Below are 144,179 nucleotides of genomic sequence, written 5' to 3' on the forward strand. Positions count from 1 at the left end.
AATTTGTCCTTCTGCCTCCCCGCCGGCATCGACTACCGAGGTCTCAACAACATCAAGGTAAAGAACCGCTCCCCTCTACCCCTCATCTCCTTGGCCTTCGAGCCGCTCAAAGGGGCCACCGTGTTCTCCAAGATGGACCTACGGAACGCCTACCACCAGCTGGGATACGGGAAGGGGACGAGTGGAAGACTGCCTTCAACACGGCCAAGGGGTCACTACAAGTATCCGGTCATGCCATTTGGCCTTACCAACGCCCCTTCTGTGTTCCAGGCTTTGGTTAATGGAGAAATTGGAGGAGAGAGAAATGAGAGAGTTGTTGTGTTGGTGTATGAGGCACGACATTCGCCCTAAGGAGCGTGTTATCTGTTTGATGCCACCTGAGTCAGCTCTCCGTACTCGTCCTGAGGAGCGTGCTAGCAGTCTGGTAAAAACTGTGCCAGCTGCACGCACCAGGTCTCCAGTACGCCTCCACAGCCCTGTATGTCATGTGCCGGTCCACAGCCCTGTACGTCCTGTGCCGCACCTGGATGGGTGCCCAGTCTGGGTGCGGCGTTCAACCCAGCTCCATGGCCGGGGCCCTCTTCTGCGCCGAGGCCCAGTCCGGGCACAGCGTTCTACCCGGCTCCATGGCCGGACCCGTAATCTAGTCACCCCCCCTACCCTCCCCAGTTGGTTTCAGGTTTTGCGGCCAGAGTTCACACCTTTGGGGGGGGTACTGTTACGCCCTGACTATAGAGAGCTTTTTTATTCTCTATTTTGGTGAGGTCAGGGTGTGACTATGGGTGGTGTTCCTATCTAGGTTGTTTTGTTTCTATGTTGGCCTGGTATGGTTCCCAATCAGAGGCAGCTGTTTATCATTGTCTCTGATTGGGGATCATATTTAGGCAGCCATTTCCCCACTGTGTTTTGTGGGATCTTTGTTTTTGTGTTGTTGCCTGTGAGCACTCCAGAACGTCACGTTTCGGTTATTCTTTATTGATTTTGTGTGTTTCATTAAATAAATATGTGGAACCCAGATCACGCTGCACTTTGGTCCGAGTATGCTTCCAACGACGATCGTGACAGTACTAGTAATGCACTTTTGTTACTTTGACACTGTCTGCATCTGGGTCTTACCTGAAACGTGATAAGTATGATAACTTTAAAACATTAAGCTTAACCGTATTGTAGATTTAATTCAAAATATAAGTATTTTTTTCAAGCACAAATATTTACATTTGAGTCATTTAGCAGACATTCTTATCCAGAGCGACTAGGGTTAAGTGCCTTGGTCAAGGACAAGTCAACAGATTTCTTACCTTGTTGGCTCAGGGAGTCGGTTATTGGTCAAACGCTCTAACCGCTAGGCTACAAATGAATCAATAAGTAGTTCATTTAAATAAATTCTATTGCTGGAGTAGTTAAGGCTTCTACACTATAAACAAAAGTATGTGGACACCCTTTCAAATAAGTGGATTCAGCTATTTCAGCCACACCCGTTGCTGACAGGTCTATAAATTTGAGCACACAGCCATGCAATCTCGATTGACAAATTTTGGCAGTAGAATGGCCTTCTTGAGTGCTCAGTGACTTTCAACGTGGCACCGTCATAGGATGCCACTTTTCCAACAAGTCAGTTCATCAAATTTCTGCCCTGCTAGAGCTGTCCCGGTCATCTGTAAGTGCTATTATTGTGAAGTGGAAATGTCTAGGAGCAACAACGGCTCAGTCACGAAGTGGTATGCAACACAAGCTCACAGAACGGGACCGCCGAGCGCTGAAGCGCGTAAAAATCGTCTGTCCTCGGTTGCAACACTCACTACCGAGTTCCAAACTGCCTCTGGAAGCAACGTTAGCACACGAGCTGTTCGTCTGAAGCTTCATGAAATGGGTTTCCATGACCGAGCAGCCGTACACAAGTCTAAGATCACTATGCGCAATGCCAAGCATCGGCTGGAGTGGTGTAAAGCTCGCCACCATTGGACTCTGGAGCAGTGGAATCGTGTTCTCTGGAGTGATGAATCACTTCACCATCTGGCAGTCCGACAGACAAATCTGGGTTTGGCGGATGGCAGGAGAACACTCCCTGCCCCAATGCATAGTATCAACTAAAGTTTGGTGGAGGAGGAATAATGGTCTGGGCTGGTTTTCATTGTTCGGGTTAGGCCCCTTAGTTCCAGTGCAGGGAAATCCTAATGTTACAGCATACATTGATATTCTAGACGATTCTGTGCTTCCAACTTTGTGGCAACAGTTTGGGGAAGGCCTTTCCTGTTTCAGCATGACAATGCCCCCATGCACAATGCGACGTCCATACAGAAATGGTTTGTCGAGATCGGTGTTGAAGAACTTAACTGGCCTGCACAGAGCCCTGACCTGAACCCCATCGGACACCTTTGGGATGAATTTAAACTCCGACTGCGAGTCAGGCCTAATCGGCCAACGTCAGTGCCCGACCTCGCTAATGCTCTTGTGGCTGAATGGAAGAAAGTCCCCACAGCAATGTTCCAACATCTAGTGGAAAGCCTTCCTAGAAGAGTGGAGGCTGTTATAGCAGCACAGTGGGGACCAACTCCATATTAATGCCCATGATTTTGGAATGATATGTTCGACAAGCAGGTGTCCGCATACTAATGGTCATGTAGTGTATCTTCTTTGTACGGAGGTCCAGAGAGGACATATGAATTTAAAAAACTATTCCCTCATTATGTCGAGGTCATAACTTAATTATCTCATGATCACACCATAACAAAAGTTGTTTTGTCTAGATCGTGAGATAAACTCTATAAATAGGAGTGGACAGATTGACAGTATGGCTGAAGCGCCAGAGCCCGCAGTGGATCAGCACATACGTTTTTATTGATTGCTACACTAAAGAATGGTAACTTTCATGCTAACATCATACTTTCATTCGTGTTTGGAGCTCATAAGTTTAGAAATTAGTATTGTTAGCAAGCTAAATGTCCCTTACCTTGAGCTAACAGCTCTTGGGGCATCTATGCCCTCGTGGGGGCATTTAAGCCCTGAACGATGCCACCCCGAAGACCACAGCCAATCGCATGCAAGCAACAACGTAGCTAAGTTGGCTAGTCTTGTGAACAAGCGAGCAAGCTAGATAGCTAGGTAGTCTTGTTAGCTAGCTAGCTTGTTATCTGTGCTGGTTGTTAGCTTCCATAACTGATATGTGTATAATTATAAGGGACACTTCATGTTTTGTGGATAATATTTAAATTTACAGCATGAGATCTCCATTCCTGACAGGCTGATCAGATTCAATTTCAGCCTCAGAGGCTGATAAATCAGGATTGTGCCTTGTAGGCTGTTTTATAGGTTTAGCTCCTTTCAGGCAGATTAGCAGTCAGTGCATTATGATTATGATTAAGAGTGGGTGCGCTCTATTCCTGGCAGGCTGATCCGTTTCAATTGCACCCTCAGAGGAAAATAAGTCAGGATGTTGCCTGTAGGCTGTCTGCAAGAAGCCTTACATATGAAACAGCCTACAAGGCATCATCCTGACTTATCAGCCTCTGAGGCTGAAATTGAATCTGATCAGCCTGTCAGGAATGGAGATCTCATACTGTAAATTTAAATATTATCCACAAAACATGAAGTGTCCCTTATAATTATACACATATCAGTTATGGAAGCTAACAACCAGCACAGATAACAAGCTAGCTAGCTAAAAGACTACCTAGCTAACTTGCAGCAGCAGCCACAGGGCTCTTTGAGGTGGTTATCATACATGGTTCATCTGAACAAATGAATGGATGACGCGTGGTACTTTTGATTATCTCGTGATCACGGCAATATTATCTTGTGATCTCGACAAAACAACTTTTGTTGTGTAGTGATCACGAGATAAGTTGTGATCTCGACGTAATGAGGGAGGTTTATTTATTTATTAAGAAATAATGCAAATGAACCAAGGTGTCCAAGTTAGCGTGGCAACAAGCTCCGGTAAACCCCCCTACTGAAATGCCCCCTTAAATGTGTCACATTTTTTATTTATTTAACTTTCAACTTCAAAAGGACATGGCATGTAAAGTTCCAGCTGCAGAGAGTATTGTTGACACTTGCAAAGAGCCACACTGCATTTGAAGCTGATCTGCACTTAGAATTGAGGAATTAAAAACTATGTCCTAGAGAAAGATTAGTCCGCCGAGAGTGAAAACTAATTTAACATCATCCAGCCACCGTGGAAATCTGTTTTTACACCTCATGATCACCGGGGCAACATCAGATCAGCATGAAATGCAAGTTTTTGTGGTTTATTGAGTCAGGCCACTGTCTGTCCATCTTGGCACAGCCTCACTAATTGCCTGTTCTATTATATACAGCGTTTGATGTCAATTCAGTTTATACTTTGGAGCTGAGTTTGACCATTCAACTAAAGCATTTATCTTACAACTATAACATTATATGTATTGAAAGAAAAGTATGAAACACAACTTGTAATGAACACCCACAAATCAAAGTAGTCATCTAGTATTACACCCATAATGTTATGCTGCTTCAATATTCACCGCATGGTCTATTCTCTATGATACTACACATTCATAGCATGACCATGGTTGAATGGCATTGGAATGTGGTGTTGAGTTATGTTCCTGTGTGGCTGTCAGCTTGTCACTCTACCACACAGCGATCCATATGAATGGCTGGCTACAATAGATCCAACAGACAGGAAGCCTACCCAGTGGCCTCTTTTCTCTCCATAGCTAGAGACAATAATACAAGAGTCCCATTGTATAATCAGCAGCACATTGATCCATGGCCGTCTAGCCTGTAGCAAATGTATTAGCCTCCCAACACAGTCACACACTTGACAGGACAAGACTATAATGAACACTTTGAAAAATACTTTTCTCATCGAGACAGAGAGAGATTTTTCTTCAGCCATTGTATGGATGTAGCCAGAAGGAAATAAAACCTTAATGATGCAATGTTGATGGAATGTCAAGTGTTTATTAACTGTTTCATTGCACATATAAATCCACACTGCATATTTTTCAACCATGTAATGCAGAACATACTGTAGATACAACATTCCCGTGATTCCACAGGAAAACAAACAAACAGTTGGGTCATAATGTTCATATTTTACATGAGTGTTCATTCAATACTGTTACTGTTACTTGGCCATCTTGTCCTTTTTAGGCCACAAACAGGACGAAAGCCTGTTTTTTTTATATTTTCCTGAAAAAAATAAGAACTTTAAGCAAGAGGGTCATAAAAAGACCTGATCCACTGTCTGCGTGTAAGCCTCCATGCATGCATTTATGTGTGCATGTCTGTGTCCTATGATTATATGTCCTATTTGAAACATGTCGACCGTTCATGCGAAAATACCCACAGCAGGGATGAGAAATACTCCTAGCCGGTCTTGGCAGAAAGTGACATTGAATGAATGTTCAAATAGCTACACACAAGCCGAAAATCACATGCTCAGGCTGATATGCATCTTATGAAAGAAATATCGTTCATCATTTTCATCTCAGTGCACCCCCTTCCGCGACCACGGTGACACGGTTGTGCGCTGAATAATAATAATACTGGGGATGGGACCTGATAAATGAGAGCTGATAAATCAACAACATAGCAGGCACAGAGAGAGAGGCGGAACAGCTCTGTTGGAACAGAAGAGAGGGAGGGCCATTCTGTTGCTGTTCTGTACTTATCTGTGTGGAAACAATCGAGGCTGTAGATTGTAGATCAAGGATGGCTGCTGTTTGTTTGATCACTGTTCTATAGTCTTTGACTTTAATGGAACAGGTCTCTTTCTCTCTCTGTGGATAAATATTATACTCCGTGGGGTTAGCACTCACTGCTATTGGTCCTACAGTATGACTCATATTAGCGCAGTAGCAAACCAATAGGTACACACAAATTAAAGCATTTGTCTATCTTCTTATTTGTATTCTCTCTCTCTATTATTCCGTTGGCCTAGCATCCTCAGCTGTTTTCACACAGCTACCAGTCTTCTGACGACTCATACAGTATTAACAATTACAAATCTCATAAACGAATGGGTAGATACAGAGACAAATTAAAGAATATACATGTATCTAACCCTCCGCGTTAGCTCTGAACAGTGAACTATAACACACTTGCTTATTCATTTTATGGCGTCAGCAGGGCGTGGGACGTGTAAGAAATTTGCTCTCTGCTTGTGGGGCCTGGATTTTATGTCAATAGTTCTGGAAGCATCCATCTTCGCGGGTCCACCAAAGGTCACAGGCTGCATAGTTTAGCAGCTGGTTTGCATCTGATTCCCCATGCTGAGGCTGGGACCCACAACACTGTGACTATGGCTGCAACCCTTGTTCAGCCATCCAGACAGACAAGGAGCCAAAGCTAGAGCCTCTCTCTCTCAGTCTCTCCCTATCTCTATGATGGTCTTTGGAGAGTATGGGGAATGAGTGCATGCATTATTTCCCTGTGTATTTGGAGCTAGTGCTTGTCCCAAATAACTTAACTTATACATAAATCCCTTGACATGTAACAATGTAGATATTGTATCTAATATGCAAAGACAACACAGTGAATAGTGCTGGCAGATCTTCTCTGTCACATTCATAAATGAAAAATAGCTATTATTTACATGAAGCCAGGTTTAGTCAGGATTTAACTACAGCTCGAAATAGCAGCGAATAAACAACTATATATTTATAGTGTTGTGCATCTTTCATTTGTCCTTTTCATGTCTGCACAACATTTCAGATGTTCAAGACATCATTGTCATCCAACTTAACGTTAATTGTTCTTGCCAATAATTATCTACATATGTATGTACATTTAACGATATTGCTATTTTCATCCATTAAATGTCAGCTACGAAGAGCAAATTAAATATTCCTTCATATACAATTAATTTGCTCTGAGGTTTTTGGCATGTCCGAAAAGAAACAAATGCAGAACTTACATTACCCATTGCTGCTTCTTAAACTGCATTGCCAAAACATTACCCATAGCTGTTCCCTATTTCTGAAAATTAGATTTCCATCGAACAAATCCCTACTACCTAACTCTTACATTAGGTGTCACTAACCCCGTTTACAACTGGTGCTGACACACATCCCTTGTCCTGATCTTGTCCACAATTTGATTGTGCCCACATTTTAAGACAGGTATATACGATTAAAAGACGCATCGTAATCTGATCGTAATCAGATCCTCCTGACCACCTCCGGAGGTAGTGAGTGACCCATTTTATCTGGATATAATTCAAGTGTAAACAGATCTGGATGGTCAATCCATTTAAATAATCATTATACTGGTCTCTAAATTGACTTAAATGGCAACAATAATTGTCTTAAAATAAATAAATAAATATTATTTTGAAAGAATATCTGTAAAAACATCTACATACAGGGAGGCACAAGGAAATCTGATCACAATGTGCGCACAGTGGATGGATAAGATACACATTTTAGTACCATGTGTAGACGTGACAAGCCTCAATTAGATAGTGATTGGATCATATTGATCAAATCACAATACCCACATGTTAGCACAAGGTGTAACCAGGCTACTCACTCAATATCATCACATACAAAATAACCAGAGTAATATCCTATTTGTTGCATGGTCAATTGGATTTAGCTTGACTACAAGGCGTGGCCCAGTTGTAATGCTCCCATAGCTGTACCAGTATACTACAGTATGTTGGAGGGAGTGCCTGTGGAAGCAGGGAAGGAGCAGCCTTCACATGTCTCGGGTTCTCTGGTTGAGATTGCCCTGCATTCCTCTGGGGATAATCCATGTTATGAAATTGAAGTGCAGCATCGGAATATAAATTATTCCCTCCCTCCCGTGGGGGTTAAACAATGAACACGATCTGTACATCAAGACGATGGGCGGAAGAGGAGGTGTGCCTGTAAATGAGAGGAGCGATGGAGAAGACATCGTCAACGGTTTCCTGTACTGGTACATTTACAGCACAGCAGTTAAAAGGTGAAAGGGGGAAACTGTCTAAAGCACGTTTGGGTGGGGGTTGTACCATGTACCTGTACTGGAACATATGGAGCAGACACTATGTACCTTCACTAATGGCATGAGAGGAGGCTGTGAACTATCATCTCAGATCAAGCTGATTTTAAGCAGAAAGCTTATATCATATCAACAGCGACTAGCTAGCCAAAGTGTGTCAGTCTGCTTTTGGCATCAGCCTCCATTGTTTGATAAAGCCCCGGGTATTAGAAAACTCTTTTCATTAGCCCAGTGAGTCACCATCAGCCACATCCGTTCCTGCAGGGGCCAGACCATTCTTAGCACAGCGGTGGGGAAAGGAGCTCTGAGCTGGCATAAATTAGAGGTTAAATCTGAATGTTAACACAAAAAAAGGAACCACATGAAAAGCCCAACCTGACTGAAAACCTCAATGTTAAAGGAAGTGACCTACTGTATGGTGAACCAACTCTGACTCAGCTCTAGCTAAGAACTTTCCTCCTACTTCCTAGGGAATAGAAAACAACCCCCTGGTCACACCACATCATTTCAATGTGGATAATTGGGTAGTATTCGGTTGAGACTTTGATCAATGATGACAACCTATATTCACCCACTCAAAAAGAGAGCCAAAAGCTAGTTGGATTCCCAATGTGTTATCAAAAATGCTTTCAACCATCTAAAAGCCCAACCAAATTCCAGTGACAAAACATTGTCTGATGTTTGGTTTAGTTGTCACCCTAATGTCTATCACTGTGATTTCAACCATTTAAAAGTACAGTAAAGGTCAAATGGGAATACAATGTCAGATATTTTATTTATTTATACAACAGATTAATGTGTTACTTATCACTGTCCTTCATCTCATAACAGAACCAAATTACCTGGATTGCCATTGAGATGACATTAAAAGTACATGGAGTACATGCAAGTGATCAATGACGTTTGAGATTCTGCGCAGATCTCTACAGACCTGCGAACACCTATGTATGCTATCTTGAACATGCACACGTTATATGATTACATAATATCAATTTATAGTAACCTCAAAATGTAGCCATGTTACTCTTTTTAAGGTTGAATCTGAGCAACTGCAAGAAACCCATTCTTTAGAAGAAAAAAATATGTGAATCCAACATATTATTTGTTAACTTGTCGACAACTTCATAGGTTATTTATTGTATTTCAAAAGTGATACTCAATTGTGTTTAGTTGTCAACGTAACCAAATATCAACATTTGAAGGGGCTTTATCTTCTGATTGGATAGTTCCTTCCATCTGTGCCACTGTCTGACATTAATTCCAGTTTGTCTACAAATTAATAATTAATATGTTGGATTCAAGTCTCCATCTCAACCAAAAATCTAAGTAGGACTAAATTAAATCAAATCAAACTTTAAATCCACCTCAAGTAAAGTTTGATTTGATTTAGTGCTATTTTTCTTTACTTAGATTTTTGGTTAAGCTGGAGACTTGATCCAAAATATAAATGATTAATTTGAAAACAAACTGGAATTAAAGGCAGACTAAGTCAGTGGCACAGATTGAACTATCCAAGGAAATGATACATCTTCTTCAAATGTTGATATGTGGTTGGGTTGACAACCAAACACAATTCAATATCAGTAAATATCATTACATTTTGAAATCAACCAGAGCTTCAAACACTAGGCCTATGTATTGTCGATTTTTTGTTGAATCCTGGGTTGAATTTAAGGTAGTTGTTGATGATTATATAGCCCTAAATAGTATCATTGATGATATATGAAAGATAAATGATGGTCACATTTCATTTGCTCTGTTAAACCTACCCTTTGGAATGACTTCGATAGCAACATTGAATCTAATAAAGGGATACTTCGAGATTTTGATAATGAGGCTCTTTATTTACTTCCCCAGAGTCAGATGAACTCGTGGATACCATTTTTATATCTCTGCTTGGAGTTTGAAGGAAGTTACTAACTAGTGCTTAGCGCAATTGCTAACTGACTGGAAGTCTATGCTTACGCTACTGGACACAGAGGCATACAAATGGGCCCATGAGTTCATCTGACTCTGGCGAAGTAAATATAGGCCTCATTGCCAAAATCCCTTTAAGTGGAGATTCCTCAACAATCATTTTCACCATAGAACATTGGTAACGGTCAGTGACAAATATCAAAGCTGGGCTTGGTTAAAACCCTGTATGGGAGAACAAAGGGTAGCTGTAGATAAATCAATCCTCCACTAGGAGGTGCTGCCCAGACAATTGTTTTCTTCTTCTGATAGTGGATATAATGTTGAAAATCTAACACTGTTTTAAATGTACAAAGTCAACATATTTTATATAAGGTTTGTCTATGTGGAAATTTGGTTACCATGATGACGTAATCGTGTGGTAAATATTTTACCCTCAAAACAGCAGTTTACATAAATTACTTTTTTCAAATCCAATGTATTTTACATGTAGAATCCACTTCACAATACTTAGAAAAACATTGATTTAACCAGTTGGCACCCAGTGGGAACTTACTCCAAGGAAATGTGGGAGTATAAGTACATTAGTGGATATGTGATATGTGCACCATGCAGTTTAGAAATAACTCAGAATAATAAACTGAGTAGGATCATGTGGAGTTAGCTAGTGACATTAAAAAACCTGTGTCAAAGAGGAACAATAAAGTTGTAGCAAGTAATACAGTATATCTGATATAAGACACGCAATAAGCAAACACAGAGCAGTTAATTACCAGTTAAAAGACAGGGAATAATTACCTCGGCTGAATAACAAAAGCCAACTAAGGTTCAAAAGACCTCCAATGATGATATTATTTCATTGTATTCCATAGCAAGACTTCCAAACCAACTACTGTCTAATTACGCTGAAGTAATGAGGCATGTCCAGTACACCTCTGATTGGCTGAGCATAATCCACTCCCTGAACTACAATTCCCAGTGGAGCAAAGCGGAGGGGAGAGGGCAAGGGTAATATTGAGAGGAAGGCTAGATGATTGACTGACATTTCAGAACAGTAGTTAGTATGACAACATTCCGTCTCTCCTTCTATCTATCTCTTTTTTTCTCACCCCATTTCCCACAGTCCCAGGAGACCAGCATACATGCACATCCCCTGAAGGGAGACAGAGCCCTGCTCGGCTGAGTGTCCTTCCTAACACTAAGTCAGAGAGCTTGATCATCTCCGAACTGTTGTGAATTCCAGAACCAGCCAGAAATCAGCTGGGAGCAGCTGATCGATATGGCCTTGATGACCTTGAAAAAGCTCCAAAGACATAAGAAATACACTGAATATCTGTTTTATGCCCTCTGACTATTGCACCTACAGTATATACTGTATACGTATTTAAATATACACTCAGGGGCAAGTTAATTAGGTACACCAGTCCGTTCACAAAAATGGAATGCTCCAACAGACAGTGAGTCAACTGGCTCGCTATATAAAGCAGGCAGACAGTCATCGAGGCATTCAGTTACTGTTCGATTGAACATTAGAATGGGGAAAACGATTGACCTAAGCAACATTGAGCATGGTATGATCGTTGGTGCAAAGCGAGCCGGATCCAGTATCTCAGTATTGCCGTCCTGGGCTTTTCAGACATAACATTGTCTAGGGTTTACAGAGAATGATGTGACAATCAAAAATCATCCAGCCAGTGGCAGCCCTGTGGGCAAAAACAGCTCGATGATGAGAGAGGTCGAAGGAGAATGGCAACAATTGTACAAGCTAACAGGCGGGCCACGAACAGACAAATAACAAATAACAGTAGTGTGCAGAATGATATCTCGGAACGCACAACTCGTCGATCCTTGTCATAGATGGGCTATTGCAGCAGACGACCACACCGGGTTCCACTCCTATCAGCTAAAAACAAGAAGACGCGGCTCCAGTGGGCAAGCAATCAACAACATCGGACAATTGAGGAGTGGAAAATCATTGCCTGGTCTGACGAATCCCAGTTCCTGTTGCGTCGTTCTGATGGCAGAGCCAAGACTTGGCGAAAGCCGCATGAGACCAATCCTGCCTGATGTCAACAGTACAGGCTGGGAAATGTTTGCCTGGCACACATTAGGTCTCTTGATACCAATTGAGCAATGATTGAACGCCACAGCATATCTGAACATTGTTGCTCACCAAACCTAATAGAGCATCTTTTGGAATGAGATGGAATGGGCTGTGGTCGCAGCATGAATGTTTTGCCTGTCAATCTGCAGCATCGGTCAATAATCGCATCAGCATGGACCAACATCCCTGTGCAACGTTTCCGACACCTTGTAAAATCCATGCCCCAAAGAATTTGGGCTGTTTTGGAGGCAAAGGGGGGTCCGACCCGGTACTAGATGGGAGTAACTAATAATCTGGCCACTGAGTGCATATTGGCTATTCTAGATATTGCATCTCTATATTTCAAACAGAAAACTCAAGTTCACTCAAGTACACTCATGCACGGCTACTCGTATTTACTGTAAACAAACATTTACAACAAATTGAAATGAAATTAAGCATGAAATATATATTCCTCCTCTTGGTAAAACAAAAAATTTACAATCAAAATGTTTTGTCTTGTACAATAGGTTATGTAATTCATAATCCAATTAGAACTGAGAAACAATGCTGAGTTGGAGGAATAAACAAATGAATAAAGAGACAGTCGTTAGCTCCAAAATTGGCATTTTATTCGGATGGTTGGTAGGTCAGAGATGTGTAATTTGTTTTCCAGTACATACGATTATCCACAAAGCTTGAGACAAAAAACTTTTCCAGTCTTAAAGCTGATTCAGTAATTAGTGCCAATGGTGCCACAACATCCCAGCCACCCCCTTTTTGGTACAAATTCAAACAGTTGTGCTGACAAGATTGCAATTTTTTTATTATTATTTTTTGCTGTTTTTCCTCATTTTATACAAAAGACTTAACTTCTACACATTTAATGTCACACGGTTTTAATTTTTTTGCTTTGTAAATACATTTTGTAAATAACTTTTTTCATAATTCTTGTTGTCGTGAAAAGATAAAAACATGCAAAAACATTAATTTGTCGTCCAAATTATACATTTACAAGTTCAGAACTTTTTGCACTTCTTCATAGACTACAGAAGAAGAAAACAATATATGTACACATATTTTCTTTACTGTGAAGTAAAAGTTGAACGTACCAGATGATGACTAAGGCAAATGAAGTGTATACGGATTAGAACAAAATAAACAGTTGTTGTTTTTATAAAATACTACACCACTTCAGAAATAAAGGAAAACAAACATATTCTGCTACAAAAGTATTACCTACGACTCCCTTTATTTGCAACCAGCTGAATAAGTTTAATTTTTTGTGTGAAAACATTCTACATTTCTAGAGTACTGTACAGTGCTGTTCTCAGTTGATTCTCCCCATCCAAGCTAATAAAGGATCCTTCATCATCTAAGTTATTCATCTTTGTAATTCACTTAAATAATCCTTGTTCAACAAACAGCTGTATTGTGTAACCAAAAAAAGCATGTAGAAGCATACCATAGTTTAACATACTTTCTTATGTTTTGAAATCACTCCAAAAGTCAGTACCATTAAAGCCTTGAACATAAAACTAATCATTCAGATCCCAAAAAATGTACAAAAAGGCACATTATATCCCAGTGCTTCTGTACTGTGAAATTCAAGTGTAACTGAGCGCGCTCAATATCAACGATCCAAACAGTGACAGTTCACCAATGTTCCCTCCCCTTCTCCAAAACTGGACTGCACTTCATCGTATGCCTAAGCCTTCAACAAGCATATGTATGCGTAGACTACAACAATAAGCCTAGATTGGTTGTTTTTTGAAAATATTTCTGAATTATGTTAACATTTTTTTGAACTTTTCTGTCATTGTTCCTGTCACCACTTTTTCAGGGGAATATCGGTAATCAGAAGCTGTCCACATCCATTGAGAGGAAAACAAAATATATTTTCTCTTTTCCTGGGTTCACCATTCTTTGTCATCTTGTTTTTTTAGGTCTTGCACATCCTGTGTCCTAGTCGTCGCTCCCTCCGTACATGTCTGCGAGTTTTCTGAAGCGAGGGCCCCAATCGTTGAGGTAATCGTAGTCCTGGTCCCCTCCGCTGCTGGAGGAGTTGAGGGAGCTTAGGGAGCCGGCTGTGGAGCCACTGCCTTCATAGTCGAACACCAGCAGGGAGTCGTAGGGCGGGGCTGTGGGGTCGTTGTCTGCTGCCTTAAGTCCCTGGATGGACGGAAGGAAATTAAAAAAATACAGTTAGATGAGTGAGGAGATTCCAGCCAGTCCAACATGACCAAACCCTGCCTGACAATAGCTACCAGACACCATTCACATTCACAGACATGTTCTTATCCCATACTGCCACCTAAATAGGCTAATATTAACAGGCTAGCATTTCCTAATATTTTCCTCCCTTCTACATGTTTAGGAAATCAGGTCCTTTTCATGGATTAAGACCGGCTCTAATTTCCCACTGAGTGTCCGTCTGCAGCGAAGCATTTTGCCTTTGATTCTCCCTGATATTTTTGGCATGCAGGATTATCCAGGACTTTATCAAAAGCTGAGATTTAGCATGACCGCCTGACCAAATGCCTCAGCTCACTGATGACTTAGCCTGGCCCTCCCCCTCCTCAAACCTCCATCACTCCAATGTCCACGGGCGCTGCCTGAGGGGCTTGGAGGGCTGAGAGGAGGAGATTGCTGTAGTGGCACTGACAATATGCCAGCTATCACCACCACACTCTGGACCCTGGTACAGTACTACATGCCCACTCCATTTCGTGTGTTCAAGTATTGCTCCCCAAAACTAGGAATGAGCCCTGGGGAAGTGCTGAGCAACATTGTATTTGTTTGTGTGTGTGTGTGTGTGTGTGTGTGTGTGTGTGTGTGTGTGTGTGTGTGTGTGTGTGTGTGTGTGTGTGTGTGTGTGTGTGTGTGTGTGTGTGTGTGTGTGTGTGTGTGTGTGTGTGTATGTTCCATTAGTGTGTGTGTGTTTCAGAGTGTGGGGTGCAATGGTGGGGGTGTTCCATTTTGAAGATTGTGCTTAACATTCCCAGAAGCTCTCGTAGCAGTGTGAGAGGTCCTTATGGATTGCTATTGATTTCCAAGCCCATTCCTTAACGGTACTCTAGAGACTTGATGGATTGCTAATCTAGCACAGGAGATGTGCTTTGGCCATGAAGAGCATAGGGCCCAGTTCCGAATTCAACATCTTCTCATTGCGAGTGAGAACATCTAACAAATAAGAACTGAATGAAAAGAAACAGAGCACAACACGAAGAAACAAACGAGCCACTAGGCTCATTGGAAACATGTCAGAGATTTATTTGAACTCCATTTTGTAGTTCTCTCTCTCTCTCTCAAAAAAAGGATAGATTGAAACAAAGTGCCCAGATGCTTAGTGATTATTTTCCACTTCTTAGCCTTTGTTAAATGTTTGCTCAGGGCTGTGGCGCTGATAATTTGGTGGGAAATATGACAGATGGATTGTTCATTACAATTACAGCCATCACTGCTCTGATGGATAGAGCCCCATCCGGCACAACCACCACTCCACTGGGAGTGTGACAAGGTTAGCCAATCACAGAGCTTCGCCCTCCTAATGACATTAAAACTGAGTCATCCAATGTGTGAGAGAGACTATCGTCCATCTTAAGAAAACATTGTGCTGCCCTGTCCTCCCCTGACTTCACCCTCTGATCCACTGCTCACAAAACAGGTCTCGTATTGAATGTAATAACATCCTATTCAGAGATTTGCGGCGTAAGTTTCTCTGTTTATTTCCCCTGATTAGAAACAAACTGTAGTATTGTCACTGTGAATATGGGGGTTCAGAGTGTAACAAAGTGTGGAAATGTTGACTTGAAAAACTTTCCCCCCAATAACACTTTATTTGAATCTTTAATCTGTGTGAACTTTTTGCCCAGTACCTGTGGCCAACAAAAGGTTATATAAGGTGAGGCTGATTTCCCAAACATTACCTCCCGGAGTGGGAACAGACTAAAAGCTGGATAATAGGCTATTGTTTGGCCACTCTGAGAGGCTAAATTCTTGGGCGGATTTGAGACCTATGCTTACCTACCCATTTTTGTATTAACTGCCAAAGGCTCTGTGGGCATGGGGTTGTGTGTGCACTCCAGACTTTGAGCCCAGACACATCACCCCACCCCCACCCCCCTCCACCCCTTCTCCCTGAGCAACCAGGTCAGATTCCAACCCCAATGAAGACAAGGCATAAACCAGCTGCCAGCAGGGGGCAGTAGATAGAATCTACGAGGACCACCTGTGTGTGTTTGTGTGTGTGCGTATGAGTGTGAGTGTGAGTGTGCATGTGTATGTGATGGGAAACAGGCTGACATGTGCTGCCTGTAATGTGGATGTCTGGGTCAGGATGCTCTGGCCCACAACATCCTGCTGTCCTTGTACAGAAATAATACATAAAACAGCAGACCTGTCTCTGCTCCAATAAGTATTGCCGTTTTTTTACGCACTGGACAAAACACTCAAACTCACTCAATATAAATTGAGCTGACAAGAGCATTAAGTGTTTTCAGGAATTTTCTGAGAGAGCGAGGGAGGAGGAGTGGGAGAGAAATAGCACGAGTAGCAGAGTTCTAATCTAAAAACATGGGAATAGGCCAAAAACAGGGGGAGACAGAGAAAGAGAGAACTCCATTTTGGATACAGTGAAAGTCTTGTCTGTTGGAGCTGGTGAAAAATACATGACCGTTCTTTTCATTTTACATCCACCCTTCAACACTGGAGTCAATGGTGCCCTGAGGCAAGCGAGGCCATGAAGGAACAGAACAGGGCACCTCTATGGAAAAGGCAATGTGCTGTTCTCTGTCTCATCCCACTAGATCTCTACAGAGAGACGTCTAAAACTATTACCCCATCCGATTCTTCTGCACAGCTAAGAGAAACATAATTATCTCCAAGTGAATAATATTATAATTACATGTGTGGATTTAGTTCACTTAAATTGGACACATTATAAATACTGTATTTTTGTCAGAGAACCAAAAAAGCGATTATCTCCTATTCGTGGACAATTTCCATAAGGGACAGATCCAAATTTACTTGGGGCGGAGTGGCTAGTCCAAATCAAGGTGTCATAAAATAAAATGCACCCCCCCAACGTAACAAATATGTTCACATGATCCTCCCCTTGTATTGTAAAATAAATTGAACACCCTCCCCCCTCATAGAATTAACTCAAAATTATGTTTACGACCACAAATAACAATAACTGTAGCGACCCTGTGTTTATAAACGTGGATATAGACTTTGCCACTTAAGCATGTTTTTGTGGCACAGTCAATGTCACACAGGGCTATGGGCCAGAAGGTTGAGGGTTCGCCGACCATCTGAGACAAGCTCAATCTCCCTGCCTGTTTCATTACACCACGATCAGAGCCGGCTGCAGACATTGATCAGCTAGGGCGAAGTCAGATTTTGAACATTTTGATGCCATATTTAAAATTATATAAAATATATGCAACAAATTTTCCACCAACAGGTTTCTGTGCCAATGCACCACACAACCAATAGACAAAGCATACCGACATCGGGCACTTCAATATAATGGTTTGCATTGTCAACACCACAATAAATAGACTATGTCAATCTTGACAAACAGAAAATACATCCCTTCCTACCTTGTAGGCTTACCGAGTATCGAAGTCTTGACAATCTCCGAATGTCATGAAACTTTTGGTGTTTTGTAACAGATGTCTTTTTCCATTCATCACAGTTTGGATTGGTTGATTGATTTTATTTGTCAGTGAAAAAAATACATACAGTTGAAGTCGGAAGTTTACATACACTTAGGTTGGAGTCATTAAAACTCGTTTTTCAACCACTCCACAAATTTCGTTTTAACAAACTATCGTTTTGGCAAGTCGGGTAGGACATTTACTTTGTGCATGACACAAGTAATTTTTCCAACAATTGTTTACAGACAGATTATTTCACTTATAATTCACTGTATCACAATTCCAGTGGGTCAGAAGTTTACATATACTAAGCTGACTTTGCCTTTAAACAGCTTGGAAAATTCCAGAAAATTATGTCATGGCTTTAGAAGCTTCTGACAGGCTAACTGACATCATTTGAGTCAATTGGAGGTGTACCTGTGGATGTATTTCAAGGCTTACCTTCAAACTCAGTGCCTCTTTGCTTGACATCATGTAAAAATCTAAATAAATCAGCCAAGACGTCAGAGAAAAAACCTCCACAAATCTGGTTCATCTTTGGGAGCAATTTCCAAACGCCTGTAGGTACCACCTTCATCTGTACAAACAATAGTACGCAAGTATAAACACCATGGGAACACGCAGCCGTCATACCGCTCAGGAAGGAGACGCACTCTGTCTCCTAGAGACAAATCAATCCCAGAACAACAGCAAAGGACCTTGTGAAGATGCTGGAGGAAACAGGTACAAAAGTATCTATATCCACAGTAAAACGAGTCCTATATCGACATAACCTGAAAGGCCGCTCAGCAAGGAAGAAGCCACTGCTCCAAAAGCACCATAAAAAAGCCAGACTACGGTTTGCAAATGCACATGGGGACAAAGATCGTACTTCTTGGAGAAATGTCCTCTGGTCTGATGATACAAAAATAGAACTGTTTGGCCATAATGACCATTGTTATGTTTGGAGAAAAAAGGGGGAGGCTTGCAAGCCAAAGAACACTATCCCAACCGTGAAGCACGTTGGTGGCAGCATCATGTTGTGGGGGTGCTTTGCTGCAGGAGGGACTGGTGCACTTCACAAAATAGATGGCATCATAGGTAGGAAAATTATGTGGATATATTGAAGCAACATCTCAAGACATGAGTCAGGAAGTTAAAGCTTGGTCACAAATGGGTCTTCCATTTGGACAATGACCCCAAGCATACTTCCAAAGTTGTGACAAAATGGCTTAAGGACATTAAAGTTAAGGTATTTGAGTGGCCATCACAACGCCCTGACCTCAATCCCATAGAAAATTTGTGGGCAGACCTGAAAAAGCGTGTGCGAGCAAGGAGGCCTACAAACCTGACTCAGTTACACCAGCTCTGTCAGGAGGAATGGGCCAAAATTCACTCAACTTATTGTGGGAAGCTTATGGAAGGCTACCTGAAACGTTTGACCCAAGTTAAACAATTTAAAGGCAATGCTACCAAATATACTAATTCAGTGTATGTACATTTCTGGCCCACTGGGAATGTGTTGAAAGAAATAAAAACTGAAAGAAATCATTCTCTCTACTATTATTCTGACATTTCACATTCTTAAAATAAAGTGGTGATCCTAACTGACCTAATATAGGGATTTTTTACTAGGATTAATTGTCAGGAATTGCGAAAAACTGAGTTTAAATGTATTTGGCTAAGGTGTATGTAACCTTCCGACTTCAACTGTATATTCAAAGACTTTTAAAGTGACCAGGATTGCACAATAAAGTTGGGGAATTATTTCCATTGTGGTCCTTTTTTTTTTTTTTACATAAATACATTTACAATTACATTCACTGGACTAGCGCACTTGAGTCTTTGGGGTGTATATAGCTAGGTTTCCATCCAATTGGTGACAGATTGCAAATATTCTAATATCCCCATAAAAACAATATGGCATTTCAGAGTTTCCTTTTGGAGAATTTGGTGCTGGACAACATGACAGGGACATTTGAGAAGTTTTATGCATTCAGATCCAACCTAGTATAGCCAGCGACATAAATAAACACCGTCTGTGATTTATTTAGAATTCAAGGCACACTGAACCAGCATGGCTTCCACAGCATTCTGCAGCGATATGCCATCCCATCTGGTTTGCACTTAGTGGGACTATCATTTGTTTTTCAACAGGACAATGACCCAACACACTTCCAGGCTGTGTAAGGGCTATTTGACCAATAAGGAGAGTGATGGAGTGCTGCATCAGATGACCTGGCCTCCACAATCACCCGACCTCAAACCAATTGAGATGGTTTGGTTTGGAATGAGTTGGACCGCAGAGTGAAGGAAAAGCAGCCAACAAGTGCTCAGCATATGTGGGAACTCCTTCAAGACTGTTGGAAAAGCATTCCAGGTGAAGCTAGTTGAGATAATACCAAGAGTGTGCAAAGCTGTCATCAAGGCAAAGGGTGGCTACTTTGAAAAATCTAAAATCTATTTAGATTTTTAAAATACTTTTGTGGTTACTACATGATTCCATATGTGTTATTTCATAGTTTTGATACCTTTAATATTATCCTACAATGTAGAAAATAGTCAAAATAAAGAAAAACCCTTGAATGAGTTGGTGTTCTGAAACTTTTGACCGGTAGTCTATATTTATACAGTATATATATACAGTGGGGAGAACAAGTATTTGAGATACTGCCGATTTTGCAGGTTTTCCTACTTACAAAGCATGTAGAGGTCTGTAATTTTTATCATAGGTACACTTCAACTGTGAAAGACGGAATCAAAAAAAAATCCAGAAAATCACATTGTATGATTTTTAAGTAATTAATTTGCATTTTATTGCATGACATAAGTATTTGATCACCTACCAACCAGTAAGAATTCCGGCTCTCACAGAAAGCTCCGGCTCTCTTTCTTTAAGAAGCCCTCCTGTTCAATTTTCTATCATAATATTTTGTATAAAGATAAGCATTATATTGTTAGATTATAGGAGTAACTTTGGTAGGCCTGAAACAGTCTTCCTCACCTCAAGTTCAACTGTCGGAGTCAGTTGGAGGTCCGGGGCACACTGCCTTCATATCATAGGCCTGCAGCAGCTAAAGCTTAGTAATAGCCACACCATACCAAACCTTCACAAACGTTTCTAAACTTTATTAGGGTAATATCAAAAGTAAGTAAAGCCATTGTTCACAGGGAAAATACAAGCAGAACAGCGAATGTAAATCAGGGAAAAAACGCACCACCCTCTCCTGTGCCCAATAAAAAAACACACAAAATCAAAAAAATATATTTACAACCCTCCCCTATTTTGGACCACCCCCCAAGTAAATTTAGATCTGTCCCTAAGGAAACACTATACAGGCAGTTGTAAATGCAAAAGGGAAAATTAATTCATGAAATTAATTTCCCATTAACCTTTCATGTCTGCATGCGTCTGTTCTGTTTCAATCAATACTTGCATGAGTACAGGGAGAGAGATTAGCTAAATAAACCTTCAAATGTGAAGCCTGCATCATCTACTTCAACTGCTTTCCTTTATTTTGAAGTATTCACTTCATTAAATTAAATAATTATACCTCTACCCCTAACCATGACCTTTAGTGTTTATGAAATCATTCTCTAAATATTCCTGATTTAGAGAATGACATTGAAAATGGACTTTGACAGGGGAAGCCCTCTCCTGTGGCATTATTCTGGATGCAGATGTTTAACCGTGAGAAGATTAGTGTGTTTGTTTATGGTTTATTTGTTTACCTCGTTGATGAAGTCTCCGATGTCCCCGGGGTGCGGGGCTGCTGACCTTATGGGGTACTGGGGCTCAGGGTGCAGCGGCCTCTCGTCCATACGCCGGATTCCCACGGGCTTGATGGTGTCCGGCTCTATCGTGTCGGGCTGCTGAAGCTGGCTCAGGTCATAATCCTGGAGGGGAGGGGGAGAGGAGGGACAGATGGGAGTCAGCAAGAAGCCAGAGACAAGTGGAGATCCACACAGAGCTGGGGAGAGGAGCTCGACATAACCCCCCACCAAGACCTAGACCCTGATCCATACACACATGGGCAGAACTCCCTACCTAGACCAATACACACATGGGCAGAGCTCCCTACCTAGACCAATACACACATAAAGAAGTATTTAACTAGGCAAGTCAGTTAAGAACAAATTCATATTTACAATGACGGTCTACCCCTGCCAAACCCTAATCCAGACGATGCTAGAACAATTGTGCACCGCCCAATCACAGCCAATTGTGAAACAGCCTGGAATCGAACCAGGGTCTGCCGTGACACCTCTAGCTACTGAGATGCAGTGCCTTAGACCGCATTTCCATTCGGGAGCCATGGGCAGAACTCCCTACCTAGACCAATACACACATGGCCAGAACTTCCTACCTCGACCAATATATATATATATATGAGTGGGGTGGCAGTGTCTACATAACTGTATATTGTTGTTACTGTTACTACCCTGCTTCATCAGTGCTACAAATCCTATCAATGGGTGGACTTTAGACTGTTGGTTGAAGTATTACCACTTGGACAGTTAGCTGCATTTAACAATATCCAGCTTCGGGGTCAAGGCTAAGGAACCGAGCATCAGTCTTCAACCCACTTGCAATAGAGCAGTGTTCTTCTGGAAGAGTGTGCAGGAAACTGTTCTGCTCTAATCAGGCCCCAGACACGGAATGGCGGATATGCATAAGCCATTACTAATCCTATTAACATTGCCAAGGCAACCTGACTGGCTCGCCGTTTGGTTTGTGCAGTGTCACAGGAGGAGAGAGAAGGAGTGGACAGAGCTGTAGACAGAAATTGAGAGAGAGAAAGAAATGGAGAGAGAGAGAGAAACAGAGAGATGGAGAGATGGAGAGAACAAGAACAAGAATGAGAGAGAAAGAGATTTGGAGGGCCATGGTGCGTTGTGATGTGGATGAGAAGACAGCAGTGAGGAGGTGGACTGATATGTTATCAGAGAGGATATGATGGAGGGAATGCCATGGGAGAATAGTTGTGTGCTTAATAAGCGTGAATGACGGAGTGTCCCTCTTTAGCACATTTTCAGTAATCCATCCATCTCTAATATCCCCCTTCAATATTGTCCCTGCTCGCTTGCACATATAACTATGCATATAACTAAGCTCACACACACAAATCCTGAGTGAGTATGCATGTCTAAAGATGGACAAATAAATACATACTGTAGATGACTAAAATACAAACATATGAATCGAAACACAAACACAACTACACATGTTGACACTCCAGTCCAGACACGCCAGTCCAGACACTCCAGTCCAGACACTCCCTACTCCAAAAAAATGACGGTGTTCATATGAACACATGTATCTAATTTAGGCCTTTGTATTCCTTGTGGAACATAGGCCTACACATGTATCATGTTAATCTGGAAATAAACAAATGGATAATCTAAACAGACAGATTGACAGTGCGTGTAAAAATAAAATCCCCATGTCCCCTCCGGTTGACTGAAAGGGTCTGTCTGGAAGGGGACAATGGCCATCATACATCCCAGAGCAGGATGCCATGTGTCCCCTCCAGCCCACCTCCCTCCTCCCAGCCCACCACCCTGTGACCCTTCTAGGACCTACCACAGGGTCATCCCAGAGGTCAGAGCTTAGTGACAGAGAACTGCAGCATATCATTAAAGTCACGTAGCCACAACTGGATAATGACGACACGCTAAGCACTCAAGGGCACCATTCTTCACACATTACAGCTCCAAGCACCAACACACTGACATATAATTTCCCCTGCCACGCCCGGACAACACATTGAATCACCCACATTGTGGCTGGACATTCCAAAGCAAAGGCCTCCACTTGATCCTACAACGGGTAAAGCTGGACAGTAAACAATATCAGATACACAAACTCCTCACGTAAGGGGAGGAATTTGTTAGGCCATATTTTCACTTCAAATATTTTTTAAATATTCTGCTTGAGGCAAAAGATTGACTGACGATGGCCCTGGTCTGCACCTATTGACTGATTCCGTGCCCTCCCTCCTAGAGTGAGACTCTTTTTTTTCTTTTCACAACTGAATGAGGAATTAGGACACCTGCTGTGGTTGCATACACAGGTTTGTTCTGTCAAGACAAAATAGTCTGTTGGTAATTTAATAACTGGGCTGAACGAAAGGAAGTATCTTTAAGCTATTTTGTTTGTGTGGCCTTGAAAAATAAGCATTTCCATCTGTATTTGGTAAAACGATATCATATACAGCTTTCCTCTGTGGCCCTTTGAAAATGTTGGCAAAGACGTGCTTCAGTTTGCGACTGCATTGATGAACAGGCAGGGCTAGAAAACACTCATTACAATGTAGTTTCTCCATCAAGTTACAAAACTTTAACTTCCACAGAAGTTTCTGGAATTGGATATTCTTTCCACACCACATTATTCTTCACTTCCCACACAGCCAGTGAGAAAGGGGCTGATCAGCTGTCTCCTCTTGGTAGAATGAGTGCCCCACGGACTAATAAAAACCCAGGCAATGGCAGTCAGAAACTAAAATAAAATACTCAGAGAGCACAGAGTGGCCAATGGTCTGACACTTCAATTTCCTCCACAGCGGGAGAGATAGGGAGAACAGAGGTGAGGCATTATATAGTCCACATCACTGGGACAGTCTGGTTCAATTTTTACCCAACACACACCACCGACTGACTGACTTCCAGATTCCAAAGACAAGACCATTTCCTTCTGACGTCCAGCCCTCCTCCTTCAAAATGGAAGCTTGTTTTCCTTCGATAAATCTGAATTCAGTTACCCCCCCGCTTCTACAGTCTTTGAGGAGCGTTATATCACAGTGTCTTCAGAAATCACTGTGCATGTGTGCGTGTCTCTCTCCTGCCCAATCTCTGGCAGATGTGTAATGGCTTCCCAGTCATATCATTACCTTTAGATGGAGCTTAATTATTACACAGTAGCAGATGTATGTCTCCAAATCACATTATCCCTGCAATTACTAGCCTCCGAAGCCAATTTAGGACTGAAGACTGCTACCCCCCCCCACACTCATCTCTAGTCTACACTACCTAGGCCAGTGTGTGGAGTCCCTCACAGAATGGACCCGTGGCATGAACACACTCCATTTGTGGAAGATGTTAACAGCCATTTACAAAATGATTCCCTTGAATTAACTGAAGTTCATTATAAGAACTGTGGTTTTCTGTGTACAGTTTAACTGAGGATGTCTCGTGTGTGTGTGTGTCTGTGTGTATGTGAGTTTGTGTTTCAATGTGTATGTGTGTGTGTCTGTCTGCGCATGTGTGTTACTCCACCTGGTCCTCCTCTCCACCTCCCTCCTCATCGTACTTCAGGATGTTGTCTCTGACGTCGTCCTCTGGGTCAATGAGAAGCTGCTTGGCCTGACGCTCCTTATCACGACGCTTCATCCATACCACAAACAACAACACCAGAACTACAGAAGGAGGGAGGGAGGGAAAGCGTGATTGAGAGAGATCCCATATTACAAAACATAATAACTGACATATTTTGCATACACATGTAATCCAATCCAGAATTTAGAGCTTGCCTCGAGCCTGATCAGGGCTATCTTTTGGGTAATCCTGAAATAATCTACTGGTGTCTCTTGGGCATGATGTTTAGCTCCCTCCATAATTCCTGTGGCAGTGTTTGGGGATGGCAAGGGATGGCATTTGATCTTGTCTGTGTGTGGCAGGTGGGGTGGTGGGGACACTGGTGTGTGTGTGTGTTTGTGTGTGTGACTGTGAGAGTGTGTGCACGCGCGAGCATGCGAGAGGGCAGGGTTGCACTCACTGAGGAGGATGATGATGCAGAGCAGGATAGCGATGATGGCGCCCGTGCCCAGCCCTGCGGCGATGATGTGCTGCTGGTCGGTGCAGTCCCCGTTGTGGTCACACTGGCACACCTTGACCCGCAGGTAGGATGTGTTGGACATGGGCAGGTTGCCAGAGTCAGTGATGATGATGGGGATCTCGTAGATGCCGCTTTCCAGGAAGCCAATCTTCAGGCTCAACTGGGCATAATCACCTGGGAAACGGGGGAGAAGGAGAGAAGGGGGAGAGGGAGGGAGGGAAATAGATGTGAAGGAAGGGAAAGTGAAAGAAGAAAGATAAATAAGAAACTCAATTACTAATCCCTAAATAAAACAAAACAACACTCTACTTAAAATGTTCCAGAGTGTAACTATTGGGAAAATAAATACACTACCTGGCCAGTAGTATGTGGACACCTGCATGTCGAACATTTCGTTCCAAAATCATGGGCATTAATATGGAGTTAGCCAATATGCCTCCACTCTTCTGGGAAGGCTTTCTAATAGACGTGGTAACATTGCTGTGGGGACTTGCTTCCATCCAGCCACAAGCGCATTAGTGGTGTTGGGCACTAATGTTGGCCGATTAGGCCTGGCTTGCAGTCGACAATCCAATTTGTCCCAAAGGTGTTCAATGGGGTTTAGGTCAGGGCTCTGTGCAGGCTAGTCAAGTTCTTCCACACCGATCTCTACATACCATTTCTGTATGGACCTCGCTTTGTGCATGGGCGCATTATCATGCTGAAACAGGAAAGGGCCTTCCCCAAACTGTTGCCACAAGGTTGGAAGCACAGAATCATCTAGAATGTCATTGTATGCTGTAGCGTTAAGATTTCCCTTCACTGGAACTAAGGGTCTAGCCCAAACCATGAACAGCCCCAGACCATTATTCCTCCTCCACCAAACTTTACAGTTGGCACTATGCATTCAGGCAGGTAGCGTTCTCTTGGCATCCGCCAAACTTAGATTTGTCTGTCGGACTGCCAGATGGTGAAGCAGGATTCATCACTACAGAGAACGCATTTCCACTGTTCCAGAGTCCAGTGGTGGTGAGCATTATACCACTCCAGCCGACGCTTGTCATTCTGCATGATTATCTTAGGCTTGTGTGTGGCTGCTCAGCCATGAAAACAGATTTCATGAAGCTCCCGAGGAACAGTTCTTGTGCTGACGTTGCTTCCAGTGGCAGTTTGGAACTTTTTAGTGAGTGTTGCAACCAAGGACAGACGATTTTTACGCACTACACGCTTCAGCACTTGGAGGTCCCGTTCTGTGAGCTTATGTGGCCTACCACTTTGCGGCTGAGCCATTGTTGCTCCTAGACGTTTCCACTTCACAATAAAAGCACTTACAGTTGACAGGGGTAGCTGTAGCAGTGCAGAAATTTGACAAACTGACTTGTTGGAAAAGTGGCATCCTATGACTGTGCCACGTTGAAAGTCACTGAGCTCCTCAGTACGGGCCATTCTACTGCCAATGTTTGTCTATAGAGATTGCATGGCTGTGTGCTCGATTTTATACACCTGTCAGTAATAGGTGTGTTGCGGAAATAGCCGAATCCACGAATTTTAAGGAGTGTCCACATACTTTTGAACAGCATGAATTCCAATACCTGGAAATTGTGTCAGCATATCTAATTCAAAATATGGTCAGGATTTAGATTTTGAGCTTATAAACCCACTGAAGACCTTTTTGATAATGCCGCTTAGGCTAAACCCCCCCAGATTCTATAATCCATATATGGCTGTTATCCTATTAAGATAGTTATTCATTTACTGCGGTTTACACTCACATCTATTCGCTATCAACGCACAACAAATGAGTAATTCCTCCAATATTTTGTTTGTATAATTAGCATAATCAATTAGTGAGCTGCTTGATCAAGCAAAGGCCTGTTACTAATCTATTTTATAATATAGTGTCTTAACATAGGCCTCGTGAGGCACGCACACAGAGCATTGTCTATTGTCATACGCTCGTAGAAAAAAAGGGTTCCAAAATGGTTCTTCGGCTGTCCCCATATGATAACCCTTTTTGGTTCCAGGTAGAACCCTCTGTGGAAAGAACCCTTTTAGGTTCTAGATAGGACCTTTTTTCTAAGAGTGTCGGTCACTGCTCTTGGCCCTATGGAGAGCCAGAAACCTCATGGGCATGATGCCCATACTGTACTGCCCCTAAGCCAGTGCCAAACCTATAGTGTTATTTATCACCATCCAAATGACCAGGACTACTGGTGGTTCTCCATTCTCTCTGGCGGTTGTAAAACACTGGAAGTTGATTGATGAATGTCAGCTATTGGCCAGAATGGTCACCTGGTGACCCAGCAGTATTGCCGACCTAGAAGCCCCGATATATTGAATAGCCCTGATCTACAGTGTTTTTGTTTGTTTGATTGTTTGTTATTGTTGTTGTTGTGTCTTACCACTGAGCCGTGTGATGGTCCAGTTTCTTCTGACGTCTGAGGGCCTGTTGGCCAGCTCGAACGCGAAGGGTCCGGCGTTGGGGTTGAGGTCTCCGTCCAGCGCTGTGATGTTGATGCCGTTAGGCTCGGGTTTCTTGCACATCTCAGTCTCCTGGGGGTAGACGTGGGGCGCGTTGTCGTTGATGTCCAGCAGGGAGATCTGCAGGGTACCCGTACCGCTCGCTGGTGGGACGCCTGGACGGGACAACACACACAGACAGGGAAGGATGCACACACAATGTCACACGCACAAACATCTTAGAATATAGATTTTACATGATACATAATAACGATAAGGGGAAGTATACCATTGAAGTTATCTTAATGCATGATGTCTCGCTGAATGTTTGGTAATACATAACATCCTTATCCTGAACCTGGTTCTTGGTGTAAAAGTAAGGCAGAGAGGACCAGCAGCAGCCAGTCTGCAGGGACAGGACACCTCCAGACTGCATACTGATCTGAGGAGCAGAGCTCCTCTCTCTCTCCACGGGCGAGGGTGGGGGATATAGCGCAACGTTTGGGGAATGGAGGGGGGCGCAGTGTGTGTGAGAGTGCGTTATCTGAAGAGAGTGTGTATTCCTGACGAAGGGGGAGGCCACAGGGTGAGAATACTAAAGCAGACAGACAGAGAAGAGCACACTGTCGCTGCCTTAGCCCGGGAGACCCAGAGCCTCAGCCCCTCTATGTATTCATGGGGCTAAGAGGCTTTTTTGCCATTCAAGCCACGCTCAAATGAGCCACTCATCTAATCCTGACCTATTAATGCTGAGAAACCTCTTTATTGAGAGAGTTTCTAAGCCTATTGGCCTATGCTGTGCTCTGTGGAACAGGCTAAACCTGAACAGAGGTAAATCCAGTCAGGGAAGGAGAGAGGAGAGAGGTGAACACGTCCACAGTGTGGCTGCTAGGCCTGTGCTCGCTCTGAAACATTAACTTTCAACAGGGTGGCGGTTGCTACATTGGTGTCTGGCACAATTTTAACCTTGAAAAAGGCAGCTGTGTGTGAGATTTTTGCCTGCTAAAAACAATATTCCCCTCGTCTATTTGGCTATACAGCTGGAAGCAGATATTAGAGCCTGGTGGCTAGGCTAAGTACCATTGTCAGAGGCCAAGAAGGTGGCGCTGTACATGTTGTCCTTCACGTAGGGCGACTCGCGGTCCAGGACGGCGATGGTTGTGATGCGCCCAGTGTTAGCGTCAATTCTCAGCCAGTTGGCTGGGTCTGAGAGCCTGGTGTATCTGAGGACAAAGATTTAAAGAAGATACGTAAAGACGTTCATTCAAACCTTACAAGCTAGGTTTTTTATCATTATTTAATTTTATGCAGACTCATACATTCAAGGCTAAAGGTGGTGAATGCTCAACAAAAGAAAGATACATATCTTACTGAGAATGGGAGTGTTTTTATTGACAGTCAGTGATTGAAGAAACTGCATGAAAAGCTCTGTATGAATACAGCTATTTAGTATCATTATTACCTAATGCTTTGCTGCATGAATCTATCAGGGTCTTGTGCAGTGAAGGTGGTCAGTGTGGATTCTGCTAACATCCCCTCCTCCAGTTTGATGAGTTTGGGGTTGGGGTCGAAGTAGGGACTCTCGTTGACGTCAATGACCCTGATGGAGACCGTGGCTGTGGACTGGCGAGGGGAGTAGATGCCCCGGGCAAGAGACACCTCGTTCACCGCTACCACCGTCAACATGTACGTCCTACTGATCTCATAATCGATTGGCTGGAGGGAGGAAACGCAAAAGTATGTAAGTATGCTCCATGGACTGTAAGGGAAGGGATAAATAAAGTATATATTCTGTTCTTTTTTTGTCAATAAAGCACTCTTCTTCTTCTAATGCAATGAGGCAAAGATCCCAGAAGAAGTCAGCTAGGGTCTACTGTAGTTAGTTGTACTTGTCACGATCGTCGTATGAGTGAGACCAAGGTGCAGTGTGGTAGGCGTACATTAATCTTTAATAAATGAATGCCGACCAAACGAACAACCAAACGAACCATGAAGCTATACAAAATAGTGCAGACAGGCAACTAAACATAGTCAAGATCCCACAAACACAAAAGGGAAATGGCTACCTAAATATGATCCCCAATCAGAGACAACGATAAACAGCTGTCTCTGATTGGGAACCATATCAGGCCAACATAGACATACAAAAAACCCTAGATGACCCATCCTAGACACTATCACGCCCCAACCAACACAGAGAAAAAACAGCTTACTATGGTCAGGGCGTGACAGTACTACTACTGCTGAGAAATTATTATTCACTGACTTTACACACGCGGTGGAATTGAATTAAACACATGGTATGCACCTCTGTTCTGTCAACTAAAGACAACACTCAGCTTACAAAGATACAAGACCGTAATAAACTTTTTTTTAAAGAGCTGAGTCTTAGCCAGTCACAGTCTGTTAAAGGTCTCCAAAGCACACACATCCCTGGGTCGCTCCTCTTTTCAGTTCGCTGCAGCTAGCGACTGGAACGAGCTGCAAAAAACACTCAAACAGGACCGTTTTATCTCCATCTCTTCATACAAAGACTCAGTCATGGACACTCTCTTACTGACAGTTGTGGCTGCTTTGCGTGATGTATTGTTACCTCTACCTTCTTGCCCTTTGTGCTGTTGTCTTTGCCCAATAATGTTTGTACCATGTTTTGTGCTGCTACCATGTTGTGTTGCTACCATGTTGTTGTCATGTTGTGTTGCTACCATGCTGTGTTTTCATGTGTTGCTGCTATTATATGTTGTTGTCTTAGGTCTCTCTTTATGTAGTGTTGTTGTGTCTCTCTTGTCGTGATGTGTGTTTTGTCCTATATTTTAATTGTATTTTTAATCCCAGCCCCTGTCCCCACGGGAGGCCTTTTGGTAGGCCGTCATTGTAAATAAGAATTTGTTCTTAACTGACTTGCCTAGTTAAATAAAAGTTTTTAAAAAATTAAATAATAAAATACAATTAGCTATTAAAAGTGGCTCCCCTGGGAGATACGGGAGTGGAGGGAAGGGGATTGGGGTAATGGATTAAGTCTGAGGGTGTTGCAGTCTGTCTCACCTTGACGACAGTTACCAAGCCCTCGTTAGTGGTGGGGTCGGTTGGCACGGAGAACCTGCCAGTGGGGTCACCTCCAGTGATCTTGTAGACGGCCTTCCACGCTAGCGTGTTGGGCTGGTCTTTGTCCGTCACCGTCAGGTTGGCCACGATGACATTCACCCGGTTCTCAGGCACCTCTCCAAAGAACTACATGAATAAAAGATGGAGGATGGGACAGAGAGCAGTTACACATACTGCTGCGCCAGCGAAAAACACAGGCTCCGTGCTCCAGCTCTACACACCCAACACCCAATTTCAAGTAAATAAATGTCCACAGCAATTTATCATGTTATCATCGCCATCTCTGCCTGATAGAAAAACAATACCATTACATTACACAAGGGCCAATGTATCGGTAACAAATACATCAAGCACCTGTCTCTGCTCTGCTCTCTCTGCCTGCCTGATGTACTCACAGTGTCAGTACTTACATGTGGGTTGTTCCATTTGATTTCAGTCACTTTTTGAACGCACCCCTTTTGATTTGAACACACCTTTCTATACATATTTGCCCATAGTAGAAGTGGTCAGAAAGTAACTTTTTGGAACTGAATGCCAAAACATTTAGGCAATAGATGTGCTCAAAATGTAACCGGTTTGCATATCCCACCCTATCATGAGACATCCAGTCCTTCATCACTGGAAAAGATAAACGCTTGAGTTTGATATCATTTTAAAAACGTATACACAGGGTTGTACAACTATTTTATAATTTCTCAGGACAAAATTGGGAATAAAAATGCTAAATTTAACGTAAATGATCTAAAAACACATAAACTGCGATGTATTTATTTATTTAGTACATGTTGTACGTCATCTGAGTTTTTTGTTGTTGTGCCCGTCATGGGTTGAGACACAACATGCTCTGCCTGGTTCTTTACAATGCTATGACTGGGAACAGAGTGAATCACACAGTGTGGTGTAATGCATAGATGTGAAGCTATGTTCTTTCTTACCATCTCGGCAGTGAACTCTGGTGGGTTGTCGTTGATGTCTGTCACCCTGATAACGGCCGTGGCAGTGTTGGACAGGCCGTACATGGGGTTGCCCTCCATGTCTGTGGCCTGGATGATCAACGTGTACTGAGGCACTTTCTGCATGAAAAGAAAAGAAGAAAAACATACATGTTGAAAAAGAATCCACTCTCTATATCATGGACAACACTGTTATAGGCCCATTTCTATTTAGCTCTGTTTAACAAAAGTGTTGTAAAAACTTGTCAATAATCAACTGACTGGCTTTCTTGATGTCTATAGTATTCTATCTGGTATGCAATCTGATTTCCGCTCATGTTATGGCTGTGTCACTGCAACCTTATAGGACTTAGCCAAACCTTTTGATATGGTAGAACATTCCATTATTGTGGGCCGGCTAAGGAGTATTGGTGTCTCTGAGGGTGTCTTTGGCAGGTTTGCGAACTACCTCTCTCAAAGAGTGCAGTGTATAAAGTCAGAACATCTGCTGTCTCGGCCACTGCCTGTCACCAAGGGAGTACCCCAAGTCTCGATCCTAGGCCCCACGCTCTTCTCAATTTACATCAACAACATAGCTCAGGCAGTAGGACACTCTCTTATCCATGTATATGCATATGACACAGTCTTATACTCTACAACAAAACTTTCTTAGTGTCCAACAAGCTTCCTCTGGCCTTAACCTTGTTCTGAACACCTCCAAAACAAATGTCATGTGGTTTGGTAAGAATAATGCTCCTCTCCCCACCAGTGTGATTACTACCTCTGAGGGTTTAGAGCTAGAGGTAGTCACCTCATACAATACTTTGGAGTATGGCTAGACGTTACACTGTCCTTCTCTCAGCACATATCAAAGCTGCAATCTAAGGTTTCCTCTATTGGAATCGCTCATCTTTCACCCCAGCTGCCAAACTAACCATCCTACCCATGCTAGATTACGGCGACGTAATTTATTGATCGACAGGTAAGGGTGCTCTCGAGTGGCTAGATGTTCTTTACCATTCGGCCATCAGATTTGCCACCAATGCTCCTTATAGGACATATCGCTGCACTTTATACTTCTCTGTAAACAGGTCATCTCTGTATATCCGTCGCAAGACCCTCTGGCTGATGCTTATTTATAAAACCCTCTTAGGCCTCACTCCCCCCTCTCTGAGATACCTACTGCAGCCCTCGTCCTCCACATACAACACATACAATAAATAAAGGTAAAGCCTTGAGCCTTGTGTACAGTAGAAATGGGGTCTTACATAAACCCCAACGAGGAATCCTAGTTATTCTCACAATGATCAAGTCTACATCAATTCCCTGTGGAGAGAGAAAGGAACTCTAGAAGTCAGCTTGCTGTGGGAGTGCAGCACTTCCACTCTGTGTAGCATTATGGTGCACGATGGGTAATCCCACTGTAACAAATGACTCCCTTCACATTAAAAGCTACTCAGGCGACGGAACAGTTGCTAGGTAATGAGAATCGGGCAAATTACTTTCATGGTGGCAAATGCCGTATATATAACAGCAGCCCTGGGGCAAACTTGATTGAGTGGGCCAACTATCCAGATTGCCCTGGCAAGAATTGCAGCAATTGGCTTTGTTTTTTCCCTTTGACTTTATATATTTATTTCCGTTATTTTTCCTCTCCTTCCTTCCAGTAAAAGCAAGTCCATGGTCATGCAATTAAATAGGAGTGTTACCATTAACAGCAACGAGGAGAAAAACATTTAGCTGCTCAATGATGCATATTGCCTCCATGTTAGAGTAAATAATTCCGAAGAGGGTGATGAGTCAATTTCTGGTCTTCGTTGGCAAAATGGTAATGGGGCATACTTAGCTAACTTCATTAGTTTTGAGACACACTAAACATTATCAGCAGCAAAAACAACTCAAAACTGTTCGTCTGCTATCTACAGCTCATTTAGGTAAACAAAGGAAAAGATATCTTGATGTATACGAGTTAGAGGAATGCCGAGCAGTGAAGGAGGAGCACATACGAATGAATGTGATGATGGGACTGTAACTTCAATGCTACTCCAATGGGGTTTAATAAGCGAGCACGCGCACGCGCACACGCACACAAACTGTTGTATTGCGTACCTCTCTGTCCAGGCCAGCTGCGACGGTAATGATGTCTCCTGTCTTGTTGTTAATGGTGAACATGTTGGATGTCGGGCTCTCGGGATTCTGGGATCCGATCTTGTAGCGCAGCATCCCATTGGCTGTTTTGGGGTCGTCTTTGTCAACAGACGTTACCGTCATAACAAAGGTCCCTGAGGAATGACAAAAGAGACAGAAGATGCAAATAGGGGATTTAACTTTTAAAAAGGTATAACCTTGTTTTATTTCAGTACTGCATTTAATCTACCTAAGACAGTCATTACACTAACGTTACTTCCATACTAGAAGGATCCGTTGACTAACATGGAGCACAGTCGAAACATAGCCCAAATAAAAGCTTTGGCTTCGTCTGAAATGTTGACAAAGGACTTCCACAAGAGAATACTTGCTGTTGACAGAGATCTTATCCATATCGAACCACAGCCAAATGAACAAAATGATTACCCCGTGTGATTCATCAATGCCGTTTGATGTAGTAATAGTCTAGTGACACAGTGGGCCAGAGGCTGGAAGGTTCGTCTGGGCTCCTACCTGGTTTGGAGCCCTCAGGGACGGAGCCGTTCCAGATCTGATGAATGAACTCTGGCCGGTTGTCGTTCATGTCAATCACATTGATCACAATGTCGATGGGGCTCTCTACCTGGTTACCGTTCAGATCCACAGCATGAGCTCTCAGCTGTAGGGAGACACCAGGGAGAGCACTCAGCTGGTTGTGGTGTACACACATATATACGTACGCACACATGCACGCACACACTTATTCATCCAGGCATACACATAACCAGAAAACAGAAAATATACAAAATTCATAGCAATGTAGGACCCACAAGATAAACATACAGCTAACACACTCCACTTTGCCTAAGCAGAACTTTGGCATTGTGATGGCTCTCTCCCTTACCTATTTCCATTTCTCTCAGACAAAAATAATGAGCCCAGGAATGTGCCTTTCAATACTGTTAATGTTTGTTTCTTCACAGTGCAGCGCTTCCAGCGATGCCCTCTCCATTGTACCTTTCATTACAAACATGTCATTTACTGCTTTTACTGTCTGCCCACAGTCTAATACATGTCTCACCCTGAATCAAATCAATAGCATTGGTTGCTAGACATATCACAACTCCCAAACAATGACCACTGTCATTTAATTAATAGTTATGAGTGGGTCATGATATCGCTAGAGGTTAACATGACTTGTAAAACAGCTGCTTTTTTTTTTTTTTACAAATTCATTGACTCTTTCAAATTCTCAGACGGATCAGTCAGTTCCGGAATGCCTCCCAAACCCCCCACCCCTCTCTAGTGTACACTATTGAGGAGTGTTTGGACTACCAAGGGACCTTGAGCACATGCCAGCCAGCCTCCTGAAATGTACAGACTGTATGTATAAGCCAAAGAGGACACATACTGTACATCTCGATAAAGAGGGCTTAATGCTTTTGGTACTTTTACTGTAAACGTTTGGAATATCTGCTTTGTCGCTCTTATTCACACACCGGTTGCAAGGCCAAGGTTCTTTCTCCATCATGGAGAAAAGTCAATACAGTCAAACGCACATCACTTCAGGTCATGCTGTGCCAAGGAAGGCTTGAGATTAATAGGACCTGCACACACTATTACTCCACCATACCTTTATTTGGCTAGAAAAGAACAATGTTTCAAACCAAAGTGGATCTTGACTTTGTCAGTGTGCGTGGTCCTAGTCATCTGCTCTCTATCATGTAGGCCCGTGTGTGTGTGTGTGTGTGTGTGTGTGTGTGTGTGTGTGTGTGTGTGTGTGTGTGTGTGTGTGTGTGTGTGTGTGTGTGTGTGTGTGTGTGTGTGTGTGTGTGTGTGTGTGTGTGTGTGTGTGTGTGAGAGACTTACGTGGAAGTTGGATATGTGTTCTCTGTCCAGGGGTTTCATGACAGACAGCTCTCCAGAGATGGGGTGGATGATGAAGATGCCAGTGGGCGGCTGGTCAGCTCCGGGTCCGGTCACACTGTACCTCAGGGATCGGTTCTTGTCATTGTCCGACCGGATCTGTTTCAGAACACAAAAGTAGTTTGGTTAAATGATGATCAATACTCAATTGTAGGTATATATACAGCTGAAGTCGGAAGTTTACATACACTTAGGTTGGAGTCATTAAAACTCGTTTTCAATCACTTTTAATTCACTGTATCACAAATCCAGTGGGTCAGAAGTTTACATACACTAAGTTGACGGTGCCTTTAAACAGCTTGGAAATTTCCAGAAAATTATGTCATGACTTTAGAAGCTTCTGATAGGCCAATTGACATCATTTCAGTCAATTGGACGTGTACCTGTGGATGTATTTCAAGGCCAACCTTCAAACTCAGTGCCTCTTTGCTTGACATCATTGGAAAATCTAAATAAATCAGCCAAGGCCTCAGAGAAAAAATTGTAGACCTCGACAAGTCTGTTTCATCCTTGGGAGCAATTTCCAAACGCCTGAAGGTACCACCTTCGTCTGTACAAACAATAGTACGCAAGTATAAACACCATGGGACCAAAAAGCCATCATACCGCTTAGGAAGGAGATGCATTCTGTCTCCTAGAGATGAATGTACTTTGGTGCGAAAAGTGCAAATCAATCCCAGGACAACAGCAAAGGACCTTGTGAAGATGCTGGAGGAAACAGGTACAAAGTATCTATATCCACAGTAAAACGAGTCCTATACCGACATAACCTGAAAGGCCACTCAGCAAGGAAGATACCACTGCTCCAAAACCGCCATAAAAAAGCCAGACTACGGTTTGCAAATGCACATGGGGACAAAGATCATACTTTTTGGAGAAATGTCCTCTGGTCTGATGAAACAAAAAATAGAACTGTTTGGCCATAATGACCATCGTTATGTTTGGAGGAAAAAGGGGGAGGCTTGCAAGACGAAGAACACCATCCCAACCGTGAAGCACGGGGGTGGCAGCATCATGTTGTGGGGGTGCTTTGCTGCAGGAGGGACTGGTGCACTTCACAAAATAGATGGAATCATAAGGCAGGAAAATGATGTGGATATATTGAAGCAACATCTCAAGACATCAGTCAGGAAGTTAAAGCTTGGTCGCAAATGGGTCTTCCAAATGGACAATGACCCCAAGCATACTTCCAAAGTTGTGGCAAACTGGCTTAAGGACAACAAAGTCAAGGTATTGGAGTGGCCATCACAACGCCCTGACCTCAATCCTATAGAAAACTTGTGGGCAGAACTGAAAAAGCGTGTGCGAGCAAGGAGGCCTACAAACCTGACTCAGTTACACCATCTCTGTCAGGAGGAATGGGCCAAAATTCACCCAACTTATTGTGGGAAGCTTGTGGAAGGCTACCCGAAACAATTTAAATGCAATACTACCAAATTCTAATTGAGTGTATGTACATTTCTGACCCACTGGCAATGTGATGAAAGAAATAAAAGCTGAAAGAAATCATTCTCTCTACTATTATTCTGACATTTCACATTCTTAAAATAAAGTGGTGATCCTAACTGACCTAAGACAGGGAATTTTTACTTGGATTAAATGTCAGGAATTGTGAAAAACTGAGTTTAAATGTATTTGGCTAAGGTGTATGTAATGTTCAGAATTCTACTTAAAAATAATAATGTCGCGGCGGAGGTATGTATCGGTGTGTGTGTTGCCCCGCCCTAGAGTCCCGTTGGTGAGTGGTACAAACAGATCTTCCTCCCTTGCGTGTGTGTGTGTACTAATGATGGGGGGGAAATGTATACAGTTACATATATGAATTCTATATATTGTATCGTATAATTCTGACAATATCACAATATTTTTTTAATGACTAAGTCTACCTCTGTCCCCATACAGACAACTGTAAGGTCCCTCAGTTAAGTATTGAATTTCAAGCACAGATTCAACAACAAAGATCAGGGAGCTTTTCAAAAACCTCTTAAAGAATGACAGTGATTGGGAGATGGGTAACAATATCAAATCAGACATTGAACATCTCTTTAAGCATGATCAACTTAATATTTATGCTGTGGATTATATATTAAACCACCCAGACACATTAAAGATACAGTCATCTTTCTGAACTGAGCTGCAAGACAGAAATGAAACTGTTCAGGGATGTTACCATGAGGCCATTGGTGATATTGAAACAGTTCAATGTCTGTGATGGTAGAAAACTGAGGATGGATCAACAACATTGTAGTGACTTCACAATAATGACCGAAATGACAGAATGAAAAAGAATAATACAAATATACCACAAAAACACAGCAAAGGAATAGACTTTTTGTCCTAAATGTAAAGCCTTATGTTTGAGGCAAATCCAACACAACATATCACTGAGTAACTGCCTCCTTATTTTCATGCATGGTGGTGGCTGCATCATGTTATAGGTGTGCTTGACATTGGCAAATACTGGGGTGTTTTTCAGGATACAAAAAAGGGATAGAGCTAAGCACAGGCAAAGGGAGGGAGTCTGAGGGAGGAATTCACCTTTCAGCAGGTCAATAACCAGGCCAATTGTAAGCTGGAGTTGCTTGCCAAGAAGGAAGTGCATGTTCCTGAGTGGCCAAGTTACAGTTTTGACTTAAATCTGCTTTAAGAAAATCGATGGGAATACTTAAAAACTACTGTCTAGCCATGATCCTCAACATCTTGACAGAGCTTGAAGACTTTTAAAATAATAATGGGCAAATATTGCACAATCCAGGTGTGCAAAGCTCTTATAGACTTACCCAAGAAGACTCACATCTGTAATCGATGCCAAATGTGTTTCTAACATGTATTGACTCAGGGAGATGAATACTATGCAACAACTATGTTTTAGTTATTCAAGTTCTATTCATCTTTTTTTTTTAAATGAATTTTTCTTCCACTTTGACATTACATAATATTTTGTGTACATTGTTGACAAAAAAATGACAAGTAAATACATTTGAATCCCACTTCGTAACAGAATAAAAGGTGAAGAAATCCAAGGGGTCTGAATACTTTTGCAAGGCTATGTGAGTGTGATATATTTGAGCCTCCGTGTCTTCACTGGTCTATCTATCTCTACCCATAAGCCTGGGTATCCATAGTAGAGGTCGACCGATTATGATTTTTCAATGCCGATACCGATTATTGGAGGACCAAAAAAGCCGATACCGATTAATCAGACGATTTTTTAAATGTATTTGTAATAATGACAATTACAACAATACTGAATGCACACTTATTTTAACTTAATATAATACATCAATAAAATCAATTTAGCCACAAATAAATAATGAAACATGTTCAATTTGGTTTAAATAATGCAAAAACAAAGTGTTGGAGAAGAAAGTTAAAGTGCAATATGTGCCATGTAAGAAAGCTAACGTTTAAGTTCCTTGCTCAGAACATGAGAACATATGAAAGCTGGTGGTTCCTCTTAACATGAGTCTTCAATATTCCCTGGTAAGAAGTTTTAGGTTGTAGTTATTATAGGAATTATAGGACTATTTCTCTCTATACCATTTGTATTTCATATACCTTTGATTATTGGATGTTCTTATAGGCACTTTAGTATTGCCAGTATAACAGTATAGCTTCCATCCCTCTCCTTGCCGCTACCTGGGCTCGAACGAGGAACACATTGACAACTGCCACCCTCGAAGCAGCGTTACCCATGCAGAGCAAGGGGAACAACTAGTCCAAGTCTCAGAGCGAGTGGCGTTTGAAACGCTATTAGCTCGCACCCCGCTAACTAGCTAGCCATTTCCTAATCACGGGAGTTGATAGGCTTGAAGTCATAAACAGAGCAATGTTTGAAGCATTGCGGAGAGCTGCTGGCAAAACGCACGAAAGTGCTGTTTGAATGAATGCTTACAAGCCTGCTGGTGCCTACCATCGCTCAGTCAGACTGCTCTATCAAATCATAGACTTAATTATAACATAATAACACACAGAAATACGAGCCTTAGGTCATTAATATGGTCGAATCCGGAAACTATCATCTCGAAAACAAAACATTTATTCTTTCAGTGAAAGAATCTAATGGGTGGCATCCATAAGTCTAAATATTCCTGTTACATTGCACAACCTTCAATGTTATGTCATAATTACGTAAAATTCTGGCAAATTAGTTTGCAACTGTTGCATATACCCTGACTCTGCGTGCAATGAACGCAAGAGAAGTGACACAATTTCACCTGGTTAATATTGCCTGCTAACCTGGATTTCTTTTAGCTAAATATGCAGGTTTAAAAATATATGTATTGATATGTATTGATTTTAAGAAAGGCATTGATGTTTATGGTTAGGTATAGTCGTGCAACGATTGTGCTTTTTTCGCAAATGCGCTTTTGTTAAATCATCCCCCGTTTGGCGAAGTTGGCTGTCTTTGTTAGGAAGAAATAGTCTTCACACAGTCCGCAACGGGCCAGGCGGCCCAAACTGCTGCATATACCCTGGCTCTGTTGTAAGAGAAGTGACACAAAGAAATTCTTGTTAGCAGGAAATATTACCTATATATGCAGGTTTAAAAATATATACTTGTGTATTGATTTTAAGAAAGGCATTGATGTTTATGATTAGGTACCTTTTTCGCGAATGCGCACCGCATCGATTATATGCAACGCAGGACACGCTAGATAAACTAGTAATATCATCAACCATGTGTAGTTAACTAGTGATTATGATTGATTGATTGATTGATTGTTTTTTATAAGATAAGTGTAATGCTAGCTAGCAACTTACCTTGGCTTCTTACTGAATTCGCGTAACAGGCAGGCTCCTCGTGGATTGCAATGAGAGGCAGGTGGTTAGATCGTTGGACTAGTTAACCGTAAGGTTGCAAGATTGAATCCCCGAGTTGACAAGGTAAAAATGTGTCGTTCTGCCCCTGAACAAGGCAGTTAACCCATCGTTCCTAGGCCGTCATTGAAAATAAGAATGTGTTCATAACTGACTTGCCTAGTTAAATAAAGGTCTAAAAAAATATATTTTTTGAAATCGGCCAAATCGGTGTCCAGAAATACCGATTTCCGATTGTTATGAAAACTTGAAATTGACCCTAATTAATCAGCCATTCCGATTAAATCGGTCGACCTCTAATCCATAGTGTGTCTGCATGGAGCCTGGTGCCACACCCTTATGTCATCCATTAAACTCAGCAAAATCCCCACCCCTAATGCCCTTGGATTAAATATAATACATACAGACGTCGTATATTGGACTTAGCACTCAGTCAAGAACCAGAAAGCTTACATTGAGAAAGGATCTACTTCTTAACTGACATGAGAAAGATTGCCAGTCCTTCATTCACATCCACTGCTATGGTGTGTGTGTGTGTGTGTGTGTGTGTGTGTGTGTGTGTGTGTGTGTGTGTGTGTGTGTGTGTGTGTGTGTGTGTGTGTGTGTGTGTGTGTGTGTGTGTGTGTGTAGAAGGTAAATGGATGGGCTGGGAGTGTCCTTGAGCCCATGGTAAAGCGAAGATAGTATCTCAACAGGGAAACAGGCCAATGGAGGGCTCTTTGTAAAATTCACTGTGTTCTATAACGCTACATCATACCAGGTTACATTCATATTGACGATTTGCCTGACTGGGAGAGGGAAATCAGATACAATAGCACAGGCACTTGACCTTTCGGGACATGTAGTAAATATGGCGGTGGATTGAGTGTTGTGGTAATGGTGGTAGAATGGGAATGGCCGGTCCAAAATCTGCTGCTGCTTCATAGAACCATGAAGCTCACATCAGAGCAAGACCGTTTCCTTTGAGATTGTGGATATCTGGTGTGTGTGTGTGTGTGTGTGTGTGTGTGTGTGTGTGTGTGTGTGTGTGTGTGTGTGTGTGTGTGTGTGTGTGTGTGTGTGTGTGTGTGTGTGTGTGTGTGCGACATCTTACCCGGACCAGGTCCTGGGGGAACTCTCCTCTGGAGTTCTCGGGAACGTTGATTGGGGGGATGACCCAGTCTCTCTTCATGCGTTTGAGCTGGCCGATGGAGCTGCTGTCTGTCTGCCGCGATGGGAACCATATCTCCTGGAGACCCTGGGACAGAGCTGGGGGAGCTTGGATGTCCTGGGCCTGAAGGAGAGAAATAACATCAGGTTACTAACTTGACACATCTAAAAAACTATGGAAACTTCAGATAGACATTGAAAACAACATAAGCGGACACATCTAGAAACGAATGACTTGAGGTAGACTGTTTATACAGTAGCCACAAGACCAATTGTCTTTAACTACCAATGATGTGATGGAAAGAATTCAAGAGAATGTAAATTCCTGCCTGACCTAAAACTGTTTTCCTAATATCATTAAATTATACCCACTAGATGACCAAATTTGGGAGCTTGTAGGGGGCTTTTTGATGTGGTCAAGTTATATTTTAGGATCCATTTTGTCTTTGAGAATTCAGTGAAGGTTAACATAGCCTCCATATATGTGATGATGTGTTTGAACAGCCTCTCTTTCCAGGCTTTCAGTGAGAAACATGGCTGGGAATGAGAGTAGTGTTTGAGGTGCTTTGTCGGGGATAGTACTGCAGCCCTCAGTTAGCTTTAAATCACAGACCTCCTCTCATGTCCTGATAAAAGCATGCACACACACACACACACACACACAACCACACACACACACACACACACACACAGAAAGGCTTTTAAAATTGATGTGCCATCCTCCCATGGCTGTAATGAATGTGATTTGAAACAAAGGAGGATGGTACCTGCAAGCCAGACTCTAAATACCCAGATGGCTCCAATTGCCTATGCTGTTCCACAGAGAGAGACTGTTGGGAGAGAGACTGAAGCAGCGCCAGAAAAGTCACAATAACCTTGAACGCTCCATGGTAAAATGAAAACAAGACGCCGGCAAACTTAGGTAGTCAAAGTCAGTGAATGACAGATGCAATTTCCCTGCTGCAGAACAGTCATGCCTCAGAAAGTCCCTTATTTACTTTCTCCTCCGTCTGTAATTACTGATCGCCAATTCGTTACACAGTATCCCAAGTACTGAAACTAGCAGAAAGTTCTCTGTGCAAACAGCAAAATTAATTACTGTTTTGCCTTACAAAACGAGCCCCATCTTACGCCGCCTCGGCACGCATGCCACCCCTCCCTGACGATCTACGGAGCTGTTGGAGCGTCTCCACTAATCATGTTTGAAATCCGATTATGCTGCTTTCACACATTTGAAATGCAGAGAGGCAAGCAGACAGATAGCGGGGAACATGCTTCAGAAATATCTATTACCCTATTAAACTGGAGGAGAAAGTGAGAGCGGTAATTATTTGTGACCTGGCGTCTGGAATGATGAATGGTGTGGAGGGTTTGCTTGGAAGCCTTAGCCACAACACACATCTATCTATCTCTGGAGTGTACTGCATGTCTCTCTGCACCTTGTTGGAGTTTACCTCCATCCTCTGACTGTGTGTGTGTATGTGTTGTTATAGACAAGTATAAAATCACCCTCTCTAAGACCTAGGGTGGGTCTTGGTTTTCAGCCTGACTCTTTTGTTGATGTTGATGGTCTTGGCAGGGGAGGTCACTTTGATGTTAACGAGCCAATTGTTACTTCTTCATTGATTAACACTAGGACCAGCAAAGCAGTCATTTCACTGCTCGTGACTTTATTCATTTTATTATTCTGATGGGGGCATGATTTTTAAAGTCATGCGCCCATCCGTCCTTGAGCCTTCCTAAATAAGTCTATTTAACCCACTGCCGCTGTTAGAATGGTAATAACACAAACAGAACTGGAGTCATAGACGTTTTTAGGAGGGCATGTCATTATTTTCATGTTTTTCCCATTTTCCCCTCCTTCTCCCAACAGTAGGGCCTGCGCTGCTCATTCATCCGACATGGAAGGTGCAGAGGCCAGTTGATAATCACCCCGATAATTGCTTCTAAAACTGAACCTAAACTATACCAAACTACATTAAATAAAGTATGATGGGGTAGAAAGGGGGAGCATGGGTGAGTTGCAGAGCGAGGGGAAGCGGATAATGCATAATAACCTATTCTGAATGAATAACAGGGTGGGCCATTATATTCTATTGGTATATTATAATTATAATCTCAAAATGGTGGGGAAGATATTAATCATGACATCTCTATTACTCTTCTGATTCTGAACCTCAGCTAAACAATTAACCATAATCCCAACGTTACTACCTTGCATGAATCTGCAGGTAGCTAAACAAACAGGTCCAATGTTAGCTGTTACCTTTATTTAACTAGGCAAGTCAGTTAAGAACAAATTCTTATTTACAATGGAGGCCTACATGTAGCTAGCTAGACTCTCTTACCCGTATATATGGATAGACGCTTCTCCATCTCTGTCACAAATGCCATGGTTGCCCTAAGTTTGAAGATGTAATATACAACAGCTTTCTATGTGTTCCCTTTTCGACTCTGTCTGCATATTTGCGATCAAATTATTATCATTATAATTATTATCATTATTATACTCTAATTCCACTGATTTCAAAACTCTGTCCTCCAGAAAGTGGAGAGCAACACTTATGCAGTTCTACTACCTGATATATATATATAAAAAAATAAAAAAACACATACTGACCAGCTCATATTATAGACGGAAGGTGCTACATGGCAGACCAATCTGAACTCATCTCTCGCCATGTCCAGCCCTCTCATTATCTCAGCCAATCATGGCTAGCGGGAAGGTTGCTGTCATTTTTCTTGGCTAAACAAACTAGGCTCGTAATTTAACAATTGTATTTCTATTTAGAGATGGCATACAAGTTTGTTATTAAGGCACATGAAAGTTCACATGTTCCCGAATTTATTTAGAGAAAAATAAATACGTTTACATTCAAATGGCGCTCCTGTGAAGTAGTGACGCGCGACATACGCCTAGTTTCCTGAAACGAGGAACACATGGTTTCTGTTTCATAATTGTAACAAAGTCACTCCAGCCTAGAGTAACATAAACTAATGAAAAGGCTATTTTGTTATTTGAAATGGGAGAGAATTTTTTTTATTTTTATGTTACCTAACGCCTTCATGAACACAACCAAATAATTATTTAGTGATAGTATATATGAAGTGTATTAATTACACTGTTAGAATGTTTCAGTCAGAATTACAGCTAGTTAGCTTGAAAGGGGTTTGTCAAGGCCCAGCGGTTCTAGTGTTAAAACATTCCCCCAGGGCCGATGCGTTCGCAGCGTTCGCTAATATAGCATCTAATTGCTGATGTGATTAAGGATCGCATGATGATGATTCATGACAGCCAGATAACCACACACGGCCCAATAAACTGTTGAGATATATAGTGGAGGCCTCTGAAGTCAATCAAAGATTTGGTTACTACCATGTCATCTAGTCCAAAGCCACCACTGTCAATATAAGTCAATCACATTGACAAACAGCACTGACATTGACATCAATTGTCAATCAGAGTCTAGACTAGGCCCACCCTCCTAAAAAGCATGTGCTTACCCATTTGGGTCCGCTTATTTCTATTTAAAAACTACTGTGGCCAAGCCCCTTGTTTATCTGCCCTGAACATGTGTGCATTTCTCTTTAAATGACCGACACGGGTGACTAATGATGTCATTAGAATCACATACCTGCAGGAGTCACAATGGTAAATGAGCGTCAGCAGCTAACGATGCTGTTTTCAAAACTAGCGCTAAATCATCCCCTGTAGAATTTTAAACCTCCACTGCTGCACTCACACTAACTAGACATAACTCTCAACAGTTTTAATCTGGAGGCTTATAAAAGAAGGCACTTGCCTTTTATGCAGTGGTTTCGGAGAGGTGCTTTTGAAATGTACTGCTTGGGTAACTAATTTGTCCTGTATATGACTGGAGGAAGAGACAATGTATTTTCAGACGGTGTCTTTGTTGAACAAAGAGGCTCATTGTACTGTACTTAGAGGCATTCATTAACAATGAAAGTCCACAACGTAAGATCAGACAACGCTGACTTCAATAATTCAACCTAAAACAGCTCACTCACACCGGTGCAAATTGGGTTGAAAGAGAGAGAAAAGGCTGAGAACGAGCTGCAGAGAAAAGGCTGAAAGAGAGAGAGAGAGCAAGAGTGAGAGAGAGAAAGCCTCCCAAAGAGCTTAAATGTGAGTCTGTGCTGTCTTGCCAATTAACACCATTCCACCGAGTGAGAAAGAAAGACTGTCACAGATTATGGCCATTCAATTGAACAGGAACACATAATCGAGTACTGAGTATGAGGGGAGAAATACAAACCCAGCCGTTTGAGTCTCGTTTCTCCTCATTTCCCTGTTCTCTCTCTCTCTCTGTGACACACTTCATTACATCACCACATCACATGGCCACTCTCATCTACAGCCAATCACAATGTTGACTAATGAGCACATGGTCAAGATTTAGCCATGTCTGTCAAGCCCAGCGGAACGGCGGCTCTTTAAAGCCTAGACACAGATGTTGTTTGAATCACCACTAGGGATCCCCTCTGGTTGGATTTTTATTTATTTATTTATTTTACCTTTATATAACTAGGCAAGTCAGTTAAGAACAAATTCTTATTTTCAATGATGGCCTAGAAACAGTGGGTTAACTGCCTTGTTCAGGGGCATAACGACAGAACAGACCTTTTCAGCTCGGGGATTTGAACTTGCAACCTTTCGGTTACTAGCCGAAACACTAGGCTACCCTGCCGCCCCATGACGAACATACCGCCATAACCCGCCACAAAAAGGCTGATTGAAATCAGTCTTTATGAGGAGCTATTCTGCATCAGTTGTGTGCAGCACTGCTACCCACTGATCAGGCTGAGTATATGTTTGTGCTCCCCATTAAATGAACACTTAAAGGTACCCGTAAAACACCACTCTCAACGTCAACGTTTTTGGTATCCTTCCCCAGATCTGTGATTTGACACAATCCTGTCTCGGGGCTCTATGGACAATTCCTTCGACCTCATGCCTTGGTTTTTGCTCTGAGATGCACTGTCAACTGTGGGACCTTATATAGACAGGTTTGTGCCTTTGCAAATCATGTCCAATCAATTGAATTTACCACAGGTGGACTCCAAGCAAGTTGTAGAAAAATCTCAAGGATGATCAATGGAAACAGGATGCACCTGAGCTGAATTTTGAGTATCATAGCAAAGGGTCTGAATACCTATGTACAGTGGATTGTGAAAGCATTCACACTCCTTGGCATTATTCCTGTTTTGTTGCCTTGAATTAAAATATATTTTTTTGGAGGTTTGTTTTATTTGATTTACACAACATGCCAACCACTTTGAAGATGCAAAATATATTTGTTTGTGAAACAAACAAGAAATAAGACAAAAAAACAGAAAACTTGAGCGTGCATAACTATTCATCCCCCCAAAGTCAATACTTTGTAGAGCCACCTTTTGCAGCAATTAGTGTTGCAAGTCTCTTGGGGTATGTCTCTATAAGCTTGGCACATCTAGCTACTGGGATTTTTTGCAAAACTGCGCCTTCAAGTTGGATTGGTTCTGCTTGTGTACAGCAATCTTCAAGTCATACCACAGATTCTCAATTGGATTGAGGTCTGGGCATTGACTAGGCCATTCCAAGACATTTACATCTTTCCCCTTAAACCACTCGAGTGTTGCTTTAGCAGTATGCTAAGGATCATTGTCCTGCTGGAAGGTGAACCTCCATCCCAGTCTCAAATCTCTGGAAGACTGAAACAGGTTTCCCTCAAGAATTTCCCTGTATTTAGCACCATACATCACTCCTTCAATTCTGACCAGTTTCCCAGTCCCTGACGATGAAAAAAATCCCATCATGCTGTGGGGATTTTTTTCATCGTCAGGGGATGAAATTCTCGGGGTGATGAGAGGTGTTGGGTTTGCGCCAGACATAGCGTTTTCCTTGATAGCCCAAAAGCAACATTTTAGTCTCATCTGACCAGAATACCATCTTCCATATGTTTGGGGAGGCTCCCACATGCCTTTTGGCGAACACCAAACGTGTTTGCTTATTTTTTTCTTTAAGCAATGGCTTTTTTCTGGCCACTCTTCAGTAAAGTCCAGCTCTGTGGAGTGTACGGCTTAAAGTGGTCCTATGGACAGAAACTCCAATCTCCACTGTGGAGCTTTGCAGCTCCTTCAGGGTTATGTTTGGTCTCTTTGTTGCCTCTGTGTAACGTCCTGACCAGAGTTATTATGTGTTTTGCTTGTTTAGTGTTGGTCAGGACGTGAGCTGGGTGGGAATTCTATGTTGTGTGTCTAGTTTGTCTGTTTCTATGTCCAGCCTAATATGGTTCTCAATCAGAGGCAGATGGTAATCGTTGTCCCTGATTGAGAATCATATATAGGAGGCTTGTTTTGTGTTGGGATTTTGTGGGTGTTTGTTTCCTGTCTCTGTGATTGTCTGCACCAGATAGGTCTGTCTCGGTTTTTGCACATTTGTTATTTTGTATTGTTGTTTGTAGTGTTTCACTTGTTCTTTATTAAACATGTTTAACACTAGCCGCGCTGCACTTTGGTCCTCTCCTTCACCCCTGGAAGAAAACCGTTACAGAAACACCCACCAAACCCGGACCAAGCAGCGTGGCAACGGGCAGCAGCAACAGAAGCAGCGGTACCAGGAGGAATGGTCTTGGGAGCAAATATTCAACGGAGAAGGACCCTGGGCTAAGGTTGGAGAGAATCGCCGCTCTCGGGAGGAGAAGGAGGCAGCCACAGCCCAGGAGCGGTGGATTGAGGAGGCAGCACGTAAGAGAGGCTGGAAGCCCGAGAGGCTCACCCAAAAATGTCTTGGGGGGGGGGGGGGGGGGGGCTAAAGGGGAGTGTGGCGAAGCCGGGTTGGATACCTGAGCCAACTCCCCGGGCTTACCGTGGAGTGAGAGGGCGTCGTACTGGTCAGACACCGTGTTATGCGGTGGAGCGCACGGTGTCCCCAGTACGCGTGCTTAGCCCAGTGCGGGCTATTCCACCTTGCCGCACTGGTAGGGCTAGGTTGGGCATCGAGCCGGGTGCCATGAAGCCGGCCCAACATATCTGGCCTCCAGTACGTCTCCTCGGGCCGGCGTACATGGCACCAGCCTTACAGGTGGTGTCCCCGGTTCGCCTGCATAGCCCAGTGCGGGCTATTCCACCTCGCCGCACTGGCAGGGCTACGGGGACCATTCAACCTGGTAAGGTTGGAGAGGCTCGGTGCTCAAGAGCGCGTGTCCTCCTTCACGGTCCGGTATATCCGGCGCCACCTTCCCGCCCCAGCCCAGTACCACCAGTGCCTACACCACGCACCAGGCTTCCAGTGCATCTCCAGAGCCCTGTTCCTCCTCCACGCACTGTCCCTATGGTGCGTGTCTCCAGCCCAGTGCCTCCAGTTCCGGCACCACGCACCAAGCCTCCTGTGCGTCTCCAGAGCCCTGTACGCACTGTTCCTTCTCCCCGCACTCGCCCTGAGGTGCGTGCCCTCAGCCCGGTACCTCCAGTTCCGGTACCACGCGCCAGGCCTATAGTGCGCCTCAAGAGTCCAGTGTGCCCTGTTCCTGCTCCCCGCACTCGCCCTGAGGTGCGTGCCCTCAGCCCGGTACCTCCAGTTCCGGCACCACGCATCAGGCCTATAGTGCGTCTCAGCCGGCCAGAGTCTGCCGTCTGCCCAGCGGTGCCTGAACTGCCCGTCTGCAGCCCAGTACCACCAGTGCCTACACCACGCACCAGGCTTCCAGTGCATCTCCAGAGCCCTGTTCCTCCTCCACGCACTCTCCCTATGGTGCGTGTCTCCAGCCCAGTGCCTCCAGTTCCGGCACCACGCACCAAGCCTCCTGTGCATCTCCAGAGCCCTGTACGCACTGTTCCTTCTCCCCGCACTCGCCCTGAGGTGCGTGCCCTCAGCCCGGTACCTCCAGTTCCGGTACCACGCGCCAGGCCTATAGTGCGCCTCGAGAGTCCAGTGTGCCCTGTTCCTGCTCCCCGCACTCGCCCTGAGGTGCGTGCCCTCAGCCCGGTACCTCCAGTTCCGGCACCACGCATCAGGCCTATAGTGCGTCTCAAACGGCCAGAGTCTGCCGTCTGCCCAGCGGTGCCTGAACTGCCCGTCTGCCCAGCGGCGCCTGAACTGCCCGTCTGCCCAGCGGCGCCTGAACTGCCCGTCTGCCCAGCGGCGCCTGAACTGTCCGTCTCCCCAGCGCCATCTGAGCCATCCGTCTCCCCAGCGCCATCTGAGCCATCCGTCTCCCCAGCGCCGTCTGAGCCATCCGTCTCCCCAGCGCCGTCTGAGCCATCCGTCTGTCCCGAGCCGTTAGAGCCGCCCGTCTGTCCGGAGCCGCTAGAGCCATTCGTCAGTCAGGATCTGCCAGGGCCGCCAACCAGACAGGATCTGCCGGAGCCGCCAACCAGACAGGATCTGCCGGAGCCGTCAGCCAGCCATGAGCGTCCAGAGCCGTCAGCCAGCCATGAGCGTCCAGAGCCGTCAGCCAGCCATGAGCTCCCCTACAGTCATGAGCTGCCCTACAGTCATGAGCTGCCCTACAGTCATGAGCTGCCCTACAGTCATGAGCTGCCCTACAGTCATGAGCTGCCCTACAGTCATGAGCTGCCCTACAGTCATGAGCTGCCCTACAGTCCGGAGCTGCCCTACAGTCCGGAGCTGCCACTCAGTCCGGAGCTGCCACTCAGTCCGGAGCTGCCACTCAGTCCGGAGCTGCCACTCAGTCCGGAGCTGCCATTAGTCCGGAGTTGCCCCTCTGTCCTGAGCTACCTCTCTGTCCTGAGCTACCTCTCTGTCCTGAGCTACCTCTCTGTCCTGAGCTACCTCTCTGTCCTGAGCTACCTCTCTGTCCTGAGCTACCTCTCTGTCCTGAGCTACCTCTCTGTCCTGAGCTACCTCTCTGTCCTGAGCTACCTCTCTGTCCTGAGCTACCTCCAAAATCATGTGGGGGCCTTGGGGAGGATTCTTAGGCCAAGGTCGTGGGCGAGGGTCGCCACTCAAAGGACGCTAAGGAGGGGGACAAAGACAGTGGTGTCCTCGTCCACCGCCGGAGCCGCCACCGCGGACAGATGCCCACCCAGACCCTCCTCTTGAGTTGTAGGGGTGCGTTCGGAGTCCGCACCTCAGGAGGGGGGTACTGTAACGTCCTGACCAGAGTTATTATGTGTTTTGCTTGTTTAGTGTTGGTCAGGACGTGAGCTGGGTGGGAATTCTATGTTGTGTGTCTAGTTTGTCTGTTTCTATGTCCAGCCTAATATGGTTCTCAATCAGAGGCAGATGGTAATCGTTGTCCCTGATTGAGAATCATATATAGGAGGCTTGTTTTGTGTTGGGATTTTGTGGGTGTTTGTTTCCTGTCTCTGTGATTGTCTGCACCAGATAGGTCTGTCTCGGTTTTTGCACATTTGTTATTTTGTATTGTTGTTTGTAGTGTTTCACTTGTTCTTTATTAAACATGTTTAACACTAGCCGCGCTGCACTTTGGTCCTCTCCTTCACCCCTGGAAGAAAACCGTTACACTCTGTGATTAATGCCCTCCTTGCCTAGTCCATGAGTTTTGGTGGGCGGCCCTCTCTTAGCAGGTTTGTTGTGGTGCCATATTCTTTCCATTTTTGAATGATGGATTTAATGGTGCTCCGTGGGATGTTCAAAGTTTCGGATATTTTTTTATAACCCAACCCTGATCTGTACATCTCCACAACTTTGTCCCTGACCTGTTTGGAGAGCTCCTTGGTCTTCATGGTGCCGCTTGCTTGGTGGTGCCCCTTGCTTAGTGGTGTTGCAGTCTCTGGGACCATTCATACAGGTGTATTTTTACTGAGATCATGTGACACTTAGGTTGCACACAGGTGGACTATATTTAACTAATTATGTGACTTCTGAAGGTAATTGGTTGCACCAGATCTCATTTAGGGGCTTCATAACAAAGAGGGTGAATACATATGCAAGCACCACTTTACCGTTTTTTATTTTGTCCATTTTTTTTTCATTTCACTTCACCAATTTGGACTATTTTGTGTATGTCCATTATGTGAAATCCAAATAAAAATCTATTTAAATTACAGGTTGTAATGCAACAAAATAGGAAAAACGCCAAGGGGGATGAATACTTTTGCAAGGCAATGTAAATAAGGTATTTCAGTTTTTGTAATTTAATACATTTTAGAATAAGGCTGTAACGTAACAAAATTTGGAAAAAGGGAAGGGGTCTGAATACTTTTTGAATGCACTGCCAAGATATATATATATATTTGTATATATTTTATTTATTACTGTTCCCTAACCCTACTACCCCTCCCCTAATTGGAGTAAACTAATGGACAACAACACTTAGCAACACTTAGGCTTCTCTTTCCAGCTTTTACACACTATATACATTTTACGGACACAGGATATTTTACATCAGCTATCATTTATTTATTTTTAGTCCCATTCTTCAGCTACCCTCAATCCCTCCCATCTGTCCCTGAAGAACGTCCAGTTTTGATTTCTATTTGCCATACATTTTTCAACTGTGCTGTGATGTTTCACAAAAGTTCTGAACCTTTCTATTATCATGGTTTCTATGGATTGTAAATTAAAGATAAACATTTTTGCTAAGAGCATTATTATATTATTGATCGATTGACTAAGACTTTCAGATCACCCAGCAGTGCTATTTGCAGAGTTAACTCCAGGTAAATGTTGCAATTCTTCAGCCATTCCTGAACCTGTGACCAAAAGCAAGCTACGTATGGGCTGTACCAAAACATGAAGTTTTAAATAGCGAGCATCCATTCAGTCTCGCGGAACATCTGCTACAATTTAGGGAACAAATCATCTGTTTATGCTCCGGCGAGGCTAATAAGCGGAATTGGATGCAACGGCGTAATCCGAATTGGAACATTCCACGTTCCACAATGCTACCCGAAGTCACAAATAAACAACAACTATTAGAGAGAGAGGGGTTAGGAGGGAGGATGCATGTGGTGTTGGACGTACCTGCTGGCTCTGGCCTACAGGGGGCGTCAGTCTCACTTGGGTCTGCCATTGCTGCTGATTGGTCTCGTCCCTGGCTACGACAACTAGGGGCACTGTAGGGAGGGTGGACAAGGTCAAAGTCCTGAGAGCGTAGACAACCCCGTCAGCCTCTATCCGGAAGTCGGACGGGTTACTGCACTCGAACCGCACCAGTCCTCCTCGGCCGCAGTTCACAAACTTCACTGTAAGAGAAGGAGAGGGGAAACAGAACATGAGATTGAAGCTGAGGCAACCTGGGAGCGAGAGACAGAAAGACAGCGAATAGACACTCAAACAGACAGACGGACATCCAGACTACTCCCACACCACTCACATACTGTGTGGTATAGTCCACAAAGGTTCTCCAATTCCTCCTAAAACTCATACATTATTTATGTCAAGCTGCGCCACAAAGGTATTGTTCTAAACAGGTGCGGTAGAGAGAGAGAGAAGGAGAAAAGGAAAGAAAGCAAAAGGGGAGATGTGCACCCCTGAAGGGCACTTGCTGAATACAACTAAGACTGCTAAAATGGGAGTCTGTTTGATGACTGAATGTAATGCTTCACTGCAAGTAGGTTGTTTGTTTTAATATTAACAGAAAAAAAGGAGAAAAAAAGAAAGAAAGCTAAAATACCAAAATTTTGCCCTTTAAAACTGATGTGCTAATTAGACTGTGGCTAAATGAACTGTTGGTTCTGGGTAAATAGAAGCATCAGATTCAATAAATAAAATAATGTATTATTTTATTATTTATTATTTATTTATTTTAGCTCAAGTCGTTGCACAGTAGCTTTCTCCCCAATGACAAACGCGGATGCTTCGCCGTGGTCGGCTAGCGATCCCAACTCTCAGGGAGTGAGAAGTGTGTGATGTTTATTTCATAAGTGAGTACACATGCACACGTACACACACAGCTGCAGTGACACACACACACACATGGCTCCTGGGAGCTCTAGTACACAGTCCCAGAGCGCTGCAGTGGCAGTGGTCTGACATCGGTTCATGTTACAAGTGAGTGACAGTGCATCTCAAACACCCCACCTGCACACACACACATCCACATACACAGACTCAGGTACACAAACACCTATGCACACGCACATGCACACATACACAAACACTTCAATATTCCAGTGCTTGTTCAGTGCCTCCTGTGTGTAAAGATTTCCCTGACAGCTCTGTTTTCTGTAGCGGTGATAGAGAACAGAACCCAGTATACAGATAATACTGAAACTCCTTCAAGCTAAAGAGATCAGACGTAAAGATATCACTTCTGTGGAGGCTGCGCCAATGCCATTTTGAATTATTAAACCAGATGTGGAATGACTTTTTAAAAAAGTATTTTAAAAAAACGGTATCTAATCCCCCATATTGTGTTACCTTAAGGACAGAGAGTGCTATAGAGAGCTGTGCCTTCAGAGGGTCTTTACATTGGAGTCACAGCAGTGTGAGGTAGCGCATTATATGTGGAGGGAGGGAGGCTGAGCCCTGGCTCTGAACAGGAGCTAAGGTTTAACCCCAGGCCCTATTGACTGGGTGCTGAGCAAGGATGTTGGTGAAAAAAGCTAAAATAGAAGCTACTATTTTTATTTTGCACACTCGCACAAACACACACACATACAGTACACACACACACACACACATACACACACCGAAATACAATTCACTACCTACTAATAACCTTTCTGTGACATAGAGAATTAACACTGTCGTGCTAGTTGAACTAAAGAGAAAGCCTTTTGTGTTCGCTTGTTTCCGGCACTCAACATAATAAACAAAATGTACCAGTTCCTTTCTATTCCGGAACATAAAGCACAATGGCTAAACCACCACAGCAGGAGATAGAGCAATTTTACCAATGACAAAGTATTGTGAAATTCTGAAAATTGGGCAAAGCATAAAGAGAGGGGAAAAAACATTTGCTTAGTCAGACTGTTGATTTTCACAGTGGACACAAAGGTATCCAGTGGAGTGTACCTTACCGAATTAACCCCCATGTCCTCACCAAAAGCACACAGAAACAGGCATTTTTTAAAAAGGACATAATGTTCACATCATTTTCAAAAACCTGAAAACAGAGGAGAGGAGAGGGAGACCGACAGATAAGTCAAGAGAAGAGAGAAAATAATGAAGGTTATAATGAATAAGTACTATACAAGGACTGAGCCCTGTTGGGAGAAACAGTTGAAAGGGCCCTGGATGCAACCCATTACATTGTGCTAGACAGATAAAGCATCACATCTGCAAACAAAGCCACAGCATGGTACATTGGTCTGCTGCTCCTGAGGAATTGCCGTTCATCTAAATATTGATGAAAAGCACACAAAGGTGTCTCAGAGAGTGGCTCGGCATTGTGGGGGGAAAAGCAGAGTGAACACTCTATGTAATGAAGATATACAAGATACAACGGGAGGAGAATCTATACTGGAACCAAACGCACCACAGGCCTATATATTGACCATCTGCACACTGCACAGAGATTTCTTTCAAGCAACCTCATCCAATTAGTAATTTTTTGTCTTTGAACCTGGAAAAGCAGACTTCAGAGCGCTTAGTGACCTTGGTTAGCGGAAGGTGTTTCCTTCCAGCCACCCGTCTGTAAATTCAAAGCCTTCAGGCAATCAACTCAACAGCAGTAGTCCGGCTGATGCTCAGACACATAGGCAGAATACAGAGAGAAGTGTCAGAACGGCTCAGCTCACAATGACAGCCTCTCAAAGGTCTACTGGGTGGGTGAGACTGTATCATTAAAGGGAGAGGTGAGACAATCTAATTCACACGCTCTATTGCTAATGAGGTATGTTGATTGGCTGGCCGAAACACTCTGTTTGTTGTGGCCTATCGGATCAAAGAGATGATAAGAACCTGATTAGTGATAATATTGCTTCATCTTAATGATCATTTATGGGGCTAGTCGCTGAGCTGAGCCTGGTTGGTCGTTCCCAATAATTACAAACAAGGCTACAATGTTGCTCCCTGTGTGGATGTACAGTGTGTGTCTGGGTGTGTGCAATACCATGGGTTAGCCCGGTGTTTCCCAAACTCGCTCCTGGGGACCCCAAGGGGTGCACATTTAATTTTTCTCCCTAAAGCTTGATGATTAGTTGATTATTTGACTAAGCTGTGTATTACTAGGGCAAAAACCAAAATGTTGGGACCCTTGGGGCCCCGAGGACCGAGTTTTGGAAACCCTGGGTTAGCCTGTATTCGATTGCAGTGGTTTCCCTGTGAGCCTTTGTGGCACTGAGGCCTGTTGTTGGAATGCTGAGCTCCAGTTCTCTAGCTCAGTCTGAGATTTGGCCATGTGAACACCTCTGGGAGGCCCTTCAGCAGCCAGGCGCCATGGCAATCGCTGTGCAAATTCTCAGCAGGCAGCACAAATTCCAATAATAATGAATGGGGATGTCCACCGTGTGTCTATTCATTTATCAGCCCGAAACTCCCATAGCCTATAGAAGACAGGAGCAGCATTTACTAACCCTGGATGTTCCAGTTTATCTATATCTAGATTTATCGTCTCCCCGAGGTATAACGAAACTAAAAGAGATCCTCGCTGACACCACCACCACCACCACGCCCTATTAGACATGTCGTCATGGCCACAGGGCCAAGGAAATAAAGGTCTTTGGTTTGGACAGAAACGCCGATGCAGCAGAGAGATGGGTATATACTGCTGCTGTTAGGGGGGAAGAAAACAGGCCAGTCAGCAGAAAGGCCAGTCCAACTAATGCCCCTTGCCGGGGCACAAAATTACCTCCGACTCAACAAGCCCATTCACAGGCTTATAGAAACCCCCGCAGCTGACTAGCAACACAAAAAAATAAAACAGCTAACCTCCCCAAAGTGCCACTCTTTTGTCTGTCTCCATCACGTGGTGTCGCTAACAGACAAGCACAACTACAGAGAGCAGATAGAGGGGGGAGAGAGAGAGAGAGAGGAGAGACAGAAAGAGAGAGAGGAGAGAGACGGAGATAGAGAGAGGAGAGAGACAGCGACAGAGAGAGGAGAGAGACAGAGAGAGAGATACATCATTTGCTTAATTTGCAGCGTTCTAGAGAACTGTCACACGGGACAGCAGTTTCTTTTAAGACCTAAAATACAGTATCTCATTCTCATGCAGCCTACCTCACAATGGGAACACATAAAGAGGTCGTCTGCCGTAGCCTAACGTCGAGACAATACATAAAATGTTCCATAGTCTTCACCTTTTTATGCCTATCTGCCAATCCAATATAGTGGCACTAAGTTAGTAAAAAGCTGGTCCCTGTAATGTGCTGTAAATGTGGCAAGACATAACACCATGTCATGTAGTTCGTCCTGATATTACCATCATTCATCTCCAGCTGGTGATGTCACTGACAGGCGTAAAATACTCAGCATAGGTGTTTCATCAGTCGCCTGGCAGAAATGCAGAACCCGGCGAATGCTCCAGAGATAATCCTAGCGGGCAAATGCCAGGACGCCACTGATACAAATGCATTTTCATGAACACAGATCACCAAATCGAGTTCATGCTCTAACGCTGGGCCTAGATGGCTGCACTGGAGATGAGACAATGCCATATATCACATAGGCTCTAAATGAGCTGTGCTCAGCGGAATGTCCATGCAAGAGGATGTTGTTTACAAGATGGTGGCTAAGCTGAAACTTGGCTAGGTCACATGCCGGTGCCTCAATTAAAATCAAAGTGCTAAGAAAGACACTCTATAGGAAAATGAAATAGTGGCTAAATGAATAAAGGGCAATTTGACATCAAGTTTGAGACCACAAAACATTTATTTTCTGAAACATTTAGCATGAAATTAGGACTTTCTGCTATTGCACCCTTCACAATATTCTGTCCTATAATTGTCCAATTATTATATAAAAAGTGAAAGTAACACCATACTGATGCTTTTGAAGTATCATAGCGTGATACTACCCATACTTATGCATGCCTGTGTACTTCGTTCCCATTTAGGTTGTGTTTAAGCTTTTCCTCTGAATACATGTTCTATACCCTCAAGGGTAATATGCCATTTTAGCTGGTTAGCCTTTGGCTTTTTATGTCAAAGCTTTTTTTCCATCTTAAGAATCTTAAACCCATTCATTCTGCGGACATGAGGCTCGAACAGCAATGTCCTTGCGATGAGTAGCAGGGAACTCTTGAGGGAAAGTAAACAGTTTACAGTTGATGTCTGGATGTTGGAATGACAAGGCTGGTCTTTGCCAGACTGGGGCCTTGCTTGAAGCGGTATTACTAATGCAGAGAACTTCAAACGCCACAGAGAACCATGTGTTAAAGGCTCTGCCTAAAATATGTACAGGATTCGCAAGAAAGAAACATGGAGAAATGTCAACTTGCCCCACTAATGTCTTTCTGCAAAATAAACTTGTGAAAAAGGAAAAGGCTATCAAAGTCACACGGGCTACGCTATAGGCAGCAGCCTTACTTTCTTATGGTGACCAACTCCCACGACAATTATGTGTTATTGCAGAATTATAGCCCCCTCCTGAAACTGAGGCTTCAGTTAAAGGATGAAAACACACTACCACATTGCATTGATACCACCTTTCTTTACCATGCTCGCCCACACTGGCACAAACACACTCGGAGACACAACCAGCACAACCAGCATTATCATAGCAGCTAGCAGCAATATCCTATGCAGGTCCTTTTCAATCTCAGATAAACTGACCTATGGGCTCTCTGGATATGCTAAACGGACCCCTGAGGGAATAAAACAGCCTTGTTCCATAAATGAGATCCCCTCCTGTTCTCCTTTCTCTTAACACTTAGCATTTCTCTCACGTCAGCACATGACCATTGGCTCTCCCGGGGGCCAGCGGACTTGCCTGACAGTCAATGTATTGGGAGGACAATAACAAGGTAAGCAGATCGACTCCCCGCCAGTGCCCAACAGTCACCTCCATTTCCTTCACAGAGCGGGAGATGCAGATCGCTTCTCTGGATCGGGCCCATTAAAGGACAAAGTCCCTGTGTTGTTTGGTCGAACCTGGAAAATTAGCCTTAGCTATCTCCATTGGGTTACCATCGTCAAATAAGGGCCTTTCATTCTCATTTCATTCTCATTGACTGGGGGTGTTTTTTCTGTACGGAATCAGAAGGACGTTCGCTGTTGTGTTCTAATTGCTATGTTCTACAGCTAGAATGTAAAAATTAGCCATAGTCATCTCCTTGTTAGTTTCATCATCATATGAGGACCTCTTATTATGAAGGCTGAAGAGCTTTTGAAGATATTTTAGTCACTGAATGAAATGCTGTCTGTTAGCTGCTGCTAGAGGGAGATTTTTCTTAAAGTAAACGGGTTAGTGTGAAAAGAGATATCACGTATTCAGATGTTCAACAGTCTTTGTTTGGTAAATGAGATGATTCTAGTGTGTTTTTGGTGTCACAGGAGCCTAGCCTAGCGTCTAGCTGGATTACTGTGTCATCGGAGCCAAGAGCTGATAATGGCTAAGCTACATCCTTCTTTACTTATCAGCAACATAGCTACTGGGATTTGGGTTCTGCGAGCAGAGCGATCAGGACAGCCGCTTGATACAGCGTTTCAGGCTTAAGGAGGGTATTAAACTGACCACATTATTAAAAGGGTGTCAAATAGCTCTCAACAGCTCTTTATGAAGACTTTAACATGGCTAGCTAGTAGCTAACTCCATTGCAATACATACAGGTGAATGGAGAGTCTCAGATCAACATGAACATATGATATTTGAACTGCTAGGGAGCTAACACTTCTTAACACTGTCTTTTACTCTGCTTAGTAGTGTCCTGAGTTTCTTCTGACCACGTGAAACGGTCAGATCATGTGTTGAAGGAAAAATACCCACTCCTTTGAAGGAGATCACCAGCAGCAGCACATAACCTCGAGCATATTTTACACCTCCTTCACTTTCTCTGGGATCAAAGGGAGATAATGAATACCTATTTCTTTGAAGAATTAAAACTATCGTTTTAACTGTAAAACCTTGACTAGGATAACGGAAGGGTCAGTGTGTGTGCCCATATAAAACCGTTGTAACCTCTCCTCCTCCCATTGGCATCTGACTGTAGCTGGCTGGGCCGACAATGCCCAGACACCTCTAGACAACGTTAAATCAAAATTATTAGAAATAAAACCATTGAACTTTGTGTCTATAATTGATGTCCTTTAACCTTGCCCTCCCCCTCTCATAAAGGTCATTCAATTTTAATTGTGCTTCCCTTGTTCAATTTTAACTGCTGAACATCGCTCACTCTGCCCAATCGCCACCGTCCACCTTCCAAGGTAGGGAGGGAGGGCAGTGAAAATATATCTATGTGCGGTTAGCTCCTAAGATGCCTTTTCAAAATCTGATTGTGAATAATAAGCCACTTTCCACGTTGACATTCATTGCGCCTTACTGCAGCATCGTGTATAACAGAGGCCATTTCCCACTGACCTTACAGTGGGGGAAAACACATTTGCCCAATGTTACACAGCTTTCTGCATCCATTTCAAATAGGCTGCAGTACTGTTGAAGTGCCATTACAGAACTTCTGATAATTTGACACATGCCAGCTCTGGAATAGAAGGGTGGGAACAATGCAAGAAATACTGTGCCATCATATACAATATAAATACAATTTTGCCCAAAGTAATGCATGTGATATGAACTTGTTTAGATTCACTGTCAACATAATATGATATTATATCACAAAACATTTCAAAACAAACATACAGACTCACACAGCAGAAATAGAGCCAACTGTATCTCTCATAGTCACAGACACACTGCACTAGTGACATCCAATTTTCAATCACATGTAAGTGAAATGCTTTTACTCTTAACGCTGTACTGAAATAACTGAAACTACCTCTTGAAAACCACTCTGGCACAGTAGAAGGGCAATTACTGAGTCCACTCAGTTTGAGCAACATGGTAAAAGCAGGTCAAACATGTCATATACCTGTATAAGACCTTACTTTAATGTACCAATAGTATAACTGAATCATCCACTCAGAACATGGGGCTCTCACATTTCCATTTGGACGAAATTCAGAGAATAAAGAAAACCTTGAAAGAAGAAGGGCAGCCATCAACCTTGTCATCATCAGCCAATCATTTTGAACCCCGGTGAGGAAGGCTGGGTCAAGGGCTAGAAATGGAGCCAGTCAGAGAGAGGGAACATATTTCTGTTGGCTACATGGCTGGATCACGAGGGGGCTGACCATTAAAGTGCCTGAGTGCAACCTGTAATGGGGCATTAGCCGGGGCTTTTGATCTGAAACTGAGGGCTTCAAAGCCATTCATTTTACCCCCTTGATCATTTCTGTCAGAATGCCTTTGTTATAAAAAAAACTGTGTGTCAGAGAGAAAAACCCAATGATAGAGTGAGTTGGTAGGTCCCCACTGTGGGCATGTTCATGGAGACTCTTAAGATGTTTTAATTATCCCTCCAGCGCAACGGAAAGGGGGCTGTTGTCGGGTTGCTCCTCACAGCAGGACCAGGCTGGCTGGCTAGCCTCAGCTAAAATGACACACACAAAAATCAACCACTCAATTCAATTGTTTTGATTCACTATCAACAGCGTGGCATGTAGCTGAGACCAACACTGATCAATAGGTTGAACGAACTCAAAGGTTCAGATCTTCTGATTGAGGGGTAACATTGTCATAAATAACACCCTGAGAGACATGTAGAAAGACAATGGTATAGCTGCTGTCAGAAAGTATAGCTAACACTGCCGTGGCAGAAGTATAACATAGCATTAGGGTTCGGCTGAGGCATCTGCAAGCTCAAACAGACACGATTTGCATCGCCACCCAATTCAAATGACCTCTCAGCACAGCAGCTTGTTGGGAGATATTCTGTTGGGGTGTGGAAACGGACAGACTGGCGTTGCGCAGCATTTCAGATTGTCCATTCAGTGAGTGTGTAAATGTAAAACAATGCCTTTTCACTCGTTCCAGCCAAAAACCCATCCCCAAGTGTTGCCGCGCCTCTGCCAAGTTTCAGGCACTACGCCTCTCAGCTGCTTGACATAGGTGAGATACTGAGCTTCACTTGACAATGAAATCGTTAAGGATGGGAAGGGGGCAATTAACTGTTTGTCAAGTAATTTATGTTTGAAGGCCTTTAGAGTGTTGAATTAAATCAAACAGGACTTGCTATAATTTCTGTGGTGGTTTGGAGTGGGATTTACACCACTTATAAAACAGAGTGGTGAATATAAAACAGACCCAACTACTTCAGAGGTTTAGCAAAGCTAACGAGAGAGAAAAGCTCTTGACTAGAAAAATGCTACATCATTTGAATAGTCATCATAAAGTGATTGAGAGCTTGTGATGACCAAATAATGAATACCTCTATTTATTTAGATGACTAAGTTCTAAATCAATGGGAGAAAAAGCTAGCACAAAGCAGCACCATGACAATGCAGGATAAAGATCCCAAATCATAGAGAGCAATATAACTTTGATTAGTTAGGGACAAAGGCCTTCTGATTCAAAAGTAAAGAGTAAGAAGACAAAGGAGATTTCCCAGGAGCTCCGTGAGAGAGCCAGAGAGAGAGAGAGAGCGAGAGAGAGGGAGCCATTTGTACGTTATCAATTCGGATAAAATTAAGACTCCTGTACATTTGGGCGTGATTAAATTCCGACAAATTGTCCAACCTCCTGCGCTTGTGCTCGACATACAGTTCATTAAACAACGCAGTCTCGGAGCCAGCCAGCCAGCCAGCTCCATCCACCACAAATAATAAGCGTCACGCATGGCAGAGGGACCACACGTTTGGTGGCCCCGTAATCACACACATGACACGCCCGCGCATATCTACACACCACAGGCCTAACACAGCCAGATGAACCCGTGGGCCTGTGAATTGCACTGTCTAAAAGTGTTAATTCTTATTATAAGTGTCTTATAATCCTGTAATAGTATCTCATTACATAGAAAAACACATTTCAGTCCCCCAGTACGACCTCGGTGTTGAGTAACGACACAGACAGACTGCCTCTCCCTGTTAGCCTATACAGTAGCATGAGGATCAAGGCGCTCGGACAGAACACAATGAATATTTCCAATTACATGCACTAGTACCCACTATCTGTTCAACTAGTCATTTGCAGACAAGTGTTCAGATGTCAAGGCAGTCTGTCCCTTGGATATAACCCCCAAAAACACTTGGATTTAACAAACAGACTACAGATGTAGGATCTTAATTTGAGAGTTTGCTACAGCAGGAAAATGATCCTGCATCAACAGGAAATGTTAATTATCATGTGAATTATAACTAATGGACATTTTTGTAGGGGTTGGGGGGGGGGGGGGGGGGGGTCCAATCTGAAATGGTTAAGTGGAAACTTCAGAAGCACTACAAGTTGTACATTTCCTCCACTGCAGACAAGTTCTCATGCAACAGAGTGATCAAATTAAGATCTTGTAGGCAATATTACAAACCCAATCAATACTATGTTGGGTGTTGTTCTATGTCATAAATGAGATTCCACCTAAACCTAACTTGTAATTAGTAAGAGAAAATAAAAAGAACATGCTTAATGTCTTTAGAGTGGTGTACTTATTGCCCGACGACACACTGAATTAATTTTGACTGCTCTACTTATCGCTACATACATTCAGTCTGGGACTGCCATCGTAGAAGTCGTTTCTGCTGACGTCAAAGTTAGGGGGGTTGTACAAAACAAGTCATCAGCGAATGGATGGTCTCTAACCAGAGTATAAAACCAAATGACTATATCCAAAATGCTGCTTTACCCATCGGTTTCTGGGACCAATCAAAATGGTTTGAATGTGTTCACATTGGAGAAGTTATTGGGGTGGAAATCAAATCCAGACTCATCTTGGAGAAGAAACGTAAGTAGGCGTGGCGTTTGGCCAGAGCGATGTGGATTTGTAGGCAGGCAAGTGCATTTAGGCTACCTTTAACAATGTGCTCAAGAAAGAAAACTGAGAAAAAAACAGCAATGAACGGGACATCAGAACAGTCTCAATTATGTCACAACGCATAAAGAACAGTTGTGTGCTGCACAGTGAAATTAAATGAAATTACGTTGAACAAACATGGAATAGACGTTGAATTGACGTCTGTGCCCAGTGGGTCTGGAAAAGACCAGAATAAGATAACTAATAGTCTTCATAGTATGCTCCTTTCTTGATTGATTTACTAAGGCTAAGGAAAACACACTCAGATAAACTGTCACGCCCTGATCTGTTTCACCTGTCCTTGTGCTTGTCTCCACCCCCCTCCATATGTCTCCCATCTTCCCCACTTATCCCCTGGGTATTTTTACCTGTGTTTTCTGTCTGTCTGTGCCAGTTTGTCTTGTTTGTTCAAGCCAACCAGCGTTTTGCGTCTCGCCCTCCTGGTTTTGACCCCTGCCTGTCCGGACTCCGAGCCCGCCTGCCTGACCACTCTGCCTGACCCTGAGCCTGCCTGCCATCCTGTACCTTTGCCCCTACTCTGGATTACAGACCTCTGCCTGACCTGACCCTGAGCCTGCCTGCTGCCCTGTACCTTGGCCCCACTGCTCTGGATTATCGACCCCTGCCTACCTTGACCTGTCGCTTGTCTGCCCCTGTTGGTACAATAAACATGGTTACTTCTACACAGTCTGCACTTGGGTCTTACCTGAAACCTGAAATAAATGCATACTTGGTGGAACGTAAATTAAGTTGTCTAGCATTGCTGTTAACAGCAAATGTATAGGTCTAATCAGTATAACACAGATGGACATCTAAGTTGTTCTCCAACATAAAACCATACGAGGGAAGGGAGATGAACATTGAATCCCATCCAAAAGAATATCCGACTGCTGCTTGGAATGTAATTAAAATACACTATCAATAAAAATGCGATATTGACACAGCCTACTTGTATTTTACATTTCCATATATTTCCAAAGAGACAGTTTTGCACCATTATATGATGGCCAGGGCCTTTCTCGATATCAAAAAATTAGACAGACAGTATCTCCCTCACTCCACCTAGCTTCCCACCCCCATTAACACCACCGACCCGTTGACCCCTGTACCACAGACAACGAGGCACTGCACAGGACAAAAAAATATGTTTTTTGTTTGTTTATAAAACAGTGAAAAAATCAACCCTAGTCTTCTGAGGGGCTTGCCAGAAAAACAAGAACCTGCTTAGTTAAAGAGGAGGGGGGAAACTTCCTCAAAACAATGGCACTGGCAAAAGACAGAAAGAGACCGAGGGTTTTTCAAAGAAAAAGGCAGGAGGATTAGTGCAGCTGCCAATACAGAGGGTAGGCTGGGTGTGCATTCGCCAGCCACCACACATTTGAATCAATACGTGTCAAATGCCGCTTGAAACACAATTAGTGTGCTGCTAAAGAAAAATAAAGAAAAATACACACAGGGAAGATTAAAGGATGTGCACAATGTTCCTCTCAAAATCGTTAAAATTCAACACCTATACAGGCTTTTCAGACACATGACAGCTTGTTATGCGCCTGCTCAAGTTGAAGAAAGCAGAGGAGAGCAGAGCAGGGAGGAAAGCAAAGCATGCATCTGTATGAATATCCAAACACCTTCTCAACGTGTCTGTCAACTCCACTGAGCCCTTTGTGCTGCTGTGTGGGTTTCCTAAAGATATCAAGCTACAATAACTAGGATACACAACACACCATAACAGACACGGCATCTCATCTCACTACTAACCTACTTCGACCTGCTAGATACTAGATTCCACTCCCCCACCCCCCTTCATCCACCGCATAAACTTAGTGGCTCAAAAGAGATCAACCAACTGAGTGTAATGAAATTGAGAGGGGGGAGGCGGGGAAGTGAGACTGGAGGGGATGGAGTATGGGGGGTAGTGGGATCATCCATCTGTGCAAGCAATAATGTCTGTATCTGCAGGCTGGTTGAATCACACTTTCAAATGGATGGCACAGACTTCTGTAATAGCACTGATGGTCGGTCTCCTCGCTGTTAAAGTAAATAAACAAATAAATCCCGCATATACAATATACAGGAAGCTATATGAGATATCCTGTACACGGTGTTGTGTGCAGACGGTGATGTACAGTATGTATTGTAATCTATAACAGTAGCCCCTGTTAGCCTAACGGTTAAGTGTGTTGGGCCAGTAACCGAAAGGTTGCTGGTTGGAATCCCTGAGCCGACTAGGTGAAAAATCTGTTGATCTGCCCTTGAGCAAGGCACTTAACCCTAATTGCTCCTGTAAGTCGCTCTGGATAAGAGCGCCTGCTAAATGACTCAAATGTAAATATACAAGAGGAAGGAAAACACACTGCAGGTCAGTGGAAATGAAACAAGAGGTTATCTCATGTACAGACCGGATGAGGTGGATATAGAGCTTTGTTGGTGCCATCTCTCCCTCCCATAAAACCTCTGAAGGGCAGATGTAGCATTCATTTGTGAGAGACGAAGGCGTCGCATCTTTCCATTAAGGCCTGTTTCTCACTTTCAAATGCATGACTTCCTTTTTACGTGGCAGCAGAAGCATCTCCAACCTACAAATTGGCGCACTGTAATGTTGCAGAGTGAGTCATGGCTTAACCTAACACAGAACCAGACACTGGTAATTTAGGATGCACAAAGACCTTTTCTAAAGGGCTCTTATCAAACAGACTGTGAAGTAGATCATATTTTATCCCCTTTCAAAGATATTTGTTGGAAAATAAAATGTGTCATACATATAAGAATGTCATACATATTTGTCAATGCCACAGATATGTGAATGTATAAGATTGCCCTGATTGTATAGGAGAGCACATTATAGCTTTACTAACAAGGATAGATATGATAAAACCATGCTTTTACATACGGCTACGATGGTATGAGTATAGATGCATTGCTACATTGGGGTATAAATGTATGGCTACAGCTGTATGTGACTAGCCTGCAGGTTTTGGTTTCAGTATGTAAAGCAGTTCAGATGGCTCAGTCATGTTGTAGGGGGATTTGTATATCAGTATGTATGGCTGTATGGCTGCAATAGACCAATTTGGTAACACTGGTATGGGGAATATGTATACCTCCATATATTTGGGTATGACTGTATGGTTGGTTGGCTGTATGGTTCAGTCATAGACCTAATAGTGACACCGGCAGTACGTACAGAACCAGTCCAAAGTTTGTACACACCTACTCATTCCTAGGTTTTTCTTTATTTTTACACTGTTCTACATTGTAGAATAATAGTGAAGACATTAAAACTATGAAATAACACATATGGTATCATGTAGTAACCAAAAAAGTGTTAAACAAATACATATATTTTTGAGATTTGAGATTCTTCAAAGTAGCCACCCTTTGCCTTGATGACATCTTTGCACACTCTTGGCATTCTCTCAACCAGCTTCACCTGGAATGCATTTCAATTAACAGGTGTGCCTTGTTAAGAGTAAATATATTTTGAATGAAATTAAAAAATATATTTTGATTTGTTTTTTTGGTGACTACATGATTCCATATGTGTTATTTCATAGTTTTGATGTCTTCACTATTATTGTACAATGTAGAAAATAGTAAAACATAAAGAAGAACCCTTGGATGAGGTGGTGTGTCCAAACTTTTGGACTGGTACTGTATATCTATCCATATGTATTGGCATGTCTGTAAAGCTGTATATCTGTCTGGCTCTGTTCCATATGGAGAGCCCTCTTAGCCTGGTTTAATCAGCTGAACTGAGTGGGTTCAGCCCAGGATATGTAGGCCTACAGCTGTGCTTTATTAGACACAATGAAGACCAGATTAGGGGATCTGGGAAGGGGAGAACTGGGGAGAACGGGGGAGGGGGAAATGACTCCAAACACATCTGTCCTTGGTTTGTCTCGGGCTCCAAAACCAAACCACAAGCATGACCGTGTACAAATCTGTCTCCACTTGTAGAGACACAACAAGCAGGCAAGTCTGTGAAAACGTTCTCAGACCTTGGGTTGGTTTTTACACTGACTGGGGCTCCTAGGAACAGTCTGTTGCCCGGCTGTTGATAGCAAGTTAGCGCTTGCGCCGGGAGAAAAGGGTTACAATGACATCCGCACGCCGCGTGGAGCCGTGTGGGGCTACAAACAAGTCATCATGTTCTAACTAATCAAGACGATGATGTATGTATATGCACAGCTATGCACAAGCACTAAATATTCACGATAAGCCCCAGAGAGAATATCACTGATGCCTCTCTCTCTCTGATTATGACCTTGATGGAAAACAGGTTGTTTCTAAAGACGAAAAACTGCTGTCTCAATGTTGTGTTTTCTGTAGTGACCGGGTCTTTTGTTGTGAATAAAGTCGCAATGGCATACTGTCCGATCTGACATTTGTTAATAACAAAATCTGAAAATATTCTGTATACATTCAGTAACATGATAAGACTATTCCTGGAAAATGTGGGGTAGGTGCAACATAAGACAACATTTTGAGTGAGAGGAAAGTGTGCAGAGTTCTTAAGCAATTTCAATGTACTTTTATGACTAAAAAAAGAGTCTTCAACTATAAGTTACTTTTTTGAGCTCTCCTAGCTGTGCCGGTGAAGATCTAGAGCAAGCACACTTGTAGTTGTTAAGTTTGGAACACAACCCTGCACCATCGCCATCACACAATTACAGTTTTTCTTTACGCAATCCAAAAACGATTAATTATAAAACGCAATCTGGGTCAGCTGGGCATGATTTGAAAGCTTGTTCTATTGCCAACATGACTAGTTAGGTTATAAAATATGATATTATAGTGTTAGGCTTTTACAAGGCAATTCAGGGAAACAGATCGTAATGTTGATGGGCATAGAAAGGAGTCATGAGTGCATTCAGGTGCGTGTGACGCAGCACATTTTCTTCACAATAGACAAACAGGCTCATTCTGTTCAGAACAACCCAGTGTATGATGCCATGTCATCCTGTAACTGTACATCAAACATAGTGATCATAAACGTTGACACTGTATCTGACAACAGTTTTATAATTTCGAGATGTGAAGCGTACATTTGAACTCACGTGGGTTTGGCTTGCTTGCATGACATCAAAGCTGTATTTATTATATCCTCAACATCTTATTTTTCAAAATACATCGAGTCATGTTAATTGACAGCATTTTACTCACTCAGACAACAAAACATTTTAAAAAGTTGTCCAATTAACGGGAGGGATGGGGGCAACTTCTTGTCGCATGCAGTGCTCAAGATCAGAATGTCTGTCAGTCAAAAAACCCATACAGGGCCTCCTGAGTGGCGCAGCGGTCTAAGGCACTGCATCGCAGTGCTAGAGGCGTCACTACAGACCCGGGTTCTAATCCCAGGCTGTGTCGCAGCTGGCCGTGACCGGGAGACCCATGAGGCGGTGCACAATTGGCCCAGCGTCGCCAGGTTAGGGGAGGGTTCGGCCGGCGAGCTGTAATGTCATTGTCTCATCGCGCTCTAGCAACTCCTTGTGGCTAACTTTGGTCGCCAGTGTTACAATGTTTCCTCCGAGACATTGGTGCGGCTGGCTTCCGGGTTAAGCGAACAGTGTATCAAGAAGCAATGTGGCTTGGCAGGGTCATGTTTTGGAGGACGCATGGCTCTCGACCTTCGCCTCTCCCTAGTCTGTATGGGATTTGCAGCAATGGGACAAGACTGTAACTACCAATAGGGAGTAATTTTTTTTTAATGAAACACCTACAGCCAAAGCTCTAACGTCATGTATATAGTATGTTATGGTACTGCCACTACGTTCCAATTTAGGCGCTTATTAGAGTAAAGGGCTACGTATAATTGAACACGATAATTGTTCGGTAATTAGACAATGCTTTTAGAGCAGGCATGGCGATGCATTTTACCCAGACGTTAACTGGGTTATAGAGCTACAGGAGTGTAGGTAAGCACGATGCCTCCACCTGAGTCACTCTGAAGACTTAAGACCCTGAGAGAGTGAGCGAGACAGAGAGCGAGAGAGAGCGAGAGAGTGAGAGAGAGAGCGAGAGAGAGGGAGAGAGAAAGAGAGAGAGAGAGAGAGACCGGGGGAGACCAGAGACAGAAGGACATAGAGACAGAAGACAAGACAGAAATGCAAGAGAGTGAAAAGAGAAAGAGATGTGCTATGTTTTGTCTGGCTAGCCTCGTCAGTCTTCCATCCTGCCTCACCAGTCCCTACCTCTATGGCAAACAGACAGACTAGGGTTCACAGCGTGTCATGGGCACCGTGGAAAAGAGCTTGATCAGGAAGACATCCCACTGCCATTAGAGCTCCTCTGTCTTTGTTTACAGAGAGGCCCTTTCTTCTCCATTTGAAAAGCTCACACACGGTGAGTGATTAAACAACAAACCACACGGTCTGTCGTAGACTAATCCACTGGCCAGTTCCTTATGTGGTAGTGCTTTGTCCTGATTTTTTAGCACTGGAGGTGGAGGCAGGCCCAGATAGAAAGATGCTACTGCGCGACATGATGCAGACTATATTAAATGACTAATCTCATTTGCCACAATGTTGATTGTGATATTTGTTTATATCATTTAAGGAAGAGTGATACTAGATAGGCTTTTAGTGTTGTTGTTTTGTGGGAAGACACTTGAATGAAATACGCTTGCACTTGCCTTGGATGTGATACTTTAAACCCTGATTGATACTGAGTATGCTGTTCTCATTCTTGGGGTAAGACTAAAGGCGGGGAAATCTAAACTTGGCAACGGCTGCCCCTCTAGCTACAAGATAGACTGACTGGGTGCAAGGCTGTTGCCGCTTTGCCTCCAGGTTGGAAAAAGTTGGAGGATTAAACTGTGCCAGGTGGTGTCCCATTTTCTTCAACAGTCCCCTGTCAGGCCTCCAGGTACAATAATAGCAATTCTGGAGACTGGGATTGAACCTATTCTTCTGAATATGTGAATAGCAGCCGACCAGGAGCCTAGACTGTGGCTAGACTGTGGCTAAAATGGTGTTGGAGCGGGTTGGAGCGAGCGGTCGCATTCGCACTTTGGTCCGCAGGTAGTATAGCTTTTCATTACATTTCATTACATTTCATTATAGTACAACGGTTTGATTTGTCTAATCTTAGCAATTTCTTCTTAGCTAGCTACATAGCCGTCTTTGTATCAAAGATAATTGCGTAATTATCGTATTCCGTCGTCCTAACGTAGTCTACACTGCTATCTGCCCAGCAGCTAGCCAGCTAGCAAACGTCTACCGAATAGCAGCACTGTAGAAACTATTACACTCAACTGAACGACTTGATTAGTGTAGTGTTAGCTAGCTACATAGTTGTCTTTGCTGTCTTCGTATCCAAGATAATTGTGTAGTTTAGAGTGTGTAGTTTTAGAGTGATTATCTTAATTTACCGAGGTTAGCTAGCCAGCTATTTGTCGCCCTTAACGTAGGAGACACTGCTAGCTAGCCAACAGCTAGCCAACGTCTACCAAATAGAACTTCCGCACTCAACAACCCGGTCGCATTCCGCTTCGCTCCACAGGTAGTATCACATTTTCATTTCATTTCATTACAGTACAACGGTTTGATTTGTTTGATCGTAGCTAGCTACATAGCTAGCTACATAGCTAGCTACATAGCCGTCTTTGTATCAAAGATAATTGTGTAGTCTAGAGCGATTTTCTAGGTTAGCTAGCCAGCTATTGTCGTTCTTTTAACGCAACGTAACGTAATCAACACTGCTAGCTAGCCAGCTAGCCCCCGAATAGCAGCACTGTAGAAACTATTACACTCAACGGAACGACTTGATTAGTGTAGTGTCAACAACGCAGCCACTGCCAGCTAGCCTACAAAGTCAACAACGCAGCCACTGCCAGCTAGCCTACTTCAACAGTACTGTATCATTTTAATCATTTTAGTCAATAAGATTCTTGCTACGTAAGCTTAACTTTCTGAACATTCGAGACGTGTTGTCCACTTGTCATTCCAATCTCCTTTGCATTAGCGTAGCCTCTTCTGTAGCCTGTCAACTATGTGTCTGTCTATCCCTGTTCTCTCCTCTCTGCACAGACCATACAAACGCTCCACACCGCGTGGCCGCGGCCACCCTAATCTGGTGGTCCCAGCGCGCACGACCCACGTGGAGTTCCAGGTCTCCGGTAGCCTCTGGAACTGCCGATCTGCGGCCAACAAGGCAGAGTTCATCTCAGCCTATGCCTCCCTCCAGTCCCTCGACTTCTTGGCACTGACGGAAACATGGATCACCACAGATAACACTGCTACTCCTACTGCTCTCTCTTCGTCCGCCCACGTGTTCTCGCACACCCCGAGAGCTTCTGGTCAGCGGGGTGGTGGCACCGGGATCCTCATCTCTCCCAAGTGGTCATTCTCTCTTTCTCCCCTTACCCATCTGTCTATCGCCTCCTTTGAATTCCATGCTGTCACAGTTACCAGCCCTTTCAAGCTTAACATCCTTATCATTTATCGCCCTCCAGGTTCCCTCGGAGAGTTCATCAATGAGCTTGATGCCTTGATAAGCTCCTTTCCTGAGGACGGCTCACCTCTCACAGTTCTGGGCGACTTTAACCTCCCCACGTCTACCTTTGACTCATTCCTCTCTGCCTCCTTCTTTCCACTCCTCTCCTCTTTTGACCTCACCCTCTCACCTTCCCCCCCTACTCACAAGGCAGGCAATACGCTCGACCTCATCTTTACTAGATGCTGTTCTTCCACTAACCTCATTGCAACTCCCCTCCAAGTCTCCGACCACTACCTTGTATCCTTTTCCCTCTCGCTCTCATCCAACACTTCCCACACTGCCCCTACTCGGATGGTATCGCGCCGTCCCAACCTTCGCTCTCTCTCCCCCGCTACTCTCTCCTCTTCCATCCTATCATCTCTTCCCTCTGCTCAAACCTTCTCCAACCTATCTCCTGATTCTGCCTCCTCAACCCTCCTCTCCTCCCTTTCTGCATCCTTTGACTCTCTCTGTCCCCTATCCTCCAGGCCGGCTCGGCCCTCCCCTCCCGCTCCGTGGCTCGACGACTCATTGCGAGCTCACAGAACAGGGCTCCGGGCAGCCGAGCGGAAATGGAGGAAAACTCGCCTCCCTGCGGACCTGGCATCCTTTCACTCCCTCCTCTCTACATTTTCCTCTTCTGTCTCTGCTGCTAAAGCCACTTTCTACCACTCTAAATTCCAAGCATCTGCCTCTAACCCTAGGAAGCTCTTTGCCACCTTCTCCTCCCTCCTGAATCCTCCCCCCCCCCCCCCTCCTCCCTCTCTGCAGATGACTTCGTCAACCATTTTGAAAAGAAGGTCGACGACATCCGATCCTCGTTTGCTAAGTCAAACGACACCGCTGGTTCTGCTCACACTGCCCTACCCTGTGCTCTGACCTCTTTCTCCCCTCTCTCTCCAGATGAAATCTCGCGTCTTGTGACGGCCGGCCGCCCAACAACCTGCCCGCTTGACCCTATCCCCTCCTCTCTTCTCCAGACCATTTCCGGAGACCTTCTCCCTTACCTCACCTCGCTCATCAACTCATCCCTGACCGCTGGCTACGTCCCTTCCGTCTTCAAGAGAGCGAGAGTTGCACCCCTTCTGAAAAAACCTACACTCGATCCCTCCGATGTCAACAACTACAGACCAGTATCCCTTCTTTCTTTTCTCTCCAAAACTCTTGAACGTGCCGTCCTTGGCCAGCTCTCCCGCTATCTCTCTCAGAATGACCTTCTTGATCCAAATCAGTCAGGTTTCAAGACTAGTCATTCAACTGAGACTGCTCTTCTCTGTATCACGGAGGCGCTCCGCACTGCTAAAGCTAACTCTCTCTCCTCTGCTCTCATCCTTCTAGACCTATCGGCTGCCTTCGATACTGTGAACCATCAGATCCTCCTCTCCACCCTCTCCGAGTTGGGCATCTCCGGCGCGGCCCACGCTTGGATTGCGTCCTACCTGACAGGTCGCTCCTACCAGGTGGCGTGGCGAGAATCTGTCTCCTCACCACGTGCTCTCACCACTGGTGTCCCCCAGGGCTCTGTTCTAGGCCCTCTCCTATTCTCGCTATACACCAAGTCACTTGGCTCTGTCATAACCTCACATGGTCTCTCCTATCATTGCTATGCAGACGACACACAACTAATCTTCTCCTTTCCCCCTTCTGATGACCAGGTGGCGAATCGCATCTCTGCATGTCTGGCAGACATATCAGTGTGGATGACGGATCACCACCTCAAGCTGAACCTCGGCAAGACGGAGCTGCTCTTCCTCCCGGGGAAGGACTGCCCGTTCCATGATCTCGCCATCACGGTTGACAACTCCATTGTGTCCTCCTCCCAGAGCGCTAAGAACCTTGGCGTGATCCTGGACAACACCCTGTCGTTCTCAACTAACATCAAGGCGGTGGCCCGTTCCTGTAGGTTCATGCTCTACAACATCCGCAGAGTACGACCCTGCCTCACACAGGAAGCGGCGCAGGTCCTAATCCAGGCACTTGTCATCTCCCGTCTGGATTACTGCAACTCGCTGTTGGCTGGGCTCCCTGCCTGTGCCATTAAACCCCTACAACTCATCCAGAACGCCGCAGCCCGTCTGGTGTTCAACCTTCCCAAGTTCTCTCACGTCACCCCGCTCCTCCGCTCTCTCCACTGGCTTCCAGTTGAAGCTCGCATCCGCTACAAGACCATGGTGCTTGCCTACGGAGCTGTGAGGGGAACGGCACCTCAGTACCTCCAGGCTCTGATCAGGCCCTACACCCAAACAAGGGCACTGCGTTCATCCACCTCTGGCCTGCTCGCCTCCCTACCACTGAGGAAGTACAGTTCCCGCTCAGCCCAGTCAAAACTGTTCGCTGCTCTGGCCCCCCAATGGTGGAACAAACTCCCTCACGACGCCAGGACAGCGGAGTCAATCACCACCTTCCGGAGACACCTGAAACCCCACCTCTTTAAGGAATACCTAGGATAGGATAAAGTAATCCTTCTCAACCCCCCCCCCCCCCCTTAAAAGATTTAGATGCACTATTGTAAAGTGGCTGTTCCACTGGATGTCATAAGGTGAATGCACCAATTTGTAAGTCGCTCTGGATAAGAGCGTCTGCTAAATGACTTAAATGTAATGTAAATGTAAATGCTAGTCCTGTTAGCCAGATTACTGATCAGGGCCTCTTCAGAGGCAGGCTCAGGGCTCCATGGCAGGTCTGTCTGTCTTATAGTAGTCCACAGGCCTCTGACTCTGTTTAGGAGGACTACTTGAGCTTGTGCATTTCACTAGTCAAAGTTCATCATCGTTTTTATTGGATGATATAACTCTTGCTGTGCATTCTAAAAGTAATCCTATTATGTTTTTGTGTGCGCGTTTTCTGTTTCTGTTCTCATTTCTATTCCTCAACATAACGCATGTTGTTATGAAAGGGAAATGATTCCCTCTGTTTTCTCTATTTTCTAGGAACAGCTCGCTCGGACAGATACTGAAAAATGCATAGCCCTCCATGGTTGTTAATGGGGTAGGAAAACTAACTTTAATATCACAGTGTGTTAGAATTTTCAGTGGTGAGCCTGGAAGGCCTGAGAGGCAGTAATCACTATCCATACACAGCAAGCCAAGGCCACACCGCACTGTATTTCTCACTTTATACAGCTCAACACTATAGGGGTGTATAGCTGCAATAAACAACCCATAAAGCAGACGCTTTTACAGTCTTACCAATTCTATGATGTCAGCATTGTGCCTCCTGAAACCCCTCTAAACGTCGTAACACTGTCTGCTTCGCCATCTCTAATCGTTCCGCGGGAAAATATGACATTGATCATTTGTGAAGGTTGGCGCTGGCTGCTCACGTGACGGCTCGACCTGGCATCGGCAGGCAATGGCATCGAGTCATCATCACTACCAACACTGTGGCTTCAGTATTAGAACAGAGCATTTGCATGGCACATACACGGTGATGGCAGGTCAAACAAGAACACAATCCAAGCCTGGTCTGTTGATGTTACGCTGCTACCCTCTAAACCCTTCGAAACAGATGGTTGGAATCATGTTGTTTCCAAAGCCATGCAGAGTTTTTGGGAGATGAGAAAAGGCCCTCAACATATGAGCAAAAAAAACGCTAAACCAGTGTCCTGTTAAATTAATTGAATAATATATCAGATCATGGGCTCTGAAAATCTTGAATTATTGACCTAGTTATTGCCGTATGTGGCCTCTGTTGAAAAAACAGATGGAGACAGAGGTTGGATAAAAATCTAACATGTACAGCGATTGCAGCAGCAAGCAACTGATTAATCCATCAGCTGTTTTATTTTATATTTATTTCCCCAACAGTTGCCTTCCAGCAGATGTCAGAGTGATTTTTGAAATGAGGCCCGTGACAACTGCAACAGCAACAGTGATTTTAAAATCACACTACAGTACGAATCCACGCCGAGCAATTTATAAAATAGGAACGCTATGATTTTTCACCTCACTTCAAAGGATTGTTGTGCGCGAAAGCAAGTGGTCAAGCTATAACACTTGCACAGATTCGGAACATTTGACAATTGCTGTCTTTTGTCCGAAATATTATGAAATTGTACTGCCAAACAATTGTGTGTCATGTGATAAGATTCCAGGAACTAAAAACTGGAATACACAGACACCCATCGTCAACAACAAAAAAAACACATGTAACTTTTTTGAAGTCACATTGATTTTGAAGGGCTTTTCTCTCTGTATACATCCATTTAAAATCCCTTATTGACCTGTTCAGAGCCAACCACATGGAAGCAAAAGGAAAGAGGGAAGAGAGAAAAATACAGTGAACACAGAAATTCAAATAAGTCCACCTGTGCTTCTCTTACAACTTCCATTAGTGATGTGTCAAAAAGCACCAGCAGGACTTACAGTGGAGGCTGGTGGAAGGAGCTATAGGAGGACGGGCTCATTGTAATAGCTGGAATGGAATCAATGGAACGGAGTCAATATTGTTGTTTCTATATGTTTAATGTGTTTAATACCGCTCCATTTATTCCATGAAAGCCCGTGTGACCATTGCACTCAGAACAGATGTGTTGACCAACTGACGAGGCCGAAACATCTACCTACCCCTAAATTTAAAAAATACTAAAAATAAATATCGAATCTTCTTTTTTGTGAGGACCAGCTACACAATTTTTGAATATATTCCATTCCAGCCATTACAATTAGCCCGTCCTCCTATAGCTCCTCACACCAGACTCCTCTGCAGGACAAGAACCCCAATATTTAATACGTACCAAGGGAGGGGGAAAACATGTTTTTTAGTCTCTGGTTAGAGACAGCAAGGGGAAATCTAATAAATGAATGTAAACGTGGTTTCACGGGTGGAGGGGGGCCGGGTGGCAGTTCAGTAGTATTAGGTTTCTCAGAAGAGACTACTAAAACCACTACAACCAGTGATGGTCACTGCGAGCAAGAAAGAGAGACTCTGGGAAAGGCCGTTGTCCGTGAACCTCGAAAGCAAGTTGGCCCAAATTCTGTTACATATCCCCCCCTTTATGTATTGGGGACAATGAAAGAGTTTAGGAGGGGAGCCTGGAGGTCCGGTGAGGGATCTCTAGTTACCCTCTCTACTCTACCAAAACCAGGCAGCACGGTGGGGTGGTGGGCTAGTTCAGTTACATGACAACCAGTTTAGCCTGGTGGTGTGTTTCTCCAGGAAACAACATGCTGTTTAGGTGCCTCAGGGCACAGAAATGTTAATGCATAACACACACAAACACAAGCACACACAGATGGAGCAGATCTCAAACACAAACACACACTCACACACACATGCGTAACCAAAAAGACATGTGTGTGTGTGTAGAAAAATGTTTGAATCATCCCTCTCCTTTGTGCTCTAATTTACATAATGTGGGAGTGAGAGGGCAAATGTCATCCCCATCACCAACTAATCCCTTTGAAACGACTCACAATGGGCAGTAGCTGAATGCCTTCAGCATAGCTGGCAGGGGAGAGTAGATCCTACCGGGCTGTGTTCCCTCCCTCCCTCGCTCCCTCCCTCCCTCCCCACCCACCACTGCGAAGTCACTGTGTTCCCCTTTCGAAAAGTATCTGTGAGCCAGCACTGTAACCTGAAGCAGTCTTTTGGATATCGGTTCTCAAGTAAAAGAGAGCAATGTTTCCGCTAGGATAATTTTCAGCAGCGGTGGCAAAGTTAGCATGTGGGGGGGAGTAGTGGATGTGGCCAAGGGCGCTGTCTTCGACCAAAATTATAAAGGCCCTCCTCTTGGGCCAGAGACAAAATTTAGCTGTTTTACAGCAAATTTCCTGCAATTCTACAGTTTTTGCCATGGAGCAGAGAGAACATTTTACAGTTTTCAAGTCAATTTCCTGCAATTATACAAATTTGTCATGGGGCTGAAAAAAAAATCAGTTTTAAAGTAAATTTTATTCAATTCTACACATTTTTCCATGGCTTATGCCGTGTTCTTATATTATCTTAGTAACTCAAACATTATAACAAAATCAATGGGGGCCCCATGCCACGACATTTTGGAAACTTTAGATTATCCTTGACTGTCTAGTTTTATGGTGGTGATTGTTAGTTCTCAACAAACAAAAAAATATATAGATCCATTATCTTTTTACATACTTTTTATCTAAGTTTAGTCACTATGAAATAACACATATGGAATCATGTAATAACCCAAAAAGTGTTAAACAAATCGAAATATATTTTATATTTGAGATTCTTCAAAGTAGCCACCCTTTGCCTTGATGACAAGTTTGCACACTCTTAGCATTCTCTCAACCAGCTTCAGCTGGAATGCTTTTTCAACAGTCTTGAAAGAGCTCCCACATATGCTGAGCACTTGTTAGCTTCTTTTTGTTCACGCTGCGGTCCAACTCATCCCAATTGGGTTGAGGTCGGGTGATTGTGGAGGCCAAGTCATCTGATGCAGCACTCCATCACTCTCCTTCTTGGTCAAATAACCCTTACACAGCATGAAGGTGTGTTTTGGGTCATTGTCCTGTTGAAAAACAAATGATAGTCCCACTAAGCACAAACCAGATGGGATGGCGTATTCCTGCAGAATGCTGTTGTAGCCATGCTGGTTAAGAGCGCCTTGAATTCTAAATAAATCACTAACAGGGTCACCAGCAAAGCATCCCCACACCATCACACCTCCTCCTCCATGCTTCACGGTGGGAACCACACATGCGGAGATCATCCGTTAACTTACTCCGCGTCTCACAAAGACACGGCGGTTGGAACCAAAAATCTCAAATTTGGACTCATCAAACCAAAGGAAATATTTCCACCGGTCTAATGTCCATTCTTGGCCCAAGCAAGTCTTTTATTCTTATTGGTGTCCTTTAGTAGTGGTTTCTTTGAAGCAATTCGACCATGAAGGCCTGATTCACTGAGTCTCCTCTGAACAGTTGAAGGTGAGATGTGTCTGTTACTCTGTGAAGCATTTATTTGGGCTGCGATTTCTGAGGCTGGTAACTCTAATGAACTCTAATGAACTCCTCTGCAGCAGAGGTAACTCTGGGTATTCATTTCATGTGGTGGTCCTCATGAGAGCCAGTTTCATCATACCACTTGATGGTTTTTGCGACAGTACTTTAAGAAACGTTCAAATTTTCCCGGATTGACTGACCTTCGTGTTTGAAAGTAATGATGGACTGTCATTTCTCTTTGCTTATTTTAGCTGTTCTTGCCATAATATGAATTTGGTCTTTTACCAAATAGGGCTATCTTCCGTATACCACCCCTACCTTGTCACAAGACAACTGATTGGCTCAAACACATTAAGATGGAAAGAAATTTGACAAATTAACTTTTAACAAGGCACACCTGTTAACTGAAATGCATTCCAGGTGACTACCTCATGAAGCTGGTTGAGAGAATGCCAAAAGTGTGCAAAACTGTCATCAAGGCAAAGGGTGGCTACATTGAAGAATCTGAAATATATAATATATTTTGATTTGTTAAACACATTTTTGGTTACTACATGATGTGTTATTTTATAGTTTTGCATCCCACCACTGCTAAATGAATAAAGGGGAAACGCTGGAGAGGGGTGGAAAGAAAGGGAGGCATAGATGGAACGAAAGTGCTGAGACACACAAACTGCCTCTTAAAAAACAAAAGAGAGGAAGAAGGGGGTAAAAAGGGCAAACGCTTTGCAACGTTCATAGCCATCCTGTAAAGTAACATCCCGGTGCAATGCAATGGGAAAACCATGGGTCTGTATTCATATGTCTCTTTAAAAGTGACTCATCTGTCCGATACAGAGCCCTCCATTGTGATCTATACTGCCTGGCCAAAAAGCAGTTCCACCGCAAAGAGCCAAAAACCCCCCAAAACAGACCCTCTAAAACAGTCACAGCCAAAGAAGAGCCATAACATTCTACTAAAGTACTGGAAACAATGGTGTTTAAAGAGAGAGAGAGAGCATGGGGGTATTTTTGTGTGTGTGTGTGTGTGTGTGTGTGTGTGTGTGTGTGTGTGTGTGTGTGTGTGTGTGTGTGTGTGTGTGTGTGTGTGTGTGTGTGTGTGTGTGTGTGTGTGTGTGTGTGTGTGTGTGTGTGTGTGTGTGTGTGTGTGTGTGTGTGCGTGTGTGCGTGTGTGCGTGTGTGTCGTAACCAAAGGCAACAGAGTGGAGAGGACACCTTATCCAAACACCATTTTAATTAGAAATGTATCTGGATGCTCGGTTTATGCAAAGTTCACTTAACACCAGTAGGAGGACAATACAACATTAAACCAAGCATTAAATCAGATTTGTTCTCGAAATCTTCAAATCAGTTGTTGTTTTTTCCAGTTGGGGACTTTGGTTTCAAAGAAGAGGACCATTGTGCTGGAAGCCCTAATGATTAAGTATGCAGGCTTCTGTCGCTGAACAGAATGGAATATTAGCAACAGAGGATATCTTAAAGCGTCTGCAGCTGGGATGCTGGCGGATATTGTGTTGCATTCTGGGTGGGCGCCAAGGCGGGGTGTGTGTGTGTGTACAGTATGTGGATGTGCATGTGTGTGTGTGTGTGTGTGTGTGTGGGGGGGGGGGGGGGGGGGTTGCAGCTGCAGCGATGCCGGGATACCAGGAGGAACCTGAACAACTAACATTTGCCTTTCTGCCTCACTGGAATCCACATTAGGAGCTCATCACCATTCCACAGACCCCCAGCCCACAGCCCAACACAACAGCTGTGTGTAGAGTTAAGGACTAGATAAACAAGAGATAGAGTGAGGGGTGCTTGTGGCTGCAGCCACGCCTTGGCTCTGTGACACCTCAACCCCTTCAGGCCATCAAGTGTAAATCCAATCTCTATTTTTAAAAAGGAATATTTTCTTTGACTAGGTTAGTTGAATATAAAAAGCAAGGCCGTATTTGGTTTCATTGAATGGGGAATGAAAGAATGCAACGCATACAAAGTGGTAATGTGAGAAACCCAAATGGCGCCATAAATCAATCACGATGATATGACCAACAGGGCCATATGATATTACACCAAATACTGGAATCCTTAATGTTTGTCCTTGCATATGTTCCATTCAATCATCCAGGGGGAGACGTGGAGAAACAGTTTGAAGCAGACCAGTGGGAGCTGTCCAGTTCAGTTTCAGATCAATGTTGCTGTACATATGGCATACACCGTAACTGGAGGGGGCCGGCGCCCACATGTTAGATTTAAACAGGCTAGGACAGCTGGTGCCGAGAGCTATGACCAAATCACAGCGGAGTATCTTGGGGATATCGGCCCGTTTTTACGACTGTGGGCAAACTGTTGGAGCTCCTCCTGGTCAGATCATTAAAGGGGTCTTTATGGGGCCCACCAGTCCAGCCCCCCCTTAATGAGGGACAGTGTCCAGCCTACGTCCCCCTCTTTACTGCCACAGCCTCCCCCATCACTAACGGCCCACTATTGAACCCAGCCACATCGACGACCAACGACATCTGGCCCCTCCATCTCCAGCCTCCTCCACCGTATATATACCAGGCCTAATGGCCAATTACAAACTCAAGGGCCAGGGAACAGAAACATGGTCCCGATTTATAGTTCCACTGTCTCCCGTCCCAGAATCCTCTGCTCTGTCGATCACTCCCACATTAGGTTATAGGAGACAGGAGGCACATCAGACCTAATCAGGCTTATCCTTTCCAGAGGATGGCCATTAAACTGTACTCCCTCCTACCATGCCATGCCAGACATCAACTCCCAGTCCAGTGAATTAAACAAATTAATGCTTCCTCACTATTACAATTAAACTAGCAACAACAAAAAATTAGTCGGGGAAAAAACAATGAAACCTCATTATAGGAGCAAAGACCTTATTCCATGCATCAGACAGACAGAGCCAGAGCCAACTGAATTCAAAAACATTTATGAAGTTAGCATGGCATGGAATGCATGTACGCCTTGTGTATTTTGCTTCAGCCTTTCAAATCCTGGTTCATATTCTGCCAGGAACTCCCCCTGCAGTCTAGAACTCTACTAGGTGGGGATGGGGTGAGAAAATAGGAGAGTAAAACAGGTGTCAGAAAGCAATGCCAACCCAAAGCTTTTGCACACTTTGTGTCCCTCCTCATGTGAGTTTTTCTCTTCTTTTCCTTTGACGTGTTCTTTTCTCCGGCTGGGGTTCACCTCCTTTACTAGCTCCCCTCCCCCTTTCATTACAAACACAGTGTTACCTGTGTCAAATCCATTGGAGACGGCCTGGGGAAGTCAACATGGAGCCAATAGATTGTCTCCCTCCACTGAGTCACTAGCTCTACTCCTCTAGGCTAGACAGACAGAGGGAGAGGGTGAGCAACAACCTGCTTCAAAACAGAAACCTAAAATCTGTATCTTATAAACTACATTTAGTCAAATATGTGATATATTCTGTGTACGGCCTAAACTTTTCAGGATTGCTTTGCAAATCAGTACAGCAAAGGTTATTCAAGATACAGAAGACATGGCTCTTTGCCACATAAAGGTCTATAATACATTGCTTGCACCAGTAAAGATATTGTGTGCATCCCATATGTAACATGTGAATGTGGTTTCACACATACGGCTTTTCCATATGTCAGAGGTGACATGTTTATATCCTAGAACACTGTTATTTCCTTCTTTCTCTCCTCCAAACCAAATAAACTGTGGTTGAGGATGCTAAAAGGCCTAGAGCCTCCATGTCTAAAAGAAAAGCTAGACATGTAGAGATAGAATGAAACTCTTTTGGAGTAGTCCTGGTAAGCTCAGAGCCACTGAAAAGAGGATTTTGTATAGACACGTTAATCTGTGTACTGTATTGAAGTGCTTAACAGACTGAGCGCAGACCAAATTCCTATGCAATGCAGGCAGGGAAGATCAAAACAATAGCATCTGACACATTTTAATCCTCCGCTTAAAGTACCCCCAAAAAAACAGGGAAATATATTCAGCCTTGCAGACACTGTAAAACAATTATGCTCACGACGACCATGGGTGCTTGCAGTTGCAAAGGAAAGATAGAGGGAGTAAAAAAAGACGCTTTTTATGAATCCTATTGTTGTTTTAGGCTGAGTCGTTCAAACAGACTAACACCTCGATTGACACCGCGGCTCAACCTTTCACCTTCTCTTCCTGACTGGACCACAGGTGTGACATGTGACAAGGTGTGACTAGATGAAAGACACACCAGTGAAGTGCCAAAATCTAATTTCCACCCATACTGATAGATAGGCCATCGTTTATCTGGCCTTGCCCAGGAAGGTATGTTTAACATCTCTTAAAGTCTAGCCTCTCCAACGACTGAGGATCTGCACAAAAAAAAAAAAACATTACAAATGTAGGACCTGTCGCAGGAGAACTTTACTGAAATGCAGGGCATTTAAAACGTGTAGTGTATTTGAGGTTTAAAAAGACTTACGAAGTTTGTAATTTTCACTTGGAAATTTTAGACTTGATTTTCCTTGGAGAAAAATGTATTAATACCAACCCCTACGGAAATGTTAATTCATTATTATCCACATTATTCACATTTCCTGTTGCAGCAGGATTATTTTCCTGCTTTAGCAAACTGTCTCAAATTAAGATCCTACATCTGTACAACACTGTCCAACCAGTCGGGAAGAAACCATTATTTTCTGGCTGGCAGTGGCAAAAAACTAGCCATTCACTTACTTCTTAACTATGAGGTAGGCCCACAAGTTGTTGAGCTACAGAAAAATAGATCAGAGCAGACAGATAATAATAAACATGGAATCACAGGCAAGGCCATGAATCAGGGTCTGCGTGCCACTATTTCACCCTGGCTGTCTCCACTTTGACAACGGCCGTAACCATAGAAGTGACAGTGAATACTAACAGTGTGAGCCTTAGTGTCTCTGAAGCCGCTCCAAACTACCCCAGCACACACAGTGCACTGCAGCAGAATCATAAATGAGCGACTTTGACAGAAAACACATAGGCTTAAAGTGTGTGTGGGGGGGGAATCAGGTTGAAGGATGAGAGACAGTCAAGGCAATGAATTTAGAGGTTGTGGGGGATTTGGGATATGACAGGGGTGGTTATTTGCTTGCAGCGACCGTCGAGTCCACTCCACGAACAAAGAGCCTTTCATATTTCCTATGAACAGCGACAAAGAGTTCCATTAATCCCCAAGGGGAGGGCTCATCTTGGCCTTCTCTTCTCCTCCACACATAAAACCCTTCCTCGTATTACCGCTCAGTGTTTTCACCACAAGAATGTAGGAGGAGACCAAAGGAGACTGCCACAGCACATCTTTAAATTGTTAAGCCGCTCTTAAAACAGTTTTGTCGGTGCTAATTCTTAACACATGCTCTCACTTTGTAGAGCTTTGCTTACAACCAGAACAAGAAGAAAGCAAAGAGAGTGTGGAAAGCCAAAAGACTGTGGAAGTCTCTCGATGGCCATCTCTGATCAGAAAGAGTCAGTAGAGGAATGCAGTAGAAGAGACATTGGCGCTGTCCAAAGCTCAGTCCAGCTGTCGCGTTTTGCAAGCAGATGAAAAACTCTGACGGGTAGAGCAGAGCGCATGCCTATCCCCACTTATCCCCCACAGAACGGCGCTTACCAGTGGGGCACAGCTGCCCAAACAGATACACATGCTCAGACGCCTCAGTAGTCAGGCGGACAAGGCACAACAAGAGACTAAGCAGCAACTCACACAGCACAGCAGGCTCAGGAAGTAGTCACAATCACAGAGGTGAAAGAGAAAGAGAGAGACAGAGAGAGAGAGCGACAGAGAGACAGAGAAAGGGGGAGGACTTACTTCCACATAAGTGTGTGTATTTCTGTCTGGCCCACCTCATTTCAAACAGGCACAAATCGATGGTGGTGCAATCACATTTTCTAGGCGTCCTGCGCTGTGCCGGCGATGGGCAGAATAATAAATAAACGCCAGGGATAATCACAGGGCCCAGACTGGAGGGGATTGGGCGAGGAGAGGAGAGGCTAGACACTGCCTCAGCTGTGTCCAAGTGGCATGGAATTCTGTTCCAGCTGTCAACAGCAGCCAGGCAGCACCTAATACTCCACACACCACACAGCCTTAACGGCTGTACTAGCCCGGCTCTGAAGAGACCGCGGATGGGGCTGGTGTGAGGAAGAGGGGGGAGCTGCCGCCGCAACAGAATAACGACAGACTCTTATTGTTGTCTTGGCTATGAAAGCAGAAGGCAACATTGTTTGGCTGTGACGTTATGGTGATACCTGTGGTGTGGCAGGTGGGCTTGTGGATAGCATGGCTGGTCACGGTGGTGAGGTGTTCTTGTAGAGTTATCACGCCACACAGGTTATTCTCCCAGGCAGCGCTACTTTAGTACCAGCCTGTGCTGCTGCTGTCATTGGTCGGTATGATTCAAGTTCATGAATCATAGGTAGTGTGCACACACAGCTGCAGGCATGACAAAGTGCCTGCTCGCATGCCTGTATGCATTCAAATCCATGGTACATTGTTTTATAATATATCAAACACATTCTGCTGTTTGGTGTCTTCACCCTTCATTTGAAACCACACAATCAATCCACAGTTTAAAATCCCAACTCTACTCTACATACTTTTAGTATGTGCATGAATATAAAAAAGTAATAAACGTCAATATCGGTACTATTCAACACACATGTAAGGCAAATCGCTCATCCAGTAACTCCCTAATATGGTGTCTCATACACAACAGTTGTCAATGCCACCGTCATTTTAATCAAATCTCTATTCACAAAAGAATCATTCAGCGACCATATAAAAAGAGCCCTAACAATGGCCATTAGTGGTCGGGGGAGATCAACAGCAGAATAGAATAGCACTGGTAAATACACTGCTGATTCACCTAACACAATGGCCTTGTTTGTGTCACTGTGACCTTAGCACTCCTAGACAACGCATTCTCTGTGGGACGCAGTAGAGCGAAAACAAGCCCTTCACATTCAAATGGCCTCCCAATCAACAGTTGTCTTATTTTTTTCTGCTCATCCAACAAGGTCCACTTTATTGGGGACTACACAGGGGTGCACCCTTTCCCCTAACTATTCCTCATTCCGGCTCTAAAAACAAACAATTAAATGAATCATATCAGTCGTTTGGTTTATGCTGCTAGCACCTCATCCACAACATACATGAACTTGAAGAGCCAGGAGCGGGGACTTTATCTTTGTTTATCTTATCCCATCAACTGGCACCCACTTCCCCACACCTCCTGCCAGGAGAGGACTGCATGATATAGAGGCCCTGAATGCCCAAAATAAACTGAGCCCCCCTGCATACCCCCACTGGAAACTAACATATTCTCTAGATTGGCTGTGTTTCGTCTGTAAATACCATGTATGAAACTAATCCACTCTACAAACACGTGTAGAAGTGAGCACACACACAAACAAACACTGAAACCATCCTTATGCATCCATCCTTCTACCACATACTTTGGCTGTCTTTCTATAAACTTGACAAATTCAACAGGCTAATCCAAATGAATGACACCAGACTATACCTAGGGTCCTGGGTTAATTTGTACATTTATGAATCACTAAACAAAAGACTAACAACCAGAGATAAGCTTCTCCAGCGTTATTAAAAATGTGCTTTCAGATGGACCCCACTAGGGACACTTTGCAATAACAAACACACAGACATGGTGCTGGCTACACCCATTTAATTACATTTTATCCATCTATTTATTTTATTTTATTTGTAATGGGGAGAGACAGGGGTCCTGTGTTAATATGTATATGTAATAATGTACATCCAGGATTCACTAAACAAAGCTTGGTGGGTCCTCACAGATAACCCACTCAGCAAAAACGGGTTGAATCGTCATTTCAACAAAATAATTCAATGTGATAACGTTGAATCAACGTGGAAAACTGATTGGATTTGAAAAAGTCATCAACGTAAAGGAAATCCAAAAACATGGTGACATTTTTTGTTGATTTCACATTGAATCCATGTTAGTTGACAGCTCAACCAAATATAAATCAAAACTAGACATTGAAATGATTCCAAAGTTTAGTTGGACCCAATGAGATGGGTGGCGTGTGACTACAAACACAGAAGTGGTTCGATACAGACAGCTGAGGAAAAAATTAAGAATCATAGAGAAGAAAATGGAATAAGAACCCAATAACAGTGCTGCATGCCTCCCTCACCTCCCACTAAGACATTCATACTTAATAACATGTGGTCAGTCTCCTCAACCCACGTCTCCCTCGCCAACATCTCCCTGACTCCCCCGTCCTTCCAGCCGACATTCTTTACATAGTTCATTAAACTCTGCCTCTCTTGCCCTCCACTCAGTTGTATTGTTTTTCCAGCTATAAACATACCAAATCAATCACACACAGTACAAAGACCCAGCAGGGAGAAAGAGAAAAGATTGTGATTGAAAATAAAACATTGCAGCAACTCTAGCATTAAATCCCTTATGCATAAAATCCTTGAAACACCAGCTTTTCAAATCCCCCCGCAAATCCTTCATCACATACCGTAATAATGACCTCCGTTCAAGATTAAGATCCGGTAAGTAAGTCAGGACCGCAAGTGTTAATCCTACAATCAGCCACTGCATTTAACCCTCGTCTTGCGCTATGCATTATGATTGAGTCGGGGCATTATGATTCTGTGTGACTTTCACACTAGGCCTAAACACTGCTGGCACCATCACTTTCTATTCTAGCAGAAGGGAATTGGTCAAATAGTGTACAACAAAGACTTTTAAATGTCCACTGAGAGGGAAAATTGGAGGATAAAGTTGCCCCCTAGGTCTTTGATTCCAATCCCTGGTCCTTAATAAGGCCAATTTATTCACCTCCCAGGCCCAAGTCCCTCTATCACTAGTGACAGTCATGAAAGGTCAATAACTTTGGCTCATAGCTCTCATATGGTTAACAATGTCATAGATTCATGGCTGATGCTATTATTTCAAACTCTTAAAGTCAGCCGACGGAAGCTTATCTTTGGCAAAAGGTCACAGTGCTTAGAACACTTAGTGGAGAGAGTGGAGGAGTGACACAGGGTCTATAGAAGATTGAGTGTGTTGCTTTCTAGTGGGGTACAGTGGGAGGTTGGAGGTGGAATGTTTACCGGAAAGCAATGCACCTGGAATGTAATGCTAGTAAGTTAGTTAGTGAGTTAATTAACACAGACAATGTCTGGCGCCCTGTAAAATACATTTACTAGGTCTATCTAACTTGATAGACCTACTTATAGCTTGAATAACAAATAATACATGTGTTTGTTGAAATAACATGTTGGTTCATGGTGATTGATCAGTTTGCGAGAAGCAAAAACACCACATTTCCTTGTTGTCATTGCTAAGGTGGCTGGTTGAGTGGTCGCCACAAAAACTGCTCAAGCGTTGTGTGCATAGTAAAAGAGAATCAAGTCTCAAATCTATTTTTTGAGCCTTTCTCAATGACACCTCAATGGGTAATTTAATGTACAGGGCTCAAATCATACACTGCACTGCAGACCAGGCCCAACACACAGTATACAGGCTACATGGTGCATGGAGCAACCATCCCAGGCCTATGAGCTCCCAGTAGTGTACATCCACCCCCTTCCAGCCCATATCTTGCTGAGCCCACAGTATTACAGCAAATAATGTGGCGGCACACTGCACGCTTTTTAAAGCCTCAGTAAATATCGACACAGGGTGAAATAACACAGGCTAACGGGGGAGGGGAGAGGGGCGTGTTCCTCTCTAGGTTTCTTCCTAGGTTCCTGCCTTTCTAGGGAGATTTTCCTAGCCACCGTGCTTCTACATCCTGGCTGAAAGTGGAGGAGAGATTGACTTCATCACTACTTTTACTTATGAAAGGTATTGACATGTTGAATGCACCGAGCTGTCTGTCTAAATTACTGGCACACAGCTCGGACACTCAAGCATACCCCACAAGACATGCCACAAGAGGTCTCTTCACAGTCCCCAAGTCCAGAACAGACTATGGGAGGCACACAGTACTACATAGAGCCATGACTACATGGTACTCTATTCCATATCAAGTAACTGATGCAAGCAATAAAATTAGATTTAAAAAACAGATAAAAAACACCTTATAGAACAGAGGGGACTGTGAAGCAACACAAACATTGGCACAGACACATGCATATACACACACACAGGATAATATACATACACATGGATGTAGTACTGTAGATATGTGGTAGTGTAGTAGGGGCCTGAGGGCACACAGTGTGTTGTGAAATCTGTGAATGTAATGTATGTTTTTTAAACTGTATAAACTTCCTTAATTTTGCTGGACCCCTTAATTTTGCTGGACCCCATGACCATAATAAATACAAATACATCTGCATTGCTTGCTGTTTGGGGTTTTAGGCTGGGTTTCTGTATAGCACTTTGTGACATCTGCTGATGTAAAAAGGGTTTTATAAATACATTTGATTGATTGATTGACTGATTGGTGTAGCTCTGTGATGCAGCAGCCCGTATACGCCCGCCTCAGATGGTAACTAGAATTTGACGCAGGTCAATCATAACTTCCGCAGCATCAATGCGGCCCGGTAACGGCCTGGTAACGGTATATCACTTTGAGTGGGACAGTAATACAGACAGACACATCCGCTCATCTGATGAGGTAAACAGTTTTGGTGGGAGACGGCAGGCGAAGGGAAGCGAAGAGGAACTGTCGCCTCAGTGTTCCCAATCAACAGATGCCCAAGATTAAACTGATATAAATCAACGTAATTCGTTACCACATATCAATACCCGTCCCTTCGGAGGTGACCTGGCTTGATATGATAAGTGAGTAGTGGATATCGTTACTCATTTCCTGCCTCATCCTCTGCTTCTCTCTCTCTCCTTCCCTCTCTCTCTCTCCCTCCCTCCAGCGCACTTCAGACAGACACAGAGGCCTCTTCAGCTGAAACAGAGAGACCTCTGGGAAATATAAAAAACACCAACCTCCACAAAACAACACCGGGCCAGGTCATTCGTCAAAAACATTACCAGCACAACTTTAACAGTGCTTTATGTGCCCAGCTAAAGACTAACACCCATGAGGTTGTCAAGGTCGCCATAAGGAACGAAACCTGAGGTTGGTTTTGACGCTGTATAATGCTAAACAGAACGCTTCAGTAGGATCAATGCATTACTCAATTAAAGCACATCAATCATCCTATGGAGGATATGGGGGCTCATCCATCACACTGCTGCTTAGTGCATACGTGAAGAAGACGGGGATGGGGAGGGAGTGGTAGAGTAGTAGAAGGAGGGATGATAGATGGAGGGCAAAGGGATGAGTGGGAGAAGAGAAGAGAATGCGTCAGGGAGCGATGTCACAGGACAGGACCTGGCAAATTATCAAAGAGTAACGTCCAAAGAAGCGCTGGTACGTTGAAATAGAAGCCCTGTCCGGAACACAATAGTTGGTGAGGCCTGCGACAGGCGGTGGGGGAGGGAGAGAGGAGGGAGGGAGGCTGCCTGCCGTCTCGGTCTCATCCCAGGCAGGATATTGGCCTTTGTGGAACATGGTTATAGTATCTGAGTCAATTTATGTCTCCCTGCCTCAAATTTCCCCTTTTGTTGTCAGTGAAATAATGGTGTGTCAATTCCTGTTGCCTCTCTAGCTCAGCATGGGGCTTAAAACCCTGAGCTGAGCTTAACATTTGACAAGAAAAAAAGAAAAATGCTTTAAATACACACTCTGTTTCAATAGAAAAAGAACTGCATGCTCTCAGTTCAGTCAAGTTGTCTCTTAAATATATATATATATATATATATATATATATATAATTAATAATATAATTTAACTCTATGACCCTAAAGACGAGATGGTTCTGGGCACTTCTCATTGCTATTTTTATTGCCTTTCGAACGCTTCTTGTTCGCAGATAAGTGATTGTAAGCATTTCACTGTCAGTCTACACCTGTTGTTAACAAAGCATGTGATAAATACATTTTATTTGATATAGGTAGTGTCAGAGGTTCAGATACTTGTGCTGTCAAGGCCACACCCCAGTGCCAACAAAACAGTAGTTAAGGATTTACATGTATCATAAGCAAACAAAAGATCACTGGAAAAAAAAAAAAAAAGCATTTTGCTCCTGTGGTACGAGGGATATTTGTTATTTTCCTCCTTTATGCTTAAGTGATGCCTGAATGGTGGGATGTGATGGAAAACCTGAGGGCTAGCCTCCACCCACTCAGCTATTTAGCCGCATAATGAGAGAAACAAGCACACAACACCGAGAGAGGGAATGAACGAATGGGAGGAGGGTACAATAAAAAGGTTTCTTTGAAAACTGCTCAATCGACTGCTGGGCCAACACTGTGAACAGGGCTCTCTTTGTGAAGCTAGAATCTAGCAGGAGAGATATGGAGTTGTTCGCTGTGCTGCTGCCCAAACTAAAGAGGCCTGCCTCCTGAAGAAAGAAAAAAAAACGAGTGAAAACCACAAGTCATTTAGCAAAATAAACAGTTCACTCCGCTGTGTTGACCTGTTGTCTGCCAAGCGCAAGCCTGGGTCTGGAGTTTTACTAGTTAAAAATAACCCTAGCCTACATATAAGGAAGCATATTATGTGGAAAGCAAGGCCAATACAGCTAATTATACCCAACCTCATTACATGGAACGGTCATGTTCTGCACTTTCCAGATGTCTTTCATGTCAAATAAAACTCACACATCCGAATTAGTGGTTGTCCAGATTCAGAAAGGAACCATTCCCAGTCTCACCTCACCTCATGACAGAGTGCTTACAGGAAAGGATTGTTTTAGAAAAATAAATTCATCTTTGCCTTCTGACAGTCTTTTAGATTGAAGAACACACATCAATTTCAGAAACCCAAGCCAGAGTGGTTCAAGGCTGGAGGGGCCCTGGTGTGATTCATAAGCAAATAACCAATAAAAGCACATAACCTTCATATGACTGAGGACGGACCCATGCACCAATTGTTTGAAACCTTTGTTTCCATATCCAATCCCCATGGAAACCCAGTCAACACAATTATTATTTGAAAAATGTGGTTAAAAACAACACTTAAAAGAACCCCATCTAGGCTGACGACGTTAACCCTTACAGAAAGCATATTGGATGCTCCTGAATGTAAGTTGAGATATTTGAATGATAGGTGTGTCATGTGACTGACGACAAGTCAAGGCCCTTAGCAACAGCTGTGGTTTCCGGAACTCTCCTCTGACTGGTGGAGAGGGAGAGGAGCCCCACCGGCTCTCAGGGCCTTCTGGGTTGAACAGGCTAATTATATGCTAAGGACAAACACCCACACACACACACATGCACAATGGAGAGGCACCTTAACTGCTGCCCTATGTCAGTGTTACACACTCTAACAAGAGGCAGAGTGTTACACACTCTAACAAGAGGCAGAGTGTTACACACTCTAACAAGAAGCAGAGTGTTACACACTCTAACAAAGGGCAGGGCTAGCCGCTGATATGAGTGATATGAGCAGAAGCGCTGAGACGTGAGCCAGACTAAAGAGTTAACCCCAATGTCAACCTTCCACCAACCACTCTCCACACAAAAATCCCTTTATCTGCATTCAGGCTTTTCACAAGTCCCTGTCTGCTCCCAAAACGTGCGGAGATGCTGAGCAGACTAGCTGTTCGATAAGGAGGCACTGGAGAGAAAAAAGGTCAGCCATAAATAAAAGATGCCCTCTCCAGTCATACCACCAAGCATCATAGCCCTAAGTGGCACCGCCAGCCTCCCCACCTCTGAGCAAATTAGCCGCAGATGGGTGCACTTGCTTTAATACATTAACAACATTACTGTTTCATAGTTATGATACGGCCTTTGGAGTGCCATGGACCCGGGGTCACGTGAAATTATCAGTATATAGTGTCCTCAGCCCCCACCTCTCACTGCTGGACTAACACAACACTAACACAACTTCCATGTTATATCGTAGGCAAAATTGCATCAGAGGTCAGGGGTATTGAAGCCATATACCACTGAGATCCAATCAGGCGACATGATATGTGGCAGTTATCTAGGCCATGGTGGCGTGGCACGGGGAAAAACCAACACCGACAGGCGGACAATGAAAATGTATGGGGTCTCATAACAATAAAGAAAAAAGCAGATTCCTCCAAAACCCAGCAGGCAGGCAGGCAGCAATGCTTTAGCTGGGAATTGGAGCACAGCTTTCATTACAACATATTGATCATGCCAAACAAAGACCCTGGATCTATTGATCCGCTTGGTGGGGAAAAAAGAGAAAGAAGGGGAATGAGAAAGAGAGCAATGGACTGGTGCTGCAAACAGGATCACCCTGAAAGAAGGAAGAAGTGCTGCTTCGACTTAAAACAAGGGAAGCGAGGAATTGGGATTTAGAACCCCCATCAAATGAGATGTTGAGAAAGGTGCGGTCGTGGGGTTGCACTCGGTGTCCTACTATAAAAAACAAGAGTTAAGAGGAACTTGTGTAACACTCAGCGATCATCGTAATGAAAAAAAGAAAGTAAGGGCTTGGCTGAGCTGTTGGATGCCTCCTGCTGATTCCCTCGTCCTCTCCTCTTCTCATCTGACTGATGAATGGAAGGATGATGGCTCTTCTGTAGTTATGGATCTCATCTCACCAGGGGATTAGAATATTAAAGAAGCCTTGTTTGACTATTGAATAATTCAGGATTGGCACAGACATCAGTACTTCAGACAGTGGTCTACTACACCATCTCAACTGCAGCAAAGCAGCCAGGGGGAGGTTTCATTGCCCTACGCTATTACACACATTCTCTTATCTACGGCCATGATGTGCTGTGCGATGACACGGACTCCGGCTAACCCTCAGATACACATTATTCACAAAATGAATGTGTATCTTTGTTATAATGTTTCATAAGAGAATCATGTTCCGTCAGTGTTTCCGCAGCAGCCCCTCATAACTAATACAGATGCCTTTGATTAGGCTGCAAATGTCACGCTAATTCATGACCATTTATCATGTACAGTGGAAACATCCGTAGAGATCCACCCAACCGAACGGTGCTCCGTCTGAACACTCCGCCTCCCCGCCTCTCCTTTCCCCGGTGATAGATGTTCATTTAGACAGGTCAGGACAACATGCACTGAGAGGTGTCGTGTACATGGGGCCGCCACTGTGAGGGTCATGACCTCCATTCACCGGTCTCTCCTTTCAGTGTGAGATCGCTAGAATACCATGCCACCACCCCCCTCCACACACACGCACCACCCCCTCCTGGAGTCGTAAGAGGTTGAGTCGGTTGCTGAGCACCGGCCCCAATTTACAGGACGGGATCGACCAGGGTCACGTCTGACCAAACACACGGCCTCTCAAACACTTCTGAGAGCTGCCCCAAATGTACCCTATACCAGGGGCCATCAGGAACCTTGAAAGAGTGCAGAGAAACACAACAACAACACCACGCAAACGCAATCTCCACCCTTAAAAAACGCCAAAAGCCACAAAAGAAGGTGTATCATTTATTTTTCTGAATGTTTTCCTTCTGTCAAAAGGGACTGGTTCTTTGTTGGTTGCAGATGTTTGTCTTAATCAAACAGACCAGGGAAAGGTAATTATACTAAAAGACTAAGCAATGAAAAGTGATGTTATTTCTTATGCCCATGAGGTCTTTCCATCCAGTTTACATTTCATTAGACAGAAAGAAAGTCTCTCTCTCTCTCTCTCTCTCTCTCACACAGCTAATGTTGGTACTGCTTGTTCAAACCACTTCATGAAATCGGTCAACTGTGTCTCCCCAGGCCGGCTTGGGGTTTGAACCCCCAGTCAGTGGAGCCAGATACAGACGGCTCAGTGGACACGGTCGACGTACTGGCGTTAAAAGCACTTGAACAGAAGTTGAAGTAGTAGACTATAAGCATTTTCATCGGCCCAGCACACTTAATTGGAAAAAAACATCTGAAACTAAATGGCTTGGGGGGGGGGGGTGTAAAAATGTATTAATTTAAAAATAGGGTAACATAGGTGATGGGGTTGGGGAGGCTGCAAGCGAGAGGAGAGTGTTTTAAGTTCAATTAGGCTTTTGGGCTTTTTCATTAACCCAGTTTTGGAGAGGAATGCGTCTGCTGAATAATGCTGCTGTGATTGACTCACTTTATATTCCTGCTCCTCCTCATCTGAAAAGCAGGACAATACACTGAGTGTACAAAACATTAGGAACACCTGCTTTTTCCATGACATAGACTGACCAGCTGAATCCAGGTGAAAGCTTTGATCCCTTATTGATGTCACTTGTTTGATCCACTTCAATCAGTGTAGATGAACGGGAGGAGACAGGTCAGAGAAGCCTTAAGACAATTGAAACATGGGTGTTGTATGTGTGCCATTCAGAGGGTGAATGGGCAAGACAAAAGATTTAAGTGGCTTTGAAAGGGTTATGGTAGTAGGTGCCAGACACACTGGTTTGAGTGTGTCAAGAACTGCAACGCTGCTGGGTTTTTCACATGGGCCAGCAACCCTGTGGAACGCTTTCGACACCTTGTAGAGTTCATTCCCCCAACGAATTGAAGCTGTTCTGAGGGCAAAATGGGTTGCAATGCAATATTTGATGTTCCTAATGTTTTGTACACTCAGTGTACATGTCAGCTCTCTATAGCCAGTATTCCATTATCCAGCAGCTCCAAGACCCAGGCCATACTACCGTCGCCAGCCATAATGGCCATTTTACCTGCTGATTTCAAAATATAAGCAATTTCCATCGAACAGGAAACGAACATGACATGAATGTTAAAACGTCCTTTCTATAGGAACACTCGCTGGTGGTGACACAGTGTTAGCTTAGCTGTGGTGGTGACTAGTGATGAGTATAGTGAGGGGAATTGATGTATAGGCCATGTTTGTTCTTTTCTCTCCACTGAGTGACTCAGTATCAGTCATAAACAAATAGTTCCCTGCTTTAGACAAGGTCATGAGAGGCCCCTTGGGGCCGACAGTGGGAAACCTCCTAAGCCTGACGCAGCTTTACGTTCACAAACAAAAAGCTCAAATCCTTGCTTTCCACATCCTCGGATAGAGAGGAGAGAGGAGACTGCAGATAAATAATTGTCCACCCTCGCTTTCCCCTCTGCTGCTCTGCTAACCAATGTTGTCCAGATACACCTGAACGATTCTATTGAAAACTGATGGAGCGTTAGCTAGGGCCAACCAATAGTTAATCTCTGATCTGCATCACCTAACAAATCATTACGTCTTCACAATTCAACAATTACCTGTGTATTGTGGAGGAATTGGCATTATAGAGAATACCCAAGCAGAACTGAATGTGTTTTGGGCCGAGAAACTTTTTACTTTGTTATTTATTCCATTACATTTGCATGTGAATGCTGCTGTTCGCTATGATCTTCTCAGGGTGTGTATTCTGGTAATCAATTACTCAGATGAATCCCCTTCAGAGACAGCGAGGTTGAATGAAACGTCTTACACCCTATCCCTTCTCCTACTGTCTCCACTCTCCACGGGGTCAACTGCAGCAAGAACAATGTGATCGTATTACTGTTACCTAATACTGTATGCTGATAGGTTTACAGTCAGGTTTACAGTCATATTCACAACTATCCTCTTGCCAAACTTGGAGGAAAGAAACTGTCCCAGCTCTAGAGAGAGCTTAGTATATCTACGCTCCCTAATAGCTTTTCTAAATGAGGATAGGTCCATGCATATTACAATGAGGCTGCTAGATTATTTCTGACATAACAAGGAAGGATTTTCTATTACATTGAGCATTAACACTGAGGTATGGTTGAGGAGAATGACTGCTACAAGATTCACTGTCTCCATTCATTCATTATTTACGGCCTAAGGGTGCAATTAAGAAACGTAATGAAATGCACAGGAGGCAGGCATTCTCACAGAAAGACAAAAATAGAAAGGTGTCATGGCATTAGGCTCCACACTACACCTCATGTGGCTAGGAGCTTCTTGAAAATCCTCTGTTTCCCAGCTTCCTGGTAAAAACAATATTCACAAGCAGCATGGTGAAAGTGCAGTTAGAAAACATGAGGGGGGCTTAACACTCCCTCCACACCATGGAAGCTTTGTCTTTCAAAACATGCCACAGGAGACTTTCATTAGCGACTGGCGCATTCATTAGCATCATCCCACACCACTGAGCTACTGAGCCCCATGCAGCCCCAGCTCCAGGCCAGCACATTACAATGACACAGAAGTGCTGTGTCTCTCTCCCTGTCAGGGAATCTCTCTCTCCATAGAGGTTGGAGGGCTGGGAGGAGGGCTAAGAAAGAGGAGAGAAGAGGAGGTGGGGAGGGTAAATAGAGAGGAGAGGAGAAGGTGAGGGAAGGGATGAAGGGTGGCTGACAAATGGGAACTTGATTACCTCTGGTCATGGCCCATCCACAAACCAACTGAGGGGCAAAACTATCACTTGGAGGATCAAACTGGAGGTTGGGCTGTGTAAAAGCTATTTCTTTCTTTTCCATCCACCCCTCTTTTACTCGCTCTCTCTTTCTCCCTTCCCCTTCTCCCTCTTTTTCCCCTCTCTCTCTTTTATCTCTCTCTTCTCTCTCATTCCTACTCGCCCCCCTCCATCTTCCTGACTCACAACCTCGGCTGACTGTGACTTCTAGGCACACACTGTGAAATCCAACGCCACTGGAACTGTTTTCTGGTTCAGATGACCTCAAGGCCCCAAGCCCTTGGATAGCACATTGGTGGTATATTCCTGTTTTATCGTCTGTCTCAGCACTGTTCAGAGGTGCTATTGGTGGCTGTCACTATAGTAAATGTGTTTGTTTGTGTGGCAGCATTTTGACTTTGGGACTGATTCCTCGCAAATAATACATTAATTGGTCATATTTTCTATTATACATTGTAATTACAGTTTCCATTGCATTATATTGATTGAAAAAAATTAACATGACATATATTTTCCTTGTTTTTCTGAATTACATGTTTTAGAAGTTATATGAAACAGATACAAATGAAACAGATCAAATACTGGTTAGATCCAGCAAGCCATGCTATTCCATGTTGGATTTCCAACAGAGCAGCTGATGTACAAACACAACACTGATACTAAAGCTGTGTTACAAGGAAATGACAGCCATTGAGTGGGGTTGGGATTATAAAACAGCATGGCCACTGACCACGTATTTCCTTTAATGTATGTTTCTACCATGTACTTGCAAGGTTTATGCATTTTCTTGAAGTTATGTTTAAGGGTAACATGGCAGAAATAATAACCACATACTTATTTACTCGCATAATAATTATTGCCTAAAGCAGCAAATAGCACACAGCATATAAAAGCTTTGACCATTTGATCCGCATGCCACTTGGGTTAGCATATGTGTAAAAGAAAATTGCAAAAATACAGAAACATAGAAACAAGACATAGAAGATGTGCTGAGGCACAAGCAACATGTCCATTACATGACTGTGCTTTGCAAAGTGCATCCAATGTTTTCACTTTTAGAATTACAACTACCACGGTTCCATTTCAAAACGAAGAAAGAAGTTCGATTTTTCATTTCCTATTTAGAATGAAACTTTCTGTGACTTATGCAAGCATATAGTGGTTAGAGCGTTGGACTAGTAACTGAAAGGTTGCAAGATCGAATCCCCGAGCCGACAAGCTAAAAATCTGTCGTTCTGCCCCTGAACAAGGCAGTTCAGGGGCAGTTCACAGTTCACTGTTCCTAGGCCGTCATTGTAGATAAGAATTTGTTCTTAACTGGCTTGCCTAGTTAAATAAAGGTAAAATAAAAATATCTCAATAAATATGCATTTTTCATAAAGGAGACTGTATAAAGTAATCTAATTTCCAAATGGTTTAACATTTTTCTAATTCTTTCAATTGCCTTTAAAAAACGATTTTTAAAGGCAAATAAAGTCGAGTCACATCACAGGAACAGATTGCCCCAGTGTTTATGCATTGGAATTTCAGCAACACTGCGGTAAGATTATTTGTTGTTGTTTAATTGTGCTCTGTTCTTCAAAAAAGGCCTGTGTAAGCAAATGACTAGAAGCAGGGCTAAATTGATCCAGACTGAGATTTCATTGGCTTACAAGCCAAACAACATGGGCTTCTGGGCCCACATAACAGCAACGCTAATTGTTGAAATACGTTTAATGCTTGTTGTCACCCCCCCACCGCACTCAACATCATACACGTGTTGAGCGAAACAACAGTAAATCAAATAAAATCACATTTTATTTGTCACATACACATGGTTAGCATATGTTATTACGAGTGTAGCGGAAGGCTTGTGCTTCTAGTTCCGACAGTGCAGCAATATCTATATATAGACATGGGCAGGCGCACACACACGCACATAGAAACGCTGAAGCACATGTGAACAAACATACTACAAACAGCCAGCAAAGAGCGACATAGAAAGAATCTGCCCAATCCAGCGCTTACCATTGAAAAGGGGCTGTCCCTTCTCTGCACTCTCTGGCACCACGGCGACATACACATCTTCAGAGAACCCCGGCCGGCACAGAGGAAGGGTGCCTCTGCCCTCAGTTGCGATCTGCAGGGATAGGACCGGGGGGTGGGAGGGGAGAGAATGAGTCAGAGTCACAATCCCCCCCCCCCCAAAAAAATGCACTTCTCTGACTACCCCCCGAAAAGTCTTGGTCACGTTCTGAACCCTCCACCACAGTTCTACAAAGCATCTGTTGTTTTTATAGCGAGGACTGCAATTAGGATAATGAGGCCAAAAGGGTTAAGCATTAGCCAAGGAGCATGGCTAGGTAAGAACAGGCCCCATTTGTCTCTGTGAGGAGAGAGAGGGAGGCCCAGGCTCAGGCCCAAGCCCAGGCAATGGTTGAACGCTGGTTGGCCCCCTTATCATACTCTGCTCTGGTTTAACAAGATGCTTTCAAATTCAGGAACGGTGAAACTAGCCTACAACTCCTAACACCCCTACTAAACAGTAGGGGTGAACGTCTCTGTGTGTCAATTCCTGTGTCTACTCAAGCACTACATCATCATCCTCATCTCTTCCTTTTTCTCCTCCCCCTGCCTCGCTCTGTCTCTGATTTAAAAACAGTCATGTTGTTTCGGATACATTATATTTCTGCCATTGTTAGAATAATAAATGATCACCTGCCAAATTATTTATCTCCATCTTCTTTCCAAAAATAAACAAACATTCATTGACACAAATTCAATTTAACACAAATTCAATTTATAAAACATTTAAAATAAACATCGCCAAAAAATAATAAGTAAGCCTAAACTATTCAGAGTTGAGTTTGAATAGATTCCCTGATTGTGTACAAGCATGTTCAAATCCGATCATACATATTGGGTGGGCACCAGTCGACCCCATCTTCCCAAATACACTTAATCCTATTTCTTTAGAAAGACCGGACCTGAAAAGAATGTGAAAGGAGAAGAGTTCAGAAGAAAAAAAGCATTGTGTGTATCCGTGCCACTTGCCATTAATCAGCGGGATTTGACTGGAATATGCTGGGGCAGGAGGGGGAGGTGTAGGGCTGCCTTTCTCTCACTGCATTATCAGGCAGAGCACACCACGATGCATATAACAGCATTGTTCACACACTAGTTCTTCTAAAAGTATGATATCTCGTTTTGGGGGGGAAATAAATAGGCCTATATATATTATTAGACTGTTTCTCATATTAGAGCTTAATCATTTTACTATTTTGGCCATTAAAAGAAAATGTTCCTTAATTATAATGTTATAACTCAAATAAGTAAGTTAGGACTAAATTAGTAATTAAAACAAATTATTGCGAAGAAACCAGAATATGCAGAATTAGCTATAAAATATGATAAATAGCCTAGAAAACTGGATTAGGCTACGTTGATACTTTAAATTCTGCCTAGGCACAATAAGCAGCTGACTTGAAGGCGATTTGTGGGTCGGAAATCAAACATTAACTCAGCATTGTCCCTGGCAGAGTTTGTGGATTCCACTAACCTAGTGAAACTCTAGATACGATAAGTGCACCGGTGTGTGTAGCTGTTGTTTGCACTGATAGCCTATTTACAAGACAGAATGGGCCATTGCCTCGAGGCTCATTCCGTGTCCGTTAGGAATAAATAATGGTAGGTTTTTGTAACCCCGCGGTCCGGGGAAATTATTCAAGTAGCTGGCCTGCATCAATAGACCTTAACTTTGTAACCATATAATGTTTTATCGTGAAAAGGTTACAAATGTATCCAACAAACATGCATGTATAGGCAGGCTATCATCATCTCAGCAAGTTAAAAAAATATATATACTTAAGAAGAAACATTGCATTGTTTGATCACCATATGGACGGAATACCCTAAAAGATAATACTATGTTTAATAGATTATGTGGGTTAGATTTATTTTAATGAATTTACTCTTGATACATTGTAGCCAACACAAAAACATATTTTGAAGAAGGGTAGCTTTTTAAATGGCAAATCATCCCATCCTTCAAATAGACCCTAGCGGTTTCGGCTACAATAACCCAGGGTTGATCTTCATGCAATATCAATCTACTACATATTGTCATTATTTGTTGACGTGTCACATATGCAAGTTCCCAATACTGGATGCATTAAATCTAGCAACCATGCAAAACATGCCTAGGTAGCCTTTTTTCATAGTGGAGAGGCGAGCCGTAATGGACAAGCCGGCACGTTACCCGACAGATCACAGCAGAAGCATCGTCACTGAAAACAAGCACTAGTCCTAGAACTGTCCTGTTCAACTCAACAAAACCGTTCCGCAGACACATTACCTGCAAAGCGGCCAAGAGCGTGAGGAGAAGCAGTCCTCTGCCCTTGTATAAGTACATGGGTATGCCGGTTGTAATGTATTTCCCCTTGCAATCCGTGATAAATATCCGTAGGCTATGTCTGCTGCAGTATGGATGTAGTGGTGAAATCAAACGTTCCCTGCTTACAACAAAGGTGGCAGCGACAGCAGCATGTAGCCTAGCAGCCTCCCCTATCCACTCCGTGCTCCGATCTGAGATCCCCGCCTGGTACTGAGGCTGCTACTCCCTCCCATGCATGCAGTCCCTCCAACAGAACAGAATAGACGCTGTCGCTGTGCCAGGACAGGATCTCTCATTGTCTCTCCCTACTGGTCAATTCGCCAATTTCACTAAACACATTTTGGCTCCTTGAGACTCGCTCCTTCCACTCGATACTCCTCCTTTCAAAAAATAAAAATAGATTCTCTGCGATTGCTTTTTGTTAATACTTCTAATGAATGATATGTACCCATTGATTCATGAAGAAAATAACTTTTAAATACCTCATGAGCTTGGTTTAACTGTTGTACCCCATTATAACCCCCTCCCCCCGAAAAAGCTTGGTTTACTCCATTGTATGTAAACAATGTTATTGTAAACAAACACTATATCGACTCAGAAGATGGTTGAAAATATCATTTTGATATCATTGATGGTCAGTGCTTGTATCCATGTCTATTAGTTTGATTATGGTTACATTTCTCAAGCCCCATTCCTGAGCTTTTTACCTGATTGTTTCAACTGCTGATTAGCCCTTTAAAGGTCGGCATCATCATTCTATTTACCAAGCAAAACATTTTAAGATGGCGCTGACAACACAGTCACCCTGTTTCTAGCTCTTAGCCAATTTGCAACTTTCTAGTATTATTACCAACAGCCAACAATAACTGTAGGACATTAGAATGGCAGTCACTTACCAGAAATTCAAGCAGAAATTCTACTTCCCTGATCTGGATCCTTTGTTTGAACTTCCCTAAGGGAGCTCTATTCATCCCAGTGGCTGCACCAACACGCCAACCCTGGAGAAGAGGAAGAATAAGTGGGGCCCTAGTCAGACTCAGGCGGCGTGCATACCATCCACCACTTCTGAGTATATTGCTCGCTAACGTTCAGTCCCTGGACAATAAAGTAGACAAGCTCAGGGTGAGCTCCTTCCAGAGAGACATCAGGGATACTCTGTTTTACAGAATCATGGCTCTCTCCGGATATATTGTCCCCGTCAATTGAGCCCGCGGGGTTCTCCATCCATCGAGCAGACAGGAAGAACTTTCTGGGGAAAAAAGCAGAGTTGCAAACCGTAGTCTGACTTTTTTATGGCGGTTTTGGAGCAGTGACTTCTTCCTTGCTGAGTGGCCTTTCAGGTTATGTCGATATAGGACTCGTTTTACTGTGGATATAGATACTTTTGTACCTGTTTCCTCCAGCATCTTCACACGGTCCTTTGCTGTTTTTCTGGGATTGATTTGCACTTTTCTCACCAAAGTACATTTATCTCTGGGAGAACGCATCTCCTTCCTGGTATGATGGCTGCATGGTCCTATGGTGTTTATACTTGCGTACTATTGTTTGTACAGATGAACGTGGTACCTTCAGCGGTTTGGAAATTGCTCTCAAGGATGAACCAGACTTGAGGAGGCCTACCATTTTTTTCTGAGGTCTTGGCTGATTTCTTTTGATTTTCCCATGATGTAAAGCAAAGAGGCACTGAGTTTGAAGGTAGGCCTTGAAGTACATCCACAGGTACACCTCCAATTGATTCAAAGTTTGTCAATTAGCCTATCAGAAGCTTCTAAAACCATGACATTTTCTGGAATTTTCCAAGCTGTTTAAAGGCACAGTCAACTTAGTGTATGTAAACTTCTGACCCACTGGAATTGTGATACAGTGAATTATAAGTGAAATAATCTGTCTGTAGACAAATGTTAGAAAAATGACTTGTGTCATGCACAAAGTAGATGTCCTAACCGACTTGCCAAAACTATACTTTGTAGTTGAAAAACGAGTTTTAATGACTCCAACCTAAAGTGTATGTAAACTTCTTACTTCAACTGTATATACAATTTACGGACACAGTACATTTTACAATAGTTATCTTTTGTTTGTTTTTAGTCCCATCCTTCAGCTATCCTCAATCCTTCCCATCTATCTCTGAAGACCATTCAGTTTTGATTTATACTTGCCATGTCTTTTTCAACTGTGTTGTTTCACAAAAGTTCTGAACCTATATACATTTTGCAGACACAGTATATTTTACATTATTTATCTTACTCTTTTTACTTACATGGAATTAAACAATTGCAACATACATATTTTAACTCAATTCAATATACTACACAGTATTGGAGAAACCTAAATGTAAAATTGATTAGACATTTCAAATAAAGGATTTTAGTTGGAAGAAAATGGAACAGTGGAATGCCTTACATTGTTTACTGTGTAACTGCCTAAACTGGGTTAGAGATCAAGTTGAATGACCTGTTGATCATTCGCCTTGCATTTTGTAAAATTGCTTCAGTTTATGTAATCTAATCTAATCGAGAGTGGGATCAAAATGTTCCATCTCTTTGATTAAGGCTGTCGCAGTTATCTTCTGTCAGGGGGGAGATGAGGAGGAGAGGGGTGAGGGGAGGTTAGGGGGGAGGAAAGGAGGAATCCAATTATGACTCAGAGCATTCAATCAAGCTATATCACGTTTCAGATTTCATAAAGCCACTTTGTGCCTATGAGAACTGTGTATGCAGCATATTTCTACTGTGGGCTGCCATTTATGAAAATAGATTTAATACTAATAAATAATATAAAACTGCATGCAGTCTAAAGTGGAATATTATTATCAATATGCTGTTCTGATTCAGAATTGGAATCTGCTCTCTCAATATCATACATGCAGAGACTTGAGGTGAGGTGGTGACTTGAGGTGAGTTGTATTCTACAGATGGAGACTAGAGAAGGTGGGTATCTATTGTTCTCCGACCAGTGTTATGTAGAGGTGTCTGGGTAAAGAGAAATAGCACTGCTTTCAGGCCAGCTGTAAGGTTGCTGTATGAGACATGTGGCCCATGCTGCTGACACTGCTGTTGACTCCTGTAAGTGCAGGTGTCTGGGGGGCTGGTGACTTGGGGCCGGGGAGGCTGGTGGGGGCTGGTGGCCTGGGGGGAAGCCCTTGACTCCAGGCCCATTTCTCCACGGTGGCCTTGATCGCTCCGAGGGAGAAAAAATGGCAGAGGTCAGCAGCACCTTTCTAACACTTACACACCTCTGCATTTTTTCATGCTGACTATGTTTGTTACAGAGACTAGGAACTGTACGTAGTAGTAGTATGTAGTTTTCCCATGTGTGCTTGTTCTATGATGTTTCTGTCGGTGTAGGTTGACATTTTATTGAATACAAATTATAATGTGTCATGAATGAGTGCCTCCTTAGGTAATTAACAAACCTCTTCCCCAGGCTAATTGCTACGGTAAAGTGGTCGAGACTAGTAAAAACAGACAACCGCTTTGAATGGATAGCTATCATAACACCCCTTTCCTGCAGTCAAATGACCAAATCGCTCTCTAGTGGCCTCATGGGTGGGATGTTATTAATATTTTTCATAATTTAATAATTAATTAACATTATTTCTAAAAACTTGAAGAAAATCTGGTGTTTCTATGTCAAGTGGTTTTGTTCTATTTCAGCCTTTTGGGATGTATATAAAGTGTAATATTGAGATGCAAACTCAAAATTGAATACATTTCAACTCTATATCTGACATGGTACAGGTGTCTTCTTTTTTTAAGCTCATAACCGAATACTTTTGTTTCAAAGTAGATTTGTTTAAGACTACTAAGATACACTGTGTGACCCTGATTTAGCCCACTGCAGTAAAAGCGCTTTTGATTAATGGTGTTCCTATAGCCCATCTCTTCAACAGAATGCCAGTCCTTTTGATAGAAAGCACACATTTTTTGACCCCTCTCTAACTTTGGCTAAATAGCTCGTTAGCCAATGGCATTCCCTGACGTGTCAAAGGTCGCCCTATAACAAATGAGTCAGCTGAGAGGAACATCGAAGCATTCAAAGCAGCTATCAATTCCAATCAAGCTTCATTGTTATGCATTCAATAGAGCCCTCTTAGGACCACAGTAACACTGTGATTATTTGTTTCTGCTGCCAAATCGGCTCTTTCAATCTTTTATGCCATTTGAACAATAGGGCCAAATAGAGTTGTGCTGTATAGTCTGTCTGTTCTGTCTTAGTGGTGGGATATTGTGGTTTTCAAATGTTTTCACCACTATCACTGTACCCAATCTCTGTCCTAAAGCATACAGTGGTGGTCGGTGGCGTTTAAGATTAGGGAGGACAAATTGTGAGGTTGCTACAACCTAGACTACAAATGAAAATGTATAACGTAGGTGCACAGGTCGAGATACAAATTGGAGTAATCAAGGTGACACATTCAATACTGTATTGCATACTCTTGCTTGCATCTAGCTGATCTGGGGATTACAGTTTTTAACAATCACTCTGGCACTAATTTCAGAACCTTGTGGTCATTTTTCAAAACTCTAGACACAAAACTCAAAACGGTCATTACTTGTAACACAGGCTGTCCAATGTTCAAAACATTACATTGTGCATTCATATCGTTAAAGAAACCTTGACCTTGCAGAATCATTGGTTCAAATAACTAATTTATCATGAAATACCATAGGACCATTCATTTAGATCACCCACACACAAGATACCGATAGTTTCACTGTGTAGTTGTTCGTACAATCATTAAATATTGTAGTACAAAATATGTGATATATGTTTCATTATGCTACTACACTTAAATACATCACTGTAAAATGACTAGTAGAGAGAATACTACAGACACAGTGGAATCATTGAACAAAATATGACATTTATTGATGAAATACAATAAAATCACAACATAGGTTTCTTTGAATCAAAGCAAAAATAATTAGCTACAAAAAAAAGAAAAAACAGTTCAAGGTCAACTGCAGTGTTCCTCACCTGGCTTACTGTAAAAAGAAAAACAAAAGATTGATTACTGTACTTCTATATTTCCATCAACCCTGTCTTGTGGATTTGGCCACAGGTTCTCCTCCACATCACAATGGATGTTTTCATTAGCTAAACATCTTGGGAAGAATCTTCGGGCATGGCGAATCCAGGCCTGACACTGGTCTGCCGTGATGTCATTGCATGCATCATCCATGGCCTGGAGAAGGGTGGCTTATTCGTGAGGGCGCCTACCATTTACCTTCCACCTCCATGTGGAGAAAAATTCCTCAATCGGGTTAAGAAAAGGAGAGTATGGGGGTAAGCACAGGGTGGTAAATTGTGGATGGGCCTGAAACCATGCTTGCACCATTTGAGCATGGTGGAACCTGACATTATCCCACACAATGACATAGGTCATGCCATCAGCTCTACAGACCCGATTTAGCTCATCAAGGACGGTTACATTCGAACAGCGAATCATGTGGCTGCCTGCAACTCAATATATAGAGTATATAGAGTAGAGAGATGTTTAGATGTTGTTTGACCAAACATTAGAACGGGCAAGATGCGTAATCTAAGCAACTTTGACCGTGGTATGATTGTTGATGCCACACATGGTGATTCCAGCATCTCAGAAACAGCTGCCTTCCTTGGATTTTTACGCACTACAGTCTCTAGAGTTTACAGAGAATGGTGCGATAAACTAAACACATTCAGTGAGCGGCAGTTCTGTGGGCAAAACCACCTTGTTAATGAGAGAGGTCAGAAGAGAATGTCCAGACTCATTCAAGCTAACAGAAAGGCCACAAACGCTCAAATAACAGCTGTTTAAAACACTGGTGTCTCTTAACGTACAACACCGTGAATAATTCAGGCTGTTGTGGAGGCAAAAGGGGTGTACCTAATAAAGTGGCCGGTGAGTGTACACTAATGTCAAATCTGAAAACATGGTCTGGAAAAGTGGTACATGGGACCATAGAAACTGTGTCTGATAAAGAATGATGATGAAATATTACATCCATAGTCCAATTGGTTCATGTTCCACGGTAAATGGTGTCAAAGGATCTCGTTATCCTGAAACTTTCATGATCTAAACATGGAATATTCTTCGTCAGTTTCCGTAAAACTATGCATTAAGAGTAACGCAACAGTTACTTATCATTTTGAGCAGTTGTATCAATTGATAGTTAGATCATTGTAATGAAATTAATAGACAGTCATTTCAGATGTAATGTGTGAATTGCATTTTGAAATGGTAGTACTTTGATGTTAAATTGTGTGATTTTGAACAGGTGATTTAGTTCAATGAACAAATGATCTTAGCTTTATGTGTATTGTATCCAAGCAATTGGAAAAAGTGTTAAGAGTCTTGAAAAATGAGCATTTTGATCATTGGTTGTCAGTTTTGTGTCTAGAGTTTTGAAAAATGACATCAAGGTTCCGAAATTAGTGCCAAAGTGACTGTAAAAAACTGTAATCATTAGTCCAAACAGTTGCAAAACATTTAGTGTTGCAACTAAAACAAGAGTTTCTATTGGACTTATTCAGGTAGGTCCCTTTGTTCCATTTGTTTCCATTTCAGAAACGTTTTGCAACAGAATCGGAGGAATGAAAACACCTCTGATCACCCGCACACACAGGTCAATTTCATAGCAGCCACATACAGCGTCATCACTTTGCTCATTGTATAATTCTTTCCCGCATCCACGGGCTCTCCTCCTCTCATCTTTTCCCTTCGTTTGTGGACTTCACACAACAGCTGTCTGTGACCAGGAGCAAAAACCTCCTCAAGCCAAACCTTCACACCATAACTGCTAACTGCTACACAGCCTACATTGTTGTCATCATATTACCGTTATTGTCGAAAAACAGAACAGTGTACAGCAAGCAGTTTAGCAGTTACACCGGCAGGTCTGGTGGAAATAAATGTATAAAACTGAAATCTTACCAATACTTGGAAGAGTCACAGTGTTAGATAGCTTAAGCCAGCTAGCTAACATAAATAGCACTCCTCTCTGTTTGATGCATTGGCTAGCTAAATAAGTGAAAGGTAAAGAAAGAATATATAACAATATATAGCTAGCTCTCTCTCTCGCTCTCTCTGCTGCTTCTCCTTAATTGTTTGTTCCAAACTGTTTAACTATTGTCTTTCTTTCTTTTTGAGTCAACTACTCACCACATTTGATGTACTGCAGGCATAGCTAGCTGTAGCTTATGCTTTCAGTACTAGATTCATTCTCTGGTCCTTTGATTGAAAATGTTGGTTCATACTGTAAGAGCTCTGATAGGTTGGAGGACGTCTTCCGGAAGTCGTCATAATTACTGTGTACGTCTATGGAAGGCGGTGAGAACCATGAGCCTCAAGGGTTTTGTGTTGAAGTCAATGTACCCAGAGGAGGATGACACCATGGCGCTACCCTAGAGGGTGCTGTTGATGCTACTGTATACCTTCATTGCAAAACAGTGTGTTTTAATGAGTTATTCGGTGACATGTGAATATATTTAGTATAGTTCTTTCTAAAAAAGATAACTTTTTCAATGTTTCACAATTTTTATATTTCTGATATTCACTGAGTAGGATGGTCCTCTCCTTCCTCGTCTGAGGAGCCTCCATAGGTCACCCCATGTTTCAGTCGCCAATATATTTGAATGATTACACCCGGTTATGATGGATTTGTGGCTCGTTTTTATGGTCTACGGTGTGGCCTGAGATAAACCAATAATTGCATTTAAAATCACAAAGTATTTTAGTGCCATATTTTTCCTGGCTGTACATCATATCTAACTTCAGCACCAAGTGTTCATCGTAATTCCTTGTGAAAAGAAGTGTCAGCACATCAGAGCATTGCCTTGTCCACAAACAATGTCAAGATGTTGCTCTGGTGTGTGTGTGTGTGTGTGTGTGTGTGTGTGTGTGTGTGTGTGTGTGTGTGTGTGTGTGTGTGTGTGTGTGTGTGTGTGTGTGTGTGTGGCCAAATCTGGCTGCTATGTGCTGGTGTGGCACTTGGGTGTAATAGCGATTGATTGGCTGATTAGGGAGGACCACTCAGGAGAGACCAAGGGAGAGCAGTGTCTGTCCTTAAGAGATGAAAGCCATGGCTATTGATTTAAATGGTGGCTCGTGTGGCAGGAAAAGTGTTTGTTGACTTGTTTGTTTGCTCATTCATACATTCATTCCATCACCATCATTTCTTCAGGTCAATCCAGCCAAGCGTTGACTGTTGAATGCTTTAGTTTTCACTTTACCGGTAGCTTGGTGTTCATACATTGATTTGTTTGTTTCTTTGCTCATTCATTAATTAATCCGTTCATCTGTTCACCCATTCATTCATTGACACTTTGGTGTTTGAAGGTAGGATGTATCTTTAAGGGCTGCTGAACTAATTCTATCAGTGGGAGACATTTCAGTTTGAACAATCTATCCGGGAGGAATTCAATTTGTACTTTTCTGTCTGAAAGTTTCCACGAGGACAGAATATACTGACACTGTGCTCTATACTACAGTAGAGGACATGAGCAGTGAAAAGCGTTTGAACAAGTTTCTATTTCTCTCTCCAACACAAAATGAAAAAAAAGAGAAATGGCTCCGCTATTTTGCTGTGAGTTCTCAGAGTGAGACAAGAATGTATTTTTACAGAGCATGATCTCCCAGCACACAGCAGGTCAAATAGAAGAGCCAAGTCAATTCAATGAAACCATCTTAATGCTATTGGAGCATTAGTTTTTCTTCTTTCATATACTAATCCTTTCGTCATGATGCCTATGAAGGGGATTCTGACTGAATTATATTTGTACACACACACACACACACACACACACACACACACACACACACACACACACACACACACACACACACACACACACACACACACACACACACACACACACACACACACACACACACACACACACACACACACACACACAAAAAAAAGTCCTTGAGGATCTAAATTAAATATCCACCTCCTCTCCCAAACCATTTGCATACAATAGGAATGCCACCCCTCTCAAAGTGATGCATGGTCTGCTAGTCCCCGCTGATGCTCTCTGCAACAGGTCTCATTGGGCATAAACAACATTGACCAAGCCATCATCATCACTTAAAGGGGTGCAATATTCCATTTGCCATTCAAATATGCATGATACTTGTGGACCTGTCTCGCTCTCTGGCTGGAACCTGAGCAGTTCTCGAATCTTGAGGATTGAAATCCATTCCCTCTCATTGCTATTGATCTGTGAAGAGACAGACTGTCATCCCTTGCAAGTCTGGACTCTCTGATTTAGGATGGGACCATAAGCCTGTCTGAGCAACAAAGCCCCGCGATGGATTTATACCATAGTCAGGGTGCTGGGCGGATCCAAGATGTCCACCCAGCTGTATCTGTCTCACTGGGCTTCCTCTGAGACAGAGCTTAGGGTTTTCGACTGGAGACACTTTGGGACTGATGAGACACGGTCTGGAGTTTAATCACATAAGTAATGGGATTAGAAATGAGAAATTAAACTAAAAAAGGGCTTTGTTTTCCCCTGTTTCTCCTGTTTTCAAAGGACATAGCTTGAGACTAGAATTTCTAAGTATGGCTAATGAAAACCATTAAAGCTCTCACATTCCCAATACACCAAAGAATTGTTGAGATGAACGGATAGATAGTTCACGTGAAATTCCATAAGGTATTGAAAGATTGGATGTAAACCATGGTTATTGATTAGAATGGTTCCATTACATCACAACGTTCAGTTGATTTGATCATACTATATTGCCATTTTTAATGAGGGAGTTAGGTAACGGCCAATCTACCCCATATCCAGTCAATTCTGGCATTTAGATGGCATGTCAGGGTTTTTGCTTTTTATGTTTTATTAAGATACTTTGAAATTGCAATTTGCTGCATAACACCTTCAAACAATTTCAAACGCTTCATGAATACTCAGCAGGTTATCAAATATGCTTAGATGCTGTTTTTCTTTCATTAATTCAGAACACATACATATTTTCCACTTGAATTATGGGTACGCTGAGAACAGAGCTACATTATCTGAGTATCATACTTTGTGTGTATAGCGAATTGTTGCTCTTTGCGGTACTCTTGTTTGAAGTGTACCCGGGGACAGGCATTGCCAACCACCTTTTCACAGAAACGCCTATATTGGCTTGTCTTCACTCTCTCCAATTAGTATAACATAGACTCTCATTACTCACAACACGATTGAACATTTCAAACACAAAAGAGGATGGATATCAACTACAGTAGTGTTATGATCTTATCTTTGGATAACTGTCACATTTAGTTCGTAAAGCTCATGGTGTGTGTGTGTGTGTGTGTGTGTTTGTGTGTTGGTGTGTATGTGGTGTGTGTGTGTGAATGTGTGTGTGGGTTTGTGTGCATGAGTGTGTGTGTCTATTTGGACATGGTTTATAATGTAAGGTTGAGGCAGCCTGGTTTCAGATGTAACTCTGGCATAAAGAAGAAAGGCACATGCTTCCAACACAGCAGATGTTAGTGGCAGGTTGCTTGGAGCAAAGGTTCCCTCATTTGGCCAGCTCACGAGGTGATCATTAAACATATTGCATCATATTGCTTTACTCTTGGACTCAGTGTGAACACAGCACCAAATGTACTCTCTGGGCAATTCCACTGTAACAGAGTGATGCTGAGACTGAGGTTGCTCACTTTCAAATGTATGTTGAACAAAAGCCAACGATTGCAAAGTTAAAATCTGAGTCTCAGCATCCTGTCAGCTAATTTCTTAATGAGTGTTTGTTTTATGTATCTTTCTAAACCACTTTTCAGTGTGTATGCCTTGATTTCCCAGAGGCAAAACATGAAAATGCATGGAGGTATGACACCTTACACACCATTATGATGCAAGAACACTGCAAACGTATACCTCCCACATGCATATACAACAGACTCACTGCACTGTGCCATTACACCCACATGTGACAAAACACAAGCCACACTGTCTCTAGGAACTCTATGACAGTTTCAGGGTACTTCTCAAACATCCCAAGCTGCATTGGGCTTTTTCTAGCGCTATATCTCAATTTACCGGTCAATGACAACACATCGCTAGCGCTAGGTTGTGGATAGTTTTATAGTGTTAGTGTTAGTGAACCAAAAAAAGTTTGATTTAATCTCTGCGTTTTCACAAAGTTGCCACTGAGGGAGAAGGGTTGAGGATCACTTTTAGTCTAACTCTGTGTTTTTTAGTGCCGTTCAATTTCCCTCTCACCTTGGCTTTTCTCTGAGTCTAATTGGGTTTCATTGATTTATCCGCTGTGACGCTGGCTTGGCACCAGCCTCTGCTGACCCTGCAGAAAAATACCAACCCTGCCGTCTAACAGCACTCTCTCTGCTCTGCTCCGCTCCCCAAACACACCATATACAATGAGGCATGAATGATTGTGTCAGAGAGCTGGAACCTCGTCAACCTGCCTGCCGCTCTTGCTAGCTCCCAGTAGCCCCACACATAACACACAATAGAGTATGGAGATTAGTGTCTCTCTCTGAGAGAACCACAAATGGCTCCGGGGGTTGGTAGGGGGTGTTGGTGTTTGTACTGTAGCTTACCTTCTGTTCAGGGGCTCTTGTTTAGAGCTTTGGCGGTCTAGGTGGAGGACGTGAGGCCAGGTTGGCTGGTTGTCTGGTTGTGTGAGGACCGGGGACACGACCACAACCAGTCATAAGCAGCCTGACTAAAATGTGTGTCACCTTGAGCTCTCTGGAGGAGGTGTCCGGACACACACCCGCTGGGCCAGACAGGGTGTGAAGAGGGAGGGAGAGAGCACGAGGGTAGAGTGGAAGGAGAGATTTCTGGTCGTGACAAGTGCGACTTCAGGGCTGAGAGAGAGCGAGCTGGGTAATAATCTGAAGAAGATTCACACCTAGAACTTTGATACTGTCTCTGTCCCCAAATCCCCCCCCCCTGTCTTTCTCTCTCTCTCTCTGTCTCTCTCATGCATTATAAATGGCTGATGATGACAATGACAGCTCCTCAGGTGTACACTGTACCGGATTTGTTGTTCTGCTCACAGGCATAGCAGCCCCCCTCTAACCACCTGCGTTGGCACGACACACACACACAAACACACACACACACACACACACACACACACACACACACACACACACACACACACACACACACACACACACACACACACACACCACACACACACACACACACACACACACACACACACACACACACACACACACACACACACACACACACACACACACACACACACACACACACACACACACACACACACACAAACAAACACAGCTGCTGTGTCAGCGGGACGCTTTGGCTAGAGAAATGGGGATGTTCACTTTCTACATGGATCTGTTTTACACAACTGTAGGGGGTGTTCATCGAGCCATAACCCCATCATGGATATCCTGCTTCACTTCTCTGTTTAGACAAACCACAAATGCTAATCATTTACATTCAACTCATACCACAACTTTGAACAGATTATTTCAGTTATAATACAAAGGTACGGCGGTGCTCAGTGTAAGCTTGGTGTGAGGTGATATGAGGGATCGTTGGCCAGTCAGACAGTCAAATGAGAGAGACAGCCTCCTCAGGTAAAGAGGAGTCTTTTCAGCAGGTTGTCGGGGTGGCTCTGCCTGCCTCCTCACTGAGTCATGTGAGAACATAACACTGAGCATCTGTTCCTGCTGTCTCCCCTCCCGATGGCTACTATTTTTAGTATAAAGGAGGGATAGGTATGTGTATCCATTTGTGGTTCGTGAAAGGAAAGAAAGAGGAAAGGATTTAGAATGTGAAAACAATCAAGGCTATTGGTATGACGTCCTTTTGTCCAATCTGTCGTCACATTTTCAAAACTCTAAACACAATTAGCACAACATCCGTCTGTTGTGGACCAGACCATTAACACAATTCATGTTGTTTTCACAGAATATGCAATCAATTAACAGGTTTCTAAAATGCTTACATTTTCTTTACAAACAAACTTACCCAATACCAAAACTATGGATCTTTCTTGTCTTATTTCCAAATGCTTGCACACAGCATGGCAGAAATGAAGACCTAATGTTTAGAACCTTAAATATAGTGTAACATCTCTACTTCTGCCACAACAGCAGCTCAAAAGCTATATTGAAACAGCTGATACGCATCCTTGAATGTACAGATCATTGAAACATTGAGAAATAGTTGATTTACTGTAAGTTGTGTAAAATAGACCAACCACAGCTGATTCCAATCACAATTGGAGACATAGCCATGTGTTTAAGTTATTTCAATTACATGGACATACACAGTTAAAAGGGGACTCTTTGGATTGATTTTATTCAATGTGGATACAGAACAGCACAGAGGAGCAGTGAGAGAAAAAATTATGTCTGGACAAGGGAAAGGAATAGTTGGACCATGGAGAGGAGTAGCTGGACCAGGCAGAGGAGTAGTTGGACCAGGGAGAGGAGTAGCTGGACCAGGGAGAGGAGTAGCTGGACCAGGCAAAGGAGTAGTCGGACCAGGACAAGGGAGAAGGAGAGGTAGGGGGAGATGAGTAAGAATGCGTGGTGGTGTTCAAAGGAGAGTAATAGCTGTTGTCACTGATGAAATAAGACCCACCATCATAGACCATGTGATAAACCAGGGTCTATCACTGAGAGAGGCTGGTGAAAGAGTCCACTCTAATACCATGGTCTATCACTGAGAGAGGCTGGTGAAAGAGTCCACTCTAATACCATGGTCTATCACTGAGAGAGGCTGGTGAAAGAGTCCACTCTAATACCATGGTCTATCACTGAGAGAGGCTGGTGAAAGAGTCCACTCTAATACCATGGTCTATCACCGAGAGAGGCTGGTGAAAGAGTCCACTCTAATACCATGGTCTATCACTGAGAGAGGCTGGTGAAAGAGTCCACTCTAATACCATGGTCTATCACTGAGAGAGGCTGGTGAAAGAGTCTAATCTCAGACGGTGAACCGTGGCTTCCATTATCTGGATTTTTCAACAAACCAACAAGTAAGTAATGCATTTCACAAGGGCTTCTTCTATCATTACTGTTGCTATGTCCCACAGTAACTGTAGGCCACCAGTCCCAATGCAAATACATATGTTGTCTTTTTGATCCTCTAAAGGACGCAACGTCTTCCTCCCTCTGGGGGAAGAGGAAAGCTCCTCAGTGAAGACCAAGAGCATGCCATTGTAGGATTGGTCATTGCTGACAATGCAATAGAACTGAGAGAAATTCAGGCCAGAATTGTAGAGGACAACCTGGTATTCCACAATGTGGAAAGCATCAGCCTGACTCCCATCGCTCGGACTCTGACCAAACACATAGTTCGAATGAAACAGTTGCACACAGCTCCTTTTGAAAGGAACAGTGAGCGGGTCAAGGAACTCCGGCATAAGTACATCCAGGTATGGTGTCTATCCAATATTACTTGTTCTATAGTGAGTTTTACACTATGCTACTCTACATGTAAACATGGGTTACAGTACATACAGTAGGACATACTGAAAAGCATTTACACATACTGTTTGATTTCTTTCAGAGAGTCATGGAGTTGGAGGCTACACAGACCCCACATGAAATCATTTATGTAGACAAGGCAGGGTTTAACCTGGCAAAAACACGTCGGCGGGGAATAAAAGTCATCAGGAAAAGGGCCACCGTTGATGTGCAGAGTCAGAGAGGAGCAAATATCACAATGTGTGCTGCAGTCTCGAGTGCTGGTTTGGTCCTGCAGAAATGCCAGATTGGTCCCTACAACACTGAGCTCCTTCTTCTGTGTTTGGATGACCTCCACCAACAACTGGTGCAAGAAGCAGAAAGGGAACAGGTGGGAGGAAACATGAGGACATTGTGATTGCCTGGGACAATGTAGCATTCCACCATTCACATGCAATCACAAACTGGTTTGCAGCCCATCCAAGAATGGTTTCCCTTTTCCTCCCCCTCTACTCGCCTTTCCTCAACCCCATTGAGGACATTTTTTTCTGCCTGGAGGTGGAAAGTGTATGATCATTGGCCACATGACCAAATGTCCCTCCTGGATGCAATGGATGCCGGCTGCAGAGACATCTCAGCTGAAGACTGCCAGGGGTGGATAAGGCATGCCAAGCATTTCTATCCAAGGTGCATAGCGAGAGACGACATAAGATGGGATGGGGACGAGAACATGTGGCCAAATGCTGAAGATCGTGTAGATTAGAACAGGACTGTGCATTTTTGTGTTTTTTTCCCCTTCGGTTGCCTTTTTTACTGTAATTGTGTTTTATTTTTACACATTTGGAACCAAAGGCCATGTATGTTGGATTTTTGTTGATCACTGGCAGCAATTTCATGTTGCTAATAAAGCTTTTACTGCAGCAATTCTGCAGCAATTGTTACTATTTGTTTCTACTGTACATTCTATAAAGTAAAGATGACTCATTCACTTTTCGATAGTATGTTGCCAAAATGCACACATTCGACACTCAACCCAAAAAATGTAGAGTGGTTTACAGCAAAAAGAAACTGAATTATAAAAACAATACATTTCATATTGTCTATTGTCTGTAGGTAGAACTGAAACATGAAAAGTAATGCAGTTTTTGTAATGCCATCAACTGTTAGTATTTTGAAAGTCATTGTTGTCACGTTCTGACCTTAGTTTCTTTTTATGTCTTTGTGTTAGGTTGGTCAGGGCGTGAGTTTGGGTTGGTAGTCTATGTTCTGTTTTCTATGTTGTATTTCTATGTCTGGCCTGATATGGTTCTCAATCAGAGGCAGCTGTCGATCGTTGTCTCTGATTGAGAATCATATTTAGGTAGCCTGTTTTCCCACTATGGGTTGTGGGTGTTTATTTTCTGTCTAGTGTCTGTTCACCTTACAGAACTGTTTCGTTTTTCTTATCGTTGTTATTTTTGTGAAGTGTTCAGTTTGAAATTAAAATATGATGAACACTTACCACGCTGCATTTTGGTCCTCTCCTTCCACCAAAGAGAATCGTTACAATTGTGCTATATGTTCCTCTTGGACAGAAAACATGTGCTAGTGTTATGACAGAATGATTAGACATTGATTCGGGTTTGCTGTGTTTTGGAAGAGTTAGTGTATGTAGAGAACGTTTTTTTTGCATTTTGAAATGTAGATTCGGTATTTTATGAACAAAATGCGGTTTTGAGCAGAAAATTAACTATTTGGCCAGTTGTGTGACGTAGGTGTGCTGCTGTGTTAAGTGTTTAGAAAAAAATATCTTAAGGATAGGTGAACGCCTGTTAGCGATTGTAAAAAAAAAAACTGTAATACGATGGAAGTACAGGTTTGTGTGTGCACTGTGGTGAATCGTAGAAAGAGGAGAAAAATGGACGTAGACTGTAAAAACAATTAAGGACTTTGATGCTAATTATAGGGCTGAAGGATCACTGTGGTAAAAGGAAGAAAGATGAGTGAAAATAGATGAGGTTAAACAATCAAGGTTGTTGGTAATAATATGAGGGCTTAGTTAATAATGATATTGATGATGACGGTGTTAAAGGCTCACCACACTGTGTGTCTCAGAGTGTCTGTATTGTTTCTGCTGAGCCCTGCAGCTCAGGACCCTTTAATTTGCTCCAGCTTTGGACCCACTCTACCATGTAAATGCAATCAAGTTGCTGACAAAAGTATTTCTGTTGGCAGTGTTGCCGTCTGCCTTCTCTGCCTTGCCTTCTCTCAATTAGAAAAAATAAATAAAGTAAAGCGGGAAAATGATCTAAAAATAGAAACATGAATCACTCTAGCTAGCCCAGCCAGGCCTCGTCGTGGGAAGCAGTAACTTACAGGAGGTTACGACTTTTATCCATCCACAGAAACGAAGCCACTGTAACGCTCGTCTTCCTCCTCTTCTGAGGAGGAATAGTAGGAAGGATCGGAGGACCAATGCGCAGCGTGGTAAGTTTCCATACTTTAATAAAGCAAATAGAAACACTGAACAAAAACAATAAAGTGAACAAACGAAAACGAAACAGTCCTGTCTGGTGACATACATAAAGACAGAAAATAAACACCCACGAAACACAGGTGGAAAAAGGCTACCTAAGTATGATTCTCAATCAGAGGCAGGTGTCGTTAGTTGTCTCTGATTGGGAACCATATTTAGGTAGCCTGTTTTGTATTGTGGGTTGTGGGTGATTGTTCCTGTTACTGTGTTCCTGTGTTTGTGTTGTCACTTTACGGGACTGTTTCGTCTTCGTTCGTTTATTCTTTATTTTGTTTGTTTCAAGTATTCATATTAAAATGGATACTCACCACGCTGCATCTTGGTCCGACATTTCTTACTCCTCGTCAGAGGAGGACGAAGAATTCCGTTACAGAATCACCCACCAACAAAGGACCAAGCAGCGTGGTAACGGGAAGCAGCAGCGATCGCAGGACTCCTGGACTTGGGAGGAGATTCTGGACGGAGAAGGACCCTGGGCACAGGCTGGAGAATATCGCCGCCCCAAGGCTGAGCTGGAGGCAGCGAAAGCCGGAGAGGCGGCGGTATGAGGAGGCAGCGCGGCTGGAAGCCCGAGAGGCAGCCCCAAAAATTTATTGGGGGGGAGAACACGGGGTGTGTGGTGAAGTCAGGTAGGAGACCTGCGCCAACTCCCCGTGCTTACCGTGGAGAGAGAGGGACCGGGCAGGCACCGTGTTATGCCGTGAGGTGCACGGTGTCCCCAGTGCGCAGGCAGAGCCCGGTGTGGTACATAGCAGCGCCTCGTATCGGTCGGGCTAGAGTGGGCATCGAGCCAGGTGCCATGAAGCCGGCTCAGCGCATCTGGTCTCCAGTGCGTCTCCTCGGGCTGGGGTACATGGCACCAGCCCTACGCATGGTGTCCCCGGTTCGCCAGCACAGCCCAGTGCGGGCTATTCCACCTCGCCGCACTGGCCTGGCTACGGGGAGCATTCAGCCAGGTAGGGTTGGGCAGGCTCGGTGCTCGAGACCTCCAGTGAGCCTCCACGGTCCGGTCTATCCGGTGCCTCCTCCACGTACCAGACCTCCGGTGGCAGCCCCACGCACCAGGCTGTCTCTCCGTTTCCTTCCTTCAGGTGCTCCCATCTGTCCAGCGCCGCCTGAGCCGCCCGTCTGTCCAGTGCTGCCTGAGCCGCCCGTCTGTCCAGCGCCGCCTGAGCCGCCCTCCTGTCGTGAGCCGCCTGAGCCGCCCGTCTGTCCTGAGCTGCCTGAGCCGCCCATCTGTCCTGAGCCATCTGTCCTGAGCCGCCTGAGCCGCCCGTCAGTCAGGAGCCGCCTGAGCCGCCCGTCAGTCAGGAGCCGCCTGAGCCGCCCGTCAGACAGGAGCCGCCTGAGCCGCCCGTCAGTCAAGAGCCGCCTGAGCCGTTAGTCAGTCCGGAGCTGCCCCTCAGTCCGGAGCTGCCCTTCAGTCCGGAGCTGCCCTTCAGTCCGGAGCTGCCCTTCAGTCCGGAGCTGTCTGTCCTGAGCCGCCTGAGCCGCCCGTCAGTCAGGAGCCGCCTGAGCCGCCCGTCAGTCAGGAGCCGCCTGAGCCGCCCGTCAGTCAGGAGCCGCCTGAGCCGCCCGTCAGACAGGAGCCGCCTGAGCCGCCCGTCAGTCAGGAGCCGCCTGAGCCGTTAGTCAGTCCGGAGCTGCCCCTCAGGCCTGAGCTGCCCTTCAGTCCGGAGCTGCCCTTCAGTCCGGAGCTGCCCTTCAGTCCGGAGCTGCCCCTCAGTCCGGAGCTGCCCCTCAGTCCGGAGCTGCCCCTCAGTCCGGAGCTGCCCCTCAGTCCGGAGCTGCCCCTCAGTCCGGAGCTGCCCCTCAGTCCGGAGCTGCCCCTCAGTCCAGAGGCGCTCCTCAGTCCAGTGGGGTCCTTTATTAGGGTCCCCAGTCCAAGGTCGGCGGCAAGGGTCGCCGCTCTAAAGACGCCACGGAAGCGGACTAAGACTATGGTGGAGTGGGGTCCACGTCCCGCGCCAGAGCCGGCACCGCGGACAGATGCCCACCCAGACCCTCCCCTATAGGTTCAGGTTTTGCACACCTTGGGGGGGGGGGGGGGGGGGTACTGTCACGTTCAGAGCCGGCACCGCGGACAGAGCCGGCACCGCGGACAGATGCCCACCCAGACCCTCCCCTATAGGTTCAGGTTTTGCACACCTTGGGGGGGGGGGGGGGGGGTACTGTCACGTTCAGACCTTAGTTCTTTTGTTATTTCTTTGTTTCTAGTATGGTCAGGGCGTGAGTTGGGTGGGTTATCTATGTTTGTTTTTCTATGTTGGTTTTTGCGTTTGGCCTTGTAGGATTCTCAATCAGAGGCAGGTGTCGTTAGTTGTCTCTGATTGGGAACCATATTTAGGTAGCCTGTTTTGTATTGTGGGTTGTGGGTGATTGTTCCTGTTACTGTGTTCCTGTGTTTGTGTTGTCACTTCACGGGACTGTTTCGTCTTTGTTCGTTTATTCGTTATTTTGTTTGTTTCAAGTATTCATATTAAAATGGATACTCACCACGCTGCATCGTCAGAGGAGGACGAAGAATTCCGTTACAGCCACATCGATTTCACTGGCCATTTTTTTATTTCACTGCGGGTTCTTTATGCGTCATTAATATTTCTCATAATCCAAGCCGACTAGGTTAATTTAATGAGAAGGCCTCTGTACAGTGAGACAGATTGCTGACCTCTTAACATACCCAGAGACCCAGTCAACTCTTAATTAGGTTGCCCATTCACTTCATTACCCGAACTGTTTTTTCACTGGAGGAGAGATTGCAAAAGGCATGGATTATTAGACGTTGGTCTAACCTGAGTAGGTTAACAGATCATTGGCCTTTCTTAGATGAAGACTGATTGCTCAACCTTACACATGTAAAGGTTGCGTCAACCTTCAACTAGGGCTTTCTTTCACCATTAATTCCCATCTTTCTTCTGACACACAAAGTATGCTGTGGACGTTATAGGGAGTGGCGGTTCAGGTTAAGAGCGCCAAATGTTAATGGCCTAGTACCTTACTAATTAAATCACTTTCACTCGCAGTCCAAAATTACTTCTCATAAATGCATCATTAAGTTCCCATTCAAGGTCTGCCTCAGGGGCTGAACGTCTGAAACAAGTCTTCTTGATGGTGGTGGGTGCCGTTACAAGGCTTTCACCACACCGTTTGGATAAAAAAAACAGATAGCTCTACAGTTCTGGGAGAAAATTGATTTCGTTGAAAAATGGCACATGCATGCAAATATGTGTGCATAACAAGGGGAACATAAAAGTACGGTGTGACTGAGCGCTAACCTTAGAACTTTTTTAAATCTAGAGATAAAGCTTCTCTCTCTCGACTTTTCACGGTGTCAAGAGAGAATTTGAGATTGCACACTAGAAGGTGTCTCGGCGAAGGAGCGTCAGCACAAGGTGTGCACTCAGCAGGGTGAATGTGTTTCCAGGTGACTGTTTTCTTCAAATATAACAGGGCCTGCTGAACGATCTGAATGAGCATTCCAAATTATCTAGAAATATTCAGAAAAATCATCATTGTGTACCAAATTGTTCTGATAGGAGATGGCTGATTATTTCTTAGCAGTGCTTCTGCACCATTTTCATTGTATATCGCTCTGCTATTTGTAATACATCTACTGGAAAGCATTACCATCATATCACTGTTTGAAATGGCACTTTAAAATCCAAACCTGTGCTAATTGTACACAACATTTGCAGAGTGTTGGCTAATGTTCTCAAAAGTCTACAGTAAATATAAACATGTCTGAGTTGGTTGTCAATGTGAGCGATTTGTTGCCCTGTGCATGTTCACGAAATGAATGAATGATAAATAACACCTAATCTGGGATGGGGGAGAGAGACAAGAGGGATCAGGGGAGAGAGACAAGAGTGAGTTAGCATCTGTGGGAGGGGAAGCATGAAAGGCAAAGATCCCAAAAGTCTTAAAATAAGACTAGAATAGATAGTGACAAAGAGGCTCTTGTGAATATCATGCATTCCTGACTGTGGTGACATATTGTACAGTGGCTGAGTTTAGGTTTCTGGTGACAGAATGTCAACTCACATTAGTCCAGGAAAGATAGGCGGCTAAGGGAAAACAAGGTGGCAGCGTGGTGGAGAGAGGGAGAGAAAGAGAGAGGGAGGGGGGAGTGAGAAGGGGGGGAGTGTTTCAGCGTCAAGGCTGTTCACAGACACAGTGTGTCAAGATAGTCAAATTTGAGAGAGGCGGGGGTGGAGGGGAGGGGGTGAGGTTGGCAGTTGGCACGGTGTCTGGTCGGTTTTCAACCTCAGAACAGACAGAGAGTCATAGTTTTACCCTTGTCTCCTTCATAGAGGGCAAGTCAACTTGTGAAGCCGGTCTCCAACAGGAAAGTCCCAGTAAGTCCCAGAGGGTGTCAGGTTCTGTGGGTACACAAAACTGAGAATGTGTGATGTGTATGTGTCATATTATTAGGGAAGGCACATCACCTCAATTTATTTTGATGTTCACATTCACAAATATATGAGCTATGATTCAAGACAAACACAGTGTACATGTCCTGCCCAGTCATGCAATAACAATTGGATCAAGGGCTGTAAGCTCTGCAGTTTGTCAAAGCTTAGGTTCCCCACTGTGAACTTGCACCAAACCCCTGACATCCAGTCTCCCCTAGGCATATGGCTTGTCACATTAGATATCAGATAAAAAAACAGAGACCACAATGAAAATCCTCTGCTTCGTGGCACCATTCTCTATTTAAACAAAATCATATTACTCAGAGGGCCTATTAATTTAGGTGAAACTTTACTTTTTATATTTTTATATTTTTTTAGGCCCTTGTTATGATGTTCTGTTGAAATCTTGTGATGTGGGCCTGTTAAACCAGACCTCGGTTTAAATATTATTTTAAATCTTAGAAATATTTAGAGTTTTTGCTTGAGCGTTCCTGAAGTGCCAGATGGACATGCAGAGACTCAGTGGCATCTTGTGCACTGTCAGCGCCTCTCTCTCTCTCTCTTTCTCACTCGCTCTCTCTCTCTGCCAGCCACAGCTCTGCTCTGCTCTGCTCCAACCAGCTGTACAGCTTTATTGTCATTCACCAACCTTCACCAACCCGTTTGATCAAATGAAGTGAAAAACGCAGGCTGAAGATTTGTAACATGTTAACATCGATTGCCAAAAGACATCACTCCTCCTCGCATGGAGTTGCTCTGGGCTCTGTGTGTAACAGTATAACTTTAAACCGTCCCCTCGCCCCGACACGGGCGCGAACCAGGGACCTTCTGCACACATCAACGGTCGCCCACGAAGCATCGTTACCCATCGCTCCACAAAGGCCACGGCCCTTGCAGAGCAAGGGGAAACCCTACTTAAGTCTCAGAGCAAGTGACGTAACTGATTGAAATGCTAGTAGCGCGTACCCGCTAACTAGCTAGCCATTTCACATCCGTTACACTCACCCCCCTTTCAACCTCCTCCTTTTCCGCAGCAACCAGTGATCCGGGTCAACAGCATCAATGTAACAGTATAACTTTAAACCGTCCCCTCGCCCCGACACGGGCGCGAACCAGGGACCCTCTGCACACATCAACAACGGTTGCCCACGAAGCACGGTCGTTACCCATCGCTCCACAAAAGCCGCGGCCCTTGCAGAGCAAGGGGAAACCCTACTTAAGTCTCAGAGCAAGTGACGTAACTGATTGAAATGCTAGTAGCGCGTACCCGCTAACTAGCTAGCCATTTCACATCCGTTACACTCACCCCCCTTTCAACCTCCTCCTTTTCCGCAGCAACCAGTGATCCGGGTCACGGCACCAATGTAACAGTATAACTTTACGTCGTCCCCTCGCCCCGACACGGGCGCGAACCAGGGACCCTCTGCACACATCAACAACGGTCGCCCACGAAGCATCGTTACCCATCGCTCCACAAAGGCCACGGCTTTTGCAGAGCAAGGGGAAACCCTACTTAAGTCTCAGAGCAAGTGACGTAACTGATTGAAATGCTAGTAGCGCGTACCCGCTAACTAGCTAGCCATTTCACATCCGTTACATGTGCATTAGCGTGTCTCTTCTGTTTACCAAACACATCAGACATATGAGTTTTGTTTCATCATAATCATTAGAAAAGACGATGCATAGACAAAAATAATGAATGCCATAGTATTCATGAAAATGTATATCCTGCGCAATATCATCATAATGTTAATTCAATTTTTAATTCGATTTTTTATAATTTGGTGATTTGCTAAAACAAACAGACACATGATATGAATACCTCCACAATATAAAATAATATTTTATATCAGATCATGTGTAATTAGGTTTGGTACGGCAAATTCCGGGAGGAGACTTACCCGATGGAGAGCATTTGACAGAGTCATTGTGGATTAACTACCCCTCAGAACTTTACCAGGGATATTATTGAGGGGGAAAAATGATTAAATCAAGCTAAGATTAATTATTATTTTGATTATTAATTATTATTTTCAGATATAAAGATGACACCGTATCAACAAAAAACGGATTGCAACTTACAAAACATGCGGGAAGAGAAAGACAGACGGAGGCGCATCAATTTCCAAATTTGTTCGACATTTGAAGCTGCACAAAGAACGGTAAGTCGTGACTAATATAGCCGACAACTATATATTTTATTACTTTACTGGTGTATCATGTAGGCTAGAGTAACAATAATTCAATGAGCCTCCACACAGTCAGTCAGTGTTGGAACGTGATCATTGCACCCAAGATTGAGTTACAACTGGCTAGGCAGTTGGTAGCCTAAATCCTGCCTAAACGCAGTCCCACCTCTGGTTTAGTTTAGGATGATTAACTGAGTGTACAAAACATTAAGAACACCTGCATTTCCATGACATGGACTGACCAGGTGAATCCAGGTGAAAGCTATGATCCCTTATAGATGTCACTTGTTAAATCCACTTCAATCAGTGCAGATAAAGGGGAGGAGACAAGTTGAAGGATTTTTAAGCCTTGAGACATGGATTGTGTGTGTGTGCCATTCAGAGGGTGAATAGGCAAGACAAAATATGTACAGATTGAAGTCGGAAGTTTACACACACCTTAGCCAAATACATTTAAACTCAGTTTTCACAATTCCTGACATATAATCCGAGTAAAAATTCCCTGTCTTAGGTCAGTTAGGATAACCACTTTATTTTAAGAATGTGAAATGTCAGAATAACAGGAGAGAATTATTTATTTCAGCACATTCCCAGTGGGTCAGAAGTTTACATACACTCAATTAGTATTTGGTAGCATTGCCTTTAAATGGTTTAACTTGGGTCAAACTTTTCTGGTAGCCTTCCACAAGTTTCCCACAATAAGTTGAATAAATTTTGTCCCATTCCTCCTGACAGAGCTGGTGTAACTGAGTCAGGTTTGTAGACCTCCTTGCTTGCACACGCTTTTTCAGTACTGCCAACACATTTTCTATGGGTTTGAGGTCAGGGCTTTGTGATGGCCACTCCAATACCTTGACTTTGTTGTCCTTAAGCCATTTTGCCACAACTTTGGAAGTATGCTTGGGGTCATTGTTCATTTGGAAGACCCATTTGCGACCAAGCTTTAGAAGACCCATTTGCGACCAAGCTTCCTGACTGATGTCTTGAGATGTTGCTTCAATATATCCACATAATTTTCCATCCTCATGATGCCACTCCAGTTTGTGAGTGCACCAGTCCCTCCTGCAGCAAAGCACCCCCACACCATGATGCTGCCACCCCCGTGCTTCACGGTTGGGATGGTGTTCTTCGGCTTGCAAGCCTCCCCCTTTTCCTCCAAACATAACGCTGGTCATTATGGCCAAACAGTTCTATTTTTGTTTCATCAGACCAGAGGACATTTCTCCAAAAAGTAAAATCTTTGGCCCCATGTGCAGTTGCAAAATGTAGTCTGGCTTTTTTATGGTGGTTTTGGAGCAGTGGCTTCTTCCTTGCTGAGTGGCCTTTCAGGTTATGTCGACATAAGACTCATTTTACTGTGGATATAGATACTTTTGTACCTGTTTCCTCCAGCATCTTCACAAGGTCCTTTGCTGTTGTTCTGGGATTGATTTGCACTTTTCGCACCAAAGTACGATCATCTCTAGGGGACAGAACACGTCTCCTTCCTGAGCGGTATGACGGCTGCGTGGTCCCATGGTGTTTATTCTTACGTACTATTGTTTGTACAGATGAACGTGGTACCTTCAGCGGTTTGGAAATTGCTCCCAAGAATGAACCAGACTTGTGGAGGTCTCCAATTTCTTTTCTGAGGTCTTGGCTGATTTCTTTTGATTTTCCCATGATGTCAAGCAAAGAGGCACTGAGTTTGAAGGTAGGCCTTGAAATATATCCACAGGTACACCTCCACTTGACTCAAATTATGTCAATTAGCCTATCAGAAGCTTCTAAAGCCATGACAATTTTCTGGAATTTTCCAAACTGTTTAAAGGCACAGTCAACTTAGTGTATGTAAACTTCTGACCCACTGGAATTGTGATACAGTGAATTATTGTCACGCCCTGACCTTAGAGATCCTTTTTATGTCTCTATTTTGTTTTGGTCATGGTGTGATTTGGGTGGGCATTCTATGTTCTGTATTTCTAGGTTTTGTATTTCTTTGTTTCTGGCCTAGTGCGGTTCCCAATCAGAGGCAGCTGTCTATCATTGTCTCTGATTGGGGATCATACTTAGGCTGCCCTTTTCCCTCTTTCTGTGTGGGATCTTGTTCTTTGTTTGTGTGCAGGGAGTTTGCACATCGAAGCTGTTTGGTCGTTGTATTCTTTTGTCCTATTTTAGTTTCACTTTGTGATTAAATTATGTGGAACTCTAAGAACGCTGTGCCTTGGTCTCTTCCTTCCGACGACATCAGTTACAATTATAAGTGAAATAATCTGTCTGTAAACAATTTCTGGAAAAATGACTTGTGTCATGCAGAAAGTAGATGTCCTAACCGACTTGCCAAAACTATAGTTTGTTAACAAGATATTTGTGGAGTGGTTGAAAAACGAGTTTTAATGACTCCAACCTAAGTGTATGTCCTTCCCATTACAAGATGGCATAGCAGTGTAGACGTGTTTGTTTAGTCCTCTCGTGTACGTTTGTATTTTTCGTATTTCTTGTATATATATATATATATTTTTTTTTTCTATCTCTTTTTGATTTTTAATTCGATTATACCTTCCGGTAACCTACCTCACCCAATGTGATACGGAATCGCTATTATTTTTTAACTTTGGAACACATTCAAGAACCCCCAGTAGCTAACCAGCTAATCCGCTACAAGCTATTTAGCCATTTTTAGCCGCTGCTAGCAGCTTTTACCTTCTGCACAGACACCAGCCCTGTTATTAGCCTGGATATTACTCACCAATTTACCAGCATCGGACTGTCTCTCGACAACAACGCCGGATTCCTGCCGTAATCCCTGAGCCACTACTTCTGATCCTCACAGCTAGCGCAGCTAGCGCCACTGCCACGAAGCTAGCACCAGTTAGCAAACACAATTCTACAATCACAACCTCTCTTTCGTCATCGCCATCCGGCTTGGATTCTCTGTCGACACGACCACGTCTGGTCTGCAGACGAATACCCCATCCGCTGTGCCCTCAACCGGCCTCCGTCTGAGCAGACCCCCTCCGTCTGAGCAGACCACCCCCCGGGCTACAAACTTTAAACGTTGCGTGCTGGCTTAGTGGCGGCTTCCCTGCTCCATCTACGGCTGCCCCCTGGACACTATGATCACTTGGCTACATAGCTGATGCCTGCCGGACTGTCCATTAATTCACGGTACTCCATTCTGTTTATTTGTGTTTTATCTGTCGGCTCTGTGTTTTAACTCAGGCTCTGTGTGTAGTCAATCCGACCCTCTCTGCCTAGTCGTCGCCATTTTTACCTGCTGTTGCTGTGTTAGCTGACTAGCTGCTGTTATCTCACCTGTTGTTTTAGCTAGCTCTCCCAATCAAGACCTGCAATCACTTTATGCCTTACTGTATGTCTCTCTCAAATATCAATATGCCTTGTATACTGTTGTTCAGGCTAGTTATCATTGTTTTGGTTTGCAATGGACCCCGTAGTTCCACTCTCCGTACCTCTGATACCTCCTTTGTCCCACCTCCCACACATGCGGTGACCTCACCCATTGAGACCAGCATGTCCAGAGATACAACCTCTCTTATCATCACCCAGTGCCTGGGCTTGCCTCCGCTGTACTCGTGCCCCACCATACCCCTGTCTGCACATTATGCCCAGAATCTATTCTACCACGGCCATAAATCTGCTCCTTTTATTCCTTGTCCCCAACGCTCTAGGCGACCAGTTTTGATAGTCTTTAGCCGCACCCTCATCCTACTACTCCTCTGTTCCTCGGGTGATGTGTAGGTAAACCCAGGCCCTGCATGTCCCCAGGCACCCTCATTTGTTGACTTCTGTAATCGAAAAAGCCTTGGCCTCATGCATGTCAACATCAGAAGCCTCCTCCCTAAGTTTGTCTTACTCACCGCTTTAGCACACTCTGCCAACCCTGATGTCTTTGCCGTGTCTGAATCCTGGCTTAGGAAGGCCACCAAAAATTCTGAGATTTCCATACCCAACTATAACACTTTCCGTCAAGATAGAACTGCCAAAGGGGGAGGAGTTGCAATCTACTGCAGAGATAGCCTGCAAAGTTCTGTCATACTTTCCAGGTCTATGCCCAAACAGTTCGAACTTCTAATTTTAAAAATTAATCTCTCCAGAAATAAGTCTCTCACTGTTGCCGCCTGCTACCGACCCCCAACAGCTCCCAGCTGTGCCCTGGACACCATCTGTGAATTGATCGCTCCCCATGTAGCTTCAGAGTTTGTTCTGTTAGGTGACCTAAACTGGGATATGCTTAACACCCCGGCAGTCCTACAATCTAAGCTAGATGCCCTCAATCTCACACAAATCATCAAGGAACCCACCAGGTACAACCCTAAATCCGTAAACATGGGCACCCTAATAGACATTATCCTGACCAACTTGCCCTCCAAATACACCTCTGCTGTCTTCAATCAAGATCTCAGCGATCACTGCCTCATTGCCTGTATCCGCTACGGGTCCGCGGTCAAACGACCACCCCTCATCACTGTCAAACGCTCCCTAAAACACTTCTGCGAGCAGGCCTTTCTAATCGACCTGGCCCGGGTACCCTGGAAGGATATTGACCTCATCCCGTCAGTTGAGGATGCCTGGTCATTCTTTAAAAGTTACTTCCTCACCATATTAGACAAGCATGCTCCGTTCAAAAAATGCAGAACTAAGAACAGATATAGCCCTTGGTTCACTCCAGACCTGACTGCCCTCGACCAGCACAAAAACATCCTGTGGCGAACTGCAATAGCATCGAAGAGCCCCCGCGATATGCAACTGTTCAGGGAAGTCAGGAACCAATACACGCAGTCAGTCAGGAAAGCAAAGGCCAGCTTTTTCAAGCAGAAATTTGCATCCTGTAGCTCTAACTCCAAAAAGTTCTGGGATACTGTAAAGTCCATGGAGAACAAGAGCACCTCCTCCCAGCTGCCCACTGCACTGAGGCTAGGTAACACGGTCACCACCGATAAATCCGTGATAATCGAAACTTCAACAAGCATTTCTCAATGGCTGGCCATGCCTTCCTCCTGGCGACTCCAACCTTGGCCAACAGCCCCGTCCCCCCCGCTGCTACTCGCCCAAGCCTCCCCAGCTTCTCCTTTACCCAAATCCAGATAGCAGATGTTCTGAAAGAGCTGGAAAACCTGGACCCATACAAATCAGCTGGGCTTGACAATCTGGACCCCCTATTTCTGAAACTGTCCGCCGCCATTGTCGCACCCCCTATTACCAGCCTGTTCAACCTCTCCTTCGTATCATCTGAGATCCCCAAGGATTGGAAAGCTGCCGCGGTCATCCCCCTCTTCAAAGGGGGAGACACCCTGGACCCAAACTGTTACAGACCTATATCCATCCTGCCCTGCCTATCTAAGGTCTTCGAAAGCCAAGTCAACAAACAGATCACTGACCATCTCGAATCCCACCGTACCTTCTCCGCTGTGCAATCCGGTTTCCGAGCCGGTCACGGGTGCACCTCAGCCACGCTCAAGGTACTAAACGATATCATAACCGGCATCGATGAAAGACAGTACTGTGCAGCCGTCTTCATCGACCTGGCCAAGGCTTTCGACTCTGTGTCAATCACCATATTCTTATCGGCAGACTCAGTAGCCTCGGTTTTTCTAATGACTGCCTTGCCTGGTTCACCAACTACTTTGCAGACAGAGTTCAGTGTGTCAAATCGGAGGGCATGTTGTCCGGTCCTCTGGCAGTCTCTATGTGGGTACCACAGGGTTCAATTCTCGGGCCGACTCTTTTCTCTGTATATATCAATGATGTTGCTCTTGCTGCGGGCGATTCCCTGATCCACCTCTACGCAGACGACACCATTCTGTATACTTCTGGCCCTTCCTTGGACACTGTTATCTAACCTCCAAACGAGCTTCAATGCCATACAACACTCCTTCCGTGGCCTCCAACTGCTCTTAAACGCTAGTAAAACCAAATGCATGCTTTTCAACCGTTCGCTGCCTGCACCCGCACGCCCGACTAGCATCACCACCCTGGACGGTTCCGACCTAGAATATGTGGACATCTATAAGTACCTAGGTGTCTGGCTAGACTGCAAACTCTCCTTCCAGACTCATATCAAACATCTCCAATCCAAAATCAAATCTAGAGTCGGCTTTCTATTTCGCAACAAAGCCTCCTTCACTCACGCCGCCAAACTTACCCTAGTAAAACTGACTATCCTACCGATCCTCGACTTCGGCGATGTCATCTACAAAATAGCTTCCAATACTCTACTCAGCAAACTGGATGCAGTTTATCACAGTGCCATCCATTTTGTTACTAAAGCACCTTATACGACCCACCACTGCGACCTGTATGCCCTAGTCGGCTGGCCCTCGCTACATGTTCGTCGTCAGACCCACTGGCTCCAGGTCATCTACAAGGCTATGCTAGGTAAAGTGCCGCCTTATCTCAGTTCACTGGTCACGATGGCTACACCCACCCGTAGCACGCGCTCCAGCAGGTGTTTCTCACTGATCATCCCTAAAGCCAAAACCTCATTTGGATGCCTTTCCTTCCAGTTCTCTGCTGCCTGCGACTGGAACGAATTGCAAAAATCTCTGAAGTTGGAGACTTTTATCTCCCTCAACAACTTTAAACATCTGCTATCCGAGCAGCTAACCGATCGCTGCAGCTGTACATAGTCCATCGGTATATAGCCCACCCAATTTACCTACCTCACCCCCCATACTGCTTTTATTTATTTACTTTTCTGCTCTTTTGCACACCAGTATCTCTACTTGCACATGATCATCTGATGATTTATCACTCCAGTGTTAATCTGCTAAATTGTAATTATTCGATTTATTGCCTACCTCCTCATGCCTTTTGCACACTGTATATAGATTCTCTTTTTTTCTACCATGTTATTGACTTGTTTATTGTTTACTCCATGTGTAACTCGGTGTTGTTGTCTGTTCACACTGCTATGCTTTATCTTGGCCAGGTCGCTGTTGCAAATGAGAACTTGTTCTCAACTAGCCTACCTGGTTAAATAAAGGTGAAATAAAAATAAATAAAAAATAAAAAAGTAAACTTCCGACTTGAACTGTATATGCCTTTGAACATGTATGGTAGTAAAGTAGGTGCAACGCACACTGGTTTGAGTATGTTAAGAACTGCAACGCTGCTGGGTTTTTTATGCTCAACAGTTTCCCATGTGTATCATCAATGGTTCACCCCCCAAGACCAGGGATTTTGGGCCCCATGAAAAGATATCACATTGGGCCGCACCACCACAGGCCACACCAACCCTGCACAATTGCTGTAACCACACACCTCCAGAACCCAATCGACCCATTCAAAGCTTTAAATAACTCTACCTTTGCAGGCTTGCAACTCACTTGTAGTCCAATATTTACTGTACGATATTTACTGACAGTGAGCTGTGAAAATATAACTCAGACATGCATGCAACTCAGACATGTGCAGACATGCATGCAACATTCTGCGTACAGTGGAATTCACTGTTTGATGCAAGACTGATACCCTCTATAAGAAATTTGCTAAAGGCGATCTTTTACAGTCTAAATGTAATTTTAATGGTCAAATTCTTGAATGGAAAATTCTCTTAACATTAATGAATAACTTAAAATAAAAACTTAAATATACATTGACCTCTTCAATTAAAATAAATTAACATTATCATCTATAGAATGATATAAAAAACAAAATAATAAAATCAGCAGCAGATTTTTGAACTATGTTTACATAACTAGAAAATATGCAGCTGTGAAAGTGGAAATAGAAAACAACATGGAAATGAAAAGGCCTGATGGTGGCGCTAGAGGAAAGGTCAAGTGGTCACCAAATCAATAGGTTTCTTCCACTTGGGGTCTTGATTGTGCACAACAAATTCTATGGCAATCCAGCCAATACTTTGCGATATATCTTGTTCTCGGTCTGTTCTCAGTCTTGTTCTCAGCCTGTGGGCATCATGTGTGTAGTGATCCAACATCCATAGCCATGTCATTTAACAGTTGTCACTGGCCCTTGCTCAGCCTTACTCACCAAGAGCCCAGCACCGAGCCTTCTTGCTAGCAAAGTCACTGATCAAGTCTTTGAAGTCCAGCTTTCTAGTTAACTGACTTTCAATGGACAGCATGGCAAGACTGCAACGTCTGTCCTGGGACATAGTGGATCTCAAATAGTTTATCAGTTTTAGCTTACTGAAAGTTCTCTCGCCACCAGCAACAGTCACAGGCAGTGTGCAAAATATACGTACAGCAATGCACACTTGCAAATGCTTTGCAGCTGCATTTTACAAATTGCATTCAGGAGACCAAAGGGGACAAGTTAGGGGGGAAAGTGGCAGCATATACAGTGTTCAGGTGTCTTACTTCATTTTGAATCTCAGGTGTAGGATCTCTGGAATACTTCATGATTAGTGGTTGGCACACAGAATGGACTTTATCCTCCCTGATCTTCACAACTTTCAGAACAGCAGAAAATGTTTCTAAAATGTTTGCAGTGCTGTGGAACCTAGTGTCCAAGTCACTTATGATGTTGTCCATAGCAGTAAAAAACGCTATGTTCTTAAACACCGTTGCTGCACTGTCCTGAGCTGTCTGTTGAGAGGTCTCATCATGGAATCTCTTCCTTTTCCTCTGGCGGCTGTGTTCCTTGCTAAATTGAGGTGCAGCATCCATTTGCGTAGCAATCAGTGTTGCCTCAGACAGGAGAGACTCCCATACATTTATAAGAGCCTGCATCTCTTCCTTTAAGGCTCTGATATTGGATGCCTCTGTGTCAAGTGAGATTTTTCCTGACTGGAGAATCACATTCCTGTCCTCAATGCATTGCAGTACCTGCAATTATGCCAACTGACATGTCATTCAACACAATGCTGCTCACCTCCTTCTTCAGTTGGGAGTAGAGCTGGTTCAGGGGTATGGGGATGGGGAGACAGGGCTGCTGAGCCTGAAGCTGCATCTGTTGGGCCTGGTACTGAATTCAGAGGCTCTCTGGATGTTTACTTTTTGCCAAAAACAAGAAAAGAAAAAGAAACTGTTAGTTTAATTACTACATTGTAAATAAAATATTATATTAATGATGATAGGATAATCATTTAATGTTGAAAAAATGTACCTAGGATTGGAGTCAACATGGGCCAGCATCCCTGTGGAACGCTTTCAACAACTTGTGGTCCATGCCCCGACGAATTGAGGCTGTTCTGAGGGAAAATCAATATTAGGGAGGTTTTCCTAATATTTTGTACACTCATTGTAGAATATTTTCTATAATTCTAAAACGTACAACATTTCCACTATAGAGATCTTGGCAAATTGTGTTCTAACACACTAAAAGTGACACTAATCTAAATCTAGTTCTCTTTACTTGCATTTCATATTTCTACTCCAAATAAATCATCCAATATAATCTGCTAGCGCAGCAGCATGCTAACTGAGGAGGAGAGGGTGTCAGAAGGTATCAGGTAAATGAGCAAATCAATGGTTACTAGTATCGATCGGGCCAGCCAGCCTCTTCTGGAATCCCTGGCACAGCCCAGACTCAACGCCTCAGCCTCCACACAACTTTAAAATTAATCTGGTTTTGTTCTCTACGTGAGGAGAGGGCTCTGGGGTGGAGGTGTGTGTGTGTGTGTTTTGTGTGAGTGCGCCTGTTTGTGAGTTTGTGTGCAGATCTATCCATCCTGTTGGAAACCATGTTGTTAAAATGCTGATGGACTCTGTTAATTACCCTCTCTCCACTCTGGGCATGGCGAGGGGGGCTTTTGATTGGTTTGTTTACCCTAGCTTGGTGCTTTGTTAAATGGGATGTCACTGATGCTGGCAAGGAGACAAATTGACTGGTAAATTTGCATACTGCTGCGCCAACTAACCTCAATCTCATTTAAATGATCACCTTTGATTTGCTAATGGATATCTTTTACTGTGGGGTTCTCTAACATTGGCAGAAGACAGAGTGTGCATGGTCAACTGGGGTCCCAGACAGTTAAGCTACAAGATAGGAAAGTAGTACTCATTTCCTCAATAAAAGTCAATATTGTTTCCTCAATAAAGCTTATAATCTTCCTTTGAACTACCCAGAGTGAAACCCTAACCATAAAAGTCAAACAGTATCGTAAGTAAGGGCAGCAGCACAGCCTCTCCCCAGTGAAACCAACCAGCTCTCTATCGCCCATTTGTCAGCACCACTTCGCACATGGTGAATCATGCCCAGGCATGGAGGTAGAGATATGGCCGCCCGCTCCTCGACGCCCACTCCCTGACCTATCTTACCCTCTGGGGCTGCTTTGGCTGCGGTGAGAGATGTACTGCACTGCTCTAACCTACTGTAGAGCCCTGTGCTCCCGGTGCTGAGTGTGGACTGGAATGTATAATTCAAACACACTTTCAAGGTTCACACAAGGGCTTTTGACAAAAGGCAATCTTATTGACTTTGCAGTACAGCCTGAGCTGTGGGAGACATTGTTTCCTGGTGTGTTTTTGCTTGGTCAACATGCAGTGACTGTTAAGGTTGGACTTCACTTGCTAAACCCACACCATTACTAGAATTCCAGCAGTCAGTATCTTGGCAACACTAACAAAAAAGTAATTCAGACGAGCTACATTCAAGCATTCATGCTGAGAATTAGGAAAATACAATCAGAGTAGGATAACAATATTATGCTGCTGTTTTTATTGACTTGGCCAAAGCTTTTGATACGGTAGACCATTCCATTCTTGTGGGCTGGCTAAGGAGTATTGGGATCTCTGAGGGGTCTTTGTCCTGGTTTGCTAACTACCTCTCTCAAAGAGTGCAGTGTATAATGTCAGAAAATCTGCTGTCTCAACCACTGCCTGTCACCAAGGGAGTACCCCAAGGCTCAATCCTAGGCCCCACGTTCTTCTCAATTTACATCAACAACATAACTCAGGCAGTATGAAGCTCTCTCATTCATTTATATGCAGATGACACAGTCTTAAACTCAGCTGGCTCCTCCCGGGATTTTGTGTTAAATGCTCTACAACAAAGCTTTCTTAGTGTCCAACAAGCTTTCTCTACCCTTAACCTTGTTCTGAACACCTCCAAAACAACGGTCATATGGTTTGGTAAGAAGAATGTCCCTCTTCCCACAGGTGTTATGACTACCTCTGAGGGTTTAGAGCATGAGGTAGTCACCTCATACAAGTACTTGGGAGTATGGCTAGACGGTACGCTGTCCTTCTCTCAGCACATATCAAAGCTGCAGGCTAAAGTTAAGTCTAGACTTGGTTTCCTCTATCATAATCGCTCCTCTTTCACCCGAGCTGCCAAACTAACACTGATTCAGATGACCATCCTACACATGCTAGATTTGAGCAGCTAAATGTTCTTTACCATTCGGCCATCAGATTTGCCACCAATGCTCCTTATAGGACACATCACTGTACTCTATACTCCTCTGTAAATGGGTCATCTCTGTATACCTGTCACAAGACACACTGGTTGATGCTTATTTATAAAACCCTCTTAGGCCTCACTCCCCCCTATCTGAGATATCTGGATCGAGCTGCAACAAACACTCAAACTGGACAGTTTTATCTCAATCTCTTAATTCAAAGACTCAATCATGGATACACTTACTGACAGTTGTGTCTGCTTTGTGTGATGTATTGTGGTCTCTACCTTCTTCCTCTTTGTGCTGTTGTCTGTGCCCAATAATTTTTGTACCATGTTTTGTGCTGCTACCATGTTGTGTTGCTACCATGTTGTTGTTATGTTGTGTTGCTACAATGCTGTGTTGTCATGTGTTGTTGCCTTGCTATTTGTTGTCTTAGGTCTCTCTTGTTGTGATGTGTGTTTTGTCCTATATTTATATTTTATTTATTTTTTATTTATAATCCCAGGCCCCCATCCCCGCAGGAGGCCTTTATCCTTTTGGTAGGCCGTCATTGTAAATAATAATTAGTTTTACTTTGATCTCTCTAGTTAACTTCTCTGCGCTACGCATCCCTAGTACGGGATCACTTTCCTAAACAACCGCTAGAATTGCAGGGCGCCAAATGCATAAATATTACTAAAAATATTTATAAACATGCAATCACAAGTGAAATATACCAAAACACAGCTTAGCTTGTTGTTAATCCACCTATCGTGTCAGATTTTGAAAATATATTTTACAGCGAAAGAAATCCAAGCTTTTGTGAGTGTAGCTTTCAATGCTACAACAGCTAGCCCCAAATTATCATGTTCACGAAAGTCAGAAAAGCAATAAAATTAATCGCTTACCTTAGATAATCTTCGGACGTTTCCACTCACGAGACTCCCAGTTACACAACAAATCTTCTTTTTGTTCGATAAATATTACTTTTATCACAAAAAAAACGCCATTTGGTTTGCGCGTTATGATGAGAAAACTACAGCCTCGTTCCGTTCCTGAAAGGAAGATGAAAATTTCCAAATGTATCCGATGAAAAAATATTACTAAAAATATTTATAATCATGCAATCACAAGTGAAATATACCAAAACACAGCTTAGCTTGTTGTTAATCCACCTATCGTGTCAGATTTTGAAAATATATTTTACAGCGAAAGAAATCCAAGCTTTTGTGAGTGTAGCTTTCAATGCTACAACAGCTTAGCCTTATATTAGCTTGGTTAGCTTGGTCACGAAAGTAAGAAAAGCAATAAAATTAATCGCTTACCTTTGATAATCTTCGGATGTTTCCACTCACGAGACTCCCAGTTACACAACAAATCTTCTTTTAGTTCGATAAATATTACTTTTATCACAAAAAAACGCCATTTGGGTTGCGCATTATGCTGAGAAAACAAAAGCCGTGTTCCGTTCGACAAATTCCAAAAAGTATCCGAAATGGTCGTAGAAACATTTCAAATGTTTTTTATAATCAATCCTCAGGTTGTCTTTAACAAACATAATCGATAATATTTCAACCGGAGCATAACCTATTCAATAAGAGACAAACGGAAAATGGGGAGCTCCTTCCGCGTGCGCAGGAAATATCCGGAGGACACTTGACTAGTTTTGAAAAAACTCGTTAATTTTTCAAAATAAAAGCCTGAAACTATGTCTAAAGCCTGGTCACAGCCTGAGGAAGCCATTGGAAATATCACTTCCGGGTTACATTTTCTCAGGTTTTCGCTTGCAGAATAAGTATTCTTATTCTCACAGACAATATTTTGACAGTTTTGGAAACTTTACTATCCTAATCTGTAAATTATATGCACATTCTACGATCTGGGCCAGAGAAAATGTTCGTTTACGTTGGGCACGTTATTTAAAAAATCTAAAAAATCTGACCCCAAGCGCTAAGAAGTTAAATAAAGGTTCAATAAGAAATAAAAATAAACACTATTTTATGGATGGCTAAGGATTGTGGTACGTGTGTGGTGCTATCAGGAAGTTCCAAAGTCCATCTTACTCATGTTTGATTTCAAATCACATTTACATAGCTCTCGGAATGAGAGGGGACATTCCAGTGTAATTAAACAAACAGGTCCACAGATAAACTGAATAAACACTCCACACTCAAACTCCTCACTCACTCACATTCTCCACCTCCTTTCCTGGCTTGGCCTGGAGCTAAGCATGGGCTGAGCTGGGCGGACGGTTCCTGCTGAGGTCTCCCTTCTCTGGCTCCAAACTATTCAGTGACATATGACTTCACCATGGTGCCGGATACTACTCACTCAGTACTCTCTCCTTTCTGCGTACGCCCACACCCTGAGATATCTCAGCAAGCCTTCCCCTGAATGCCTGTGCTGTAATGCCTTAGACGCAGACTTAAGCCGCGGACACAGAGGGACGGACGATGAGTTGGACCTGCATGGGCCTTGGCCTCGGTTCCTCCTCAGTGACACATGCTGGACTCAAATCTGGCAAGGCTCCGCTAACTGCAAAAATATGCTAGTGTCAGCTCTGCTGCTTAAACAACAGGCAGATTAGCCCACTGAAAGGAAGCAGGATGGAATTAAAAGTGCAGTCACATTACAGTATGGTTGATTAATCTGTAGGTAACTAAGGAAGGACTTTGACACCGGCACATACTATAATTAAATTAAGATTTAGGTCAGTGTAGATGAAGCATCCTAAAATATGAATGGTTGGGTTGTAATTTGTTCTGTTTAGGTTAATGCTTGTGTAGTCGGGGTCTTTTTCACTACGCAGTACACACATATTTTCTTTTAATGAGTGTCCCTCAAGGCCACAAGTTGCTTAGGTCTACAGCTCAAACGCCCGAGGTATACTGTAGGAGTAAATTACATAAACCTCCAGGTATTATCTTATATATTAAACTGAATTCCCCTATATATTCAAATGGAACCTATATATTTTGAGAAGGGCATCATATAAGCAAATGAAAAACAAGGTAATACTCCTACTAGCAAGTTTTGTTTTGTACTAGGTAGACATGACACTCCATTGCAGTGATTTTTTTTGTCCTACCTAGTCTTTCACTAAAACATTTTCAGTGTGTGATTCAATGATCAGTTTGTCAAAAGGTTCATGGAGATTTCATCAGCACTACTAGTGTTTATGGAGGTGTACTAACACATAGTGGGCTACTGTTTTGAACATTTTAGGATTGGTCCCTAGAATCCTCAGAGACCACTTAATCAGCAGACCATTATGTTACGCTGTGCACAGATATTTCGTTTCAGTTTTTCTGTTGCAATGCACGATGGGAATGATTCTCCCCCTCAATGTTTTGAGTAAACAACCCTACTTTGAATTAGAGGTTCCAAATAGAGCTGACTGCGTTTGAAATGACATCACAGGCACCTGCAACCAGATTGCACATTTAAGAAACTGATGGTCTCCCCTAGCGAAGCGAGACTTTCACAAACACACGCTTTATGGCAAATAATTAGTACATTCATCATATTCAAAGAAAAGCAAACCATTATTGTGATGCCTACATTTTGTAGTATTCAAGATTAATTCAATGTAAATCAATCAACAAAGAGGTAAGACTATGTAGGCTATAAGAATATGTTGAATATGTTCAAAATAAAAGTATGGCATAATTCTACTATTTGTATTAATTTGCATCACTGTCAATAACATACTTTTATTTTGGAGGCAAACCGCAAATTCCACTATTGTGCCTAATCCTTTTAGTGGCTAGCTTCACAACACATAACCTGGTCCGGTCGAGCCTCACTAGCCAGATTAAGCTAGCTGGCTGCTTATAACGTTATCTTTGGGCAATAGGGCTAAGTAGCTGGCTAGCTATTTATTTTCAGAAACTGAAGTTCAATTTCAATAGGTGAACAACAAGTGACAACCTAGCTAATACCTACTTACAAGGATTCCTAAATCATTGCTAAGAATAATGAAAATGACTGCAGTTTCTACTGGTCATTGTTTTCAGGCTGGTTGTATTGGTGCTAGCTAGGTACCAAGCTAAAGCTAGCTACCCCAGAAGTTGTGGTCGAAGAAATGTTTTATTTATCGAACAAATGTATTGTAAACACATCGCTTGTGGCTGGTGTTTGCTTGTTTGCTGACTTTTTTGTACAGCTTTGACAGTGCTACTGTACCTTTACAAAGACCCAAACAGCATTCCGTAGTATGTACCTTTACAAAGACCCAAACAGCGTTCCGTAGTATGTATGTCGTGAAGCTAATAGCAGTGACGCTATTACTGTGTTACTCCGGTAGGGCAACATCGGAAAAATAGCGCACTTGGTAGTGTTAACCGGTGCACGACCAGTCGGCGAAAGCCAACATCACCCATGATAGAGAACGGTTGATTGTCTAGGGCAATGAATTCCATCATCTTGGCTTTAATGGATTTCACTTTTGAGTTGTCTCGCTGAAATGTTCTTATTCTTTCAAAATACTGCTTGACTTGTTGACTGCTAGATCCACACAGCAGACATTGTGGACTGTTTTCGTAATGCTGTGTTGCACGTGTAGCGCAAAATTTTACGTGGAATCATTACGTCATGTACCTATGCTATTTAGGTATGCACGTCAGCTTTGACATCGGTTTTGCACATCGGGCGTTAAACTAGACTTCGGCCGATACAGATATTGGCATTTTTAGCTAATATCTGCCGATTCCGATATGTTCACCTGTCACGATCGTGTGGAGGAGAGACGGACCAAAACGCAGCATGTGGAAAATAAGCCATCTTCTTTTATTTTACTACGAAGATGAACATGAAACGAAACACTATTACAAACTATACAAAAACAACAAACGACCGTGAAGCTATAAACGTAGTGCGCACACACACAGGCTACAAACGTTCACCATAGACACAGACACAGGAGACAACCACCCACAACAAACAGTGTGAAAACACCTACCTTAATATGACTCTCAATCAGAGGAAATGACAACCACCTGCCTCTAATTGAGAGCCATATCAGGTCACCCTTTAAACCAACATAGAAACAGAAAACATAGACTGCCCACCCAAACTCACGTCCTGACCAACTAACACATACAAAACTAACAGAAAACAGGTCAGGAACGTGACATCACCCCTAATCAAAACAGTTTTTTTCATTCACATTCACCACAAAAACCAAGGTATGAATTCTGTCACGTGCATGTTTTGTTAATCATCTGTGTAATTACACATTTTTGGATTCACAGAGTTCACCCTCCCTACACCTCCGATGAATATAGCAGGAAACCTGTTCATTCACCATGCACTGCAAATTCATTCTGGCCATGGATACGGAGAACATCAATACATTAACATCAACACGCTAGAGGATATATCCATTGGACTTGGGGCTCTGCTGGGAGTTTACCTCATTTAGATTTTATTACTTCTGCTTTGCCTCTAAAATCATAATAAACACTGACAACTAAAATGTTGTGTTATTGTTGTTATTGTTATGCATATTATTAATAATAATAGGGGGGGGAGGTTAAAAATTTACCTCAAAAGTTTCTTCAAGGATCCATTAAAAGATCTTTGAAGATCTTATAGGGGTTCCCCCACAGTTTAAATTTGAAGAACCCGTAAAGGATACTCCAGGAACCTTTTCTTTTTAGAGTTTAGGCAAAGGCTACTTTGTAGCTAGTTAATATTTAATTTAGATGGTTTTTGGGAAAGCCTTTCCATCTATGAGGAAATTATTAGGCCTATCATTAGCATTGTTATCTTTCCTGTTCCTTAATAGTTTGACACCTGGACGTTTTACTTCATATTATGAGGCCTGTCTTACCTTGCTTCAAAGCAGCCTATAGTCAAAATCCCACCATAGAAAAATGAAGGCAATTCTTTTTTAAAGGTTTCATATGTGTTCCCCTGTTATATTGGTTTTCTTTCAACTTTCTTTAATTGTGTAGCAGCCAAAGGCATTATCCTAGTCGTATTAGCAACCCATAATAGTTGTTGCATCTTTAGATCTCCCACCGCTCTCTAAACAGATATTTTATTCCTGATTATTATTTGACCATGCTTGTCATTTATGAACATTTTGAAAATCTTGGCTCTCTCTAATTCTCTCCTTCTTTCTCTCTCTCGGAGGACCTGAGCCCTAGGACCATACGTCAGGACTACCGGGCATGATGACTCCTTGCTGTCCCCAGTCCACCTGGCCTTGCTGCTATTCCAGTTTCAACTGTTCTGCCTGCGGTTATGGAACCCCTACCTGTCCCAGACCTGCTGTTTTCAACTCTTAATGATCGGCTATGAAAAGCCAACTGACATTTATTCCTGATTATTATTTGACCATGCTTGTCACTTATGAACATTTTGAACATCTTGGCCATGTTCTGTTATAATCTCCACCCGGCACAGCCAGAAGAGGACTGGCCATCCCTCATAGCCTGGTTCCTCTCTAGGTTTCTTCCTAGGTTTTGGCCTTTCTAGGGAGTTTTTCCTAGCCACCGTGCTTCTACACCTGCATTGCTTGCTGTTTGGGGTTTTAGGCTGGGTTTCTGTACAGCACTTCGAGATATTAGCTGATGTACGAAGGGCTATATAAAATATACTTGATTTGATTTGATTTGATATTTCCATCTCTCTCCATGAAACTGCTCGCTTGTGCGGTATGCATTTTAGAATGTTTTTTCCCCACAAAGTTTGGAACATTCGCACCATTCTAGGCCTACCACTGTGTGCACATTCCTGTGCTGAAAATGTGAAGAAATAAAAGTTTATCAACATTTTAAGCAAAAAATTCTGTTCCATCAGCCTTGTTAATTGATACGCCGTATATCTCCGCTACACTACTTTGATAGTCATCCTGGAGAAAAAAAAGAGTGAGTATATACATTGCCCACTGAAAAATAAGTGGGTATACGGCGTATACCTGATTATAAACTGGGTGGTTTGAATGATGATTGTCTGATGATTGTCTGATGATTGTCTGACAGCCGTGGTATATCAAAACATGTATTTTTACTGCTCTAATTATGTTGGTAACCAGTTTATAATCGCAATAAGGCACCACAGGGGTTTGTGGTATATGGCCAATATACCACGGCTAAGGGCTGTATCCAGGCACTCCGCGATCCCTTAGCCGTGGTACATTGGCCATATACCACACCCCCTCGTGCCTTATTGCTTAAGTATACCCTCCTGTATACCCACTGAATACACTGTTACAGTTCTTCATTGGTAGTGTGGAGTAATTGGACTGGACTTGAATATTACTAACTAAACACGTTGGCATATTATAATTTTTCTTGGAAGTTTGGACTCATAGACATACAGGCATACAAACACACGCACGCACGCACGCACGCACGCACGCACGCACGCACGCACGCACGCACGCACGCACGCACGCACGCACGCACGCACGCACGCACGCACGCACGCACG

General features: G+C 43.6%; 1 protein-coding gene across 1 annotated transcript; it reads right to left on the reverse strand.

The window, feature by feature from the left end:
• Positions 1-12,575: 12,575 nt before the first annotated feature.
• LOC139560333 (cadherin-2-like) lies at positions 12,576-102,145 on the reverse strand. The gene is made up of 16 exons (XM_071376997.1): positions 101,890-102,145; positions 99,564-99,675; positions 52,892-53,112; positions 41,885-42,064; positions 35,914-36,069; positions 34,579-34,723; positions 34,027-34,199; positions 31,921-32,058; positions 30,926-31,111; positions 29,343-29,596; positions 28,961-29,103; positions 27,823-28,056; positions 25,382-25,615; positions 24,883-25,022; positions 21,340-21,504; positions 12,576-14,137 (listed from the first exon to the last, which is right to left on the reverse strand). The coding sequence occupies exons 1-16, from the start codon at positions 101,944-101,946 to the stop codon at positions 13,931-13,933; spliced, it is 2,745 nt and encodes a 914-aa protein (XP_071233098.1). The 5' UTR covers positions 101,947-102,145; the 3' UTR covers positions 12,576-13,930.
• Between the last annotated feature and the right edge of the window lie 42,034 nt (positions 102,146-144,179).

Source organism: Salvelinus alpinus, chromosome 30 (assembly GCF_045679555.1).
Source record: "Salvelinus alpinus chromosome 30, SLU_Salpinus.1, whole genome shotgun sequence".
Taxonomy (NCBI): Eukaryota; Metazoa; Chordata; class Actinopteri; order Salmoniformes; family Salmonidae; genus Salvelinus; species Salvelinus alpinus.

Bases quoted from the DNA above. Each gene is read 5' to 3' on its own strand.
- LOC139560333 (XM_071376997.1), bottom strand. From the start codon at position 101,946: ATGTACTTATACAAGGGCAGAGGACTGCTTCTCCTCACGCTCTTGGCC. The intron at 32,059-34,026 runs GTACGCAATACA...CTTTTCATGCAG, and splicing joins CAGCTGGCCTGGACAGAGAG to AAAGTGCCTCAGTACACGTT. The intron at 28,057-28,960 runs GTACTTAGCCTA...TGTCCCGTCCAG, and splicing joins CTTCTTGGCCTCTGACAATG to GCGTCCCACCAGCGAGCGGT.